The following is a 138,702-nucleotide window of genomic DNA, read 5'->3' as shown; positions in this document are numbered from 1 at the left end:
CTGAGACAGAAGAACTGTGCTGAATTCTCCAAGAATCTTGAAACATCCGATCTGCCAACAACCAAGAACAACTGTGTCCAGATGTATTTAGGAGAATTGGGGCAGTTTTAAATGCAAAGGTGGTCACTGCAAATATTGATTTCACTTTTTTATGTTTACTGGACTTTGTATGACATTAAGTGATAAATGAAAACTATTTATGTCATTATTTCTGAAGACATCCTCACTATGCAGTACTGCATTTGGCAGACGCTTTTGTCCAAAGCGACTTACAAAAGAGGAATAAATGATAAGTGAATCATCTTAAGGAGACAGTGGAACGAAAAGTGACATATTACAAAGTTTCACTAGCATCAGAACAGATTAAAGTGCAACAAGAATAATTTTTTTTTCATTTGATTTATGATTTGTCTATTTAATTGCTGTGTGAAAGATTTTATGTTCATATTAATATTTCTAACCCCTATCCTCTAGGGGGCGCTAATTAGCGACGCAAATAGTTTCAGGCTTTATTTTGATATTTTATGTAACATAAATGCAAAAGTAACCTAGTTTCCCTTTTTTTCCACTTTTCACGCTGTTTTGTTTTCAACAAAGTGAAAATGCATAGAAGAATGTTTGCAATATTTGCCGTCTTCTGCTTGTTTCCATTCAAATGGATTTTTATCGATAAAAATGGTGTGCATCATGACGTCATGCAAGCCACCGGTTTTGTGGATTGTCACGTCCCGGTTCAATCTGCCAACCTGCACAAAGTAGTTGTGGACAATTTTGGTCTTAGTATAAGGACCAGGCTGGACTGGGAAGAGAAAGGGGGGTGTTCGCTGTCCTTTTCTGCATATCGCAGTGCCATTTTAGCTTATCGCAGCCCATTTGGCCCATTTTGCGGCCGACCCACCGGCCCGCTCGGTACCCCCGATGGCCAGTCCACCCCTGATTTGCCCCAAAGTACGTTGGCCCACCAGGAAAATGCCAGATTACCAGTCCAGCCTTGAAAAGGACCATCCATCGATGTGTATATGCTGTATGAACAGCTATTAAAGAAAAATGTATGCAGTGTAATATCAGGGTTCACATATATGATACATTCCTGATATTCAAGAGGCTATTTCAAACAATCATCTAATCTAAAGCATCGCCATCCCAGCATGTCCCGCATATTTCTCCAGCAACTTTTAAGGACCAACTAAACTTGATTATCATCTAAAATTTATTTTAGCATCATAATGCAGTTGACATTTTTGAAGAAGCTCAGCAAATGCGATCCGAGGTAAAGATGGTTCGATTTAAAATATTGAAAAGTCTTAAAATGTTCAAAAGCTCATTTTCTGAAAGTGAACTCCGCATTGGAAAAATAGTTCAGATAGTTTATAGTCTTGAGAAAAGTCCAGAACATTCGGAGAACGTCATTCAGCAAGAAAAGGCATATATAGGTCTAACAATAGCCTATTATTAATCTAAGGGGGGCGCCACATCGGATCTCGCCCAGGGCACCGATTTAGCCAGAACCGCCACTGTATGTTAGTGTTCCAAAAAAAGCACATTAACGCTTTTCTCCTTGTATTGTGCATTTATAATTTTTTTAAACATTTAGTTTTTTGTATTCTGGGCTAATTCTGTGAATGTGTTTATTATTTTGAATGATGTGGAAAAGGAACTTTAACGATTAAATGAATCGCAAAGAGTGGCCATTCATTTGTTCTCCTTGCACTTGTCGATGACCGGTGCATGATACGAGATATTTGTGTTGCTCTCGTGGAAGTGTCATGACGCAGGTGTGTTTGCAGCATCGGATCTGTGCAGGTATGCCATTAAGACCAATCCATAACAGCGCGAGTAATGCGTCACGTATCTTTTCGTTATAATTAACACTGGCTAACGATTGGGGTAAACTCAATCATGCAACGCTTTATTTTTATATTAATGCCAATTTTCATTCATTTAAATTCTCATTTATGCATTTGGCAGACGCTTTTATCCAAAGCGACTTACAGTGCACTTATTACAAGGACAATCCCCCCGGAGCAACCTGGAGTTAAGTGCCTTACTCAAGGACACAATGGTGACGGCTGTGGGGATCGAACCAGCAACCTTCTGCTTACCAGCTCAGTGCTTTAGCCCACTACGCCTACGCCACATAGAGTTTATGCGTTTGAGTTAAACGGATTATTATGTGAACGCTTGTAAAATTTTAGGGATAATTTTCATTTCCATCAGCTATGTCAGTAAACTCTTTGATGCGCTGCACCTTTTGTCACAAAAGTAAAAAACCCTTGGCGTTGAAATGAGTCACATCTTTGCACAGCAGTGATGTGCTCTTGATAAAAGCATTTAACAGATGGTCTCTGAATAAGTGATTCATTCAGAAAGTCTTGCCTGCATCACACAACAGATTGTGTTCAACTTTCTCAGAGCAAAACTTTAGCTGATTATCATAGTGTTGATACAGTGACGAGTCAATGCGGTCAGCTTGTGGTCAACATTTTGGTTGTTTGCCACAAGTCTAATTAAAGATGCTGTAAGGGATGTTAGTCGTTCTGGAACCTCTGACGGTGTGTTGGAAGTGGCTGGTTGACGTCACCGTGTTAGCCTCTGCTGGTAGATGCCAGAACTGCACTATGTGGTGTGCTGCAGTATAAAGCATGTTTTCCCCTGACTAAACTTAATTTCCAAGCAGCGTTTAAATCAGTAGTATAGAGTAGATGTTTTTTACCAGGATCAGATTGCTTTTGAAGGGTTCTTAAAGGGACAGTTCACCCAAAACTTAAAATGATCTCATCATTTACTCACCCTCATGATATCTCAGATGTGGATGGCTTCCTTTCTTTAGCAGAGTGGAAATGAAGATTTTCAGAGAATATCTCAGCTCTGTAGGTCCATACAATGCAAGTGAATGGTGACATGAATTTTCAAGCTCCAAAAAGCACATAAAGGTAGCAGAAAAGTCATACATAAGACTCCAGTGGTTTAATTAATGTCTTCAGAAGCGCTATAATTCTGCCATGTATTAGCATGTTAGCATGTAGACTAATTGGCACTGACCATTCATTAACTTCTGACTGTAATAGGTAGATCACATGCTATCTTCATCATCATCATTATTATTATTAATGCCTCCAGTGCCAGTCATCTTGTTTTAAAGAATAGATAAAAATAGATTTAAACCCTTTTAGTGTCTTGATTTACTTAAATGTGGGTGAAAAACAGATCAAAATGTAAGTCCTTTGTTCACTCTAAATCTCCACTTTCACTTTCTCATATCATATCTGAAAGTAAAAGTTAAAGTGGAGATTTAGAGTAAAAAAAAATCCTTAAATATTGATCTGTTTCTCACCAACACCTATTATATCGCTTCTGAAGACATTGATTAAAACACTGGAGTCATTTGAATATTTGCACAATTTTGAATATAAAAAAAATAACGTTTTAATTGTTAAATAAATATAAAAAGAGTCTTACTTCAAAGTTTCTCTATGTAAAAACTGCTTTTGGGGGCAGTGGTGGCTCAGTGGTTGAGGCTCAGGGTTACTGACCAGAAGGTTGGGGGTTCAAGCCCCAGCACCACCAAGATGCCACTGTTGTGTCCTTGAGCAAGGCATTTAACTCCAGGTTGCTCCGGGGGGATTGTCCCTGTAATAAGTGCACTGTAAGTTGCTTTGGATAAAAGCGTCTGCCAAATGCATAAATGTAAATGTTTTGATTTGAAAAGTTCGGGGACATTTTTCTATTTACAAAGTTTAAAAACGTCAATCCAAAATGCTTTGCAATAGACACAGTACCCTAATCTATGATGTACTGGTTAAACTACTTAAGTAGAATACGTTCCATTCTATATCATCTGTTATTCCTAAAGCTAAGGACTACTGTCAATTGGCCACACCCCTTCTTTCAAAACCCCACCATACAAAGTTATCATTGTAATCAGAGATGAAGCAGGAGAGCAGCAACAGGTGTTGTCATCTCTGTGTTCTCAAAGTTTTCAAGCAACTGTAGTAAAATAAAGTTATTCCACTTCAAACTAACAACTGCTAATAAAGCTGAAAGTGTTGTTCTGAGGACAGCACTCTCATCGCATGCTTTGGCTCCAAATATCTGAACTTTTTGGGGCCACTGTATCAAAAGAAACTTTTTTCGTCTCTTTCTTTTCTCTTTTACTTTTTGTTTGCTTTGCCCTCGTTGTCATTTCCGGCATGAATCTTCCTCCTCACAGCAGGAGGTTTTGACACTGTATTCATGTACATCTGCCTCTGATGCTCCAGCACCTGTGAGTTCAGTCTAAAAATATTTAATGAAGTCAGCATGCATTTGTCCTCTCTCATGACAAGGACAAAATGACTTAGGGAGAGATCTGTTTTACTTACACACAGTTTAACAGTCCAGAGGTTTATAGTTTAGAGGAAAGAAACTTTTTGGGGGGCAATTATTGGAAGTACCTCTCGAGTACCATGTGCATTTCTGTTGAAATCGGTCTGCGCTTACCGAAATTTAAAGCACTGCCCCCGGTGGCTGAAGCTGGAACTTCTATTGAACATATGGGCACATGTGAGCTCCAGTCATGCCACATGAAAAGGTAAACACATTTGAACTAGGGATGATAATTAATTTTTGTTGTTAATAATTTGACCGATGAAGCTAATCAATCGTCGATTCATCAGTTTTGATCTACGGGACTCCCTGTATTATCCTCTCCGATTATGACGTCAGTTCTCTGCGTAAGAGCTTGCAGGTACATTCACCTGAAATCTCACCGTCCCCAGTGTAGAGAAATATTATTGACTGGATTCACACCGCGAGTTACGATTTGACTTTCAAATAAACAAGGTCTGAAATATCCCACGATCTGCAACTTGAAGTTGGAATAAACTTTTATTTAAAGTCGTAAGTTATTATTAGCAGTAATACATTCATAGACAATTCAACGATTCACAAAGTCATATTTAACACAGCCTGAATGTATTCAAAATACACTGAAATGTACTTATACTTAAAATACCAATTCTCATATTTCTTATGTTTATTACGCACACACACACACTTCAGCGGCTGTTAAAAAGTTTTCACGTAAAATATGCGTCTTGTTTTTTTGAGTTTCAAACTGTTCACCGCCTAGTTTATTATTGCTATTGTTTCATTAATGGTAACGACTGAAAATTTCGGGGGCCTGGGTAGCTCAGCGAGACGCTGACTACCATCCCTGCAGTCGTGAGTTCAAATCCACTGAGGGTGTGATGAGTGACTCCAGCCAGGTCTCCTAAGCAATCAAATTGCCCCGGTTGCTAGGCAGGGTAGAGTCACATGGGGTAACCTCCTCGTGGTGGTGATTAGTGGTTCTCTCAATGGGGCGTGTGGTGAGTTGTGTGTGGATTGTGGAGAGTAGCATGAGCCTCCACATGCTGTGAGTCTCCGCGGTGTCATGCACAACGAGTCAAGTGAAAAGATGCGCGGATTGACGGTCTCAGAAGCGGAGGCAACTGAGACTCGTCCTCCGCCACACGGATTGAGGTAACCGCACCACCATGTGGACCTACAAAGTAGTGGGAATTGGGCATTCCAAATTGGGAGAAAAGGGGATAAAAAAACAAAAGAAAAACAATTGAAAATTTCTTCCACTTCTAAGACCAATAAGCCTAATTTGAACTGATGCAAAAAAGGACTGATGGGAAATGTTACTAATTGTCAGTAACTTGACAGAAAAGGGATGATTACAGGGTACAGGAACATTCGGCAACAACATTTCGATTTCCCGTGTGATCATGCCAATGTTGTGTCCACAACATTTCATAGAAACACAAAACTCACTATGGCTCTGTGCACTGCATTCTCCAGTTTCTTTACTGTTGGTTCTTAACCCATCTCTTGGGGAATTAACTTTCTTGGCTTTTTTCATTAAAAAGCGTATTCCAAAGCAATTTTCAGCTGTACAGATTTCAGGTCAGTCTCCTTGGATACTCATCGAGTAAAACTAGGACTGAGTAGGTGTGTGTGTGTGTGTGTGTGTGCATTAGACAGGAAGCCCAAAATAATGAGGCAAGCTTTTCCCACAACATTCATTTTCCCCATTCTCCTTACCTTGCAAGCCTTCTATTTTCTGCTGTCTATTAAGAAAGCATCTGGGACTCTGTCGACATGCAACAGCCAATTAAAAGGTGCCCTGGGGCAGGATTGAGATGAGGTATTATTCTAGGGGCTTTTGCAGCGTATGGCTGAGCAGGTTTTCATGCAACAGTGTTTGGATTTGATGGTGGACAGCGACTAAATAAGATTCCTGAAAAAAGGTGATTTTTCTGCCACTGCAGTCTTACGCGCTGTCAGTTTCAAGTCCACTCTTTCTTTGTCAGCGAATGACTAGTTTCATATTTTATGTATAAGAGTTTTATAAAGGGCATGAGAGCGTCACACAGCAAAGTCCCCTTAGAATCTCCTTATAAGATTAGATTTATTAGACATAAAAATTTCACTGGATTTTGTCTTGATATATTAAGTTATTCAAAAATGTAGTATAAAAGAGTTTTATAAAGGGCATGAGTGGTGGTGGTGTAGAGGTCTAAACCACAGTACTGGTAAACTGGTAATCAGAAGGTTGTTGGTTCAAGCCCCACAGCCACCACCATTGTGTCCTTGAGCAAGACACTTAACTCCAGGTTGCTCCGGGATTGTCCCTGTAAGAAGGGCTCTGTAAGTCGCTTTCGATAAAAGCGTCTGCCAAATGCAGAAATGTAAATGTAAATGTAAAAGCAATTCACACAAAACAGGCAAATGTTAGAAATGTTGGCCTGAGTACTTTGGGATCTTATAATTATTCATTGGGGGGAAGTAACCTCAGCGAGTATTGACTCTGACTATCACCCCTGGAGTCGCGAGTTCGAATCCGGGGCGTACTGAGTGACTCCAGCCAGGCCTCCAAAGCAACCAAATTGTCCCAGTTGCTAGGGAGGGTAGAGTCACATGGGGTAACCTCCTTGTGGTCACTATAATGTGGTTCTTGCTCTTGGTTGAGCATGTGGTGAATTGTGCATGGATGCCGCGGAGAGTAGTGTGAAGCATCCACACCCACTAGGTCTCCGTGGTAACGTGCTCAACGAGCCACGTGATAAGATACGTGGATTGACGTTGAAATATTTTTCAAAAGTGTATTAATCCAACATGGATCTTCTACATGGAGTTTCTATGAACTTAATACACGTGTTTTAAACTAGATTTTGAAAAGATTTCTCATTTTTATCACGTCGGACAGCCTTATTTGTCAAAGACCCATGTAGCACTGGAGTTACAGACTGTAGCTATATGGCCTGGTGTAATTGGAAAGTGCATTCCCAATCAGATAGCAAACTATTGAATTACACGTCCTTCGTCAAGCACATCTCAACTTTACATGCTTAACAAATGATGTGTAATCAACCACTACCCTTGTGTTTTCAAAGCACAATACAGTTTCAAATGGTCCTCATTCTCTTCAATCATCTCTGATAGTTAGTGCAACATAGGGCACACCTGAGAGAAAGAAAAGGGCATGATAAACTCACCGACAGATCGCAGAGACATTCAAGCACCAGGTCTTTGTCGAGCATCTTTGAACTTTGCCTGGTGAAGAAACCTATTCATGAAAGACTTTAGATCCTACATGAGTCATTCAAGTCCTGCCTCAGGCTGAGAGTGCAAAGATGAGCCGAGGAGACAAATTCTTCTACTGCTGGAGTGCTTCAGGCTCACTACAAGTGAAGGGTTGACAAATATACTGTTACTGAGGCCCATCTTCCCTCACTGTAGAAAGTGAACATGAGCAGTTGGTACTTCTGATCTGACACTTCAGTAATGGCAGATGTTATATTTGACTTGAATAAAACCAGTTAATTTTGACAATCAAAATAAAGTCTGGTCCAGATTGCAGCTTATTCTGGCCGAGAACCGCCTACCGTCTGATGGGTTTATCAGAAATACATGATACCACAAGAATAGACCGGTGGGGCATTCTCTCCGGTCGCTATAATGTGGTTCTCGCAGTTTCCTGGTGAAATGAACACTAGAGGCACTACAACAACTGTGCACAAATCACGATTGCAATGGCTTATTATGACTTTATAAATACTTGTTTTTCGCTCTATTATGCACAGACTGCTATGTTATGATTTTGAAACGCATTTGCTATAACGCTTCATTTGAAAAACGATTCATTTTAATAATTGTATTGCAGACCCACCTACATTTACAATGTGATTTAGCTTGTGCGGTAGTTCACCTGATAGAGCGTTGGACTCGGAGACCGAGGCTCGAGCCCAGCCAAGCAGGGACGGATTATGATTGGCAAAGGCCCTGGGGCCAATTAAGCGTTGTTGAGTGGGGGGTGGGAGGGTGTTCGTTGTTGATGTCCAAAAGGGTTTTCGATCACCAAACTAGATCACGCAACCTACTGGGCAGTCAAGGGCCCCCTGGTAGTCAAGGGCCCAGGGCAATGGCCCCATTGGCCCGGTGGGTAATCCGTCCCTGCAGCCAAGGAAGCATGAGACGAAAGTGCCAAAGTAGCAATTCAAAGTGGTTTCTTTTCATATTTCATGTCCCATTTGCATTTTAAAACACTACCAGTTAGGTTTATGTGATGGTTATGGGTAAGAATGTCTGTTTTGCTCACCTTTCATTTATTGGACACTATTGGTTAGGTTGAAGTTAAAGTTTTAGGTATGTGAGTGAGGTATATTTTACTCATTACAATTCACGTTTAAAAACCTTGTTTGATAACGACAACATTTCACTCACTTTTGGTGCCCCCTGCTGGATATTTAACTGGGAAACTGCTGCCAAATGTGTAATAAGGCTCGTAAATAATCGTTACAACACGGGTTTTACAGCAATGATGTCAAATACTTATTGGCATAAGTTATTACAGTACATAAAATAACTGTATATAGAGTAACAGTAAACATATGCTCACAAACTTGTACATTAGGCTACATATTTATTCCAGTTTATGTTCAAGCCTGTCTCTGAAGGTCTTCATTCATACAGATCATTGAAGAATGTCTGCTAGAAGTATCTGGACTTTATCCAAGTTTAAAAAAGTGTGCATCCAGTGTGTACATACTCACACATGACACAAACACACATAATGACATAATGCATCTTGAAGACAGTAGACAATTTAAAGCTCACATCTGCTAAAAAATATTATTGCAAATTCAGAGGGCTTGATTGGCATTAATGACACATTTCTATTTAAACAGGAGATGATTGATTTGTTCCATGTGAAGTCTTCACCCACATGGTCATGTGTAGAGGGTGGAGCCTGCAGCTGTGACAACACACAGCCATACACTCGGAAAACACTATTCAGATTCGTGGAACTTTAGTTTTTTAGTTCAACACCACCAACAAATCATGGCCCAATTAGAGAAAAAAATAAGAGGAAAAATCTGATTTGTGTTTTACCACTTTTACGATATTGTCTTATCATTACCCAACAAAATGCATAAACTGCATAAGCAAGTCCTATAAAGAGATAGTCTAAGCTTGAGGGCAATTATCTTACCCTAGTATGTATACCAGGGTCAGAAATTAAGGGAGGCTCAAAGTAAAATCCCCCCAAAAGTGACAAAAAGTTTCCTGATATTCAAAATATGGGGGCAACATTTTTTTTTTATTAACATCTCAAATAACAATTTTCTATACTAAGCCTAGTTATAAACATTATCACAAACATTTTTATTTAATGTAAATTGTATGGGTAGGAGAATTCAGATTGAGAAATGAATTGATTAAACTGAAATATCTGAATAAAGTTTTATTTGCTTAGAACAAAAATACCCTCATAAACGTAAGAAATGCCACTGAAAATCAAATTCAGTCTGACACTGTAACTACTGTTCATGGGGTGAACACATTGATTGCAGTGTTTGCATTGCACGTGTATCACAGGAACTGTGCCTGACTGGTTCAAGTCCAATCTTTCAGGTAGGTCTTTAAAGGTAGCTAGAAGAGGTGAGGTGTCCAAGTCACATCAGCTACTTACTGGGGTACCTCAGGGCTCAGTGCTTGGGCCACATCTCTTCTCCATTTACACAACATCACTGGGACCCATCATTTAGGCGCACGCGTTTTCCTACCACTGCTACACCGATGACATGCAGCTCTACTTGTCTTTCCAGTCTGACGACACCTCTGTGACTACACGGATCTCGTCTTGGCCAGGATGAAGGAACTCCAACTGCAACTTAACCCAGCGAAGACCTAGCTCCTCGTCTTTCCAGAAAACCCTGTTGTTTAGCACAACATCACCGTTTAGCTGGGTTCATCAACTATAATGCCATCCACATCACAAAAACTGCCTGGTCATGTAGCTTTGCACTCTACAACATTAGGAAGATAGGACACTTCCCATCTGAACAGGTCACACAACTCAGTCTCTTGTCATATCTAATCTGGACTACTGTAATGCTCTTGTGGCCGGCCTTCCTGCATGCACAATTAGGCCTCTGCAAATGATCCAGAATGCAGCAGCACGTCTGGTCTTCAATAAGCCCAAGAGAGCGCATGTTACACCACTCCTCGTCTCTCTTCACTGGCTGGCGGTTGATGCATGTATCAAGTAAAAGGCTCTGATTCTGGCATACAGAGCAGTCACTGGGTAAGTGCCAATCTATCTACAATCATTCCTCCAGAGCTAAGTTCGGACCAGAAGGTTGCGGTCTGCAAATGAGCGGCGCCTTGTGGTACACAAGCTGCGCCTTTGGATAAAAGTGTCTGTTAAATGAATAAGTGTAAATGTCAAAATGTCTTACTAATTCAGATGTTTTCAGTCTCCCTCAACATTGTCGGGTTAGGGTATATAGTGTAACATATAACCAGTGCACACTATGCACACTATGGGTTGCTCTCTTATCGCACAGGCCCAGAGAATCCACAGTCACTTCCAGGACAGCGGCAACATGCTGCGCATGTGGCAGGGCATCCAGGCCATCACTAACTACAGGACAACATCAGTTGCCTGTGACAAAGATGCCTCCCTTCCAGATGCGCTGAATTACTTCTACGCTCGGTTTGAGGTGCAGAACGACGTTGTGGTCGAGGAAGACAACCCTTCCTCCCAACGACCAGGTGCTCTGTCTTACCACCTCTGATGTGAGGAAAACTCTACATAGAGTCAACCCACGGAAGACTGCAGGACCAGACAATATTCCTGGCAGAGTGCTGAGAGGATGTGCAGACCAGCTAGCAGATGTTCTTACCAACATCTTCAACATCTCTCTGAGCAGCGCCGTCGTTCCAACGTGCTTCAAGGCCACCACCATCATCCCCATGCCAAAGAAGTCTTCAGTGTCCTGCCTCAATGACTACCGTCCCGTCGCACTCACACCCATCATCATGAAGTGCTTCGAGAGGCTCGTCATGAGGCACATTAAGACCCAGCTGCCCCCCTCACTAGACCCACTGCAGTTTGCGTATCGTCCCAACCATTCAACAGACGACTCACCTGTACACCATCCAACTTTTGCACATGTTTGTGCACTGGTCTCTCACTGTGTCTATTGTCATGTTCCTTTTAGTAATTTATTGTACTGTCCGGTACTTTTTTGCACACGTTTGCACGTGCACTTTATATAGGTATGTTATTTAGTCTGTGTAGTCTCATGTGGTTCTGTGTTTGTCCTATGTTGTTTTTATGTAGCAACATGGTCCTGGAGGAACGTTGTCTCATTTCAATGTGTACTGTACTAACTGTATATGGTTGAACAACAATAAAAACCACTTGACTTGACTTGATCAAGGTTATGGCCTCCTTTCATGAGCATTCAAAATATATAATTTTATGTTGCGTCTGTTTTATGCGATGGGGTTGATATAGTATGTTCGATGAATCTTCACAAGCATGAAAATCCAAATCTGGCCAACTTCTGAAGTATTTGACTCTGCTGAAACTCAAATAATATCACATTCTCCTTCATTATGTTAATTTAAGAAGATGGTTTGCTACTGCTTTGATGTACAGTACATTAGTGGTGTGACAGAACATAATAACAATTCATCAATCCTGTTTGAATTGAAAATAATTTTTACACTAAAAATGGTAGGGCTGGATATTGATACAATTTATATTGATCGGGCGGCTTTCGCTCAGGTGGTAGAGTGGGTCGGCCACTAATCGCAGGGTTGGCGGTTCGATTCCTGGCCCACATGTCTCCACATGCCGAAGTGTCCTTGGGCAAGACACTGAACCCCAAATTGCTCCCAATGGCAGGTTAGCGCCGTGCATGGCAGCTCTGCCATCATTGGTGTATGAGTGTGTGTGTGAATGGGTGAATGAGTCACAGTGTAAAGCGCTTTGAATATCGTTAAGGTTAAAAAAAAGCCCTATATAAGTGCAGACCATTTATTTATCATTTACAAATTTCCCGATTCAATTCTGATTCACAAGCTCTCAATTCAATTCATACAGTATCGGCATCATTCAGTTATAATGTCCCTTTTCCTTACATAGGAAAGAAGTTATTTTCCAACCAAAGCTGATAATTATACAAGGGACCTGCTAACTATGTACATTATGATACTATTCATTTTACTAATGATATCTGGTTCGTTTTTTTTTTTTTTTTTTTTTATCATTTTGGTCACATTTTGGCTTTTTTTTTAAAATGAACAAATTCATGTATTCAATCAATAAATAACATATTATATTTCCTAAGTTGTATTTTTTTGTAACATGATTATTCTATCTACAAGTATGTACATTGATTTTTTGAACTCATGCTAAAACTGTTACTGTCTCTTTAAGAAAACTGGCATTTCTGGCATCAGTAGATGACTGCATATTAACAAGAGAGGATTCAAATGGCTTTATCTCATCTTTGCTATGTGTGATTACACTTAAATGTTTATTTTTGTCTTGTTTTTGATCAGCAACTGATTGTAGAGAACAGAAAGGGTGTTAAAAGAGACATAAGAGGGTTGCGTGGATCTTGTCTTTGGACACGCATTACACGGAAAACAACTTTTACTCTCAAAACGCAGTGAAAGGATCTCTCGTTGAACACTTCACCGCTAAACTTCACAATTACTGCTGAATGAAACCTAAAAATGTACCAGTCAATTGCCAAATATATATATTTAAGCCGCATAGTATGAAATTGGGTTGCAAATGCGAGTGATTTCCTCTCATTGGAGTAGAGGGTTGCGCATAAAGTAAGAAATTAAAGATAAATTTTGGGATTTAAGAATAGAGATCGTTCAAATTAAGGTTGTGATGCATCGGAAAACACCCCCTTAAAAAAATTACGTAAGTTTAACATTTATTTTGCACATTTTTGCACACCGTATTTCTAAGAAAATCTGAATAGTATATAATTATGTAAAATCTTCATGGCATAGTATTGAATAAAGTGAGTAAATTAATGTACACATCACAGTTAATACAGTAACTTTTACTCACAAATCTGATGTAAATGATACAGAAATAAACATTTTGAACTTTCCTTGTAAACACGTTTAATCATGTATGACATACGGAAGCCTTCCACAGGGAAGCATAATGCAGGTCAATTAAACAACATCAACAGATCATGAATAAATGATGATAAACCAACAATAAAAACAGTGTAAATATGCTTGCAAACAGTGAAACCATGCATGCTAAAAATTATTCAAGCCTGGTGCATGCTGGGAACACCAGCTTTGAAAAGTGAAGTAAAAAAAGTTACATTTACTTATTTAATTTGCCTAAGAAATGTACTCAATATAGCAAATGAATATGATAATATGACAAATACGACTTTAAGACTGATACATGATGTCACATTCGCTTTAACATTCAGTGTAGAAAGTATTTAATCATTTTGCTCTTAACTTCACAACAGAATAATTTGTTTTAGTGTATGGGCTAACTATAAAAATGCGATTGGTCTAGTCTGAATACTGTACAAAAACCGTAAACTCAAATGGTTTTTGAATGGAACCGAATGATGAACGGAATAGAGTTGGGACTATAAAATTTTTATTTATTTTTTTCAGATTGGACAGAAAATTAAGGACTACTTGATGTTTAATTTGGCGTATGATTGCATTAGGAATCTTCTTGCCTGCTGTCCGGCATGTACCATTGTAAGAAAAGTGCCTAAGACGAGATTTCAGCAGTCTTGATTTCACCAAATATAAGGCATTAAATAACATCTGGACATCGTTCCTGCATCAGAACTACTGTAGGTGCGGGCAAGAATGTATTCCCTTTTCTTTGGCTTGACTTATACTGGTCTCTCTCTCTCTCCCTCCCTCCTGGTTTGTGGTTTGCTCTTGTAATGGAGGCCTTTGGGTGGAGATGACAAAAAAATCTACAGGGCCAGAAATGAAGGCGGCAACACTCACATGACCAGAACTTTCTTTTCACTCTTTATTAAGCTGTATTCAAACAGCCTCATTGTGCCGAAATGAGTGAAATAAAGAGTCGCTGTGCGTTTGCTACATTAGATTTAGCACTGAAGTATCGTGTGTGTTTACGTTTCAATGTGTGGTGAAGAATCAAGGAGGAACGAATCTCAGTTCTAGCCTAAACACATACTCCGTCTGGCCTGTGCGTTACTGTGTCTCAACGTCCAGCAGTATCCCGAATGACATTTTTTTTTTTACAGGAGATATTCTGGAATTTGCACGTTAAGGTGGATCATTAATGTAATAATACATACATGCATGTAATAATTGACATGAATGAAAGAAATGTGAATGATAAATTAGATTTTTCCATAACAGCCTCTGTGCTATATTGTGAAGCCATGTCCTTATATAAAACTAAAAACACTTTTGACTGTGTGTGTGTGTGTATGCACGCGCATGTGTGTGTGTATGTGTGTGTATGTGTGTGTTAGTGGGTCTAAGTTGAAACAACACTACACACTGTAGAGTCTTTGTGAAGCTACATGAGAAGAGACCATAATGTTGACATTGTCATACCAGCAGAATGACTGAAGACATTCCTTCACAGAGTATTGTGCTCTTTCTATCCTGAAGGGGCAACACAGTCCTGTTTCATAATGGCTAACAATAATGCTTGATCCCGTTTCAATAAGTCTGTTGAATAATTATTGACCCCCTGTTGGCCTTCAGGTGCCCAGAGGCTGTGGTTGCTCAGGTTCCAGAGTTGTATCAAGACTAGTAGAGGAATTACAAAACAAAAGATGAACATAATGGGACGGACCTATTTTAGTCAAACATTTTTGGGATAGTACACCCAAAAATGAAAATTCTTTCATTTATTCATCCTCGTGCCATCCCAGATGTGTATGACTTTCTTTCTTCAGTAGAACACAAATTAAGATTTTTAGAAGAATATTTCAGCTCTGTAGGTCCATACAATACAAATGAATGGTGATCACAAATTTGAAGCTCCAAAAATCACATGAAGGCAGCATATTAGTAATCTATATGACTCCAGTGGTTTAATCCATGTCTTCAGAAGCAATGTGATAGACGTGGGTGAGAAACAGATCAATATTTAAGTAATTTTTTACTCTAAATCTCCACTTTCACTTTCAGATGTGAAAGTGGAGATTTAGAGTAAAAAATGACTTAAAGGCAGCATATTATCAATATTTATGGGATTTTTGGAGCTTCAAATTTAAACAGGCACCACATGTGACTTTCAGATGTAAAAGTGAAAGTGGAGATTTAGAGTAAAAAATTATTTCAATATTGGTCTGTTTCTCACCCACACCTATCATATCACTTCTGAAGACATGGATTAAACCACTGAAGTCGTGTGGATTACTTTTATGCTGCCTGCTTATATTGTGTAAGTGAACAACTGACTGGTCATAATCCCAATTTATAACAAGACCACTTGACACATAAAAAAATAAACATTGAGTATTCCAGAGAGCCGATAATCCACCTTTTTCCTGAAGGACGTGTTCCACGATTCATAACGGAATCCTGTTTTCCGGTCTCCGGTGTTTTAACTCGCATGAGTGTATGTGTACATTTGTAAAAATTGCCAAATAAAAAGACATTTGGCTCCATTACAGAGTCGTCATGGCCGTTAGTGCCTCACCCAAATGAATAAATGATATAAAGTGATGGCCAAATGTAAGTTCAATTGAAATCAATAACTATTTAGAGTTGTTATAAAGTTGAGCCTGATCTAATACTCCAACGAACACTTAAAATGGTTGCTGTTTTGTCTGGATCGCTCATTTCAGTGGTTTTTGCATTGCTTCTTATGGAGACCAGAACCAGAAATCAGTCCAGAGGCAATCAGAAATATAACAGCATCACTCAGTGGTTGGTCGGGTAAACTAAACAACACTATTTGTCCACAGAATGCTACGATCGACCAATCAGAATCAACCGTGGCATTTCAGTCAGTCTATGTGTTCACATAACAGTTTATCTTTCTTTGCCTTTTCTTAAAACTCTTTTCATTGGCAGAGCAACAACAGACAAAACAACTGGCCATATTGAGTGTAATATGTCAGATATTAACTTTTACAGAACTGTTGTATAAAAGCAATATCACACTGTACTTTGAGCCTCGTGTCTTGTGGCAGAATCACAGTCGTGCACAATTGCTTGTGTGATATCTCTTAAAGGGACAGTTCACACTTTTACTCACCCTCATGCCATCCCAGATGTGCGTGACTTTCTTTCTTCTGCTGAACACAGAAGTGAATGGTGACCAGACCTCAGAAGGTCCAAAACCGACATAAATTCAGCATAAAAGTGGTTTAATCCATGTCTTGAGGATAGATATGATAGGCGTGGATGAGAAACAGATCAACATTCAAAAATCAAAAGTTGCTAACCACACTGAATTGCAAAACAGACTGAAAAGTGTCTAGCAAAAAGATATAACTTTATTACATTTGCATCCTAAGAAAATGTGCAAAGTGAGTTAAAAGCCAGACCAACAAACGGAGCAGATGTTTCAGCACATCGCTTTCTTCAATGCTCAATGAGGTGAAAGTAGATTTACAGTAAAAAAGAGCTTTAATATTGATCTGTTTCTCACCCACATCTATCATATCACTTCTGGAGACACGGATTAAACCACTGGAGTCATCTGGAGTACTTTTAGTCAAGTCAAGTCAAGTGATTGCAAGTTTTTAAAGAGTGATTGACTTGCATGAGTCTTATATTTGAGCAGTGTCTGGCGATGGTAAACACGAACACCGGTTGCTCCGATGTCCATGTGCCATAAAAGTCGGGCTAAGTAGCACCATTTTGGATCCGCAGTGGCCGCTGAGTGCTACCGCGCCGCCATCTTGGCTAAATTTATGCTGCCTTCATGAATTTTGTGGACCTTCTTAATTGTGGTCACCATTTACTTGCATTGTATGGACCGACAGAGCTGAAATATTATTCTAAAAATCTTAATTTGTGTTCAGCTGAAGAAAGAAAGTCACACAAGAAATGACATGAGGGTATGAGTAAATGATGAGAGAATTTTAATTTTTGAGTGAACTACCCCTTTAAAACAGTATTAACCAACTTTATATTACTTTAATCCCATGAATACACATGGCCAGTTTTAGCTGCATACAGAGAATATTCTGGGCAGATCAAATGAGGAACAAGTAATTTGAGGGGAAGTTACAGGCGTCACAGTATTCACAGTAAAGTCATGCATCTATTGACGTCTCCTTATTTGCCTTGGATCTCCACACTTTGTATTTAGCAAGGCTCACTGCACAAGTCTCCCATTCAAAAAGGTCCAAAGCACTTCAAAGTTTTCGCAGCGATGCGCACATAATGCGCATTCGCCAAAAAAGTTCGCCGGAGGTGTTGCTTTTTTTCAACGCAAAGAGCGGCGGAAACCTTCAGCGCCAAGTTGGGAAAGTGTCTCGCAAGGGCATGACGCGTTGTGTCTGTCCTCGCGGTTTCCCTAGAGATATGTCACACTGGAAAGGGAACTACCCCTGAAACACATATGGTACAACCCAATGCACCTTTTGATCATTCCAGCAGCGGCGGACTGTGGAACATTTCGAGGCACTCGCTGGAGTTGCGGGTTCGCAGCCTACAGGGATTACGCACGCGACAAACAATGCTTTTTAAAGAGTTAACACTCTGACTGCGCTGAGCTCAAGACATTTAATGCATGAAATATAGCGAAACGTTTGCTGAAAGAGCGAAAGATCATCCGCGATGAGGCTCACTACTGTCCTTTATGGCAGTATTTTAACTTTGATGCTGCTTGCTGAAGGTAAGTGATACTATGGAGTTCTGCATGTTTCCATTGAGAAGTAAACGTTGTTTGTGAAAAGGCTGCTGGTGCAAGTACAAAGCCAGCATGTGTAAATAGTCTGGAATAAAGTGTACTATCACGGGCGGTCTCTTCAAAGAGTTACAGCGTACACAAACAAAACAAAACTGGATAGCGAGTCGCTATTGCAGCAATGTTACGGCGGCGATTGTTTCATTTTGCTTTATAATAGTTTACCGACACGCGAAACTACTTAATCGTCGCTACATGTAGCCTGCAATAAAGTAGTTAAGGACGTATATTTTCTCCTAGCGGGTTAAATTGAATTCGTCCCGCTTGTAAATGTACATTTAGACATTTTCAAAAGATAAGACGTGGAAGTCGTTTTGGAACGCGAATTTTGAATCTGATGCGAATTCGCAACTCCGCTGCGAATTCGCAGTCGTCGCTCACGCTGCATTTGGAACACATTGGAATGTCGCGACTTCAAATACGCGCGTGTTTCGCGGCGACCAAACCGAGACTGTGATTTATTTATTTATACAAAGGTGAACATGTCACGTACAAGTTCCCCAGGCTTGAAAGTGTCATCTAGATATCGTTCCTTGAATTGACAGGAAACAAAAAACACCGCCCGTATATCGTATAGGTTCAGCTCAGTGATTTTCGGTATTCATTGCATGTTGTTGTCCCCCCAAACCATATAACATATGCGTATGTTTAACACTCATTTGGTTGTTAAATCATGAGAATTTGTCCCCGAGTAAGTGCTTATGTGATGCATGCTTCATAACACATCATTTAATATGGACAAGTCTTTTTTAATCAAATTGGGTGGTTTAATACAACTTCTGTGGTCAGCTCAAGTAATAGAATAAACAGCAAACTTTTTGGGGGGACTTTCTCTATGTCTATACTCTATCCTCAGTTTAGTTTAAAGCAGCAATTACCTTTTGGAAATGTCTTCGCCGCCTCTTCTTTTCATTCTGCATTCGGCCATATGAAAAAAACCAAACTCAAAACAAATCTTATTTTTAACAAACAAACATTTTTGAACAAACAAAATTGAACAAAATTGCAAGGCTTGTCAGGACACTTGTGTGTTAAAGGAACTGTCCGGGTTCAATACAAGATGAGCTCAATCGACACCATTTGTGGCATAATGTTGATAATTTCGATATGTTCCTCCTTTAATAAAAAAAACAACAAAAAGAAGCAACGATCGAGGTTACTTGTGAGACACTTACAGTGGAAGTGAATGGGGGGCCAATTTTTGGAGGGTTTAAAGGCAAAAATGTCAAGCTTATCATTTTCTAAAAGCACTTGCATTCATTATTCTGGTAAAACGTGGTCATTATTTGAGCTGTAAAGTTGTTTAAATCATCGTTTTTGTGGCAGGCTACTAAATTGCTGGGATTACAGGGTTTGCGGTGTTATGTCGTCATGGCAACAATGTTGAAAAATTGGTTATGACTTCACCGAAAAGGTTATTAAGTAATTTTATCTCACTAAAATCATGTTTACACACATCTTATGTCTTGTTGCTGCACTTTTTAAACAACTAGTATTTTAACGTTTACAGATTGGCCCCATTCAGTTCCATTGTAAGTGAAACCTAGAAACCCAGATTCTTGCTTTTGTCCCTCCTTTTCTTTAAAGTCGAAATTAGGCTTACTGGTATCAACATTGTGCCATTAATGCTGTCGATACGGCTTAACATGATTTGAACCCGGGATATTCCTTTAAAGGGTTCTGCAGACCCCTTTGACTGTCCTCCATGGAGCACAAGGAGAATTTTTGAAGAATGTTGATGCCATATAAATGAAAATGAACTTCATCTTTCGTGATCCATGGTCTTTTTTTGCAGTAAATTCCTTGGACTGTGAGTAAATTATGACCGAAGTTGAACCAGTGGTGAACTAACCATTCGTGACGGTATGAACTGACAAAGCCTAGAGTTCATAAGACAAAGCAAGCAATGGCCCTTAAATACTGCAGATGTTGAGTGGAATTTGTGCAAAATCCTGAAGTCTTTGACACTGGTCTTTGTTTGGTTTCGTGTCTCCTAAACATCGCTAAAGTATTGAACTCTCATGCTCTTTCACTATTACTGTAATTGGGTTACATGTATTGAAAATCGTCTCTGAGCAGTTAGGATGCATTAAGAAGAACGTCCCAAAGGTCATTATACTACACCAACTGGTTTTGCTTCAAACCCAGATTTTACATTGGACATCAAGTGGCGACCCAACATGAAACCAAAATTGTGTCGTTCTTGAGCATGAGGGCATGTCGCATAACCCGACCAGGGCTGCTTTTCCCAAAAGCATTGGAAGCTTAAGTTGATCGTAGACTTAGTCTTATGATGTTTTTGGGAAATACAGCCCCGCTAGGTTGACATGACATCTGTCTAATTTGACTAGCTTCTTCCTAGACAGAGTTTGATTGGATGCATAGTCTTTGACATCAACAACAAAAGATATATAGCGTTTTCTCGTCCTATTTTAAAAGTTGAAAAGCCATTTTATTACCCAATCCCATCTATACACTATTATATGTTTAGTTGCATTTATTATTTCCATTTAACATTGTTCTTTTCTTCCAAATGGGTCATAAACCACCAGTTGAGAACAACTCTTCTACAACCTTGACTGTTTTAGTATAAAACACTGGTTTACAATCTTATTCAGGGTGTGCCATTGCAATAATGTTATTACAGAACGATGCAGTCCTTGTAAAAACCTGTGTCCTTCATGCGTAGTCATAACTCCTTGTATATGATCCTCTATATGGTGTATTCTTAAGCTAAAGCTTCCTCAACATTGCTACTTTTTTAAGCCACTGGCAGCTGTACAGCTTTGTGAATGTCCTGCATACAAGTGCTCAAGCTTTTTATAAAGTGTGTGAAAATCTGTGGCAATGTCTTAAGTTTCTTACCAACCCCCTGGGCATCAGCTCTAATGTCACAATCTTATTCAGCTACTCATAAAATGCGTGTGTGCGCTTCTTTTTGCCTTAGGGACTTGCAGTCATCAACAGCCACAGTAGAAGTAAGGCCAACTGGATTTTCATTGGCACATTAAAAAGATTCTGATTTTAGTTATTTATCAGTGCATGAATTGTCCCTCCATCAAAGGATGTAGAAATGTTGCATGCATGTGATGGCTTTTGTTATATTAATTTACTAAGAACAGTTGCAGAAAGACAATGATCACGTTTGCATGCTCAAACCTTCACCAATTATGCTGAAGAAGGTGACGTATGGTTACACCTTTAACTGGGCGAGGTCATAAAGGGCTTAAGAATAAACCGGTCAGGATTTATTCATTTTGGACTCTTGTAACCTCTGTGTCTGTGCCTTTCATAGTAAGGAAAGACTAATATATATATATATATATATATATATATATATATATATATATATATATATATTATTTTAAATCACTATAATTTTTTTTAAGAATTCTTAAAATCAGTTTTAAAACCCATCGGTCGATTAATCGGTTTTCACAACCTTAGTTATCTTATCGGCAAAATCCGCTGTTGGTCGAACTCTAATCTTAGTATTTATCAAATGTCCGCTATAGCACCCCTTGTGGCAGTGTTGAGATTGCAAGGCGTACTTGCGTTGTTATAAACGCACGGAAAGCATGTTTGCAACGCAACAGTGCACAAAAGAAGTGACAGTGCATTACAGTGACTTTATCATGGTAGTGACGGCTTGATTAAGACGTTTATTTATGGAAATGTTAACATCACAGAAAAGGCAGCAAATTGTTTCCATGGTGTTGCGCAGTACCTGGTGTTTGTGAGCATAACATTAAATGAGTTACTGTACCTTTCTGTCAGTTCCAACCTGTCTGGCCATTCTCTGTTGACCTCTCTCATCAACAAGACATTTCCTTCCCCAGAACTGCCGCTCACTGGATGTTTTTGGCACCATTCAGTGTAAATTCTATAAACTGGTGTGTGTGAAAATCCCAGAAATACTCAAACCAGCCAACAATCATCCAATTGTTTCTCCATTTCATTATTTCTCCATTCTGATGGTTAATTTGAACATTAACTGAAGCTCCTGACCCGTATCTGCATGATTTTATGCACTGCTGCCACACGATTGGCTGATTAGACAATCACATTAATAAGTAGGGGTGGATACAAATGTATAGTTTTTCCGAAGCATCGTGATCTTCATTTGAACAATCTCTATATCAAATCTTAAATCCCAAGATCGATCTTTCACTCAATGCGCAACCCTCTGCTACAATAAGAGGAAATCAACTTGCATTTGCTACCAAATTTCACGCTGTGCGACTAAAGTGCATATATTGGGCAACTGGCTGGTAAATTTCTACATTTCAGTCATCAGTGATTGTGTAGTTTACTCGTGAAGTTTTCAGCAGCGAGATCCTTTCACTGCGTGTTGAGAACAAAAGTTGCTCCGTGTAATGTGTGTCCAAGACGAGATCCACACAACCCATCGATGTCATTGATTACTGTCTCTTTTAATACTCTTTCTGTTCTTTACAGTCAGTTATTGATCAAAAACAACGACAGCACATTTAATATTATCCAAAGCGACTTATTACAGGGACAATCCCCCCAGAGCAACCTGGAGTTAAGTGTCTTGCTCAAGGACACAATGGTGGTGGCTGTGGGGATCGAACCAGCAACCTTCTGATGTGCTTTAGTCCACTACGCCACCACCACTCCACGTGACTGTGATCTGTGAATCTGTGTCTATACCCAGCCCTATGAATAAGTAGGTGTTAAGGTGAACGTAATATAGTGCTCGATGAGTGTATAATACAGACCGGTTAGGCAGATATCTTGTGGATCTTTAACAAAATTGAACAATACGATATATTAAAAGGCTTGACAAGACACTTCAGCTTTTTGCAAGGTATCAACAGACAGCTCAAAGATCAAAGAACCATCAAGTGCTCCTCAAATAATGCATAAAAAAGACTTTAGATATTAGAATTGACTTGTAAGGACTGTTTTGGTTTGTCTTGAAAGCAGGGTGCCTTTTAAACCGAACTCTTGAGGAAAGCCTGAGGATCTTTTATGCAGTTCAGTTTGACCCCATCACTAGTCTTTCTCTATTGCATGGGAAACATGCTCTCCTTCCGGACACAGAGAGTTGCCTGATTGCTTATCAAGTTTTTATCAATGGGTAGTAAATGTCTGTTTTCAAGGTTTTGAAATTGTATTATCTATATCTGCATTTATATTGGCAATCCTGCATCCTCTAAGTATCAGTATCGGCATCAGGGAGTGAAAAAACAATATTGGTCATCCACTAGACATTAGGACAGGGTGATATGTAAAAATATTTTTGTGTAAATTGCCTTAAAAAATAACACGATATCTGATTAAATCGTCAACCTGGCTAACGAATGCATAAAAGTGACCGGCTGGATATACTAATTCAAATAGATTGTAACAATCGTGATATTTAAACGTTTGGGTTGGAGTTGCATGTGGTTTTGTCACATTGTTCTAACCGCTTGAGGTTAGCTTTAATGTTAGCATCCTCTCAGCCTTGTCGGTAAACATACTGCTAATGTAGCATCTAGTCAACAAATTAATTACTTTATAATGATATTGCAACGTGTACTGAGGGTGGTGGTGGGTGTATTGTGCTAAAGCACATAACTGGTAATCAGAAGGTTGCTGGTTCGACCCCCACAGCCACCACCATTGTGTCCTTGAGTAAGACACTTAACTCCAGGTTGCTCCGGGGGGATTGTCACTGTAAGTCGCTTTGGATAAAAGCGTCTGCCAAATGCATAAAAATGTAAAAATACTGAATACATTTTCGTTTTTTATGATTTAAATCCTCATCTGAAGTGTTGCGCTCCGGGTATAGTGTAGTCTCACGTGTCAAAACAAACACCACAAGGCATCAGTGAAGTGATAGTTTTTATTTAGCCTCTAGAGGTCACTCTCATACCGAATAACAACAGCGGACCCTTCCCAGTCCCTCCAGCACCGGACTCAATGGGGAAAAACTATTGGTGTGGATTTTTGCAGATAACCGAGAGTTCCAGAAATCTGTTATCGGTGCCGATTAATTGGCAAAAACCGATATGTCAGTCAACATCTATATTGAAACAAAAAACATAAACAAAAACATTTTCTAAATTCAAATGACACTTGAAACTATACGAAAAAGGCAATAAGTGATCAAAAATTGTATTTAACCACCTCCCCAAATCCACACATTTACTACCATCTGCCATCACACAATCATCCGTCAACGACAACAGGTGGAAAATTACTAATAGCCTACAGATTAAGAACCAAAGACAGTTATTAATGTAAAGACAATAATGATCAAAATAAATAAGCTTAATAAATTCCCTTGTGTTCCCAAAATAATGCTGCCAAATGTTTGTTCTTATCAAATTTGTGTTTGTTTTGGTAATACGGTTAATGCTGCCTAAAGAAAATGAAATAAAACTCAATTTTAGGTTCAAGGTGAACGTGTTTTGCATTACTTTATGATTTAATCACTTTCGTCTTTGTTTATTTAATGCAAAGATATACATTACTGAATATGCAGAGTTGCGTTCACAATGCATGCTAACCACACGGAAATAATGTGAACTAAACTCACAGCACCTCCTGAGATGATCGGAGATCATTTGCAGCATTCTCATAGACGACATTTTTCTTCCAAACGGTTTTCAGATGAATGAAACTCTTTACATGTGAGGCCTGTGCTGCTGTCTCTGGACAAACAGCTAATCAGACCCAAGCATTGACGGCTTTTGTTGTCTGTTCTTAAAAATATTATAAAGTGTTTTCTTCAAGCGCATGCCTTTGTGACTAACAGCATTTCTTGTCATGTGTCACTCTGAGATGTCTTATAGATCGTCCGCCCATTGCGGGTAGATGAGCAAAGATACCCGTGCGTGAAATGCATTTGGACGAGGAACTTGCGAACTGGATTCAACCACGTCGCGTTTGGCGGGTGCTAGTTTCACAACCTGGCCACTGTTTAATATCTTTGGCGACTTCCCGGATCCACGGTTTTGCCATTTCCCAATATTGTCGATCATCATCTGTTCACAGTCGGCATCGGGATCTTTGTAAGACATCGTCGATATCAGATTACATCGTCCTATAGAGAAGGACGATGAGAAGACTAGAAGAGAAGACTCGGAAAACAACAGACAGACATACGCACACACACACCACATGTAATGATAAATGAAAGATCTGTACTACACATTATATATATATATAGCAGAAAGATACTGTTAGTGAATGTCAGTTCTGTCCTGCTGCGTAATAATTTAAGAGATGCTTTCCAGCGGTGTTGGTTTGTGTGAATAGCTTGTGTTCACAGAACAATGACAGTTTTTTTTTTTTTTCAGACTTTTTTCCAAGCTGCTGAAACCAGGTGATTGTCTGTGGAGAAAATTCAATTGAGTGTCTCCCCTCCCATGTCTCATGTTAGCAGATGAAAAGATCTGTGTGAAACGATGGAGCATGGGAGGATAGTTAGACACGGTGAATTCTGCTTTCTGACTTTTGACTATACTTAAACAAATCGCTGTGGTCTCAATTCATAGCTAAATAAAAAAAACAATGATGTTATGGATGTCATAAAATGTCAATGTATCGATTATTGATCGCCACTTTTTGAGGCATCGGTATCGTTTAAATCAGAAGCCTAATTTGTGTGCTTTCCGATTCACTGTCAGTTGGTCTTCTGTTTAATGTAGTCTGGAGTAATAGCTTTGGGAGACCACAAGGGGGTGATATAACATTTACTGAAGCCGGTCGCACACCGGACGAGATCGCCTTGTCTCTGTATTCTTTTTGTACTTCTTAAAGAATGAACAAAGTGACGTTGAGTTTGCAGGTTAGTGTATGAAACTGGTGCAACTGAGCAAACTGAACGATTAGAAATGGCGACGTTTATAATTTACAATTTCAAAATAGGTTTATGTAGGTTAGAATAGGTTTAATTGAAGCTGTCAAATTACAGAAAGACATACTTGTAACTGAAAATACATTGTGTAGGCCACTGTATATGAAAGATACTGTACATACACCCAATATATCATCCAGTGATGCTTGAGTAAATGATCAATGCCCTTTGATAATGATTTGGGTCCAAATGAATGGAAAACTGCGATTTGCGCTCCATGACACAACACTCCGGAGTCTTAATTGGCAGCGGCATTTTGTTTACCCTCTAGAAGTAGACCGATATATCGGTTTTACCGATTAATCGGTGCATATAGTTGCGCTTTTGGGCTATCGGTTATCTCAAAAATCTATGCGATTTTAGTTTTTTCCCTCATTTAAAAATAAGAGTCCCCGGTTTGTTTTGGGTTTGTTTCGGGCTTGTTTATATTTAAAAATCCAGCGTTATGCACCAAATTTGATTAATTTATTTTCTGGTTATTATATATTATATTTTATTTATTATTTATTTTCTGTGCTTTAGTCAGATGTCCAAGGTGTGGCGCTAAAAGGGAGTTAAATGTTCTGCCAAACAGATACTCGATCGAGTTTTAAATCAACAAAACCGACCTTAAACCTAGACCTAACTAATAGTGTCAGAAAATCAAATGTGAGGTGAAAAACACAGCCACGTCATTTTGTTGTGCTTCTATAACACTTTCGGCTAAAGAGTCGACTCTCAGGACTCGTGTCCCGGTCCTTTGCATCACAAGTGCAAAACGCTATCAGTTGAGCAACTGCACAATTTGACCACACTGGAACAAGCTTGTAAATGAAGTTGGTTATAAATGCAAACGTTAAAATGTAGTTATGAGGTATCATTGAGGTACAGGGTGTAATTGAGGTAGAAGTAAGTATTCATGAACAGATAATCTGATGTTTTACTCATGATTTGTGCTAAAGGGAATAAAAGTGGATGTGTTGTCTTGATAATTGTTGTGCTATTCTTGCTCCATGTCATTTCCTCATGGATAATAAAGATAGGAATTTGAAGGACTCATGAACTGCTGACAGTATAATTATGTATTTCTAAAGGAATGACCACGAAGGGATTCTTCCTAAATTCAACTGGCATTTATAATTTGTTTTTGGAGGGGTTGGGATGGTGTTTAACTCCCAATAGTTGGTTCCACACCATGACTAAAGATGATTCACTTCCTTTCGATATGCAGATTTGAAGGTGGCATCATCGTGAGACTTTGTCACATACCAATATCTATACCAATGATAGAAGGTACAAACTGTTCAAATAAGTAAGTTGACCTTCTACATCTGCCTAGCGGTATCTGTACGGTATACAACAAAAAACACTGCAGGGAATGCTATATCCACCAATGCAGCACTTTACTTGACTTTGCATTTTCAGTGTGATTAATACGTGATTACAGCCGTGATTTCTTTTTTTTTAACCTATCTTAATTTTTACTCATTATTTGATTAGGGGCCAAAATGGTAACTGTAGAGTCACTATTTTCATAGTTGTAGGGTGTGTTCACACTTGGCAGGTTTGTTCGATTAAAATGAGCTCTCTTAGTGCGGCTCATTTGAAGAAGTGTGAACGCAGTCACCCGAACCTTGGTGCGTATCAAACAAGCGGGCCGAGACCGCCTGAAAAGTGGGTCTCGGTCCGCATCCAAACAAACTCTGGTACGGTTCGATTGATATATGAACGCAGCATGGGCCAAAGACGCCTAAACGGACCAAATACAGGAAGTAATTTGCCTAATACTGACCTCAAGCATAACTGTTTTTTCTCATCATAGGAGCTATGTTGCCCATTACAGTTCGGGACAGGCGTATCTTCGTTTGTGTGTGCAACGGAGGAATTCCTGGCGCTGATTTCACTCCTTTAAACATTTTATTGGCTCTTCATGTGTTCTCAGCTAGTAAACATACCACCATATGTACATATATATATATATATAACTAGCGCATTTCGCCCAGCAGCCAGCATTGTTTTGGATGATCGGCAAGTATCGTCAACAAATATACGCCATAAAAGTGGTGGTGGTGTAGTGGTCTAAGCACATAACTGGTAATCTGGTGATCAGAAGAACGCTGGTTCGAACCCCACAGCCACCACCATTGTGTCCTTGAGTAAGGCACTTAACTCCAGGTTGCTCCAGTGGGATTGTCCCTGTAATAAGTGCACTGTAAGTCGCTTTGGATTAAAGCATCTGCCAAATGCATAAATGTAAATAAAAGCTGTCAATCAGGTTGTGACTTTTCCCTGATGCCTTTGGTTTTGTATCGTTAGGTTCGGTGTTAAAAAATGCCAGTGTGAACGCCAGGCGAACCAGGACTAAATGTATCATTTTCTTTTTTGGTCCGGACCAAGTCTGGGTCTGGGACTTAAAACAGTCAAATCTATACATGAAGGCATTTGAAGTTATAGTAATAGCAAAAACGAATGAAGGCCTGGAATAATGTTTCCAAGTTAGTTTTAACGAGACCTTCATATAACAAAAAGAGAAGTGTAAATCTGTTCGTTTTAATAAAAATAATCCCCCACTACGCCACCACCATCCCCAAACAGTTAGGTCTGTGCTGAAAGTCTGACCAGTGATGGACTAATCCACCAGTAATAAAAATAACTAGTCTTGGCCCCCCTCCCAGGGTTTTGCACCTCACCGCAGGAGCTTGGCGGTCATTAGCTCTGGGCTCCTCCTCATGGTTGCCAGTGGGTTTTCTTGCCGAAATGTTCTTGCAAAGGCGATTGAGGTGGTGGATCCACTGAAATATATTCTGGATCTAATTCCAGAGGTGCCTGATCCAGATCTGGCTTGTTCTGGCACAAATGGAGCACTGCTGGAAGCAAAGCAGCAATTTTACTGTGGTAGTTCAAAATATCTATTTAGATGTGGATTTGTCAGCCACATGCATAATAAAAGCAGGCACAGAATACACATGATTTCAGGACATTTGCGAGTACTTTAGCTGGCAGCAGGATAGGCGGAGGTCTTTCCTAGTTTCCCTTTTCAAACATTTTTCATTTGAGTTACTGCGTTAGGCAAATATTACAATTTAAGGTTGTCCAAAAATGGGTGAATGTCACACATACTGTCCAGAATCCTAAAATTACTGTTTTTGTGCCTTGTGTTTCTAATTTACCAAATTGTCATTACTGTAATGGAAAATTGTGACATTCTCAAGTATATGAATTATGTTTTAGGCCTGTTGTGTACATTTAAAAATGATGCAGTGTTTGTTGTACTGCTTAAACACCCATTTATGTTGGTCTTCAATGAAAAAAATATTGTATTACCATTATGAGAATCTTCTTTGTGAATAATAGGAATTGCGTGGTTCTGTTGTGGCTGATCGGTGTAGACATTGGACAACAGATAATTGGAAAAGAGTGTTATGGATCTTAACTCCATTGAGCTTTTGTGGGATCAGCTAGACTGTTATTGCACTTTTCCACTGCACGTTACGGTTCGACTCACCTCGACTCTACTTGCTTCACCTTTCTGAGCTTGCATTTCCACTGCAGTTTAGTGCCGCCTCAACATGGGTGGGATTATAGGCTGATCGTCATAGTTGCACCGCCTCTACTGCCGTGACATCATCTTAAACGCGACACAAACTTACCAAAACAATAACACAACCGCTAGCTGTTAGCTACTAGCTCATTGTGCTGCATACAGCAGTTGTTGCATGGTGATTTTACACAAGTGTAACAGTTAAATTGGCCTGATTGTTTCAGAAGCAATCTTCCAGTAGCAGCTCAACTAAATAAAGTGAAGCTTTCAGGAGTATAGAGTTAACGTAACAAAACGTACCATCCTCCATCGTGGATCGACACCAGTCCAGGTCGCTCTCCCTCCCATTGCTCGCCGGTCTAGATAGCGTCCATTTGGTCAAACCACTTCCACTTTTCCTTGATGGTTCTGTAGTCACTTTTACGTTTTTTTTTTAACTTTTCCCTACACTGTTGGTAGGTCCGGTGTTAGCCGTGTGCGGCCAAAAGCTGAGACACTTCCTGAAAGTTATTTTCGTTTCGCTCATCGCTAACGAGTGGACCGGTCTGCACCTTGTTTTTGGAACATGGCGTGGTTTTGCGCACAGCCATTTCTTTTCACAATTCAAAAGTTGCATGAACAAATGATACTGCTATCGCTGTTGCTAACTTTAAAACTAGCAGGTTGATGTCACGTGTCGCAAATTCAGTGACTGTAGTAGTGACGATTCTCTCAGACCAATCAGTGATCTGCAGGATTTTGACGTCACATTTAGTATCGGCTCGAATTCCTTGGAACCTCGACCGAGGTGGTACTAAAAAAAGTATCAGGTACTATCCATAGTGGAAAACACCCAAAAAGAGTAGAGTCGAGTTGTACCGTGCAGTGGAAAAGCCCCATAAGGTGCGTGAGATGTGCCCAACAAGACAGACACATCTATGGCAAGTGCTACAGGAAGTGTGGGGTGAAAGGTTACTGGAGTATCTGGATAAACTGACCGCTAGAATAACAAGCATCTGCAAAGCTGTCATTGCTGCACATGGAGGATTTGAATAGTAATTTCTCATGTTATTAATGTCCTGATATACATTGTGATCAAAAAAAGTATCTTTCCATAAGAGCAAAATCTGTACATTGTTCCAAACTTTTGGCCACCAGTATGTGTGTGTGTGTGTGTGTGTGTGTGTGTGTGTGTGTGTGTATATATATATATATATATATATATACACACACAGTGTGTAATACACACATACTCAAATACACATACTGTACATATATTTATGTTGATGACATATATCTTTGTTTTGTGAGATTCAGATGTTGTGAAAAATGTGCTTTAGCGTTGAAGGCATTTAGCATATGTGATCACAAATGACCCTCATAATAGTAATCGTTTGTATCCATTAGCAGTGTGTTTTCAAGAGCTGCCGTTCTGTGTGTTTACAGAAGGCGCTCTGAATCCAGAACCGCTGTAGAATGGAGGAGTAAGTAATTTTATTTACTGGCTGCATTGTGTCTAATGAACTCACACTTCTGTTTCCCAGGCTGTCTCTGTCTTTCTTTCTCTCCGTCAAAGGCTTTCTGTGTCCTTGGCCTAGAAATCCATGTCACGTTCTATGGTCGCTCTTTTCCGAAAAACCCCTTCTCCAACCCCCAACACACATTCACACCGCCATGTCTGCATACCCTTAACCATCCAAGAGGCCTCGGCATCAAGCTCCATTAAAGAGACAATATGGCAATCCAATGGGCCAACAACGCAAGGCTTTATGTAGCAGTATGCAAGTTAAAAGCTCCTCTCGCTAATGAAGTTGGAGAACTTGAGTGTTCCTTTAGTGTGCGGGACAAAATGTCCAAACAAGCCGGCCTCTCTCTCTTAAGCGGTATAGGATGTATGTAAATAATAGCTTTTGACTCTGTGTAGAGTTCCCCTTTGGTTATTGTCACAATCAGTGAGGAGAACAACTTGAAATTTGGTGGTGTGCATCTAATTAAAGAGGGCTTGTTTTAAGTGTAGTTTGGAAGGGGAGTAATATTTCCTGTTTGTCTTTTTGTGTTTTTTTATGTTCAAACAGCTTAGATTCCTTTAAATGCTTCCAAAGACTTATTTATTTATTTTGTTATCCCCTTTTCTCCCAATTTGGAATGCCCAATTCCCACTTCTTAGTAGGTCCTCATGGTGGCGCGGTTACTCGCCTCAATCCGGGTGGCGGAGGATGAGTCTCAGTTGCCTCCGCTTCTGAGACCGTCAATCCACGAATCTTATCCGCTCATGCTACTCTCTGTGACCACAAGGAGATTACCCCATGTAACTCTACCCTCCCTATCAACCGGGCCAATTTGGTTGCTTAGACCTGGCTGGAGTCACTCAGCACACCCTGAATTCGAGCTTGTGACTCCAGGGGTGATAGTCAGCGTCAATACTCGCTTTTTTTATATTGAAATGAAGTTCAAGCAGACTTTTTTGATTGGTTTTGCTTTAGAAACCAGATTTTACATTGGATAACAAATGGCGACCCAACACAGAAATTATTTAGCATGCTAATGTCATTAAAATCAAACATTGAAATGTATTATTACCATGAACTGCATAGGCCCAGCAATATGCACAGTTATGAACACATTGTGGGCGGCACAAACCATGTTGACTCTCATTTAAAGAAGTCCTGATTTTCTTTTACCTTGTGTAGTTTTGTCCGTGGTTTGTGAGGATGAGGCCATGCCTTGCAACCTGCCTATGTTTATGTCTGTCCAATTTGGTGAACTTCTACCAAGTAACAGATGAATCTGGGACAAAATACCATTGAGGGGTGCACAAATTTGGCGTAAAAGTTGATAAGTCAACTTTTCAACTTTTTTTCAATCCTAACTATACACAATTTATATGTTTAGTTGCATTTCATTATTTGCATTTAGCCTTGTTTTTTGGCTGGGTGTTGATACCGATTTCCAGATTCAATTAAATTATGATTAACAAGTTTTTGATATGGTTCTGTTTCACAAGCTCTCGATATGATTTGATTACGATTTCAATGTGATTCCAAGTCATATTTCAGTTCAAATGTTCATTTTGCTTGCACATGAAAGAAATTGGCTTTCAGCTAATGCTGTAAATTATACATGGGACCTTCCAACATGGTACATTATGGGAGTGAGGTTTAGGAGGGTGAGTGTAATGGGAGCCAGCTGGTAGATGGCTGTAAACCTCACTCTCCTGACCTCAAGATGTGTACTGGCGACTGACGCTAGAGTCTGTAGCCTTTAGCCTCCTTGTTAGTGCACCCACCTCCCACGCCGGTTCGAGTCCTGTTTGGAGCGGGGCAACCAGGGCCGGTTACAATGGTGCCGTGACCCGGATGGGAATGAGGTTTAGGGGGGTGAGTATAATGGGAGCCAGCTGGTAGATAGCTGTAAACCTCACTCTCCTGACCTCAAGAGGTGCACTAGCGACTGACATTAGAGGCTGGTGACTTTAGCCAACTTGTTAGCGCACCCGCCTCCCACGTTGTTTGGAATCATGTTCAGAGCGGGGCGACCAGGGCCGCTTGCACATAGTTTATAATATTCTCAAGTATTTACACTGATATAGTGCTAAAATGGTACTGTCTCTTTAAGAATAGTAGCAGATCAGCGAGCGTGTTTTTGTTTGAGCGCATATTAACGAGAGTTAAGTTGCACAGCTTCTTTACCCCATCCGTGCTATGTGTGATTTGAATTAAATGTTTCTGTTTTTGTGGTTTTTGATAAATAACCGACTGTAAAGAACAGAAAGGGTGTTAAAAACCAGCATTATGCAATGACAAATGGATTGTGTGGATCTTGTCTTTGGACACAAAATTGAAGTCAAACTAAACTGTTACTCAACTTCAGAGTTACTCAGAGTTGCTCAACTTCTTCACCAATGCATTACTCAATTACTGGTGATTGAATTCTTAACATGTACCAGCCAGTGGCCAATCATAGACATTTGTAGTCACATGCAAAATTTTGTCTTATATGCAAATGATTTACTTTCATTGTAGAGGGTTGCTCATAGAGATAAAGATCACTTTTAGGAATTTAAGAAGCAAGATCTGATCAATGAGATGAAGAGTGTAATTAATCGGAAAATTTATATGATTACCCATCCCTATTTTTCTTTGTTTTTTTCAGAACAGACCAGCTGAGAAGTACTGTTAAAGCAGGTGTTTAACTTTGTCTGTCCTCCTCTTCTGTCTTTCCATTTTCTTTATGCTACATATCAGCCTTTATGCATATCGCGCGAGGCTCAAAATATCACCCTCATCAAGTGTTCTGATCTATTTTAGCTTCTCTTTGGCCCTTGACTCCCTGTTTTTACCTCTTCTCTTACCCCACTGCTTCTGTCCTTCTGTCTTATGGGGGACTGATCAAGTTAAGTGTCACTGACGCTTCAAGTGATTCATGCGGGCTTCAGGTCCTCCTGGTGACTTTCTACTCAAGAGTTTGGACGTCTTAATTTAGAAGTTCAAGTGACTTTGGTTGAACTGGAATGGACCCGTTGGGCAATTTTAGTCTTCCTGGTAAAAGAAATGCATAATTGATGAAGTAATCCATTATTTTGTAGACTGAGGTCAAGGCAATTTTCCCCTATGATTTTGGAGCGAAACTACAGGTCAAAAAAATAACCTTAGAAAGGTGGCAGTGTTACCATTTTATTTTCACACAGAGATTGGAAGGGTTGACTTCAAAACCCCATGTTGCATTATATGCCAATGCTGTGAATCCAAAACGGGGGGTGCACACTTTTTTGTTGTTTTTCCAAAGTTGAGGTGTCTATAACTCCAGAATTATTAAATTAATCTTAATATCCTTGTAGCAGAGCCGGAAGGCAAAGCTCTCGATCTACCGGTAAATTTTTGTTCCTACCCTCACCTATGTTCATGAAGGCTGGGTCATGACCGAAAGATCTAGGTCACGAGTACAAGCGGCCGAAATGGGCTTCCTCAGAAGGGTGGCGGGCTCCTCCCTTAGAGATAGGGTGAGGAACTCAGTCATCCGTGAGGAGCTCGGAGTAGAGCCGCTGCTCCTTTGCATCGAAAGGAGTCAGTTGAGGTGGTTTGGGCATCTGGTCAGGATGCCCCCTGGCCGCCTCCCTAGGGAGGTGTTTCAGGCACGTCCAGCTGGGAGGAGGCCTCGGAAGACCCAGGATTAGGTGGAGAGATGACATCTCCACACTGGCCTGGGAACGCCTCGGGGTCCCCCAGTCAGAGCTGGTTAATGTGGCTCGGGATAGGGAAGTTTGGAGCCCCCTACTGGAGCAGCTGCCCCCGCGACCCGACTTCAGATAAGCGGTTGAAGATGGATGGATGGATCCTTGTAGATTCCGGTTCAGAACAAACGTACCTCTTGGAATCTTCATTTTTAAGGCCCTATATGATTACATCCCAGAGATATGGGGTTCTCAATGTGGCTCCATCCAGAAATTAAATGTAGTTATTTAGATTGTATCATGTCTTAAGATGCTCCTGAGAAATATAGTACATTATTTTGGCTTTCATCATAATTTATGTTTACCTTTCTTCAGAAACGTATTAACAAGATCAAATATTTAATCCGGCGAAGTTTCTGAAAATGGGTAATTTGCCATGGAATACACAAGAAAGCTATTTTCGCTTCATAGACCGGATAAATGTGCAAAATATTCGTTATTTTCCATGAACGAGCTCACAAAATGCATACAGACTAAATCAGTCAACATACACAATTACAACTTATTATGCCTTTACTGGTAAATACAACATTTTGGTGGAGGTCACGTGCACTCCTCTTGTAAGTACGATCAGTCCGACTCAAGTCATTATGTTTATCAATGTTGAGCTGTTCCTGCTTCCTCAACGTCAGTACTCAATGTATGGCAGACATGTATATCACAGGCAGTTTGTGTTCATTGTAAATCTGTAGTTCTTTTTTTTTATCCCATACCGTCTTCTGTCAGCTCACTTCAACAAGCTTTTCGTTATTTTGACATGTAGTCAAGCAGTGCTATTGAGGACGAGCTATTAAAAGCCGCTTGTGGGGTAAAAAATCAAAACCATGGCAACAGTGCATTTTCTGCTGTTTTGTTAGAAGATATCTTTATGCCAGTAGATCATATTCACAAAATAATGCAACATATTGTAAAATAAAGAATCGAAAGCAAAATGTATTGCTTTCTTTACTGCTTCTAATTCACCTCCTCTTTCTTTGTTTAAAATAGCTATAACATTGACTCCGTAATTTACTGTGATTTATGGGATGGATGTTTTGGTGTGGTTGGCAATGGGTATATACACTTTTGAAATATGGAAGCTTGGCACTGCACACCTGTTTGAGGCACAGACGTAAATTATCTTACACAAATCCCTCTTCTTATTTGCTCTAATGCTTTGAATTTTCCACTTTGTTGGGCTTTTAATTAAAACATTGGAAAATGATCTCATGAATTGCTCGACAAATTGACATAAAATTTGGCATGCATGCTCGAGAAGCCATTTCGTTCTTTGGCGCCCGTGATGTCTGTGTAAGCCAATGAAAACACAGGCAGAGTTTGGAGGCAGTAATAATGCACGATAGTGTCTTATTTTATTTTCCAAACCAAATTTGTTTTATTTTATTTATTTTCGGATCAATGTGTCTACACCATCATACACCAAGATCATTAATGAGTGCCTTTACATGTGCACCGATATGCTGATAAATATTTAAAAAAATCAGACATTTCTAGAAAACTGCCTGTCTGATGGCACAATTCAACTCGCTTTACTTTTCTGAGCTTGCATTTCCACTGCAGTTTAGTGCCGCCTCAACGTGGGTGGGATTGTAGGCTGATCGTCATAGTTACACCGCCTCTACTGCCGTGACATCATCTTAAACACGACACAAACTGACCAAAACAATAACACGACCGCTAGCTGTTAGCTGCTAGCTCATTGTGCTGCATAAAGCAGTTGTTGCATGGTGATCTTACACAAGTGTAACAGTTAAATTGGTCTGGTTCTTTTAGAAGATTCCAGTAGCTGGTCAACTAAATAAAGTGAAGCTTTCAAGCCGAGTATCGAGTTAACGTATAGAGCTAACATAACAAAACGTACCATCCTCCATCATGGCTGAGTCCAGGACACTCTCCCTCCCATTACTCGCCGGTTTAGATGGCGTCCATTTGGTTGAACCACTTCCACTTTTCCTTGATGGTTCAGTTTTATTTGTAACTTTTCCCTACACTGTTGGTAGGTCCGATGGTAGCCGTGTGCGGCCAACAGCTGAGACACTTCCTGAAATACTTTTTAATTTAGTTTCTTCGCTAACGAGAGGAACATCTGCACCTCATTTATTGACCACGGCGTGGTTTTGTGCACAGCCGTTTCTTTTTACAATTTGAAAGTCACGTGTACAAATGATACTGCTATCGCTGTTGCTAACTTTAAAACTAGCGGGTTGATGTCGAATGTCGGAAATCCAGTGATGCTGGTAGTGACGATTCTCTCAGACCAATCGGTGATTCTCAGGGTTTTGACGTCACATTTAGTATCGGCTCGGCTCGTTTGTAACCTCGACCGAGGTGGTACTAAAAAAAGTACCAGGTACCATCCATAGTGGAAAACCCCCAAAAAGCGAGCAGAGTCGAGTTGAGCTGTACCGTGCAGTGGAAAAGCCCCATAAGTATGATTTAAAATCATCATATTGGTAACAACACGTGTGCATATTAAGCCGGTAAGTATCCCACTAAAGGTGTTTACATGCATCACAAATTCAGGGTAATGGGCAAAAATATGCCTGTCAATGTGTGTTTTTTAAACCGTTTATGACCTTACCCCCATAAAGGAAAGCAGACTGGTGTTTACGTGACAGCACATTGTTGGCTTTTTAAACATGATTGTCAGATTGTGCATGTAAATGAGTTCAGTGTCTACAGCTGGTCTGAATTCAGTCATTTACGCTCAAATGCGACATTCACTCTGTAGTGAATTAGTGACCAAATGAGTGGTTTCAGACATGTTGTAGGTGTTAATTGGTAAATATTGTAATGCCTTTGACATTATATATTCTCTCATGAAAATAATTCCCAGTTGTCCGCCCTCTCTTTCCACTTTGACAGAGACTTTCTAGTCTCTTGGCATAATACTGAAGCTTATGCCATTACTATGGCAACTAATGTACCAGATATTGACAACACTTTCTGAACAAACTAATCACTCCCAAATAGACAGTGTGTGATTTGAAAACCAAACGGTGCGGTGTAAGTGAAGCCATAGTGTGCATGTTTGTTTGTCAAGGATTTAGCTGCATAATACCACACGATGTTGTCAGTTCAGATTGTTTTATGTCTTTAATGCAGCTAAAAGTATGGAGGGCAAGGCTTGAGTATATTTTCTGGATAAGTTTTGCTTTATCCATCCCTTAATAAATGTAACCATGGTTTTACTACAAAATCCATAGTTTATTATGGTGTATGTAGTGAAACCATAACCACTAAATTTACCATGGTTTTACTACTGTAAGCATATTTAACCATGATATTTGTAGTAAAACCAGAGTAATTATACAGGAAAGCAAAAACAATGGAAAAAGTGGTTATGGTTCGTTTTTCAATAGTTACACCAGTGTTAATTTGTGGTACAGTGCGGTTTTTAATTGCAGCAATGAGCTAAACTTAATTACATTTTGAAACCGTGGTACATGCACCACAAATTATCCACGGTGTTCCTATAGTAAAAACAAAACAATAGGCAATAATTGATTTTTATTTTGGGTTTTACATTATTATTATTATTATTATTATTATTATTATTATTATTATTATTATTATTATTAGAACAAGAGGCAGACCGATATATCGGTTTTACCGATTAATCGGTGCCGATAGTTGCTTTTTTTTTTTAAATATCAGTTATCTGCAAATATAAATGCATGTAGTTGCAGATAGTTTTTCTTTCTTTCTCTGTGTTCCTCTGTGGCTGGCACTGGAGGTGTCTACAGTCAGAAAGGCTCAGTTTTTCAAGTCCCTGTCATTTAAAAATATGAAACCAAAGTGTGTTTCCAGCTTGTTTGTGGTTAAAAATCCTGTGTTATGCACCAAACCTTTTTGGGGTTTTTTTCTGGTTATTATTTGGATTTTGGTTGAACTTCATCTGGGATTGTTTTGTTTCATATGGACTCTTATAGCCTCTGTGCCTGTATAATAATAAAAAACAATTAATAATTATATAAATAATTTTTTTTAAACTATCTGCCGATTAATCGGTTATCAGCCTTTTCTCGACCGGCATCAGTATATGCAAAATCCACTATTGGTCGACATTTAATTACTACTGGTTTACCACAAATATCATGTTTAAAACAGGGTTACTGTAGTAAAAGCGTGGTTAATGTGCGTAAGGGATGGATAAAGTTATCAAATGGAAAGCCAAAATAATTGCTATGGAAAGCAAACTATTTTCGAACAGAAATTCACTCCCTGTATTCTAGGGGCTCCATATAAACGTTTAATTACAGGGGCTCCAAAAAGTATTTGGACACTTCAGCCACACTTTAAAATATGTGAGTGTCATTGCAATAGAAATGCTGTTTGAGCTGATCTCAGAGCTAACTTCAGTCATTTCGATGACTTTTAACCAACTGGTGTGGATATATTAAGGTCAGTTTCCCTTCATTTTGAACAAAATGGTGTCAGTTGGTTTTGTATTTTGTTATCTAATGCATTGACATTAAAACAGTGTGGTGGTATGTGAGTGGTGGTGGCGTAGTGGGCTACAGCACATAACTGGTAATCGGAAGGTTGCTGGTTCGATCCCCACAGCCACCACCATTGAGCCCTTGAGTAAGGCACTTAACTCCAGGTTGCTCCGGGGGGATTGTCCCTGTAATAAGTGCACTGTAAGTCGCTTTGGATAAAAGCATCTGCCAAATGCATAAATGTAAAATATTTTGTGTGTGTGAATTAAATGTCCAAATACTGTTCTGGCCATATGTCCTTTTCCAGTTGTGGAATAGTTTTATGGGGGTTGAGGCTCAGTGTTACAGTGATGTTAGGATACTGTATGTCTGCGGCTGGTTACAGGGTGATTCATGGGGATTTGAGCTGGAATGCAGTGAATGTGTCTAGTGTTCTCTCGCCTGTGTGTCTCGTATATAAACCCACAGCACTGACAGGTGCCACGGCTTAGTTCCCTGTGTGTGCATGCATTTATCTGTGCGACTGTGTATTTACGGTATCATGCTCTGCGCTCAGTTTTACATGCACAAACCGCAGTTGTGAGTGTGGGGCAGACCAGTTGCTGGGCAGTCATGGTAGTGGGCAGATTACAATTTCTCACTTGGTCCCCGGCATCATCGCCTACGGTCAGTTGCTTTCCATTGGCAGGACACCCTTACTCTCTTTTCATTTGGAATTCTTAAAGCTCATCCCACACAATTCGATATGCAAAGAAATGCTTATTCTCGTATTCCTAATGATACTACATGATCTAAATTATAAGCTCTTTGAGTGTTGTCAGAAAAGTGCTATATAAATGTTATGGACATCCGTCCGTCCATCCATCGGCGCGTAGTGATTCACCTCAATACGGGTGGCGGAGGACGAATCCCAGTTGCCTCCACGTCTGAGACCATTAACCCGCGTATGTTATCACGTGGCTTGTTGGGGGCGTTGCCACGGAGACATAGCGCGTGTTGAGGCTTCACACCATCCACCGCGGCATCCACGCTCAACTCATCACGCGCCCCACGAGAATGAACCACATTAGCGACCACGCGGTGGTTACCCCATGTGACTCTACCCTCCCTAGCAACCGGGCCAATTTGGTTTGCTTAGGAGACCTGGCTGGAGTTGAAGAAATATATGAATGATTATGAATGCCAAGAATATGAAATGCCAAGAATATGTAGCTCAATTGGTCCAAAAATGGTTGGTTTTTTGTGTTGATTTTACAAAGTTGGGTCGCCTTTAACTCCAAAAGTCTTAAACTAATCTTAATATCCTTTTAGATTCTGGTTCCGAACAAACGTTCCTTTTTGTATCATTATTAAATGAACAAATCGCAGAGATATGGGGCTCTTAGTATGGCTCAAATAATGGACTACTCAGGAAATATTGATCCGTGCCATTCAATATTTTGGCTTCCATCATCATTTGAAAAAGTATGAATAAAATACGAAAATTCATCCATTTTCAGTTGATTTGAAATGCAATTTTTTCATAGTGTGTGCAGATAAATTGGGATATATGGATCAATTTGTCCTCCTTTTGGACCCTTCCTAGGCATATACTTGCTAATGTTCTTTTATAAATTAAATTGGAAAGGCAACAGGTGAAAATGGTAAAACTGGTATGTTTGGCGGTTGACTCTATTGCCTCTAAAATGTTCCCAAATGTTGTGTATTGGTTTGTTTACGGAGTTGTACGATATTGAAGAAGCCCATCATTAATAGGCTACATAAGTCTTGTGCAAAAGCAGTTTTTGACTGTTTATCAATTAGGTTTTTATTACAATGTGCTTCACTGCTTCTGCCATCATTGAGGTAACATTTTGCAGCAAACCTAACACTGAATCTGCAGCAAGAAACGAATAGCTTGCAGACTAGCGCTAAGATCAAATAAACCCTTGGCCTCAGCACAGTGAGTTCATTCATACAGCTCAGAACAGCACACAGAATAAGATGTATAAAGAAAGAAACCCTGAACAGTGATAAAAGGTGGGTTGCTTTTGACTTCTATCCAGAGTCTCATGACTTGTCGATGTGGTTATCACGATTGACGTTGTGTTTTGAGTTCATAAGTTAAGTGTTGGGGAACTATTTTTTGGTTTTCCATGTGCAACTACCTTGATTTTTTTTTAACATTTTATGCATGCAATTAAATGTCAAATGGGGTTGCATATTTCAGTGCATGCAAGCGCTCAATGGTAATTCCCGTTGTGGTCCAATTAAACTGTATACATGCTGAACAATGTCAAAATACAATCAGATTGTCTAGGTCTGTTAGTCCGACATCGCAAATATTGAACTGGTGCGGTTTCAGTCAGACAAAAATGTTTACATGACCGTTTAAAAAGACAAATGATTGTTTTAGTCCAACTGAAATCAAACTTTTAAAAGTGCATGTCAGCGTAAATAATGACTTAAATTTCCAGCCTGATCTCATGAAATTTACATGACCATGGCAACATTTTTACAAACCAAAATAATGTGCTGCATTACATGTTTGGCCGCAGTTTCCCAGCGAAATGCCCAGTGGGGGGGCGCCAAAAGCGTGTGAAATTGTGTCGTAATTAAACAAGGTTTTTAAGGTGAATAGTAAACAGGAGTAAAATGTTTCTCCCTAACCTAAAACTTTAGCTTAAAAGATAAATGAGAGGTGAACAGACATCCTTGTTCTTAACCAACACTTTAAAACCTAACCGAGGGTGTTTTAAAATGCAAATGAGACACGAAAAGCACATTTTCTCTTCAGTGTCACTTCAGTGGCACTTCCAGTTCACTTTCACTTTCGTTTCGTGTAACCTTGGCTGGACTCGAGCCTCAGTCTACAACGCAATCTAATCATTGGAATAAGTGTGTAAATGTAGGTGGGTCTGTAATACAAACCTAAAAATGTGTTGTTCAAATTATGCATTTGAGTAAAAGTGTGCCAGGAACATAACATAGCAGTGTGACAGTAATGGAGCAAACAATATGTGTTTATTAACCGTGCGTTCAGACCAGAGGCGGCGAGAGTCAAAATTCGCTCTGGCTGCCTTGCCAACAACACTATTGAAAATCCGTGGACGCTCTGACGTATTTGAAATAGGCGGCAACGTTCGTTGAGTGCTTGGTTTTGTGAACTATATTTAAAGGAGCCACAAAACATCCAGACATGTCGACCGGTATCTTTATTGCCGACATATCACAAGTAGCGTACATTCTCATTAAATATCTTAATGTATTATTATATGATATTATATAAACCATAATATCCACTTCATCAACTCACCTGGCACACCAACAATTTCAAACACCTTTGTCCACTCATCGTTTTTTTTAATTATTTATATCCCTGTAAGCAAACAGGGACAGATCAAATAATACGGGAAAAGCCGCCACGGCAATAATCAGTTTCTCCTCCATTTTGTTTTCAGAACTAATGTTTGGTGGGAACCAAAGTTTACACTGTTGTGTTCTCTAGACTTCGCTAGTGCGGAGCACTTCTATACTCCAATAGGTTGCCGCCGAACCGCGTCAAAGCTCATTACCATAATGTTGCCCGCACTTGAACTTTCCTCTGACGCCCACACCGCCCAAGACTCGTCGCGCCGCTTCTCACCGCCGAGAGACGCTGGCTGTCATAGAAAATGAATGACTTCCGGTCGATTTGACGCTCTCGACGCCTCTGGTCTGAACGCACGGTAAGTCATAATCATCCGTTGTTCTGGTGATTTGTGTGAACGTGAATGCAACGCACCGTTGTTGTAGCATCTCTAGAGTTCATTCTACCAGGAAATTGCTGCGAAACGTAGAACGCGGCACGTAAAACTCAGTTTGCAAGAATGTAGTCATAATAACATCCATTCAATGAGACTTCAATGAGTCTGTTACTCACACAATGCAATAAAAAATGCACAAGCCATATGGATTACTTTATGATACTTTAATGGTGCTTTTGCATCCTTATTGGAGCTTGAAAGCTTCCGCCTCCATGCTTTGTTTTATTTCTCCTTTTGTTCCATAAAAGTTAATCCTATTGGTTTGCAACAACTTCAGGGTGAATAAAAGGTAAAATTCCTTTAAAAGGTAGCTTGACTGTAGTATAACGTCTTTAAATGATAAGTAGCTTTGGAAGCTACACTGTAAAACTAGCTTTCCCATCACTGTTGTTGATTGGTGGTCATCTCAAATTTTCAATGTTTTAAAGGTCCTGTGATTTTGTGCTCCAAACAATGTCAACTCTTTGTCATCATCTACATTATAGACTATAAGATCAGGAGGGCTTGTTTGTTTGACTGGGAGTGTCTCGTTCAATCATTCACTTTAGCAGCATTCCCTCCACCGGCGTCTGGATGTTTTTTCCTTCTTTTTTTCTTCAAAACACCTCCTCGACCTCCCCATGTCCCACTGGAGTTATTTATGTATGCAGCCGCTACTCTTATTAAATTTTTTATGAGTGCGATGTCCAGACGCGAGGAGTTTTGCAGGTGATGAGATGTCATAGAGAATCTAGGTCATGGTTCTTATTGGTCAGAATTTAAAATATGGCTCCCTGCTGTATGAAGGAGAGCTGAGGTGTATTTAGATGGGACGATGTCCTTTGCTGTGCTCCTCAGTGTGCACTTAAATAAAGGTGCAGGATTAATGCAGTCTTTGTCACAGATGTCCTGCGGCTCTCTTACTTTGCATTCATAAGCCATCTAAAGTATCTAAAGCGATCTCTGAATGTCCCTTGCAAACGTTGGACATGGTTCTGGTCCTTGAGCAAAGTTAAAATCAGCATAGAGTGCCACTCAAAATGGCAGAAATCGAGGTTGTTCAAGTTTTTCACCAACCTACTACAGAGACATCCCATTTTTGGTAATCGGGTGTTTCGTTGCTTGGGCTGCATGACCAAAATCTTATGTAGAGATGATCACGATAATGGTATTACAATATAGTGACATTTTCTGCACATTCAACAAATAAATAGTTATATACTAATAAGGTTTACAGTATATATGAATTAATCATGCAGCAATGTGTATTTTGGATAGCCCAGTGAATTTAATTCTTGACAAATGTAATGTCCTTTTGTCTCATTTGATTTTCTATTTTATTTGGATTTTGATCGACACAAAACTAAAGATACGATGATTCATAACAAATGAATGGCAAGTCTGGATTCAGTGCAAAAACGGCCTCGTATCATGTAACACTTGACTCAAAACAGCTGAACTAATATTATAAAACAAAGTTGATATTCTGTCATTGGTTTGGATGAGTGGTGTTCAAAGGTGGTTTAAAACCGCTTATACATGGACAACTATGACCGCACATTTATCGAATCCTATGTTAATGCTGCACATATGGTTATTCTACAAATTTAGTAAATCCCTAAACTGAGATTAAAATGTCTGACTCTTCACTCCTCTAGCTTTTCGATCTATGGCATGGACCTATGGGCGGCTGTGGCTCAGGTGGTAGAGCGGGTCGTCCACTAATTGCAGGGTTGGCGGTTCGATTCCCGGCCCACACGACTCCACATGCCGAAGTGTCCTTGGGCAAGACACTGAACCCCAAGTTGCTCCCAGTGGCAGGCTAGCACCTTGCATGGCAGCTCTGCCGCCACTGGTGTATGAATGTGTGTGTGAATGAGTCACAGTGTGAAGCACTTTGAATACCGTTAAGGTTAAAAAGGCGCTATATAAGTGCAGACCATTTACCTTAAGATGTCAGCGTACTTGACTTGGCAAGCTTTATATTTTATAACTGATTGAAATTACAGTTTTCTATTAATGGACATTCAAACATTCCAAAATTCCTATTGGCTTTCATTCAACATTTCTGAGTGTTAAAATCTACGTCCACCAAACTTAGAACCAACCTTCTGACCATTTTGACTGTGCATGCTATATCTTTTAACCTTTTTGCATGTACAGTCAAACTGGTGTGATTACACTAGGCTGTGCTCAGAAACGTACGATCAATCCGATGCGATCTGCATTCGTGCTGCTGTTTACAAGCAAAAGAGAGACTGAATGGTTTTCGTAATGAACCAGCTGCTCAAATAGTCTTCAACATCACAATAACTTTATTTTACAAACAAAGTTACAAACTTTCAAACAATCACTAAATAAAAGTATAAAGCCATTAGAGTGCAGTTTTGATGCAGAGCTGCGGCCATGTTTTCTGACGTCAAACATCGCATCTTATCGGTCACAATCAATCATTATAACCATCTAAAAACCACATTATAGGTTTGATAATATATCATCTGTCCTCCAGGGAATCTGATGTGAAGTGTAAGGTAAGATTTGGGGGTCTGTCAGTACAGGAGAAACTCCTGTGCGAAAAGGTTAAGGCAGATCGGAATTATCGTTTTTCCGTAATGGACGTTCAAATATTCCGAAATCCCATTGGCTTCCATTAAAAAGTTCTGAGTGTAATTAGCTATGTCCACCAAACTTGGCACAGACCTTCAGAAGATTCAAACTCTCTGTGCTAAATCTTTTATGACCGATCTGAATTACGGTTGTCATGTAACGGATGTTCAAACATTCCAAAATTCCTATTGGCTACCATTGAAAATTCGGAGTATAATAACTCTTATAGATTTTAAGATGCGTCCACCAAAATTGGCACAGACCTTCAGACTCTTTTGACTTTGCATGCTATATTTTTTTATTACCGATCAGAGTTATTGTTTTTTCTAAATGGACATTCAAACATTCCAAAATTCCCATTGGCTTCCATTCAACATTTCCGAGTGTAATAACTCTGAGCTTTCAAATAACGTCCACCAGACTTGGCGCAGATGTTTAGACTGTTCAGACTTTTCGTTTCTCTGGAGTATCTGTCTGTCTACCTATCCGATAGCCTAGTAACCAGCCAGAACACCCAAGCAACCATCACAAACAGCCAAAATCCTTGCAATGCCTAACAACCAGCCAGAACGCTCTAGCATCACCTATAAACCAGTCCCAGTACTGCCTAGCAACAAGACAAAAACCCTAGAAACAAGCTAGAACTGCAAAGAAACATCCAGTAAACAGCCAAAACAGGTGTTTAAACCAGCTACAACATTTTTGCAATGCTTAGCAACTACTGAGATGACCTAAGCAACCACTTACTAATGCACTGTGTCTATTTGATATTCTGTATTTCTTTCTGATTTCCTGTCTGACTGGAAGTCATGTCTAACCTTCAAGCTATTTCATCTATTTGAACCTTTCAGACAAGGCTTTGTCTATCCAACTTTAGCTATCTAGTGTAGTTTAAAGTTATACCTCATCTTTTACCCCATGTTTCTTTGTGTACATAATGTTAGGCAGTCTTCTTGCAGCAAAATGTCATGGTTGAGTCTTAACCATCTCTAACAATCACAATTGATCCACTTATTGATCCACTTCTTGATTATCCGCTTATCAGAATTCTATAACCCCTCTTTACAAGCTTTAATGTCTAACTGCATCTTGACCAACCCATCTTTGGTTGCTTCGACAGTTGGGTGTTTTTTTGGTATTGCTTGTTTCATTTTATAGAGTGGTCTCGATGACTAATTTATTACCTTGATCACCAACCCCCTCGTGAGGGTCCGCAGTGCTTCTATTTGGCAGAACAGCTGCTTGAGAGGCTGGTCTAATGTGTGTTCCTTCAACCATTGTCTGCTCTTCAGTTCTCTTGGGAAACCCCCATTTTCTTGCCTCTGTTGACCTATCAGCTGTGCCGGCGGTCAATAGCGACCGGTCCCTAAGGGACTCACTCGGACCGGCTCTCTGTTTTAGCACGTCCTGTCTGAAGGATGTGAGGTCTGTCGCCTTTTGTTCTTCCGCAAATATGATCAGAGCTTTATTCTCTTTGCTCTTGTGTCTAGAGTAAAAGACACATGTAGCCTTCACACGACAGGTCTATCAATCACAGGCCCCATACATCACCCGATGTGTCTTTACAAACACTGTCTCCATTCTGCTGTTTTAAAGAAGTTATCTCTGAAAAGGCCATTTGTAGGTGGAAGTCCGTACAAAAACCATTTAACGTGATTTGTATTGTGTGAGTGTTTTAATCATACATTTGCTTTACTAGTTTCCTTACCCATTTCTCAACTCAAAGTGAGTTTATTAAAGGTGCACTAAGTATTGTTTAGTTTATCCTCAACTGCTCCAATGGATCTTCAAAATATATCCTCAAAACTGAGCTTGGACAAGCAGTGCTCCTCAACAACCATCGATATTTAACTATTCTGTAATTTGGTAACCTAAATGTTTCATTTTTGGAGTCAGTGGCTCCCTAGTCATTTTGAATCCATTCTGTTGGCTTTAAGATATCTGAGGCGCAAATACCTTTTGTTGTTGGAAGTTAGTATTACTTATCTGTTTAACTAATATTTTTAAGGATTTAAACACTACTTTACCTTTTACTATTTTCCGAAGCCATTTGTTAGCTAAAAGCAAAGCCATTAAATGAGTATTCCTGGTTCAATACTAGTTAAAGGGTTAGTTCACCCAAAAATGAAAATTGATTTACTTTTTCTTTCTCCCCATTTTGGAACGCTCAATTCCCAAAGCACTCAAAGTTCTCATAGTGGTGTAGTGACTCTCCTCAATCCGGGTGGCGGAGGACGAATCTCAGTTGCCTCCGCATCTGAGAGCGTCAATCCGCGCATCTTATCGCGTGGCTTGTTGAGCGCGTTACCGTGGAGGCATAGCGCGTGTGGAGGCTTCATGCTATTCTCTGCGGCATCCACGCACAAATCACCACATGCCACACCGAGAGCGAGAACCACATTATAGCGACCACGAGGAGGTTACCCCATGAGACTCTACCCTCCCTAACTACCGGGCCAATTGGTTCCTTAGAAGACCTGACTGGAATCACTCAGCATGCCCTAGAATCAGTCTCGCAACTCCAGGCGTGGTAGTCAGCGTCTTTACTCACTGAGCTACCCCTGATGTACTTACCTTTAAGCCTTCCCAGGTGTAACTTCTTCAGCAGAACCAAAATTAAGATTTTTACAAGCAGATTTCAGCTATTTTTGTCCATACAATGCAATTAAACGGATGCCATCAGCCTGCTGGCTGTTTGACGGTCCAAAAGTCATATTTAGGCAGCATAAAAGTCATGCACACGACTCCAGTCGAACAATTAATGTCTTCTGAAGCAAATCGAAAGGTTTGTGTAAGAAAAAAGTTGATAATTAAAATTAAAATGTTTTAAACTATAAATCATTGCTTACGGCCAGAGCTGGATTGCTGTTTGAAATGACCAAACTTGAGTAGCATGAGTAGCATTTGGCTGTAGTATTGGAGTAGTATTTATACTTTCATAAGCAATCAGACTTACGGATTCAGCCTGGCGGACGATATAATGGGCGGGAAAACAAATCGCAAGAACTCACAATGTAGAAGAGGACCCGAGCTATATCTTGAGACTTGGGGTGGACTATTTTGACTTGGACCCATAGGCAAACTCCTAGTACACCCTAGCAACCACCCAGAAAACCCTAGCAACAACATGGGTGCAAAACACTGCATTTTATTGCAATGCATTTGCAACCACCGCAGCATTGAGGCAGTTTTGCTCACCTGAGCAACACATTTACCTCACAAAATTGAAAAGTCTAGTTGTTGGTTGCCGTTTAACTCAAATGAACCATATTATCCTTATCTGGGGGGCAGTTTATCTCACTTGCTCTGCCACAGAATAGAGATGCTGGAAGCAGTAGCTTAAGATAAATGTCTGTAATAAACTAACAGTCTTAGATCACGAGTCCTCAAAAAGCAAGTTTGACCCCAAACGACTACTACAGACAGTTTCAACTCCACTTCAATAAAGTATTTTCAGAGTTTTATTAGGGAGAAAACCTCATTACCTTTCGATGTTGAGGCCCAGGTTGGGAATATTGCGTACTGGCCATGAAACTGTGTATTTTGAGCCATCATATTTTTTTCTTTTCATTTCATATTGTCAGTTTGATTAACAATACAGGTCAGAGGTTACAAGAAACATTAGGAAGAAGATTGGTGTTTTGGAAGCGCCCGAAGCAAACTTGGGATGCCATGTGTGCAGAATTTATCCAGTGTTTTTATAAAAAACATAGTTTTGTCCCTATGCTGTTGGCATTGTTTAGCTGTTTAGAGTCAAAAGGTGATCGAAAATGCTGATGGTTTGTATATCTTCCATCACTGATTGAGTTGGTTTAAACCACAAATAATGGTGCAGTTCCTACTAAAGATACTGCCCTTATTTACTAAATATCTATGGCATTTTTGCTGTTTTTTGGGACTTGTCCGTTTTTAAACTTGTTTAGTCCTTGACATGATGCTGAAAGCTGTAAACAAGCACAAGCTGGTTTTATCTGGTTTAAGCTGGTTTAGATGGTTTCCCAGCCTTTAAAACCAGCAAAATAGGCCAGCTAGATCCCCTTAGGCTGGTTTCATATGTTTTTGACTGCGATGTTCACTCATGTATAATTGGTTTATTTTTATGATGGTTTTATATGCGCTTACAAATAGTATGTGTAACCCTGGTGTCATTTTTCTGATGTCATCATGGGAGTATGAAACCTTAAACATCCTTTCTGATGGTTGAATGTCCTAGAGATGTGTCAGAAATGCTGTGAGTTCCAAAGAGCATGCTAGAGAGAGCAACACCCATGAATGTAAAATAATGTAAAGCGTAAAACAAACATTTGCATGAAAATTGGTCCATGCTTTTTAACTCTCATTTGTGTTTTAAAGGCATACTTTAACCAAAAATGTAAACTCTGTCATGGTCAAACCTGTATGCTCGAATGTTTTCAGTGGAACATAAAAGTAGAATTATTTTAAGAATGTACACACAGTTGACCGTAAAGAGTGCAGACTGTGAATCACACAGTGAAATCTGAAACAGTAGGTTGACTTTTCCTAAATTTGTCTGTGGTTACAGAAATGTGAAACACTGCCCCCATTGGCCAAAGCGGTAAATGTTATTGGGTGAACGGACAAGTGTGAGCTCTGTTTTCCATGGGGAATTGTCCAAGGAAGGGTGCCAAATGCGAGCTGTTTTTGGATATACATGCTGTTATACGTTGAAGAGGAATGCATATTTTATAATCGATACCCTTCAAACCCCAAACCTAGTCGCTGGTTCGATCCCCACAGCCACCACCATTGTGTCCTTGAGCAAGACACTTAACTCCAGGTTGCTCCGGGGGATTGTCCCTGTAATAAGTGCACTCTAAGTCACTTTGGATAAAAGCGTCTGCCAAATGCATAAATGTAAATGTAAACAAATCCATTAATACTGTAAACATTTTATGTTTGGGGGAAAAATGCTAACTTTGAATTGCGCTCATCATCGATTGTGCAAACACAATTACTTCCTGGTTTCAATGAGGGATCCAAATCCGGGTGTCCCGCACTGCTGATGGTGGCGCCACTGGGGAAGGTAAACATTCTTGAGCCGATGCAAACATGCATGATTGGAGATGGTGCTTGGTTGTTAGAGTTAGAGTCGGCATAATGTGGCTGATCCTAAGGTACCGGAACTCTTGGAAACAACATGCCGACTAACCGTGTAATCATGTTGCATAGTGACCACATACGATAGATCTATTTGAGGAACACGCCATAATTGATGTCATTAGTTTGGAGCGATATGAGGCGGGTGAGTAAAAAATATAGTGAAATAATTATTTGTGGCAATTCAGTGTTTTGAGATTTCCTAGGGAATTTTTGTTGATATGGTAAATTGCACATTGTTGATTCCCAGGCTGAGGGTGAGCTTCTCGCAAACGTTGAACCATGTTTTTGTGAAAAACCTTTCAGGGGCGCTAAGCTGTTTTTAAGTCATGCGGGGTGAACTGGCTTTGTTTGAGATTCGAGTGTTTTCTACCTACAACTTTCAATCAATCACGCTCTGTCTGTGAGCTCGGCTTCCTCCCTTCACTCGCTTTTCTGTGGCACAGGTTTTCTCCAAAGTGGGGGGAAAGAGTGTCAAGAATTAGTGAATTTCAGTACTCTCTGTTAACTGCAGCTCACTGGGCCTGTGGTGCTTTTGTTGGTCCCCTCGCTCCCCTGCTGTGCATTGAGGGAGAAGCCCCAGCAGAGGCTTGTGGGAACAGCTGAGGGTTTGACCCATCAGTGCCGACTAAATCAATAGGTCGCTGCACAAATAGGGTCCCCAGGAATCTGCCACACTATGGAATAATCGAGCAGGGAGAGTTAAAAATTTTGTGTGAAAACTAAGATGAAACTGGTCCATTTTTTCAAACAGGATATAAAATGAGCATTGAATTGAAACTTTGAAATATATTTGTTCATCAACACATGTTTTGTTTAGATACAACTACCTTTCAGAATAGATTTTGTGATAATAGATTAGATATAGAAATAGATTTGCTATTCATATTTTGTTAGTTTTGGATTGATAGATGGAGGAATGGATGGATGGCTGGTTGGATGAAAATAGATGGATGGATGGAGGAATATATGAATGGATGGAGGAATAGATGGATGGATGGATAAATATAGATGAGTGATTGGTTGGATGATAAATGGATGGGTGGATTGATAGATGGATGGATGCATGAATAGATCCATAGATTATATAGATGGAGGGAGAGAGACTGAGAGATGGATGGAGGAATAGATGGATGGATGGAGGAATGGATGGATAGATGGATACAAATAGATGGATGGATGGAGGAATAGATGGATACAAATAGATGGATGGATGGAGGAATGGATGGATGGATGGATACAAAGAGATGGATGGATGGAGGAATGGATGGATGGAGGGAGGAATGGATGGATGGATGGATGGAGGAATAGATGGATGGATGGAGGAATAGATGGATGGATGGAGGAATAGATGGATACAAATAGATGGATGGATGGATGGATGGAGGAATGAATGGATGGATGGATGGATACAAATAGATGAATGGATGGAGGAATAGATGGATGGTTGGATACAAATTGATGGATGGATGGAGGAATAGATGGATGGTTGGAGGAATGGATGGATGGATGGATACAAATGGATGGATGGATGGAGGAATAGATGGATGGTTGGATACAAATAGATGGATGGATAAATATGGATGTATGGATTGATTGGATAGATGGGTGAATGCATAGATGCATGAATGATATATATGGAGGGAGAGAGACTGAGAGGGAGGGATGAATAGATGGATGGATGGATGGATGGAGGAATAGATGGATGGATGGAGGAATAGATGGATACAAATAGATGGATGGATGGAGGAATGGATGGATGGATGGAGGAATGAATGGATGGATGGATGGATACAAATAGATGAATGGATGGAGGACTAGATGGATGGTTGGATACAAATTGATGGATGGATGGAGGAATAGATGGATGGTTGGAGGAATGGATGGATGGATGGATACAAATAGATGGATGGATGGAGGAATAGATGGATGGTTGGATACAAATAGATGGATGGATAAATATGGATGTATGGATTGATTGGATAGATGGGTGAATGCATAGATGCATGAATGATATAGATGGAGGGAGAGAGACTGAGAGGGAGGGATGAATAGATGGATGGATTTATCCACAGATTTCCTGAGCATCCACTGGGCGGCGCGATTATGATTCTTATTGCCTGTTTTGTGTATCTGGTCTCGAGACGCCAAGTAAAAACTACCAAATGAGCGATCCAGATGAACAACCACCATTAAAATGTTTTGCAGTGAAAATTAATTTCAGGCTCAACTTGTGCTGCTGTTGGATTTCATTATGCAAATTATTTAACAATAGCAACGTAACTAATCTTGGACCATCGTTTCATGTCATCTACACACTTAGGTGAGACAATGTCATTAAAAAAATGTCGACTCTTGTGATGTATCGGCACTGTAATGCCACATGTTTTTTGACCATTTTTACAAATGTAATACCTTAAACCTTTCATTACCCAGTAAGAATATTCGCTGATAAGTGAGTGGTGGTGGCGTAGTCGGATAAAGCACATAACTGGTAATCAGAAGGTTGCTGGTTCGATCCACACAGCCACCACCATTGTGTCCTTGAGTAAGACACTTAACTCCAGGTTGCTCCGGGGGGGGATTGTCCCTGTAATAAGTGCACTGTAAGTCGCTTTGGATAAAAGCATCTGCCAAATGCATAAATGTAAATGTGCAGTTCAAGTTGAAAAACTGGAGAAATTGAAAGTCGATTCGTGTAACACTTCCACCTTCAGGAAAAGGTGGATGAATTTATGGAAATGGATGGAGATAGATAATGTTTTTATTGACATTATTGTTTTTATGTGAATAAATGAAATATTTATTTTTATTTCAACATTATTTGTACTCATCCATACATTTTGGATGAAGCCACATTGAGAGCGCCATATCTCCGGGATTTAACCATATAGAACATAAATATTAGGATACAAAAGGAAGTTCTGAAAGGGTATTGTCCTTTTGTGCGTCAATAAAAAAAAAGTTACTACGATGTCCTTGGAGGACAAAAATGTCTGTGTCAAAAAACTGCCATAATATTATATATTAATATTATTTTTAGTTTTTTTTTTTTAATCATAACTACCAAATATTAATTCATTTTCAGGATTTTAACCCTTTAAATGCCAGTTTGTTTACATAATGCCACTGATGATTTTTTACACACACACACACACACACACACACACACACACACACACACACACACACACACACACACATAATTTTAGCTCCATTTATTCAGTTGGCCTGCAGCGCTCTATAATACAGCAAACAGAGAATAGGGGAAAAGTATGTATTTGCTCCATAGGCTAAACATGAGAAAAATGCCGCCATCTAGTGGAAAATATTCAAATGTATCATTTTGAATCCAGGGCTCCGTAATGAAAGCACAATATAACAGAATTCATGAGTTTATGGTTTAATGTCTCTGGGATCAAATATTGCAGTTTTAATGGGTTTCAATGGTGAAATGTTTTGTCCTGAAGCTCCTGAGTGTGACTATTTTGTGTACACAGTGTATTATAGATGTATGATAGGAACTGAGGTTGAAATATAAAAAATCCCCCAAAAATGCACACCTTTGGCAAAATGTATGCCATTGTCATTAACAGCCAAAATGATCAAACAAATGAAAAAGACAAATGTCCCAAAGGTCGCACAAGGGTTAAGATATCTTGAATACATCTGGAGTTAGGCACTCCAACTTTAGAAAAATAAAAAGTATGTTTTTGGATCATACCATTGATGTATTATGCAACAAGGTGTGCTGAATCAGCCGATTGCTGTAATGGACCTACCCATTCGCTCGCTGTACTCTATGGACGGTATTCCAGAGATGATTGATATTGGTTGATCTACTATTGTTCTCTATGACAAGAGCCTCATTCATGGTTCGATGTATTTCAGATCTCTTTGGTCTCATACATTTATACTGCTTTGAAGAAACATCAGTTGGAGCATCAAGACATAAGATGGCTGAGACAAGCTGCTCTATTCATGTGGCCAATTAATCACATTCAGTCACTCTTGTAGTATGACATGCACGCACACATGTAGTACAAGAAGCTCTTACGGATTACAAGATATCTTGTATGTCTTTGGATAAGGATGTTGCTTTTAAAGAGCTCTTGATTGGGGCTTTGCTTGATGGATGGGTCCTTTTATTTTATCAATGGAGCTCTTATTTTTACACTTTGATGGAGGTCCTTTGATGATTGTTTGATAGAGTCTGTGACCTAGTAGTGATGGGTGTTAGCTAAAAATATGTAATTATTGGCTTTGAGGGTTGTGTATATTATTCGTCTAGACTTGGCTACATGAGCTCTATTAAAAGCTTCAGCACAGCTGTCCTTGTTGAAGGAATTCTTATGACGAATATTTTTGTAAGCAAACGGCATCACCATGTGAACAGCTGCTAATTCAGGCTATTTAAAACAGCGCAACTGTCACCTCCTGCTAGTGTACGTCTGCTGCTCACTTTCCTTTAAATACTCATTTCCGTATTACTGTCATATCATCAGGGGCCACTTCCTGAGCTGGTGCTTTTTATGGATCATATGGTTGTATAAAACAATGCATGTTTTGTTGTGTTCAAGCAGAATGTTGCAAACCCAGCATGACATTTGAGGAACACAAAGTTGTTCTAGGTTTTCGAGTGTGGTAAGTCAGGTGGCATGGTTTATCCAAGACATGTTTCAGTCGTAAATTACTTTTGGGTTTTGACTTTTAAATAAACATTGGGCCCAATTGTACATATGTGGAGGTCAATATGAGAGGGACACTTACCCAATCAGGGCAGTTGTTACGTTCCAACAATTTGTTGATCATGTATATGTGTGTTGGGTTGAAAAAGATTCATCGTATTATGACACGGCTCTCTGGAATACTCTATTCTGATTGGTCAATGGCGCCATCTAGTGGTCTGATATTTTTCAGTAACAACTACACATCCACTTATCAGACCACTCTGCGACTACTGCGAGTCAACTTTCCTGCTTCTCAGTTTACGGTGCGATCTCTAAAAGTAAGCGAATAAAATAATTTCCGCTCATCAATGTTTCATGTGTATTTTTCTATTTATTTGGCAAGTAGTCTTCTAATAAGATGCGTAATGAGCAGGCAGACAGTCAGTAATTACAAAATACACCCCAACAGAACTTGCATGCAAACCGGAGATTGATTTCAGCTTTTTTATATTCTCACAGAACTACAATATGGGGTGAAATTTCCACTTATTTTATTATATACATATACTGTGTGTGTGTGTGTGTGTGTGTGTGTGTGTGTGTGTGTGTGTGTATATAGATAGATATAGTCAGGACATTAATAATGTGAAAAATTACTATTACAAATTGAACAAAATGTTCAGAACTTCTTATACTACTTCAAAGAGTTCTCATCAAAAAATCCTCCATGTGCAGCAATGACAGATTTGCAGATCCTTGTTATTCTAGCGATCAGTTTGTCCAGATACTCGGGTGACCTTTGACCCCACACTTCCTGTAGCACGTGACCTTTCACCCCACACTTCCTGTAGCACTTGCCATAGATGTGTCTGTCTTGTCGGGCGCTTCTCACGCACCTTACAGTCTAGCTGATCCCACAAAAGCTCAATGGGGTTCAGATCCGTAACACTCTTTTCCAATTATCTGTTGTCCAATGTCTGTGTTTCTTTGCCCACTCGAACCTTTTCATTTTGTTTTTCTGTTTCAAAAGTGTCTTTCTTTGCAATTCTTCCCATAAGGCCTCCTGAGTCTTCTCTTTACTGTTGTACATGAAACTGGTGTTGAGCGGGTAGAATTCAATGAAGCTGTCAGCGGAGGACATGTGAGGCGTCTATTTCTCAAACTAGAGACTCTGATGTACTTATCCTCTTGTTTAGTTGCACATCTGGTCTTCCACATCTCTTTCTGTCCTTGTTAGAGACAGTTTTGCTTTGTCTTTGAAGACTGTAATGTACAATCTTCAGTTTTTTGGCAATTTCAAGCATTGTATAAACTTTATTCCTCAAAACAATGATTGACTGTTTCTTATTTGACCCAGTATTGACCTTAAGACATGCCAGTCTATTGCATACTCATAAACAAACACAAACACAATGTTAAGCTTCATTTAATGAACCAAATATCTTTCAACTGTGTTTGATATAATGGCGAGTGATTTTCTAGCACCAAATGATCAATTTAGCATGATTACTCAAGGATAAGGTGTTGGAGTGATGCTGCTGGAAATGGGGTCTAGATTTTATAAAAAAAATGACTTTTTCAAATAGTGATGTGCTGTTTTTTTACATCAGTAATGTCCCGACTATACTTTGTTTTATATACTATAGACTATACTCATGTTACCACGGTTAAGGGAGTGTTCGCTTATGCTTCTTTGGTTGAACAATGGCAGATGAGGGGCATGGTGTTTTGGATTTTCGGGAAACCAGTTTACAAACGATCATTGTTATTCATTATAATCACTAATCTCTGTATTTCTGATGCACTGCAGAGCTATTCCAGTCATTTTAGTTTCCTGTCTGAAAGTAAATGTGTTTACTTACTGCGTTCTGTGAGTTTCTGCATGCTGTTCTCCAACAGTCGAGCATGACTGCTTTGTAAAACTATTTTAGTGTAGTCACTGCATGTGTGGACAATGTGCAAAGAAGCGGACTGTACATGTGTCTAGAAAAATTAGGCTACAGGTAGACAGTCCGTGTGTAATGTGTTTAATGAAATTTGTGTCGCGTGCAAAACCAAAGTTTACTATGACCTTAAGATGACGTGCAGCTTCAACGCTTCCATTGTAGACTCAAGCTGTTGCGGGATGAGGTCGATGACATCATCATTAGCCTCCGTTGTAGACGATCGATGACGCCATCGTTCTCGTTAGCCTCCGGTGTAGACGATCGATGACGCCATCGTTCTCGTTAGCCTCCGGTGTAGACGATCGATGACGCCATCATTCTCGTTAACCTCCGGTGTAGACGATCGATGACGCCATCGTTCTCGTTAGCCTCCGGTGTAGACGATCGATGACGCCATCGTTCTCGTTAACCTCCGGTGTAGACGATCGATGACGCCATCGTTCTCGTTCGCCTCCGGTGTAGACGATCGACGACGTCATTGATGTACAATGGATACTTTATCTTCCTTTTTTAGTTGGATACAATTCCTGTCTGTGACTGCGGACAGGATCCTGACAGATTGTTTTTTTTCAGCATTGATTAGCAGCACACTGGCTGTGTTTTTCTCCGACTCTTCCTCCCTTTAGAATGGTACCCAAGGATTCTTGGTTTTCGCCAGCCAAAGGAATTCTTTCCTCCAAACTCACTGAACCCCTGCTAACATCCCAAAAGCTTTTAATTCGGCCACACGGCCCCCTTCTGTTCCTCACTGAAAGAGAACGAGAAAGAAGCTTTAGGTGCAAAGAAAAGATATAGTGTCCCACTGAAAGAGGACAATGACAATGACTGTTAGGCCGGGCCTAGCGGGATACTGAGCTTAAAGCTATTACTGAGGCTTGAAATGTGTTTGAAATACAGGTGAAATACTGTGGGAACTCCACAGAGGCGCTTTTGAAGTCACCGTTAGTATTTAGATGCTTTTTGAACGCTTCGTAACTTGGCAGGAACTGCTAAAACTCAGACTTATGTTCAGCTAGTTTCATCCTTAAGGGATGAAGTTTACCTAAAAAATAAAACTTTTCATTTGTTCGTCCACGTCTTACCGAATTGAGTTTGTTTTTTCTGTGGACACAACAGGATATGTTTAGCTGAAGCATCAAACTGCTCTTTTCCATACAGCGCAATTAGAGGTTGTCTGATAGTGGATTTTGCAGATACCGATAACGGAGGTGGTGGAAAATGCATTTGATATATTTACTTATTATAAACAGCCTTTTGTGATTCACAGAACTATCGCACGTCTTCAGGTGGCTTTGAATAAAATGCACGAGTCATATTTACTACTTTAATGGTGTTTTTATGGTTCTTTTATGTCATTTTTGGACCTTGACAGTAACGAACATGATTAACACACAGTATCAGATTTGGATCGGGCTCGTCGGACTGATACCAGATCCGTTTAAAAACGGCAGTATCGGAGCCGATACGATCCAGGTATTGGATCGGTGCATCCCTAGTGGATTCTTCAAATCCCAAACTCGATCGTTTACTTTAAAGTTTACTTTATATGTATTTTTTGTTTGCCTGACAATTGACGATCTTCATTTTTGGGTTGACTATTTGTTTTTTATTGTACCCCAACATTGTTTCACAATGGAATGACAATTCTACGATGTATTTAACAGTTTTGAGGTTTTCAATGAGGTTGCCATTTTTGTTTGAACCATCTCGATATTGATTTAAAAAAATCACAAGATCAATCTTTTACTTTATAGTTTAATATATTGTCATTTTTAGAGCCTGATTTTATTTTTGGGTTGACTGTCCGTTTAATTGTACTCTATCATAGTTTCACAATGGAGTGACAATTCTTTTGTGCATTTAACAGTGTTTAAGTGTTGCTTTAGGAATTACCTTATTGATTTAGAGCTCATTTTTTTCCAGGGCTGGATAAAAATATTCAACATCTTCATTTGAACCGTCCCAGTATTGATTCCAAAAACCCCAATATCAATCCTTGAGTTTTACGCCAAAGTTTTCTTCAGTTATGGTCGATTAAACCTATGATCTATTAAATTAATAGCAATTGAACTGCACATTTTGGACCTTTGTTGTTAATTGTTTTAATTATTATCATATTGAATGAAGTTAGAAGGTTCCCTGTGTAATTTACAGCATTATCTGAGCTGGCTATGTCCACAATAATACGTTTACGTGTGAAAACTCACAGATTTTGCTACTTTCACGCCTCTCAACCACCCTAAAACCGTTCAAACACGCTCTTCATAACCACATATGTCAAGAAACTGAAAACGGAGGTGTCAAACTTTACGGATTGGATGTGACCTGAGAGGGCATATCTTTCATATTTTGGCCAATTGGACATTTCTTCTGAAATATACCCAAATGAATCGGGATTGAACGAATCGAATCGAGAGCTTGTGAATCGGAATCGAATTAGGAAATCTGTATCCATTCCCATTAGGTGATGGTGACTATGTATCGTGGTGAATAAGGTTTGGGTGTCGCTGGTTAAGATGGTTGTAAAACCAAACCGCAAGGGCTCTGGTTGCACGTTTGGTGCAGTTTAATAGAAAATAAGGTCAGTCTAGGTCCTGAGAACTCTCACAGACGTGTGGAGCTTCATTCCTCGTCTTGTGTGTCATAAGTGTGTTTGTGTTGTGTTGGAAGTGATTCTGATGTTCATAGCAGTAGCACTGTTCATCACGGTCTTTAGAGCGCACTAAATTAACACGCTGTGCTCTGATATCCTGCTGTGCTGCCATTGGAAACAAGTGCCTCGGCATGATAAATGAACACTCCACTATGATGCTGAGCAAAATAAGAGAGATTTTTACTTTGGCGTAAAAGAAAAGGTTGTGAAATCCACAAGCTGGTTAATGGGGTAATTTGCAAATTTTCACTCTGTACCTCACATAAAGATATTGTTTGACTAAAGATTTAAACTATTGTCAGGATGCTCCGATACCTGGACTGGTATTGGCTCCAATACTGTCGCTTTTAACCAGATCAGGTATCAATCCGAAGTGCCCGATCCAAATCCGATACTCTTGTTAGTATGGGCCGTTAGCATCAGGCTCCAAAAATGGCATCAAAGAACCATACAAGCACCAGTAAAGTAGTCCATATGACTCATACATTTGATTTAAAGTCTCTTGTAGACGTACGATAGCTTTGTGAATCTCAAAAGGTTGAATGTAATAAAGAAATATATAGTTTGCATGTGTAGTGCGCTTCAATCAATGAGCGATTTTTCTGTTGTGTCGCGCACACACACATAGCATGCATTGGCAGGGACGGATTATGACTGGCAAAGGCCCTGGGGCCAATTATTTCCAAGGGCCCCCTCCACCCAAAAGTTGTTGGTGGGGGTGGGGGGATGTTTATTGTTCATGGTCAAACGTTGTTGAGCAGGGTAGGGGGTGTTCGTTGTTCATGCACTTAAAGCCCAGGGCACCCCTGGGCAGTCAAAGGCCCCTGGTAGTCAAGGGCCCCTGGGCACTGGCCCCATTGGTCCGGTCGCTAATCCGTCCCAGTGCACTGGCTGATGATGCGCTGCAGATTTCAGCTCTTAGAACAGCACTCAATAGCCTGTGTGAGCGTTCCACACGAACAAATTCAAAGAACCGGGTTACAAAATTACGTGGTTGTTTCAGTAATTGCATTTTTCATGCTTTTTCTGACTATCGGTTAGGTTATGGGTAGGGAGGTAGGTTTTGTTGATTTTAAAGCTTATGGATTAATCCTCAAAAACCTCATCCGTTTGGGAGAACATTGAATGTAAAGTGACTTAGAGTACCCTTATTACAGGGACAATCCCCCCGGAGCAACCTGGATTAAGTGTCTTGCTCAATGACTCAATGGTGGTGGCTGCGGGGATCAAACCAGCAACCTTCTGCTTACATTAATACATGTAATGAGCTTCACTGACGTGCGGTCTGGGTAGGCAAACTAGGCACTGCCTACCCTGCCAAAATTCAAAAATAAAATGTTTATTAAATAATAAACTTGTATTTGTATTTTTATTTTTATTCTTGTGATTTATATATGCAATATGTGTGTTATTCCAATTGTTTAGACGTTATGATGACAAATGTAGCAGTTACGCATAATCAACTGAAAACAAATGGTAGAATAAGCAGTGCTTTTACGGTCCATTCATTGCAGACGACACGCGGAAAACCCATGTTGCGCATGCGCACTTCGATCCTGTATTCTTTAACATGTACGGCAAAAAGCACAAATCTGCTGTGCCTTTTGACGTAAATATGTTATGCCCATAATCATCTCCGTTACGTATCAGACATGGACCAATTAAAATCGAGATATTCCTGGATATTTGCGTAGCTAACGTCATTACACCACAGCTAGCGTACATGCCTAATCCCCGCAAAATTCAAAAATGACAGCACCAGCCTTAATCACGGAATTAAGAAATTTTTCCAAGCTCGATTTTAATTCCAAATAGGAGTTAATTGCAAGAGGGAGGTCTACACCAGCCTTAGATGGACTAGTACAGCAAAAGGGCCCAAAAAGTATCCGATCATTTCAAACTGATTGGTATGTAAGAAAAGATTGGCTATGTGGCTGTGCTAACAATCAGCATCCCTGCCTGCTTTTTTCAATCAGTCAGACTGTTTGGACTTCAGCGGGATATTGTGATTTGAACAACCTGCCCGCAGCTTTAACCAAGCATGAAAAGTCGTCAGCTCACATCCAGTGTCAAATTACACTGAAAATCTTTGGAAAATCTCGGATCGACCTTGCACTTGACGAGCAAAGGAAGCTGTATATAACCTACCACAATGAAAAGGTTAAAGGATTGTTGTATTGTATCTTCTGTTATAAAGATGAAGATTGCACATAAAAAAATAAGCACATAATGTTGTAAAAAATAAACAACTTATGTTCTGTTATATGTTCTGTGTTTTGAATACTGAATTTTGTATAATAATATCTAATGAAGATATATTAACAAAATCGTATATATTATATATAAAACATATATAAAATACATATACATTTCTTGATATGCCGCGCTTGTGCGTAACGTTCACTGGTTACGCGCTTTGTGTGTGTGTGTGTGTGTGTGTGTGTGTGTGTGTGTGTGTGTGTCTGTGATAGAGAGAGAGAGTACACGATATACATCCTGATTTGTACATTTCTTGATATGCCGCGCTTGTGTGTAACGTTCACTGTTATTACGTATTATTAGCTTAAACAATAAATCAGGTAATCTGGCTTTCATAACTCTGTGCCTAGCCTCTTTAAGACATCACCGCACGTCACTGATGAGCTTATGAAATATCATTCTGCAAAAATGTCGCCGGACTCTTTCCTGATCTGATCCCAGTTGGTAATGGTTAAGACGTAGGAGATTTTGGTGCCTAGGTTAACGACAGGTGACCGGAAGGATTTTGATTGTAGAATTTGATCTCTTCAGCTCGTCAGAGCAGAGACGAGCTGGAGTTCATATGAAACAAAAGTGTCTTTGTGAGACGAGACATGCTCTCAGTAAAACAAGTGACCCTTTTGCTCTTCAACGACACAGTTCCTTCCTTTACGACAGACTGTTGTTGAGTACAATCAGATGAGCGAATATTAAAAACAGGCATGCTAGTTGTGAGTTCGGGGCCTGATTATGCATCACGAACATGGATTAAACCGATTAAGGCCATATTCCGTTTCGGGAAATCTAAAAACTAGTTTTATCGTCCGCCAGACAAGAATTGCAATTGTTTAGAATGGTAGTAGCCCTTTAACAGAAATGTGTTTTTAGATTTAGTATACCGTGAAAAATATCTTATGCTGTCTCCTAACTGTACTGCTACTGTTTACACATAACAAACTCTTATTCATAATATTCTTACCTCTGCTCAAACCACATATCAAGTTTCCAACCACTTCAGTTGTTTCTGTGCAGTTGACTGTAAAATGATCCCAAATATTACAGTGTTAACTGCTGTGTGTTGCTTTTCACAACACACATTGTTCCAAAGCAGCTTTACAAAGTACCTTACAAGCCCACAATGAGCAAACCAAAGGCGACGGTAACAGGGAAAGTATCCCTAGGTAGGACAAGGAAGGGAGGAAGCCATCAAGACAAGACAAATTGTATCCCTCATTAAGAAGCAGCCACCAACAGTTTTGTTTTTCTGTGAGCAATCGAAGCTCTTTTTGTGCAAGCACTATTAGCAATGGTAGATTCAAATACAGTCAGATTTAGAGAGATGGCAAACCACAAAAGCTCAAATTTATCTTAATCATATATATTTCCATATTTACTCTTGCAATACAAATGACTCATGTATGTCGGAAAACTGTAATATGCTTCCCTCGTTTTGCTCCAAACCAGAGGTGTAGTGGCCGATAAATACAGTAAACGTATCAGGCATCAAAAAGTACATTTGATATAATTACAGGACAACTCTGTTAACTTGACTGACTTCACAGTGAAATCGGAAGCAGTAGGCTGACTTTTGCAAAAATCGGCCTGTGCTTACCGAAATTCGAAACGCTGCCCCCAGTGGCCAAAAAAGTAACCGTTGGTGGGCTTATGTGCACGTGCGAGCTCCATTTTTCCGGGTGAAATGTCCACAGAGGGGCGCTAAAGAGTTGTTTTTAGCTGTACAGTTTGTAATACAGTAAAGAGGAATGTATATTTAATAAACTGAACCCCCAACCCAAACATCTAACCTATCCCTTAACATACGTGGAGTGAAAATGTCATGTAATGGGGAATATGCAACCTCCAAATTGTTGCGATCACTGAAGTCGACCGATAGTGGATTTGGCCAATTCTGATAACTAAGGTGGTGAAAAATGCAGAAAACCGATTAATCGACCGTCAGTTTTTAAAATAAGTCGTTCCTTACTATGGCGTGCACAAGCATTGAGGCTACAACAGTCCAAAATGAATAAAATCCCAGATGCAGTTTATTGTGCAACCAAAATCCCAATATTAACCAAATAAAAATAAAGATTTGGTGCATAACACAGACTTTTAACTATAAGCAAGACTCCGGAACACACTTATTTTGAAATGACAGCGGGTTGGCTCCAAGTCAATCCTCTAAAAATGAAGTATTTTCCAAATTAAGCTTTTTATAGTCTACAATCACTAAATTAAAGCCTTTGGGAACTATCGGCATAGGTTTGTGCAGACAACCGATAGTTCCAAAAAGCAACTATCGGTACTGATTAATCATAAAACCGATATATCGGTCTACCTCTTGTGAACACGATCACTTCGGGATCTGAAATCGGGTCTCGCACACTGCTGACAGAACACACTTCCAGTCGCTCCACAAGAGAAGGTAAACATGTTGGTGCCGATGCAGAAATGTCTAATTTACATTTACATTTATGCATTTGGCAGATGCTTTTATCCAAAGCGACTTAGAGTGCAATTATTACAGGGACAATCCCCCCGGAGCAACCTGGAGTTGAGTGCCTTGCTCAAGGACACAATGGTGGTGGCTGTGGGATTCGAACCAGTGTCCTTTTGATTACCAGTTATGTGCTTTAGATGCCGCTTGTCAGTGAGTCGGCATAATGTAATGTAGGGTACAGGAACTCTGGGAAACAACGTGCCGAATCAGTGTGAGCATGTCATCAACCTGATCTTTTCTTTCGTGGTACACAAGTTATTTTCCTAATGAGTTTTTGGGTTTGGGGTTGAACTTCAAGATATCGTAGTAACATTGTTCGTCGGTTCGTTTATTTTTCTCAATGGGATTAAAAGACGTACAATTTTGTATGAGGCTAACTCGTACGGTTTCTTAATTTCGCCAACTTCTACTATTATTACTACGATTCCTTGGCTTATGCCTTAGAGATCCCCCAATCTCCCTTTTATCTCTGTAACATTGGATTAAAGAACTTTGTGCATTAGTCCTAGGTTTTGTTCATTTGTTTGTCTATGGGCCCATTTGCACCATAGTTGGCATGCGTGTGGTTTACTACAGTCCCATTGTCAACCATCAAGAGCCCATTGAACAGTCCAAGGGTGTTAATGTGGTGAACTGGTTTCATATGCATGGACTTGTTAGCAAATTCTATTAAAAAATGCAGCCGTAATTGTTTGAATGACCACTTATGAGCTGAATGCTGGAGGCTCACAGGTGTATTTGTATTTACTTTAGGTGGTACATCTGCTCTTTAGGTTCACCGAATGTTCTCACGGCTTCAAAGTTTTTTGACTGCTTTTAACGTATTGTGTTGAAGTAAAACTGAGGCTGCTTGTGTAGACGTGTTGACACATGCTTTATTTCATATAATGATTTGATGGGCAGAGCTAGCCAAATCCAATTGAGCTCAAAAGTGCCCAGTCATTGCACAGCTGTGCTGATTTGTACATGAATTATGGCGAATTTGCTGTACAAGCGCTTTTGGTTTTGGTTCAAAGTGAGTTCCAGTCTGTCTCTGAGTTTGTTTTTTAGACATTGAAAAGCCTTGCAGTAGTTTTGAAAGCTGTCATGTTTTAGCAGCTTGTTTTGCACTAGACTGTTGGATGGGATGAACAGAGGGTCAGTTCCAAGAATCGGTACAGAATAGGGCTTGACATGTTTCCAAATCAAGTCAGTGTTTTTCCTTTCTTAACAAATGTTCAAGAGATGCTCAACCTTCAGGAAATGTTGATTGTCAGCCTAAGGAGGTCAAACTAAATATTTAATGAGCTGTGTCCAGCCCCCCACCCTCAATGTATTTTTTATGTGGTTTGTGTTTTTTGCAGCCCTGGTAGTTACATTTGGGACACAATAACAGTTTGTAACACTGATTTGTGTGAAAATATTATTGCATTGTGTAAAAGTAGCTACTCTTCATGCCATGTTAATTTGATGTTCAATCTAACCGTTTTCTCCATTAAGAACAGGGGAATTGTGATTTTTATTGCTTTAAACCTCATGCACCGTTCGGTCATTTTTGACCGAAATCAATTTTTTTTCTTCAATAAAACTGGTTTCCTTTTATCTGACTTCAACGAGACTTGGTGACTTTTCGTCCATTTGATATCTGAACACATACAAAGAAATTGGAGTTAATTCGATCAGTGTAAGTGGTAGAGAAAAAAGTTACACTTGTACTGTTCCCGGTCAAAAGTGACCGCCATAGGAAATAAATGGGAAACACTAAAAATCTGATTTTTTTATTATTATTATATATTATATAAAATCTGAAGAAAAACAGCCACAATGCAGAAAAAACACACTAAGACATATAGGTGTGAGACTACCAAACATCAAGAGTAGTGATTGACCAATATGGGTTTTTTATGGCTGATATCCAGAGAGCAGGGTGGCCAATAGGCCGATAAATGGTCTGCACTTGTATAGCACTTTTTTAACCTTAGCGGTGTTCAAAGCACTTTACTCTGTGACTCTTTCACCCATTTACACACACATTCACACACACCAATGACGGCAGAGCTGCCATTGGGAGCAACTTGGGGTTCAGTGTCTTGCCCAAGGACACTTCAGCATGTGGAGTCATGTGGGCCACTAACCAACCCTGTGATTAGCGGCCGACCCGCTCTACCAATGAGCAGTACTACATAGCAGTTTCTTCTGATTTATGTTTGGTCATCAAATTAGTTATTGATTTGCACATTAATAAATTGTTAATATATCAGGAAGTAAATAACAGTACACACAGTAGTCCAGCAACCTGGATGACGTGCGCACACGCACACATGCACACACGCACACACACACACATTCATCTCGTTAGAACCATGGATACATTAGGTTATTGCTTGTTATTCTACTCATCAGATATGCAAAACTGACAAAAATAACCTCAAACAAAATGCTAAACTTTGATAAAAGTAGTCAAAATAGATAATGTTTAAAAATATACATTAATGCAGAACAAAATCTATAAATCATCTTCTCATCAACCAGGAATGAATATGTATCTCTCTGCAGCCATCTAGTGTTTATACTTGGGACTTGGTTTTCATTTTTGAGATTTTAAGCTTTCAAACGGTGTATAATTTATGAGGATTGGTTCAGTGTTTGAGAAAATATTCATACCAAATTAAAATATAAGGTACATTTTCAAGATCAATTTCAAGGTAATCTATATTACCTAAATTAGTAAATTAAAAAAAATAAGGTCTAAATACCCCCAAACCCAACCAAAATGCTTTTTACATTATTTAATTTAGAGTTGTTACATTTTCTTTCATAACAATTAAAGAAATTACACGTTTATTGTTTTCGGTCACTTTTGACCGGGATCGACTGGAAAGTGATTTAAATATGACAGAGCATAAGGGCTGGACTGGTATTCTGGCATACTGGGCATTTTCCCGGTGGGCCGACGTTTTTTGGGGCCGATCAGGGGCGTACTGGCCATCTGGAGAACCCGAGCGGGCCGGTGGGTCGGCCACGAAACATGCCGAATGGGCCAAGATAAGCTAAATGAGCCGCCGTGTAATGTAGAATGGACCACAAAACGGCACCGCGATATGCAGAAAAGGACAGTGACCCCGCCCCCATTGACTTGCGACATTTTTACTAAATTCTATTACATAGTTCATTACACGTATCGCGGCAGCTCTGAGGTGAAATGTCCACTGTGTGGCGCTAAAAGCGAGTTAATTTAATTTAATTTATCAACTGTCACACATTATACATACATTTCTGCATATACATGGTGAAATTATTTATTTTTCACATATCCCAGCTAAGCTGGGGTCAGAGTGCAGGGTCAGCCATGATACGGCGCCCCTGGAGCAGATAGGGTCAAGGGCCTTGCTCAGGGGCCCAACAGTGGTGTCTTGGTGGTGTTGGGGCTTGAACCCCCGACCTTCTGGTCAGTAACCGAGAGCCTTAACCTCTAAGCCACCACTGTTCTTCCAAACAGATGATGTTTTTAAGGTTTCGACCTATGAGGTTGCTTCTATGCCACTTTCGGCTCACGTGTCGACCTGCTTGCTTTTCAAGACTCGTTCATCAGTTGAGCTACCACATCAGATTGATCAAGCTCGAATAAGTCATGCGCTATAATAAGTGTTTAGATGTTATATTATAGCATTGTGTGAGGAACAGGGCGAAAAGTGTTCATGAACTGATCATTTGCATTTAACTCGTGAATTGTGTGAAAGTGAATAAAAGTTGTTGTTGTTGTTGTTGTAGCGCCTCTAGTGTTCATTTCAGGAAACTGCCGCAATACATACAACAATTCACGCAAAAATAAGGTCGGTTTGGAATTATGGTATAATAGGGAATATGCTACATTATTTGTGAAATCAGATAAACAAGACAGAAAATAGTTGCACCATGAGAATTATTAGCACTTGATCACCACAAGCACGACTAGCGTGCACTTACACTACACACACTTGCACTTGGAAGATGCACTTTTGAAACATTTTGGCTACTATAGAAAATCCTGTCTTATAAAAACTTTATGTAAAACTGAAATATTCATACTAGCTTCCAAGACTGTGGTCATAGCAATTGTGCACATTTTCTCCATATTCTAGAAGCCAAATCACTGTGACTACAGCGCTTGCTTGCTACCTTTACCAGTTTGCACACACATGCACATGCCTTTCAACAAAAAACCCAAATCATCATCCTGTCGATGCCCCAAATACAGCTGCCTTTAAATGGTGTTTATGTAACACAGTGCATTAGCGCTGTTTAAAGAAGCCCACATGCTGCAGAGCTGGATTAAATCTTCATTCAGCAGTGTGTGTGTGTGTTTGTGTGTGTGTGTGTGTGTGTGTGTGTGTGTGTGTGACAGTGAATGAACACACGTCTGCATGCAGGTGGATGGCTTTGGCTGTCGCTGACTGTTTAAACAGTGTTTTGGATGGCGAGAGGTCAGTCAGTTTGTGTTCTGGGATTTCTGGTTTCTTCAAAAGAGCTCGCTGATCCTCTGATTTCATTGTTAATCTCTTTATTAAGAACAACTTACTGGACTATTCTAGCCGTCATGTGCTTGTAAAGAAATGAGTGTAACAAATGACTTTGCATTTTAAGAAATGCCCTTTTATATTGATTCAAAAGCACAGAAATGTAAACTCGGGACTCGAATAAATTGCAGACTTGCGACTTGATTTTTGTCAATTTCTTAAGGTTTCCCGAAATGGATTCAAAACGCATTATTAAGTGAATCTCGCAAAGAAATGTCAGGTCATATTTCACCCCCCAAATAATGAGGGGGCATGGGTAGCTCAGCGAGGAAAGACGCTGACTATCACCCCTGGAGTTGCTAGTTCGAATGGTGTGCTGAGTGACTCCATCCTGGTCTCCTAAGCAACCAAATTGTCCCAGTTGCTAGGGAGTTTAGTCACATGGGGTAACCTCTTCGTGGTTGCTATAATGTTGTTCTCGCTATCAGTCGGGCGTGTGGTAAGTTGGGCATTCCAAATTGGGAATAAAATTAAATAAATAGTTTGGGGCTTGTCCATAAATGTTTAAGAGCTGCAAGACGGTAACATTTTACATTTATTATGACAAAATTGCTTTTAGGGTTCATTGGAGTTATGTTGTCATGGCTACTAATTTCTAATATTGGATATAACTTGATAAGGTGAGTAAGCGATTTTAACACTAAAATTAGGTTAACACAATGTTTACGTCTTCAGGCTATACTTTTGAAACTGTGTGTATTTTAATGTTTATGGACTGACCCCATTCACTTCCATTGTAACACACATTTTGTATTCAAATATTTGTTGTGGTCATCAACATTTTGCCACTCATTCTGTCATTTGAGTTTAACTTATGTTTTACCAAGATACATATCTGCCAGATTCTAATAATATCTCCATTCAGAACCCTTGAGAAGACTTTGCTTAGGCTTTAACTTTTCTTACAGGGTTCACATTCAAGAAACCGACATTTCTAGGCTTTCACAAAGCTTCTTTAAATGTAGGCCGCTAATGTTGCAGTTTCAATAGTTCGGTTTCTCTCTCCTTTCATGTTTACACCCCCCACCCCATCCCATCAGCCTTCTGTCTCTCAGTTTTGCCTCAACTGCAACCGCGAGCAACCAAGCTCATTAAAAAGGTCTCAACTATGGTGGAAAACCACAGACCGTCCAAGACCAGCTCTCTCTCTCTCTGTCACATCCTTCCTCTCTCTTTCTCTCTCTCTCTCACACACACACATTCTCTCTCTCTCTCTCTCTCTCTCTCTCTCTCTCTCTCTCTCTCTCTCTCTCTCTCTCTCATATCCTCCCTCTCTCCAATTTTAATTTGAATCCCCTCTCTCTCTCTGTCACATCCTCTTTCTCTCTGTCACATCCTCTTTCTCTCCGTCACATCCTCTTTCTCACATCCTCTCTCACACACACACATGCTCTCTCTCTCACACATCCTCTTTCTCTCTCTCACACACACACACACATCCTCTCCCTGTTTCTGCACCTCATCTGTCGAAACTCAATAGGATACCCTTGTGTAAATCTCAGACTGATGTCTCTTTCCATTCTCTCTGGGGGCTTTTAAAATCAAGAATTAGGGGTTGTGCTTCAGTTGTCTAGCTGACATTTCAAATCTTAATTTAAGCCAAACGCTGTGGGCGCTTTCGACCACCAACTTCTGTAAGGTACGATACACAATGATACATGTGGTTTATTTTTGGTGTGTTGCATCAGTTTAAGCAGAAACCTCACTAAGTTTTGCGATTTAAAAACAATGAACTTACACATTAATTAATTATTAATAATTCAAGATATATTGTCTGAAAACAAATGTTAATGTATTGTGCAATTTTGCTTCTCAAGTAATCTTTTTTTAAAGGTGGTCCGATATTTTAACTAGGAAGTAGACAAAAATGCTGATTGTTGCACTAAAAGAGATGCTGTGCCACGAACAGAGCAGAACTCTGGTGTCTTGAGACATGTTTTTAACAGTTGAAAAACTGTGCAGATGGATGCAAAACAACGCTCTGTGTGAACAGCCCCTGACTGGACACACTGTCTAAAAAGAATGTACACTCCTGAGCGAGACGCCAAAAGAAGTGGCGCATGTCCAGCACATTTACATAGGAAAACCATTCAAAAGAAGCACGGATGGATACAAAAACGCGTTCAGTGTGAGTGCCCCCGAACTCGTCACATCATCTAAAAATTTGCCGCTCCTACGCGAGATGCGTGGGAGATGCGGTGCGCTGGTCAAAATGCATGTTTACATAAAAACAATTGAAAAAGAGCACGTTTTGGCAAAACACGTTTAGTATGAACGGCACCAAATTCGACACAGCATCTGAAAAATGGGCCGTTTCTGCATAAAGAGCTAAAGTAACAGCGAAACTCATCGCTATTGTCAAAGACGCCCACCTAGCAAGTGCTTACATAGGAAAACAATTGACAAACTGTGCATATAGGGGACCTGGGTAGCCAAGCGAATATTGACGCTGACTATCACACCTGGAGTTGTGAGTTCGAATCCAGGGCGTGCTGAGTGACTCCAGCCAGGTCTCCTAAGCAACCAAATTGGCGCGGTTGCTAGGGAGGGTAGAGTAACATGGAGTAACCTTCTTCTAGTTGTCGTGATTAGTGGTTCTCGCTCTCAATGGGGCGTGTGGTGAGTTGTGTGGATCGTGGAGAGTAGCATGAGCCTCCACATGCTGTGAGTCTCCGCGGTGTCCTGCACGACGAGTCACGTGATAAGATGCGCGGATTGACGTTCTCTGAAGCGAAGGCAACTGAGACTTGTCCTCCACCACCCGGATTGAGGCGAGTAACCGCACCACCACAAGGACCTACTGAGTAGTGGGAATTGGGCATTCCAAATTGGGAGAAAAATGGTGCAGATGTTTTATAAAACGTGGCACTCCTGCATGAGATGCTAAAAGAAACTGTAAAGTGTGACAGTCAAAGATGCCTGTCTTGCACATTTATGTAGGAAAACCATTGAAAAACATCGAGGACGGATACAAAAACCATTTTGGTGTGAATGGCCCCTAACTCTCCACAGCGCCTATAAAAACGTGACGCTTTGCACGAGATGCTAAAAAAACAACAGCAAGACGCTGACCTAGCGTGTGTTTACATATGAAAACAAAAACGCATTTAGGTTCACGGTCCCATAACTTGACAGAGCGTCTAAAAAAGTTGGCGAACTTGCACAAAGCTTTAAAGAAACAGAGACACGTTGCATTTTTATAGACGCCCGTCTAACGCATATGCATTGGAAAACCATAAAAAATGCATTTGGTGTAAATGCCAGTGTTGAGCGGAGGGGGGCAGGACTGGAATGACGCGCGCCCGGTCCCCAATCAGCCTGATGGGGCACGCGAGGAATAAAGTCATCCGTTCCCCGCATCAGGGTGGTCGGGCCACTCCGTCACTCGGCGGATGGCAGCGGCACTCCCCTGGGTGAACGGAAGAGTCAAGGACTCTGCGATGGGCATCCCCCCTCCTTCCCGAGTTTCGGCACCGATGTAAGGGGGTTAAAGGAAAGGAGGCGGCGAGAACCGGCTTAACAATATAAATAATATTTAATTAAATAAAAAGACAGGGCAGCTGCCCGTAATTCTTTCTCTCTCTCGAATTGTCGTCACCAGCCGCCTTTATCCCTCGTGCACCCCATCAGGCTGATTGGGGACCGGGCGTGCGTCATTTCAGCCTGGCCCCACCCCCTCCGCTCTACAGGCACCTAACTCTCCACAGTGTCTATAGAAAATGTGCCGCACATGCGCGAGATGCTGTCAAACATGCCTGTCTAGCAAATATACATTGGAAAACCATTGAAAAACAGCATGGATGGACGCAAAAACGCTTTCGGTGTGAATGGCCCCTTGCTCTCCACCGCATCTAAAAAACACAGTGCTCCTGCATGAGATGTTGAAAAATAGCAAGGCGCAGCATGGCGGTCAAGACATCCATCTACCGCATTTTAACACATGGAAGCATGCGAAAATCGCTTTGGATGCAGAAATGTGTTCAGTTTGAACGGCCACTAACCCAACATGTGTCTTGAAAATGTGTCACTCTTGCGAGAGACGTGCTGCAACGGTCCAAGACATCTGTCTAGTGCATTTACTTTATATAGAAACAAGACTTAAAACCCAGCATGGATGTACACAAAAAGGCTTTGGTGTGAACAGCCCCTAACATGATACGGCGCAACGGTCCAAGATGTTCATTTTGTGCATGTTTACAGGAATACACTTGAAACACGCTGCAGAGGGATGCAAAAACATGTTTGCTGTAAACCGCCCCTAAGAACAGTATTTTTGCGGTGCAATGAATAGATCTGATTACTAACATGTAGTACTGCTGAGCTGTTACTCCTGTGTCAATGTTGAAGAATTGAAGTAGTTTAGTAGTTCTAGCTTGAAGGGCACACCGGGATCTCTTTAGGCACAGCTGTGTCTTCAGTGTGTCTTTGATGCATTTAGCTTGAACGTTTGACAGCTTTCTGGAAACACATGATGGGAAATCTTTGTGGTTGAAGGGTAATTTAACGGGGTAGAAATTATAGAGAGCAGCAGTTACGGTATTGGGAGTTTTGTTGCCAGTGTCTGTAACGGGAGCAAGCGCACCCACAGGGGGGCAATCAGAGAGATTCCAGATGTGCGGGAATGTTTCAGCAAATGGAAAAGGTGTTTTGGATCATTCAAGTATAGGCTGACACATCTGAAGCTCTTTATTATTAAAGTGATCTTATTTAATTGGTCTCTTAAGCTTTGCTGTGTTAGTCTGATTCGAGAAAAGGTGAGGAATGGAAAAAATGCTCGGGTGGGTATAATTGAGGTGAAGCACACCTTTGTGTACTGCCTGATTCCTTTCCATCTCCACCCTGATTTACACACTTGCACCACCTGCACATATAAAGAGTAAAGAGGGTTCTCGAAACATGTTTAAAGTTTAATGCCATCTTATTGTTTGTGCCACTTTGAGTGAATATTGCATCAAATAAGTGTTCGTTTCGCTTTAGAAATGTTGTCTACATCTGATTTTCTGCTTGCATGTCAGTATGTAATTGTGTTATGTTTATCTGCATTTATATCGACCATCGGCCGTCCTGCTCTCTAGGCCTTTGGGAAACCCATATCGATCGACAACTGTTTTAAACACAATTTTCCAGGGCTTTCCATTGACATTTACATTTATGCATTTGGCAGACACTTTTTATCAAAAGCGACTTACAGTGCACTTATTACAGGGACAATCCCCCCGGAGCAACCTGGAGTTAAGTGCCTTGCTCAAGGGCCCAACAGAGGCATCTTGGTGGTGCTGGGGCTTGAACCCCCGATCTTCTGGTCAGTAACCCTAAGCCTCAACCACTGAGCCACCACTGTCTCGTAAAATCTAGATCTTGACGCAAATCTATATCGGACACTTCAAGAAATGTTTGTTGGACTTTGTGTCTTGGATTTTGGGCAGCCATGGCCTGTGCTTGGGTTTGCAGAAGACTGATTTAATGAATTAATTACGGAGTGTTGATGGCATAGTGGGCTAAAGTGCATAACTGTTAATCAGAAGGTCACTGGTTCGACCCCCACAGCCACCACCATTGTGTCCTTGAGCAAGGCACTTAACTCCAGGTTGCTCCGGGGGGATTGTCCCTGTAATAAGTGCACTGTAAGTCACTTTGGATAAAAGCGTCTGCCAAATGCATAAATGTAAAATGTAAACTTGACTTTTCTGAGCCAGTTTTGCTCTGACTTTTAAATAATTGGACCAGGAGTGGTACAAGGATGTGATCGGGGGGGCTGGGCAACTGTTTATCAGATTGAGCCTGGCCAGTACCTGGATGGGAGACCTCCTGGGGTAAACTAAGGTTGCTGCTGGAAGAGGTATTAGGGAGGCCAGCAGGGGGTGCTCACCCTGTGGTCTGTGTGGGTCCTAATGCCCTGGTATAGTGACAGGGGGCACTATACTGTAAAAAGGCACCAACTTTCAGATGAGACGTTAAACCGAGGTCCTGACTCTCTTTGGTCATTAAAAATCCCATGACACTTCTCGTAAAGAGTAGGGGTGTATCCTCGGTGTCCTGGCCAAATTCCATTAATTGGCTACATCACTCTACTCTCTCCTCTCCACCAATAGCTGGTGTGTGGTGAGTGTACTGGCGCACTATGGCTGCCCTCACATCATCCAGGTGGATGCTGCACACCGGTGGTGGTTGAGGAGAGTCCCCATATACTATGTAAAGTGCTTTGAGTGCCTAGAAAAGCGCTATATAGATGTATGGAATTATTATTATTATTATTATTAGCAATTTGTCAGACCAAGGGGTCTGGTTTTTCCCCCTTAATCGTATTTAAGCGTTGGTCGGAGCGGCATCAGAAGTACAAGACATAAGATAAATCTTCGTGTTCTTGTGATTTCGTTCTTTTAAAATACATGACACTTGGTTTGATTATTGTGTAACACATGCAATGACATTCAGACATTTTTAAGAGTGACTTCAGGCTCCAAATACTCTCTGAGGCTTTACGCATATTTAAACTTGATTTTTGTCATTGTTTTCTCTGTTCCAAACATAAGAAGGCTAGCAGAGTTTTTGACTTTGAAACAAAAATGGCGAGTCTTTAAAGCGACATGATAAACGTCTTGCTCCATTTAGTGGCTGAACATGCCATTATAGCTCCATCTCCCACAAGAGAAGAGCTGTAATTATTTGAGTGAGTGAAACAGGAACACAGAGCCATGTGGTACACCACGGCAAGTTCACTCGCCCGCTCGCTTCCCTCTGTCAAGAGGTTTTGACTGTGTAATGCTGCGTTGTACTTCTATCCAGAGCAACTAGATCCTAGCACAATGCTGTGAGATGCAAATAATCTGAAATGAAATCATGTACATACTGTCCAGCAATTCTCATGTCATTGAGTCCTGTTGAACCGCAGACTTGAAATAAAAGGGGCGAATTTGGAAGGGTTTCAAAAAATGAGCTTTTTCCTTTTCTTGAAACTTTTCCTGACCTCAAGTGGAAATTTAAGTTCTGTTAGTCATTTTGGTTTGAACAAGATGGAGGAATTCCTGTTAAAACTCAACATACATCTTACAGGGCAAAAGTTTGGACACCTTTTATTATTATTTATTTATTTGTATCATTTTATAACAATGAAGCCATTGCAATTATGAAATGGCACAATTGGAAGTATGGGAATTATGTAGTCACCATCAAATGTTAAATAATGTTCTCGATTCATTCTCTCAAACAATTTCATGTGATGCATCCCGAGACACTTGATGAATGCTTTTCCTTTACCATCAATAAACGGCTTGTCCATTTAAAAATAATGGAAAATAAATGAAATTATTCCATTTTGCAGTCAATATGGCCAATTTATTCCAGACCAGCTTCCAACATTGTCAGATCACGTTGACTGACTAGTTATCAGCATGCAACTGATGTAATCTAAACGAATGAGATTCAAATCGGTTTCCACGCCACCGGCAATACACTTGTCATTGCACAGTTCACGCATACGTTTGCAACACGATCACATGGGAAGTCGGCATGCTGTTTCCGAAAGTTCTGATACCCTAGGATTGGCAACATTATGCAGACTCGCTAACATGCCCTAACCACTCATCAGACATATTTGTAACGGCTCAACAACAATTACTTTCCCCCATGGCACGACTGGTAGCGCGTTGCGTCAGTTGTGAGGGAGACCATAGTTACTACTATCATACAGGGGCGGCTGTGGCTCAGGTGGTAGAACGGGTCGGCCACTAATCGCAGGGTTGGTGGTTCGATTCCCGGCCCACATGACTCCAAATGCCGAGGTGTCCTTGGGCAAGACGCTGAACCCCAAGTTGCTCCCAATGGCAGGCTAGCACCTTACATAGCAGCTCTGCCATCATTGATGTGTGAATGTATGTGTGAATGGGACACAGTGTGAAGCACTTTGGTAACAGCTAAGGTTAAAAAAGGCGCTATATAAGTGCAGACCATTTACCATTTACTAATGGTTAGGGTTAGATTTGGGTTTTGCGTCAAAATATTCTTTTTACAACTGGCTTCTGGCGACCTCTCCTGGATATAAATGAATGTCACACTTGTTTATATGCTCGGACACACTTACCGTTTTAGCCTCTGGGGGCAGTGTTTTCCGATTCGGTGAGATGTGAGATCAGTCTGACCTTTCAGGCAGCTTACTTCAGTTTCGGTTACTTCTGGATCACAGTATTGGTTCAAATGTGTGCTCTTGCATATGGGACCGTTTTATTATTTGTGTCTGCATTCGACAACGTAACGCAATGTGTTTTATACCTTTCTTAAAACGGCATATTGCATTCGCCATTGTGTGACTAGAAGAGGTAAGGGTTAAAGTTATTTCTTCATCCCCAATAATGGGATACAAAGCCATAATGTTCATTATCCTACTTTGTCTAATTCTACTGACTTTATTTAGTCTTACTGTGAATTAAGTAATTTTATACAATAAGCTTGATAATATTGTGTGAACAGTATATCGTCATTCTATCATACAAGTCATATTATGCAAGTTATAACTACTTACATAAACATCTGGACTTGCATATACCGGAACATCTCCTTATTATTCAACACGCGTCTACAAACAACACAGGATGGCAGTAACACTCAGCCTTGCCCTCATCCACATTCAATTCTAGCTTGTTTTATTCATGTTCTGGGGCTCTTGTAGATCATTGGTTAGATGGATCGATCAGACGTCTGCATTGTTTAACTTTTCTTGGTGCAAAGGGCAAAATGGCACGTTTACCTATTTAAATGAATATCAGATGCTAAAACTACATTGTCCTTTATAGTCCTTACCAGGAATATACATTATAACGTCTGTTGTTGTTAATGCCTGAGGACTTGCTATTGGCTGTTGTCATTTAAAAGCTATTGGGGGTTATAGTTGTGTTTTAAGTTTTTGTTTTTTCACCCTGGGTGAGATTAGTGTTCCTTTTGAGTTTGGTGTGATACTGTTTGATGTCATCGCAAAGTATTTCGGAGCTTTGAATCTTAATGATAAGGTGCGACACCTGCTAGCGAACCCACACGGCTTGGCCAGTATGATACATACTCTGAAGCATTGGATCAAAACAAATAAAACGTTGTGATTTCAAAGCTTTACAAAGTGAGTTTCTTCAGCGCCCGTCACTTCTTTAAAGTTGCTGAAGCCTGAGCTAGCCTGAGCTATTGATTTTTAGAGTAAGATGTCAGTTTGATCAATAGTGTCTATCAAGAACAGGAAAGCAATGACTCAAAGCGGCTAGTATCGACCTTTTCAGTCAATTCCCATGCCGATCTACTATTAATGCATTTCACCCGGTTCCGGCGCGACTCTGATGCCTAATCATAATTGTTTTTGGCAACAAAACATATTTCAAGTATATAATGGGGTCACGATGTGACTTAATGTTTTAATATGTTCCTTAAAGTTCACTTATAAGATCAGTAAAGTTTTTTGCAAAAAATAAATCATATATTTGTAAAACATGATCATTTTCCCCCCTCGTTCAGACCCTCTGTCAGAAACGCTCTGTTTTGGTGCTGCTTCTCCTTTAAGACTTGACAGTAAATAACAACTGTTCTGATTGGCTCTCTGGTCTTGACTGACATGCTCTCTCACTGCTCACCACTAGTGGGCGGGGCTACGGATGTGATAAGGCAGATGTAGGTTTAGACGTAGATGTGTTGATGTGGAGGCTGTCAGATGCAAATGTCTACAACAGTGTGACATCACAATGTGGAGGAAGTAGAGAACGAGTCATTTTTGCAGCTTGGCTTCAACAAATGCACTTTGGAGGAAGTTCTGAAACTCACGGTAAGTTTTTATAGTACAATGGCTACTTGTATATCGGTTCAAAAAGATCAAGGACATTTTTATTACGTCGGTTCGAGTCCCGTTCGGCGCGGTGCGAGCAGGACCGGTTACATTTATATCATAATAACATTCTCACTTCATTCATTTCTCTAGCTATAAAGATGAAAAGCGCTGGATCTTGTTGGTATTTGTGCACAGTGGGTTCACTTTAGTTTCTTGAATTTGGCTTCCAAATTGTCTATTAATGTTATATTCAGTTCCCAGACTGACCGTGTATGAGTGAGTTCCCTGGAGTCTTCATCCTCTCCTCTTCCTCTACATTAATCTCTGGCTCTTTGTGTGTCAGTGCATAATGAGAATGTGTAAAGTTTGTGAATGTAGTTCATTTGAATTCTCTGGAGATCTGCAGAGTGCTGATTCTGTGCACGGCTAGAACAAAGAAAACTTTTTTTTTAGTTTTCGGGGGGCTGTTCAACATCTGAGCGCTCGAACCGTTTTTGTTTGTATGTTTTTGCAGGTGTTTTGAGCGGTGCCGAATGCTCGTGTGGCAGGAATCACTTCACGTGTGCCGTCAGCGCGTTTGGAGAGTGCACGTGCATCCCGGCGCAGTGGCAGTGTGATGGAGACAACGACTGCGGAGATCACAGTGATGAAGACGGATGCAGTGAGTTGTTTACACACACACGATTTTATATATTTGCTTTAAGGTTGAATTATTGGCACTCTGTGACCTGCATTGTCGAATACTAAAATCAAATGTCATAGCCAAAATACTCATTTGATGTGTATCCATGGAAACAGACAGGGCGTAGCAACCCATTAAACGTGTTAAATGCATTGAATACTATAGTAAACACATGTAAACTGACTTTTAATATATATATATATATGTATATATATTATAGCGCTTGGTTGGTAGCCCAGACAGTTAATGTTTACTTCTCCAAAAAAAACTATTAATTGAAAGCCATTAATAAATCATTTAATTTAGCTTGAATAACTTAACGTGCAGACTACATTCAAACTTTGCGTTGTAGATTATTTCAGTCTTAGTTGTGCATTCTATTGTTATTTTGACAGCTGAACATTCTATAAATGTAACTATTGTTAGAATGTTCAGAATTCAAAATGTTACATTTGTATTCCGAATTGTGATTTAACTCTTTTTTTGCATGCGTTTAACTATTAACTGTACAGTGACTGACTGATTGTTGGTTCTTATCCCTTACAAGCATTGCTATTTCATCAGAACACGCCTCTACTTATGATTGGACCTCTAATTCTATGTACCGTTGTTTATACATTCTATATATATTTATTTAAGACAGGACCTCACTTTAATGTGTAAAGCTTGTCTTTAAGGCTTGGTGTGGTGTTCTAAATGTGAGATGGTTTCTTCATAGAGCGAGATGTAAAGACGTGGGCAAATACAGGTTCTTTGTGTACGTCCTCGTAAAGCACCCAGAAAAAGCGTATGAAACCGCATTGAGTGACATCCATTGAAGAGCCTTTCAGATGGATTGTGCCCAGGGCTAATTGTCATGGCAACACAATTTTTATTTATTTATCTATTTTCTGTCAACCAATAGACGTTATTTCGGGAACACTATTTTTCTCCTACATAGCTGGAGAAGTTCACTCAAAAATGATATTTAAGGCATTTTTATGTAAATCTCAAGTTTTTCTTAACCTGTGTGATTAATGAAAGCACCATAGAAGTTGTCTTCAGGATCAAAATACCATATATCAGGTCTTAAAATGTCATGTGATGGCTTTTTGTGAGAAATGCATCATGTCAGTGACACCCTTGAAGCACTTTATTTGAATATAAGAGATTTGAAAACTGCGGTAGAGGGGAAGATTTTCAGTGAATAACTACTAAAATGTCAGTCTGTTTCTCATATGACTCCAGAAATCTGAAATATTGTAAACAAGACATATGGACTACTTTTAGTTTGCTTCTTTTGTGATTTTTGGAGCTTGACAGCCCCTGGTCATGGTATGTTGTAATTATATGTAAAAGAGCAACTTACACATTCTGATAATCTTTTCCTTTTGTGTTCCACGGACAGTTCAAACCATTCTGGCCGTTCTCTGTTGACCTCTCATCAACAAGACGTTTCACAAAACTGCTGATCACGGGATGTTTTTTGTTTTTGGCGCCATTCGGTAAATTCTAGAGACTGTTGTGTGTGAAAATCCCATAAATACTCAAACCAGCCCGTCTGGCACCAACAATCATGCCACGGTCCAAATCATTGAGATCACATTTTTTCTCCATTCTGATGGTTAACGTGAACATTAACTGAAGCTCCTGACCCGCATTTGAATGATTTTATGCACTGCACTGCTGCCACATGATTGGCTGATTAGACAATCACATGGATGATTGTTGGAGATGTGGGTTGCCGCTGTTTTGGTGGCACGAGGGGGACCTACACAACAGGTGTAGGTGGTTTTAATGTTATGGCTGATCGGTGTATATATTTTGAGTGTGCATGAGGTATGGCAACCCAATAAACCCCCTGCTACAATACAAAAACTACCTGGACCTTATGTTAGATTTTATTCAGAAGTGACGAGTCCGGTTTAAATCACAGTTGCGCCGACGGGACACGTTGTAACACTGCGTCGCAACGTGCCCTAATTAGAACAAACTATATACAATTCAGTGCAGTCAGATATTTAATTAATATAATTCCTCTGTGTGTGTGTGTGTGTGTGTGTGTGTGTGTGTGTGTGTGTGTGTGTGTGTGTGTGTGTGTGTCATCCATCCATCACTCTTTCTTTCCCATCCATCCATCCATCACTTTCTTTTCCATCCATCCATCTCTTTTTCATCCATCCATCCATACATCACTTTCTTTCCCATCCATTCATCCATCCATACATCACTTTCTTTTCCATCCATCACTTTCTTTTCCATCCATCCATCCATCCCTTTCTTTTCCATCCATCCATCCCTTTCTTTCCCATCCATCCATCCATCCATCCATCACTTTCTTTCCCATCCATCCATCCATCCATCCATCCATCCCTTTCTTTCCCCATCCATCCATCCATCCATCCATCCATCCCTTTCTTTCCCATCCATCCATCCATCCATCCATCCATCCATCCATCACTTTCTTTTCCATCCATCACTTTCTTTTCCATACATCACTTTCTTTTCCATCATCCATCCATCCATCCATCACTTTCTTTCCCATCCATCCTTCCATCCATCCATCCATACATCCATCACTTTCTTTCCCATCCATCCATCACTTTCTTTCCCGTCCATCCATCCATCCATCCATCCATCCATCCATCCATCCATCCATCATTTCGGCCAATTTTGTGACTTTGTTTGTACTGAATGTCAAGTGTCACATGCATTGCTATAATAGACATGCCAAAGTTATTAAATGGCTTATAACATATTTTAGTTTTTCTAAATTTGATCTTTATGTTAGAGGGGGATTTTAAGGTTATGTATTATGATATAAACAACCAGTCAAAATCCGGGAAAATGCCCGGTATGCCAGATTACCAAACCAGCCCTGCATATCAGGATACTTGGGAAAGCAGCTGGACTTTTATAGTGCACATTCATGAATGGTTTGACAGCCGGGAATCCTGGTGTGTTTTCATTTAAACCTGGGGTGAATTCCAAAAGGCATTTATGTGTCCATGAAGGGCACTGCGGCAATGGGAAGACCTTCATAGTCGTTCCAAACAGTAGTTTGAAGGAATCAAAAACAGACTTTTATTTTGTCACTTGGCGAGTGTTTATGTGTGCACGGTTATGAGACTTGAACCCATATTTAAGAATCAAAATCTCATGTTTTCATGTTTGCATTGACAAGATCTTCTCTGTGTGTGATCAGTATAATTATAACTAATATAGTTGCATGACAATATTACAACATATTATTGACTGGTGCAGTGTTGCTCATGCAAACATGATACACTACACATATTTTATGATGTCTGAACTTCATTTTGTATGGTTTGTATTTGTTATTTGAATTAATTATTTTTACTTTCATCACATTCTTGCAGTATTGCCCACCTGCTCACCGCTCGACTTTCACTGTGATAACGGGAAATGCATCCGCCGCTCGTGGTTATGCGATGGGGACAACGACTGTGAAGATGACTCGGATGAACAGGACTGTCGTAAGTATATTTCGTTTATTCTATTTTAACAACAGTAGTTCATAAATGAAACCCCATGATGTATTAATCAATTCTCAACATGGTTAGAAAACAATTGCCATTTACTAAGGTGTAAAAATGCCCCTGAAAATCAAATCCAGGGGCAAATATTGCCCATTAATGTAAACGTTGACTTCTGACTTGGATCACAGATATCCACAGAAAGCTTGCGTGTGGGGCAAATGCACCAATTCAACGTTCAATATTAGAATTAGCCAAAATCCATCCACTGGCCCGTTCATATCGGAACTACTTTTAATGCTTCAGTTTCAAAGTTTGTCATATATTATTTATGAAATAAGCCATATGATATTTAATAATTAAAGGTGCTAGGTTTGCAGTTAGCCGTATCTGAGACAGTGCGGTACATCTTAACTGCTGCAAACCCCCCAAAGCAACTTACAGTGCACTTATTACAGGGACAATCCCCCCGGAGCAACCTGGAGTTAAGTGCCTTGCTCAAGGACACAATGGTGGTGGCTGTGGGGATCAAACCAGCAACCTTCTGATTACCAGTTCTGTGCTTTAGCCCACTACACCACCAACACTCACACGATTTGGAGGCGTCATCCAGACATGTCGACCGGTATCTTTTTGCCGACTGGTCACATTTTGTCTTTGGAAATATTGTTTGGTGGGAACCAAAGTTTACACGGTTGTGTTCTCGACTTCGCTAGAGCGGAGCACTTCTGTACTCCAATAGGTCGCCGCCGAACCCCGTCAAAGCTCATTACCACCTAACCCTAGTAGAATACTGTTGCCTGCACTTGAAATTTCCTCTGATGGCCACAACGCCCCTGGCGACGGACGTGCCGCTTCTTGACTTCGATTTGACGCACCATAAATGAGACCGCCCCCAAAATTGTTGACCTGCTCGTGCCGCCCTGTAATGCATGCATACAAAAGGAAATGGCTTCATTGCACAAAAGGAGCTCTAAAATAGGATTACACACTAGCAGCCGCAGGTGCTGGACGATGAGTTCGGCTGAAACTCCGGAAACCGAAACCAGGAGCGGGAGAGAGACGCGTCTTTTCAGCGCAAGGGATCGAATGTCCCTTTGAAGCGCGAGAGAAAATGAAAGTTTACAGAGGTTTAATGATAGTGCCATATTAATAACTATATATAATTTAGAATATTATAATCATGCAATGGGGGAATATAATCCTAATGTCATGTCTAACACATGTTAGCATCACCTAGCGAAGTGCTAAAAAATGCTAAAAACGTGTAAACATCATGATTACTCATTTTAACATTGCCTAGTGAAGTGCTAAGACATGCTAAAAAGGTGCTAGCATCATGCTAACACATGCTAGCATCACCTTGCGAAGTGTTAAAACATGCTAAAAACGTGCTAGCATCATGCTAACACATGCTAGCATCGCCTAGAAAAGTACTAAAACATACTAAAAACTTGTTAACATCATGCTAACACATGTTAGCATTGCCTAGTGAAGTGTTAAAACATGTTAAAAATGTGCTAGCATCATGTTAACACATGCTACCATTGCCTAGCGAAGTGTTAAAACAGGTTAAAAACGTGCTAGCATCATGCTAACACATGCTAGCATCGACTAGCGAAGTGCTAAAACATGTTAAACTTGCTAGCATCATGATAACACATGTTAGCATTGCCTAGTGAAGTGTTAAAACATGCTAAAAACGTGCCAGCATCATACTAACACATGCTAGAATCCCCTAGGGAAGTGCTAAAAAATGCTAATAACGTGCTAGAATTATGCTAACACATGCTAGCAACATTCTTTGACCATTATTTTAGTGCTTAGCAACAAGTTAGAAAATGCTATTTGACGAGTTTTGCCATGGCAAGCACCACTCACATTTTCTTCAGGAAATGTACATTCTAGTTGTTATTATTATTATTATGATTATTATTATTAGGATATGCATGCACCTGCATTAAATATGCATTTTTTAAAAGAGTATTTAGATGTAATTTGAGACCATATTATATTTAGAAAAATGCAATTTTATCTATTTATATATATGAAATGACATTGATTTGTGGCTTTTACTGAATCGTATATTATCATTTAACACGCACGAACCCGCGGCAGGTGCATTCAAAGATTTTCGGAGAAAGTGAAACGGATTTGTATTTTTTATCTCATGGAACCCGACTGTCACACTTTCTTATGTGCACCCCTTGAATGCCTAAAAACAATACATAAATGTATTATTATAATTGTTTTTGTTTGCATGGCATTCCCTCAACATTTCATGTGTATGTGAATCACTGAGAGGAAAATATAAAAACAACGAGTACGGAGCGAGCGTCTGACCCACATTTCAGTGCGCGGCACTCTTGAGGGTCCACACTTGATGGGGGGTCTGTCTGCCATAAGCTTTCCATGAATTTTTCATTTGCTTGCTTTGTGTGTCGTGCACCTCTTCCCTGCTCATTATTGCTGCTCTGTCTGTCTCATATTTCTCCTCTCTGTTTTGTTGTCTTTTTGATTTATTATTTGAACAGGAGGAGCAAATTTAACATGCTTCCTCTGCGAGTTAGCAGCAAAAAATGGAAATAACGCACCGAGAAAATGACGTGAAGAAAAGGGCCGTTGGTGAGCGATATGAGGGGGTTGCTTTTCCCTGTGAGGGTCCTGGCTGTCATTTTAGGGAGGAAATATTCCTTTGTATTGCCTGCCTGAGGAAGTGCTACCTGTACATGCACTCCTGCACAGTCAAAAATGAACATTTTAGCATCATTTTCACCATCAGCCATGAATAAATCCCTTATGCATTCATTTAAAAAAGTTACTCAGAGGACCTTAGAGGGCAAAAATGTCCATGTCAAAAAACTGCCGTAATAATATTATATATTAATATATTTTGACCAACCATCAGTCCTGATCATAACTACCAAATATTCATTCATTTTCAGGATTTTAACCCTTGAAATGACAGTTTGTTTATATAATGCCACTGTTGTTATTTATGACCCCCCAACCCCCCAACCCCCCCCCCCACCCCAACCAAAAAATTCATTATTTTCCATAAAGTAAATACTAAGGGGAAATTTTTGGGGGGATGTTGTCACAGTCTGGGATATGTCATTGATTAGCAACCAAATTGATTCTGATGCATTATTATTTTTTGTGCGGTGTCAGATATAAAAAAAATAAAAACAAACAATTTTCACATCAAAAACAGCCATAAAAATATGATATATTAAAAGTATTTTTTTAACCAACATCCGTCCTGATCATAACTACCAAATATGAATTCATTTTCAGGATTTTAACCCTTTAAATGCCAGTTTGTTTACATAATGCTACAGTTGTTTTTACACACACACACACACACACACACACACACACACACACACACACACACACACACACACAAAAACACTCTGACATTCATACCAACACACACACTATTTTAGCTGCATCATTTATGCAGGTCTCTATAATACAGCAAACATAGAATGGGTAAAAAGCATGTATTTGCTCCATAGGCTGAACATGAAAAAAATGGCGCCATCTGGTGGCAAATATAAAAAATAATAATTTTGAAGCCAGGGCTCTGTAATGAAAGCACAATATCACAGAATTCATGGTTTTATGCATTAATGTCACTCGGATCAAATATTGCAGTTTTAATGGGTTTCGATGGGGACATTTTTGTCCTGAAGGTGTGACTATTTTGTGTACACAGTGTATTATAGATGTATTATAGGAACTGAGGTTGAAACATCAAAATTCCCCATAAAAATACACTCCTTTGGCAAAATGCATGTAAATGTATACTATTTGCATTAACAGAGAAAATGATTAAAAAAAAACAATGAAAGACAAAAATGCCCGTAAGGTCGCACAAGGGTCAGTGAGTTAGTGTCCAATAACAGGGCGGTTACTGAGATTAACTGTGTAGGATCTGGCTGGTCATGTGATCCTAACATGGCTGCCCCCATGAGGGACCCTCTCCATGTAGAATAAAACACATTATCAATATGATAATATCATAGCACTCCATATCATGCTCACGCTTTTATATACATTTCATTTTTTAAGAAGTATAACTTTTTGAACATGGAAAAAAATACAGAGTGCACCTTTAAATAACGGTGTGTTATTGTGTCGCGTGTTTGTGTGTGAACAGCTCCACGCGAGTGTGATGAAGACGAGTTTCACTGTCAGAACGGGTACTGTATCCGCAGTCTGTGGCACTGTGATGGAGACAATGACTGTGGAGACAACAGTGATGAACAGTGCGGTGAGTTGTTTTAACATTATCAAACCCTTACATGCATGGGAAATTCTCCAAAAACTCTTACATCTATATCTATCGCAAATGGATCTACAAAATGCCCAGGTAGTGTAAAGGCCAGTCAATGAGTAAATATTAGAATAAATAATATATATATATATATATATACACACACACATTCCGAAAAAGTTGGGACACTAACTAGATGGATGGTATTGTACACTCATTCCCAATTTAAGATGGGACACATCTTAGCCCAATATTTGCTGCTTGTAACTTTTATTTCCTTTTTGCTGTTTTGGCACTGAAAGTCTTCCATACGAGTGCAGTCTCATAAACTCTCTAGCTTCCTCTTCCGCTGATGTGCTCTCACTGTGTTTGTGTACAGATAAGAGGAAGTGCTCTGATAAAGAGTTTCGCTGTACTGATGGCAGCTGTATAGCAGAACACTGGTACTGTGATGGAGACACCGACTGTAAAGACGGAACTGATGAGGAGAACTGCCGTAAGTGCTACCCAAAGATGTAAACAAATGTTCATGATTGGGTAAATCAAATATGCAGTTTTAAGAATCAGTCACTGGAACAATCTTCATTAATGTGCCACTGTACTGAACTTCAGGGCTTTGGCTCCTACTGTAAGTATAATGAGGGGTGCAAGCAGCACCCGCTGATCATTTTAGTGTTGACGCTTGAAAAAAGATGTAATGACTAACCAACTTTGATCTTGTGAACACAATATTCTGAGTAAAAATATCTGGTACACAAATCTGGAATGTCTGTATATTCTTAAAGCATAAGGGGCTGTTCACAACGAACACGTTTTTGCATTGGCACAGGAAATTGACCATGAAAATAAAAAATGGTGCTCCATGTCAAAAAGGTTGCCGACCCCTGAGCTACAAGCTCAACTGATAGAACAGTTAAAGTTGACTCTTTTTTTTTATATCTGACACAATGTCACAAAAACATAGAGATCATGTGAGACACGGCGCAACGTCCGTGAATGGCCCCAAAACCCCCAAAAAGTTTCCCTTTATTGACTGATACAGTCAGTTACATGTGTTAGGGTTTTTAGTTATACATGTTTAAATGACTTGGTTTTATGTATTGTATATTACTGCTGTTCCTGGTAAATATTGTAAGTAACATTCGCTGAATGTTTAAAAATGTATTAATATATGTGTCATTATATAATATCTCTCTGCAGCGTCTGATGTGATGACAGCCACGTGCAGTGTCGAGGAGTTTCAGTGTGCGTACGGTCGCTGTATTTTGGACATCTATCACTGTGATGGAGATGATGACTGTGGAGACTGGTCTGATGAGTCTGACTGTTGTAAGAATATCACTTTCATAGCATTTCATTTTGTTCATTTGAAATGCCTCAATAAACAATTAGAAGTAGCACTCATCTCGCTTCATTCGGAATGTTTTGGGATAATTGGTTGATCAATTTGGATGGAAATTTAGAACCTTTAAAAAACACAGAGTAAAGCGTGACCAGTCTAGTCCAATTCCTGAACAAATGATTCTTATGAGCCTGTTCTTTTGACTCAACAGTGCAAATCAGACAGTGCTTCTGGTGTAGTCCGATTCCCAAACAAATGACTCTTTTTGAGCCAGATCTTTTTAGTGAATCAAAATCATACAACATGACCAGTGTAGTGTGGTTTATGAACAAATGAGCCGGTTATTTGACTCAACAGTGAGAATCATTCAGCACTTCTGGTGTAGTTCTGGTTTCCCAGACAAATGAATCTTATGAGCCAATTCTTTTGAATATACAGCGTGAATCATTTGGTGCTTCCGGTGTAGTCCAATTCCTGAACAAATGATTCTTATGAGCTGGTTCTTTTTTAGTGAATAAAAATCATACAACGTGATCAATGTAGTGCGGTTCCTGAATAAATGACTCTTATGAGCTGGTTCTTTTTAGTGAATCAAAAGCATATATACGAGGCAGTGGTGGCTCAGTGGTTGAGGCTCAGGGTTACTGACCAGAAGGTCGGGGGTTCAAGCCCCAGCACCACCAGGATTCCACCATTGTGTCCTTGAGCAAGACACTTAACTCCAGGTTGCTCCGGGGGGATTGTCCCTGTAATAAGTGCACTGTAAGTCACTTTAGATAAAAGCGTCTGCCAAATGCATAAATGTAAATGTAAATATATAACATGACCAGTGCTGTGCCATTCCTGAAAGAATGACTCTTATGAGCCGGTTCTTTTGAATCAGCAGCACGAATCATACGGCGCTTTTGGTTTAGTCCGATTCCCAAACAAATGACTCTTATGAACTGGTTCTTTTTAGCAAATCAGAAACATACACATTGTAGTGCGGCTCCTGAATGAAACTCTTACGAGCTGCCTCTTTTTATTAAATTGTATTATTGAACTGAATTAATCTTACTGGCGCACAAGCCACGACTTTCGTCATAAATTAAATAATTACTGTGTTATGTTGGTTGTTCTTGAGGCTTGTGAGCAAATCTAGGGGGCCATTTCTTCTGGAAAACACAAATGAAGATTTGAATATTTCAGCTCTGTAGGTCCATACAATGTACAGTGAGGAAAATAAGTATTTGAACACCCTGCTATTTTGCAAGTTCTCCCACTTAGAAATCATGGAGGGGTCTGAAATTGTCATCAGAGGTGCATGTCCACTGTGAGAGACATAATCTAAAAAAAAATCCAGAAATCACAATGTATGATTTTTTAACTATTTATTTGTATGATACAGCTGCAAATAAGTATTTGAACACCTGAGAAAATCAATGTTAATATTTGGTACAGTAGCCTTTGTTTGCAATTACAGAGGTCAAACGCTTCCTGTAGTTTTTCACCAGGTTTGCACACACTGCAGGAGGGATTTTGGCCCACTCCTCCACACAGATCTTCTCTAGATCAGTCAGGTTTCTGGGCTGTCGCTGAGAAACACGGAGTTTGAGCTCCCTCCAAAGATTGTCTATTGGGTTTAGGTCTGGAGACTGGCTAGGCCACGCCAGAACCTTGATATGCTTCTTACAGAGCCACTCCTTGGTTATCCTGGCTGTGTGCTTCGGGTCATTGTCATGTTGGAAGACCCAGCCTCGACTCCATCTTCAATGCTCTAACTGAGGGAAGGAGGTTGTTCCCCAAAATCTCAGCAATACATGGCCCCGTCATCCTCTCCTTAATACAGTGCAGTCGCCCTGTCCCATGTGCAGAAAAACACCCCCAAAGCATGATGCTACCACCCCCATGCTTCACAGTAGGGATGGTGTTCTTGGGATGGTATTCTTCTTCCTCCTCCAAACACGGTTAGTGGAATTATGACCAAAAAGTTCCATTTTGGTCTCATCTGACCACATGACTTTCTCCCATGACTCCTCTGGATCATCCAAATGGTCATTGGCAAACTTAAGACGGGCCTTGACATGTGCTGGTTTAAGCAGGGGAACCTTCCGTGCCATGCATGATTTCAAACCATGACGTCTTAGTGTATTACCAACAGTAACCTTGGAAACGGTGGTCCCAGCTCTTTTCAGGTCATTGACCAGCTCCTCTCGTGTAGTTCTGGGCTGATTTCTCACCTTTCTTAGGATCATTGAGACCCCACGAGGTGAGATCTTGCATGGAGCCCCAGTCCGAGGGAGATTGACATTCATGTTTAGCTTCTTCCATTTTCTAATGATTGCTCCAACAGTGGACCTTTTTTCACCAAGCTGCTTGGCAATTTCCCCGTAGCCCTTTCCAGCCTTGTGGAGGTGTACAATTTTGTCTCTAGTGTCTTTGGACAGCTCTTTGGTCTTGGCCATGTTAGTAGTTGGATTCTTACTGATTGTATGGGGTGGACAGGTGTCTTTATGCAGCTAACGACCTCAAACAGGTGCATCTAATTTAGGATAATAAATGGAGTGGAGGTGGACATTTTAAAGGCAGACTAACAGGTCTTTGAGGGTCAGAATTCTAGCTGATAGACAGGTGTTCAAATACTTATTTGCAGCTGTATCATACAAATAAATAGTTAAAAAATCATATATTGTGATTTCTGGATTTTGTTTTTTAGATTATGTCTCTCACAGTGGACATGCACCTACGATGACAATTTCAGACCCCTCCATGATTTCCAAGTGGGAGAACTTGCAAAATAACAGGGTGTTCAAATACTTATTTTCCTCACTGTAAGTGAATGATGACCAGATCTTTTAAAGCTCCTAAAGCACATAAAGGCAACATAAAAGTATGACTCCAGTGGTTAAATCCATGTCTCCAGAAGCGATATGAGAGGTATGGATGAGAAACAGATCAATATTTAAGTCCTTTTTTTTTACTATAAATCTCCACTTTCACTTTTACATGCTTTTTGCATTCTTCGGGCATATCGCCACCTACTGGGCAGTGAGCAGAAAGAAAAAAACTTAAATATTGATCTGTTTCTCACGCACACCTTTCATATCGCTTCTGGAGACATGGATTTAACCACTGGAGTCTTTTATGTTGCCTTTATGTGCTTTTTGGGGCTTCAAAGTTTTGTTAGCCATTCACTTGCATTGTATGGACCGACAGAGCCGAGATAGTCTTCTAAAAATCTTCATTTGTGTTCACCTGCAGAAAGTAAGTCATACACATCTGGGATGGCATGAGGGTGAGTAAATAATGAGAGAATTTTCATTTGGGTGAACTGTCCCTTTAAGAGGAATCGGAACGAGTATCGTTAAATTCTGTACGATTCTCATCTCTTTCTTTATGTCTTATATTTTCTTACTTAGAACATTTTTTTTACCAGTTTTTGAAAGATAAAATAAAAGGATCAGTGAAGATGTTACGCCGTGCACGGACCAGATGCATTGCAATAAGATTCCAGTGACAAGTTTTTAAACACCTGTTGATCTTAAGGCTTATACTTAAGTGCTCACAGAGATATTTCTCAAAGATAATATACATACGACCCTTTATTAGCATTAACACTTATTCCGCTTTTCAAGACAGATTTTCCTTATGCAGTAGCTAATGTGTGTGTTTGTGTGTGAACGCAGCCTCCCATCAGCCGTGTCGCTCAGCAGAGTTCATGTGCAGCAGCGGCATGTGCATAAACGCAGGCTGGCGATGTGACGGAGAGTTTGATTGTGACGACCAATCAGACGAAAGGAACTGCAGTGAGTCTTTAGTTCCACTATTTATTGGGTTTTGCAAGCGGACAATCTGTCACAGCCTTATCAAAAGCAAAATCAGAGACAGAAGGCACATGCTAACGCAAAATAAATCCCATTATTACACTAAGCAGCTCTCAGAAATCTATCACAACTGCAGTTTTTGCATATTTAATTCACAGCTTGCTTAAAAAGGATCTCTGAGAGTTGAGCATGTTAATTAAGGATCTCTCTCTCTTTAAAAAAATCATATTTAATGTGTGTTTGAGTTGATTTCACATCTTTGACATGCCTCTTTTTGCTGTTAGGTACATCGATGTGTATGGCCGATCAGTTTCGCTGTATGTCCGGTCGGTGTGTGCGGTTGTCATGGCGATGTGATGGCGAAGACGACTGCTCTGATGGCAGCGACGAAGAAGGATGTGAAAAGACCGGTGAGACAACACAAACGTTTTACCTCTCAAATGACATTTATGCATTTTAAAATCTAGTTTCTGTTACTTCTGTTGTGTAAGTCACCTCCTTACGCCTTTCTTCATCTTAAACTTTTTCAGAAACTCCTCCGTGTGCCGTAGATCAGTTCTTGTGTGGAAACGGACGCTGTATTGGCCAGCGTAAAGTTTGTAATGACATCAAGGACTGTGAAGATGGAACTGATGAACATCCACATCAGGACTGTCGTGAGTCCATAAACATTATTACACGGGTCTCTGGAACACTCTATTCTCAGTCAATGGTGCCATCTAGCGGTCTGATATTTCAGAATAACAACCACACATCCGTGGATTATGTCATATCAGACCGGTCATCCATGTATAGCGATATGAGAGGTGTGGATGAGAAACCGATCAATATTGAAGTCCTTTTTTTACTATAAATCTCCACTTTCACTTTTACATTCATTTCACATTTTTGCATTCTTCGTGCACCTACTGAGCAGGAAGGAGAATTTATAGCTACATACATGCAATGCAAAACAACATGCTAAAACAAATTAGCAATGCCTAGCAAACAAGTTAGAACATGTTAGCAGTGCCTAACTACATATGCATACTAGCAATGTCTAACAGCATGCTTGCAGTGCCTATATACATGCTAAAACATGTTAGCAAAGCCTAACAACATGCTAGCTGTGCCTAGCTATATGTTAAAACATGCTAGCCAAGCTGAACAACATGCTAGCAGTGCCTAGCTTGTTAATACATGCTAGCCAAGCCTAACAACATGCTAGCAGTGCTTAAGTACATGTTAAAACATACTAGCAAAGACTAACAACATGCTAGCAATGCCTAGCTACATGCTAAAACTTGCTAGTAGTGCCTAGCAACATGCCAGCAGTGCCTAGCAACATGCCAGCAGTGCCTAGCAACATGCCAGCAGTACTTAGCAACATGCCAGGAGTGCCTAGCAACATGCTAACAATGCCTAGCTACATGTTAATTTATTCTTGAAATGCCTAATAACATGTTAGCAATGCAAAGCAGCATGCCAGCTGTGCCCAGCTACATGTTAAAACATGCTAGCAATACATAACAACATGCTATCAATGCCTAGCTGCAAGCTAAATCATGCTAGTAATGCCTAACAATATGCTAAAACATCTAGTTACATGCTAGAAATGCCTAGCTAAGATAACAACCATCTTACTGTACATTATCCCATACCTATTACATGCATACAGAAAAAGACAAGTTAAATTTAGAAATCTAGAAAACTAGATCTGTGGCTCTCAACTGGTGTTCCTTCAGGAGTGTTTGTTTCTAAATGTCTCTGGAATTTCAATGGTTTTATGATTTTGGCAGCCAGTAATGCACAGCACAAAACAATTGTGTAGATTTGTTTATAGTTTTTGAGGATGAGTGCATGCCACAGAAATGGTATGCATCTGACTAGCTTCTATCAAGCGACGGATGAATTTGTGCCAAAATACAGAGTTTAAATAGACAAATGTTTTTTGCTGTCAACAACTAAAGCTCTTAAAGCTCCTAAAGCACATAAAGGCAACATAAAAGTAAGACTCCAGTGGTTAAATCCATGTCTCCAGAAGCGATATGAGAGGTGTGGATGAGAAACGGATCAATATTTAAGTCCTTTTTTTACTATAAATCTCCACTTTCACTTTTACATTCTTTTCGCATTCTTCGGGCTAAAACATGTTAGCAAAGCCTAACAACATGCTAGTTGTGCCTAGCTACATGCTAAAACATGCTAGCAGTGCTTAGCTACATGTTAAAACATGCTAGCTAAGCCTAGCTACATGTTAAAACATGCTAGCAATGCCTAACAACATGCTTGTAAAAACTGTATAAGTCTATTTATTTAGCTATTCTAACTGTACACAGTAATATGGTGATTTGCATTATATTATTTTCATTTAGCATTGCTCTTCCAGACTTGTAACCCACCAGTTGAGAATCGCTGCACCAGAGACCATAATCCATTTAGTTGCTCTGATTATTTTTGTCTGATGTATGTTCATAGGCTCCAAGTCTAGTGAAGACAACTGTAACATTAACAACGGCGGCTGCTCACAGAAATGTCAGATGTCACGCAGTTTGGTGCAGTGCACGTGTCACACCGGCTACACGTTGACACAGGATGGAAAGACATGCAAAGGTGAGAGAAGAGCAATTCATTTTAGGGGATTTAATCCATTTAAAATTTATTGGATAGTAGAAATGGTCTTTTATAGGTAAAATATATGCATCGGTGTAATTTGTGGGATCAAAGCATAACCCAACACCCCCTTAGATCCGGCTCTTGGTGAATTTACTAAACAGCTGCGCCACTATTGCGTGATGTACTTTAACGCAAATACCCGTGTCTTATTTACTAACTACCCACAATCTAGTTGAAGAAGGCACAACAGCACTGAATTAGTAATTGTCATTCATTTCTGCATAAACACGCTTCCTTTCTTTGTAAATTAGGCTGTTTGGCATTTATTTATGGCAATTATGTGTGGCATTTTTCACAAAATATCTGTGCTATTTGCCCAGTACAATAAACATTATGCTATACTGCCCGAGGAAAGCAGGAGGTAAACTGAATTTGATTAAAAATAGTTACTTGTTAATATTTTTTATTAGTCATGAAGAGTGTTATAACCTGGCATATATCCAGATGTGTGGTGTAGTTTAGTGCACTTTTAGCATATTAAAGAGATTTTGGATCACAGTAAATGTTTAATAAATATTTAATGCATAAATACTGTAAAATATATATATATATATATTTTTTCACAAATAAAATTATTTAAAATGTATTTGCTATATAAAATAAAAAAAAATTAGTAAATACATTTTTTACTAATCAATAATGTTTAATTTGTAATTTTCAAATATGTGTGGTGTTTAAGCTCACTTTTCGCAATGTGTTTCAGGGGTGAAATTGACCCCTGAAACACAACATTGAAATGTTGTGCGTCCATAAAAAACAAGTTCTCAGAGGTCCTTGATGACAAAAATGTCCATGCCAAAAAACTGCCATAATAATATTTTATATTAATATTATTGTCTATTTTCAATGAGTTTAACCCTTTAAATGCCAGTTTGTTCACATTGGCACTTATGTTTTACACACACACACACACACACACACACACACACACACACACACACACACACACACACACACACAATTTTAGCTGCATCATTCATTCAGTTGGCCTGCAGCGCTCTATAATACAGCAAACTGAGAATAGGGGAAAAGCATGTATTTGCTCCATAGGCTAAACATGTAAAAATGGCGCCATCATTATTATGTTGAAAATAATAATGTTTAATTTTGAAACAACATGTGAAGCCTCTGTAATGAAAGCACAATATCACAGAATTCATGATGTTATGCTTTAATATCACTGGGATCAAATATTGCCGTTTCAATGGGGACATTTTTGTCCTGAAGGTCCCGAGTGTGACTATTGTGTGTACACAGTGTGTTATAGATGTATTTTAGGAACTGAGGTTGAAATATCAAAATTCCCCCCAATATAGACACCTTTGGCAATATTTATGCCGTTGGCATTAACACAACCAAAATGATCGATAAAACGATGAAAGACAAAAATGTCCCGAAGGTTGCACAAGGGTTAAGTTGTTGCTGTTTTTGCTTGAATCCTCTTGCTGGACTAAAGGTGTCACAAACTAACAAAGGTTTCTCCTATTGTTTTTCATCTCACCTCATCTGTCCTGCTCCTGTGCTTTGACCTCAGATGTGGATGAGTGTGCAGATGAAGGTTATTGTAGTCAAGGCTGCACCAATATTGAAGGAGGTTTCCAGTGCTGGTGTGTCCAGGGTTATGAACTACGACCTGACAAACGCAGCTGCAAGGCTTTGGGTGAGACTAAATGTACTGTATATATTTAATGTAACAGAAAAGCTTTGGTCGTTTGGTACCAAGATGACTGCTCATCATCTCTGATGTTAAATATAATAACGTTTTAGCTGAGATTCTTTCATTAGAATAAGTAGCCATGTTTTCCTGCTTTTACCTTTCGTCTTCTTTGTTCTCAGGTCCAGAACCGGTCCTGTTGTTTGCCAATCGTATTGATATCCGTCAGGTTCTGCCGCACCGCTCTGAATACACGCTGTTACTGAATAATCTGGAGAATGCCATCGCACTGGACTTCCATCACAGCAGAGAGATGGTGTTCTGGTCTGATGTCACTCTGGACCGCATCATGAGAGCCAGTCTCAACGGCAGCAATGTGGAGGAGGTGGTGTCCACAGGACTGGAGAGTCCAGGTACACGGATGATGCATGATCAGTACATTTACATCAGCTGTATACTTTAAACAGTATACAGTCACTCTTCCAAAGTTGAACTGCTATTGAGCTTCATTATCAATCTGAATCTAAAAAACCTATCAAGAACAAAGGCCGTATTTTACCCCAAAATTAAAATGTTTTCATTGTGACGTTATGTGATTTTATGCACCGCACTGATGCCACACGATTGTCCAAACCACTGAGGTCAATATTTTCTCCCCATTCTTCTGGTTGATGTGAACATTAATTGAAGCTCCTGACCTGTATCTGCATGATTTTATGCACCGCGCTGATGTCACACGATTGTCCAAACCACTGAGGTCAATATTTTCTCCCCATTCTTCTGGTTGATGTGAACATTAATTGAAGCTCCTGACCCGTATCTGCTTGATTTTATGCACCGCACTGATGCCACACGATTGGCTGATTAGATCACATGGATGATTGTTGGTGCCAGATGGGCTGGTTTGAGTGTTTCTGAGTGTTGGGTCCTCCCTGAGTATTTCGCGGTAGCCGATGCGTACTCTCCTGTGCCATGTTGAATGTTATTTCACAATGCGGACACTCCGGTATCCAATAGTATGAGGTAAGCGTATGTGCAATTACTCCGTCAGTTGTGTCTCTCAGCTGTGATGAGCCTTAATGCTGAAGCTGTTTAACTGTATTTCCCAGCTGTAGTAGTGTAGTAGTAATCCAATTGATCATGGAGTGAGAGACAATGGCGATGACTTCAGAGAAAACGCACTGACTCAATGCACCTGCTGGCTAATATATTTAATGTCACAGGGAATAACGAGATGACGCATGCTGCAGCTCTTTTATACATCTGTGCTGTTCTTAAACTTTAGTTTTGAACGCCACAAACAGTGAAACGTCCAAGTGCTGATTTTCTGAGACATCAGTGCTCATAGAACGTCTCAGTATCAGATTCGAGGACCGGAACGAACTGTTGTTTATATACTGTGTGTGTGTGTGTATATATGTATATACTGTGTATAGAGTATAACACTTGTATAATATGCAACACATGATGCAGCAGTGACTTGCAAAGGACTAACCTTTTGTGTTTTCTCAGGTGGTCTGGCAATAGACTGGATTCATGATAAACTGTACTGGACTGATTCAGGGACGTCTCGTATTGAACTGGCCAATCTGGACGGCACACACCGTAAAGTGCTTTTATGGCAGAAAATGGAGAAACCGCGAGCCATTGCTCTACACCCCATTGAAGGGTAAATATTCTGACCAGTTCTTGGGTTTTACACAAAATATTATATGCGACTTGACTGTCATGCCCATTATGGAGAGGGCCAATAAAGCAAATATTGCTAAGATGGTCCGTGAACCCCTTAAAAATGTACTGTGGTTGCACATGCTACAGTAGATGTTTTAGATCCTAATACCATGGTAGTACAAAATAATCTTTGTGGTGACTTCTGGTTGCACTTCATGAGCCAATTTGCTTGTGATCTCAAAGGCTGTCCAGAAAGTTGATCCAGAGCCTGTCACAAGATTTGAGCAGCAGTCGACACCCGTCACAGCGCTTTCTGAAATCTGCCTTAATTCTGAACACTCTTTGTCCCACTGCAACATGATTAGGCTCAGGATAAAGAGAAGAGTAAAGAGATTTACTTGTGTCTGTTGCAAAACTCACTGATCTGTTCTGAAGGTTTATTGATGGTTTGCATCATGATGAAGTCTAGTTCACCCAAAAATAAGTAACAATTGTCATCATTTACTCACCCTCATGTCATTCGAAATATTGCTTTGTCCATGGAACACAAAAGTAGAAATTTTGAAGATTGTCATGGCTGCTCTTTTCCAAATAATTGATGCTCTCAAGCTTTATTGCCAAGTATGCTCACACACACACACACACACACACACACACACACACACACACGGAATTTGTTATTGTGACTGAAACTTCTAGTGCAAAGAGAATGCAACCATGAATACATTTAATATATATATACATATATATATATATATATATATATATATATATATACACTCACCTAAAGGATTATTATGAACACCATACTAATACTGTGTTTGACCCCTTTCGCCTTCAGAACTGCCTTAATTCTACATGTGGCATTGATTCAACAAGGTGCTGAAAGCATTCTTTAGAAATGTTGGCCCATATTGATAGGATAGCATCTTGCAGTTGATGGAGATTTGTGGGATGCACATCCAGGGCACGAAGCTCCTGCTCCACCACATCCCAAAGATGCTCTATTGGGTTGAGATCTGGTGACTGTGGGGGCCATTTTAGTACAGTGAACTCATTGTCATGTTCAAGAAACCAATTTGAAATGATTCGAGCTTTGTGACATGGTGCATTATCCTGCTGGAAGTAGCCATCAGAGGATGGGTACATGGTGGCCATAAAGGGATGGACATGGTCAGAAACAATGCTCAGGTAGGCCGTGGCATTTAAACGATGCCCAATTGGCACTAAGGGGCCTAAAGTGTGCCAAGAAAACATCCCCCACACCATTACACCACCACCACCAGCCTGCACAGTGGTAACAAGGCATGATGGATCCATGTTCTCATTCTGTTTACGCAAATTAAGAAATATTTAGTCAATTTGTTGTTGAAGTAGTTTTTAAATTTCATGGTTGAATCTCACAAAACATGTCCAGGTCACATTCACTCAAATCATAAGCACAAAATATTATAAGTATAATGCTTCATATATATTTCTACTTTGGATTTTTATTAATAATAATATTTTATTGTTATTATTATTATTTAATAATAAATATGAATATTTTGCATAAAGAAAATTAAGCCTAATTTATAGGACCTTTAAGGTTATAAGAACAAATTGTGTATAGTTTGAGTTTTTCATCCATTTCTGTCATTTCGATCCACGAGTTTCGATTTCAATTTATCCATGAGTGAATTCAGCCTATCATTTCCCATTTAAAATTCCTATTACCTGATCTGGGCTCGAAAGTGATGCCTGAATGTGAAAGCCACGGCTTTTTGCATTGTTGACTAAAACATGAAGACATTTCAGTTAATGTTCTGTCTTCAGGAAGATTTACTGGACTGACTGGGGCAACATGCCACGCATTGAATATGCTAACATGGATGGCTCTGATCGTAAAATCATCGCAGATACACACCTGTTTTGGCCCAATGGACTCACCATAGACTACGCCAGTCACCGGATGTACTGGGTGGACGCCAAACACCACGTCATCGAACGCGCTGACCTGGATGGCAAAAATAGAAAAGCAGTCATCAGTCAAGGTAACAAATACCCCAAAACCTTCATCCTATCATTAAATATGGCAATACTTTACGATGAGGTTCTATACATTAACATGAGTTAATATATTGGGTATCATGAACTAACAATGAACAATTACCCTTTACATTATTTGCTAATCTTGGTTGACGATAATTTATTGAAAAACTGTTGTTAATTGTTAGTTCATGTTAACTATTGTGTTAATTATGCAAATGCAGATACCTGATGCATGAACTCATTTGAACAATTACAACAATTTTCTATTTGTTAACATTAGTTTATGCATCAGGTATTTGCATTAAATTAACAATAATTTATTGTTATCTAATGTTAGCATATACAACCTTTCATTTAAAAAATGTGTTTGTTTATCTTTAAGTCTTAACTAAGACTTTTGCTTGCAATACAATTATTGTTGTTAGTTCATGTGAAGTAGTTTAGTTAACTAATGTTAGCAAAATATAACATTATTATAAAATGCTACAAATTTAACCATTTGGACAGGGTAAATATTACATTTATTAATATATTAACATTAAATAAAAATATCATAATTATCTTTCTATTATTAAAAATTAAATCATGATCTTAGTGATGCTTCACAAATGGATCTAAACAATATTGTTCAGAATACAATATTTTCCTCATAAAACTATATTTTCATAAGGCATTAATGGCAATTGCTTTCTTGTTATATAATAAAATTATTTCAACTCCATTTAATATTTCCATTTGTTTTTAGCTTTAAACGTCACAAGTTCTCGTGCAATCACTAGGATTAAATAAAACGTTGTCAAGTGGTTTTTCACAAAACGTAAATCTTATTTTACAAGAATCGGGGTTAAATTGAATGAATCATTTTGATCCTGGTTACAGTAAACCTAGATTAATTTTTATTCTGTTATATGTATTACTTTAATCTCAGTAATGCATTTCAGTTAGGAAAAACGTCTAACTTGCATATGAAGAGGTTTACGTTTCCAGAAATACTGAATACATTAAATGGATTAAGAAAATGAAGTTCCTGGATGTTCCATGTGATACGGATGTTGGCAAAACAGCAATATTTTACCCAAAAAGTGTTTTGATTCATGGGGGCCACAGTACAGTGGATGTCTTGTGAATGTTTCTTTGTTATGTGGTAGAGTGCAACCAGCTGACACAAATACACACACACACACACTAGTATCTCTGTGGGTGGTTTTATTTTTGTTTTGGCATGTTAGATGAGCAGGAACATAATAGCCGTGCACCTGGGAGAGGAGGGAAATATTTACACCTGAAAACTGAGCTCTAAATGTTCACAAAGGTTCCTCTCGATGAGAAAGTCAGCCAGATAGACACCAGCATTAAAGAAATCAGGGTGAATACACTCTCAAAAGAGATGTTGAGTAGAAAACATTGGTGAAGGAAAAAGGGTACCAGCAAGGAGGGAGCGCAGATGGCTGTTTCAAACAAAAGAAAAACTAGATGCAAAGGTCAACCTGCCCTGTTAACTCAAACCCAGCCCTGCCTCTGTTTACCGATAAGATCACTCGACCGCCCCGCTCTGTGTGCACACCTGGAGAGAGAGAGGGGGAGGAGAGGGGAGATAAAGGTGGGGGGCGTTCAACACTTATATTTTGGTAGAATGGGTGTTGAGAGCTTTTTATATGTCGCTACTGACAATTCATATGCATATTCCCTACAGATTTTCTAAAACCAATTTAGCACTTTTCATCTTTGAGCAGTATGGTGAAAAATTCCTTCCAGGTAAGTTGTTCAATCAAAGTAGACTGTGCAAAAAAAGGAAAAAAAAGTCTAAACTATGTTTTCATCATTTAAACAAGCTTAAATAGCTTAAGAAGCAAAAGTGCATAAAATGTTAAGATTGATTTCACAGAATATCTTAAATGTAGTTTGTTTCCTGTTTTAAGCATACTGTAGATCTTAAAACACTTTGTGAGGTTTATTCTTAAAAACATTTGTACTGTAATAAAATCAGATATTTACCAGTGTAACAATATTTACCAGATAACAGGGTTTATGGTGTTCTGTCCTCATGACAACAAAGTTTTAATATTTAATATAACTTCAGATAATGATAATGTTAGTACATGATTTTATCACACTAAAAACATTTGAACATGAATAGCGTTTATATCTTGTGGCTTTTTTAATGTTTATGGCCTGGCCCCATTCACTTCCAATGTAAGTGCCTTGCTGGATCCACTTTTTCCTTTTACATAAACAAGGGATGGATCTAAATATTTTATACTGTAATCAACATTATGTCACACATACTGTTGATTGAGCTTAAATGATATTGAACTCGAAACATTCCTTTGCACTCAATCTAAGGGCCCGTTCACACTGTATCTCTTGCAGGAGCGACCCATTTGGTTTTTAGAGAACACTCAAGTTAGAAGAAAAAAAAAACATCTCCAGACACCTGCGTTCTGTTCTGTTCATGCAACTGCATCTTTTCTTATTTAGCACAACTACGAATTCGGTGTGAACATCCCTTTGCTTTTTTTAATGCTAGAAAACACACAATATATTTTGTGCTTCACAATGAAAATAATTGGTAAGTTGTAGGGTTTTGAGCAACTTGATACAAGTTAAAAACATGAAACTGCAAGGAGAGCTACAGGCCCATTTATATACTGAATATAGATTGCAAAATAAAGTTACACCTTTTATTGTGATACAAAGTGTTGCGTCTTAACCTGATCAAAATAATTGTTTAGCTGGTCATCAGCATATGTTGTGTTACAGAGACCAGTCCCATACATAAGCTGCTGGTGTGCATCTTAACTAGCTTAACCAGCAGGTCTGCCTTGATCAACCATCTTCACCAGAAAGACCATACTGGTTTAACGACTGAGCTTTGCTTATGAAAAACATGGCTGTGCTCGTCCACGTTGTAGATCAGCACTCAACCAGCTTAATTCAGCCTGGACCAGCATGAATAATTATTTCTGGTTTAAGCTGGTCTTTCCTTTTTAGAAGAGGAAAAGTTTATAAAGTGAAAAGTTATTTATAGACAATAAACAATGTGAGAGACTAATTGAAATTGGTGCAGTTTTTCACAAAGTATCTGTATTGACCATGTTTTGTTCAGCTTTTTGTTTGTCTGATTAATTTCTCCCATTTCACAATGAATCTTCATTTAAGCTTCAGCTTGTTGACTGAATGTTTTTGAACAATGACTGTAATTACGAGTATGTGCTTTATAAGTGGCAGTCATTCAAACAAGATGAAAGAAAATTGCTTTTATATTTTGCAGTTGAATTATAGGCATTATCAATAATGTCCAAACACCACATTTTAGGTTCATCATGCGGATTTAATAATCTTGAGGATTTAATTTGCTGTCTGTTGCTCATAGTTCAGATTTGTATTCACTTAAAGGTGCATTCACTCATTTGTTCCTCATTAAAATGTTTTGCACAAAAAAATGAATAGTACTTTTAAAAAATTATGTTCGACGGGGCCTGGGTAGCTCAGTGAGTAAAGACGCTGACTACCACCCCTGGAGTCGCGAGTTCGAATCCAGGACGTGCTGAGTGACTCCAGCCTGGTCTCCTAAGCAACCAAATTGTCCTGGTTCCTATGGTGGTTAGAGTCACATGGGGTAACCTCCTCGGGGTCGCTATAATGTGGTTCGCTCTCGGAACATTGTGTGTCTTTTGCAATACTGTATTTCTGACAATTCGCTCACCCATGGTCTTGATCTGTCAATCATCTGTCCGTCTCTGCCAGGTCTTCCACATCCCTTCGCCATCACAGTGTTTGAAGACAGTCTCTATTGGACAGACTGGCACACCAAGAGTATCAACAGTGCAAACAAGTTCACTGGCAAGAACCAGGAAGTAATCCGGAATAAACTGCATTTCCCCATGGACATCCATACGCTACATCCACAGAGGCAGCCAGCAGGTCAGATTATTAACGGTTTATCATAATACAGCATAAGATGTTCACATATACACTATTTGTCTAAAGTTTGGTTACCCACTCATTCTTTATTATTGAGTGGGTAACCACTTACCACAAGAATGTAATGCATTGTATTTATTTGAATATCTTTTATATATATCCAAGTCATCAATTTCCAAAACTTGTTTTTTATTACATTTTAGTTTTATAAAGAAAGAAAGAAATATGATGGCACAATTATATTTTTGTCCACAAAACTCATTTGAAACATTTAGCATACGCCTTCAGATCAAAAGATTTTTAAGATCACGAGAAACATTTCATTATAGTGTTTCAAAAGTTTTAACCAGTTGTGTGTGTGTGTGTGTGTGTGTGTGTGTGTGTGTGTGTGTGTGTGTGTGTGTGTGTGTGTATATACTGTATGTATGTGTGTGTGTGTGTGTGTATATATACTGTATGTGTGTGTGTGTGTGTGTGTATATATATACATATATATATCTCAGCTTCATATATACCGTATATAATGTACAGACATGCAGTATAAATTTAATACAAATTATACTTTTCTTTTGATTATAAAATGCTACTGTAATATATGCACAGTAATTTTATGTATTATTATAATGTAATAATATACAATAATGGATATTAAAGTAAATGTATTCTATAATTCATTTAATTTATATTATAGTTGAGCCTTTTAACTAAGTACCGTAGGAAAATATTAATATTATTAATTATATTTTATTACTTTTTCATGATTTGGTCACATTTTGTCTTTTTAAAAATGATCTGATAAATGTATTCAATCAATAAATTATATATTATTATATACAATATATTATATTTCATACATTATTTCTGTTACATATTTATTTGTAAATTGCAGAATTTGTACTATTTGTTGAACACGTGATAAAACCGGTACTGTCTCTTTAAAAATAACTGGCATTTGTGTAAACAGTGTCTGTAAATGAGCGCATGTTAACTAGAGGACTCGAATGGCTTTACCTCATCTGTGCAATGCATGATTAGAATGAAATGTTTTTATCAATAACTGACTGTAAAGAACAGAAAAAGTATTAAAAGAGACGGTAATCAATGACACCGATGGGTTGTGTGGATCTCGTTTTGGACACACATTACACGGAGCAACTTTTGTTCTCAACACGCAGTGAAAAGATCTCATGCTGATCACTTCAGAAAAAATCTGATTAACAATATGTTTCACTAAACAAGTTCAAATTAACCATATCCATTTTAAAAGCATTATAAATTAATGTTGATAGAAACCTCTTCTCTCGTTGTTTGTAGGTGGGAGAAATCGCTGTGGTAACGATAACGGGGGCTGCAGTCACCTGTGTCTCCCCAGCAATGAGACATTCACCTGCACATGTCCTACAGGCTTCAATATGGTGGACCACTATAACTGTGCCACGAGTGAGTACTGTCACAAGAACTCATTTTTGTAACACTGTGTGTCTGCTAGTCTTAGTATATCAGCAAATATCCTGAGAGATCATTTCTGCATGAATGTCATCGTCCCTTCATTAACACACATGCGTCTGTCTAATCAATAATCTCACAAACCATTTGTTAGCATTGCCAAATCAACGTTTAACAGTAGATGCACTTCTGGAAACCTTTTCGTTAAGATGACAAAAACAGGAGAGAAATTGCCTTTAGAAATGTTCTTAATAATCAAATAATCACAGCCATGAATGTGATTTGCTACTTGCTATTGCTAGTCAGTGTCCGGTGTTATTATGTAGAGGGACTTCCTCATTCCAGAGTGTGTTTGATTGGACAAAAATGTGTATACGCCTCAAAGTCCTGGCTCAGGTGGTAGAGCGGGTCGGCCACTTATCGCAGGGTTGGCGGTTCGATTCCCGGCCCACACGACTCCACATGCCGAAGTGTCCTTGGGCAAGACACTGAACCCCAAGCTGCTCCCAATGGCAGGCTAGCGGCTTACATAGCATCTCTGCCATCATTGGTGTGTGAATGGGTGTGAATGGGTATCTATTAGGCTCTTTTCTTAGATGATCATAGTTTTAAACATGGTTTACGTTGTAAAATTTATTTCCGCCATTTAATATCGGAAGTAGGGGTCTGGGACAAGGCTAAAATAGTCAAATCTGTACATATAAAGCATTTAAAAAGTAATCAAAATAAATGATGAAGGCTTGGTAAAAAGTTTCAGATTCTGTTTTAATGAGACCTTCATATAATAAAAGGGAAAAAAAGTTGAAAAGTGTTCGTTTTGATGAAGAAACACCCATAGATAACCTCAAAGCATGAACCTAGAAGAGATTGTAATGCCATTGTATTCTTTAAATAAGAATGTTATTTCATCATTTCATGCCAAATGTGTCATTTTGAGTTTGTAATGAGCAAACGTCTGACTGAATAACTTTGAGCTTGTTGATACTGATGATCCTGATGAAGAACTGACAGGAGACCTTTGGTCTTTGATCAGGTCTTGACAAGTTCCTGCTTTTTGCCCGAAGGACGGACATCCGTCGAATCAGCTTCGACACCGAGGACAAGTTGGATGATGTCATCCCACTGGCCGATGTTCGTAACGCAGTGGCTTTGGACTGGGATTCCAGTGAGCGATACATATACTGGACTGATGTCACCACAGACTCCATTAACAGAGCGAAATGGGATGGTACCATACAGGAGGTTTGTGGGAATTTAGGGGGGCTCATTTGACGTGGCTGTACTGTAGTTCCATGGAATTTAACCGAAGCCGTTTTATTTATCTCAGGTTGTGGTGGACACCAGTTTGGAAAGTCCTGCAGGTCTCGCTGTTGATTGGCTCACACACAAACTCTATTGGACTGATGCAGGTAAGAACTGTAGTAATACGTCTACTTCTAATTAATCTCCTAAAATGAATGCATCATTCAATTCCCAAAAATCGGATTGAAATCATGACTAGTCTTGCTATGGCACCTTTCAGTTTTATTCACTTCCATTAAAGGATTAGTTCACCCAACAACATACAATTCTAAACTAAACCCGAATAAGTTGACTCTACTCAATTGAATTGAATATTAGTGTCTCCAAAACTTGTGTTGTAACAACTAATCCGTAAAATTGAGAATAATCAATAATAAAAGTAATCGACAAGGAATTTCATTATCAATTAGTCGGATGTTTGCGGCATGCACAGAGGAACTCTTACCATTTTGCAAATCTGTTCGTCTAATCACAAGCGAGTCGCTGTTAAACTTGAAGCATAAAGCAAGCGAGCATGCGTGCTTCCACATCAGTCAATCGCAACAGAGAAAAGGGGGCACAATCATTTTGTTTAAACTGGGCCGTTTCGGTTTGGTTTTGGATATTATTTGGATATTAGCGACCCTGATTTTTCCAATGGAAATCTGTGGTCAAAGATGGTACTGCAACGAGCATTGAGATGCTTTGGGGCAGAAATTAATCTGCCCATAAACGTAGAGCCAAAGCAGAAGTACATTTGTCAGATGCTTTTATCCAAAGCGACTTACAGTGCAATTATTACAGGGACAATCCCCCCGGAGCAACCTGGAGTTAAATGCCTTGCTCAAGGACACAATGGTGGTGGCCGTGGGGTTAGAACCAGCGACCATCTGATTAACAGCCCTGTGCTTTAGCCCACTACGCCACCTCCACTCCAGAAGTAATTTAGTGTAAGTGCGCATCAGCAGAGTGACCGATTGGGAACGTGGCGAGCGCTATAGAGGAACATGCGTGTAACAGCGTGTTGTTTCTATTGAAAATACTAGACAAATCTGCAATCAAAACAACTTGGGTCTGAAAATGTGTATGTCAAAAAGCCTTTGATCTCTGTAGCGCCGAACTGAAAAAAACGTTATTTTTCCCATATTTACTTTTTCTATCTTATTTTGCAAGGGGACAAGGGGATGTATACAGTAGCATAGGTTTATGCGGTTTGAAACATTTCTACTCCGAACCTATTTACAACTATTATTATTATTATTATTATTATTATTATTATTACTAAGCATGTATTTTATAAATTTTTACTTCTGTGAAAATTTTCAATTGCACATACGTCTGTTTATGTATGAATAGAGATATTTCACCATAGCTTTCTCTTCAACAACACTTAACATTTTAAAACAACATTTGAGTGAACATTTAGATTGATCTTCAAGTCAGTTGAACCAGTTGAATAATGTAAAAAATTTAATTAAATAAAAACACACTATGAGGAATATCTGCCCCACCTATATCGGTGGTCACGAGCCGCTACTGCTTGTACCCATAGTGGATTATCTGGTTAAACAGGCTATATGCTAAATGGAAAATATGCTAAGTGTCCGCACACTTATTTATTCCTCCAAAAATTATTTATTGGCTTAAACTCGCTTGCAACGTTTTTAGACCGTTAGGTCTTTGTCAGCCAAAACGGTAATATAAATGATAATAATAATATTTTTTTTGCTAAAAAGGTCTATAGAAAGTGACGACAACACTTGTGCATTTCTTTGAGGTAAAAAAATTGTCTAAGAAAACAGCGCACACACACACTTAGGGAATCTCGAAACTGCTACAATGCATCATCTGCTGACGCAGCATCGAAGTGACCGACTTGAAAGGAATACTGAGTTTGTCCAGAGGTTTCATCACTGTGTTTATCAATCCCACTTCACTTGGCAGACATTGTATTATCAAGGTTTATAAAGATGGCATGCATGAACGACTGGTATAAAATACTCGGTCATGAATATTAGTCAACATGTAACCGTATCTTTACTGGGAAAAACTGAAATGATAAACAATGCGATCGGTAAACATAAACCCTTATAAATCCATTAGGAGAATGATTTCATGGCACTGCTGAACAGCTGTTGCACTTGATTTTCCGCTTCGACTCTCAAACGAGTCGCGACAAAGCCGGACCTTCTGTCTGAGCGTGTGAACATGAGGTGCACACACAAGGACGAGTGGTGAACATCTGCGACTTTGGATTTTTTAATGTACTCACTCAATAATGAACCTTTATTGATGTAACCCCCCAAAAATCATTCGTAGTGCAGCTTTAAGACTAGATTTTAAAGGTGAAGCCATTTAATACCTCTACGAACACTTGCTTTGTTCAAATGTACACACTTCATCTTTAACTAAAGTGCTAAATTGAGAAAAAGATGAATAATTGACTTTACATTCTTAGGCTTGGATCGAATTGAAGTTTCGAACACTGATGGAAGCATGCGCACGGTTCTCATCTGGGAGAATCTCGACCGTCCCCGAGACATTGTTGTTGATCCAATCGGAGGGTAGGTCATGTAGATTTATAGCCAATACATCAGGAGAACATTGCAGGAATATACAGATTCTGTTTTGTCCCGTCATAGATACATGTACTGGACAGATTGGGGTGCAAATCCAAAGATTGAGCGAGCTGGAATGGACGCGTCCAACCGTACGGTTATCATCTCGACGAACTTGACCTGGCCCAATGGATTAACAATCGACTACCAGACCGAGAGACTGTACTGGGCTGATGCCAGCGTCAAGACCATTGAATATGGCAACTTTGATGGATCTGGCAGACAGGTAAACCGTTGCATTTCTGCATTTAATATCCAAATTCCAAAATGTAGAAGTGTAGAAAAAGTATGTTTTTTTTCTCAGACAAGAACGTTCTTCTCCCTTCTCTATTGAAGGTGTTGATTGGCAGTCAGTTGCCTCATCCGTTTGGTTTGACGCTTCATGAAGACAGAATATACTGGACAGATTGGCAGTCCAAGAGCATTCAGAATGCAGACAAGCTCACTGGTCTAGACCGGAGAACACTGGCTGAGAACCTGGAGAACCTCATGGATATTCACATGTTCCACCATCACAGAACTACAGGTATAAACACCCGAACAGAATCTCGGTTAACCCTTTTCACGTTTCCGGGGTTTAACTAAAGCGGGTTAAACATCAATAGCAGTGAATGGGATATTATGACAAATATCATCTGTGCGTTCCCAAATGCTCCAACAGCAAAATAAATTATGTTTCCTTGACTTTCCAAAAAAGGAAAACAAATAATAGTGGATTACAAATTGACTTAATTTCAGAAAAATTACAAATTGACTTAATTTGTCAGCACTTTTTTTTATTTGAATCGTTTTATTATTATTTATTATAATTAAATTATAACATTAAATGTACATAAATTAAATATACTGTAAAAAGTTTGCAAGTTTATATAGTCTTGTTTTTTTAGTTTTTTTATGTTTGTTTTATTATTAATTCCAGGGTAATATAGCAAATTATGGAGATATTATTTAATTAATTTTTTATTAATAATTAATTAAATTATTATTGAAATGTACTTAAAATATTTTATATATATTTTTTTTATTAATAAATAAATTATTGAAATATACTTCAAATATTTTATATATTTTTTATTATTTATTGTATTTTTTTATTTATAATTAAACTATTATTGAAATGTACTTAAAATATGTTATATATTTTTTATTATTTAATAAATTTTTTATTAATAATTAAATAAATTATATTGAAATGGACTTAAAATATTTTATATATTTTTTATTAACAGTTAAATTATTATGGAAATGTACATAAAATATTTTATATATATATATATATATATATATATATATATATATATTATATTTTTTTTTATTTATTTATAATTTTTTATTAATAAATAAATAATTACTTGAAGTACATAAAATAAAATATAAAAGGTTTGCAAGATTGACGCTGCTAAATAAAGCAGAAACAAGTTGGCTGTAAAAAGGTCCATTTATTATTTTAATAAAATTGTTATGCATATGTCAGCAGCAGCAGTTTAAAATATTTCATGATAAGGGATTATTAAGGGCTGAACTAAGTAATCACAATCTCATGATTTTTTTGCATCAACAATTAATGTTTGTAAAGGGATTTAGATGGGCAAGGAGGAGGCGAGAACCGGCTTGACAATATAAATAATAGTTTAATGAGAAACTTAAACAAAAGACAAACACACACACATGACGGTCAGCTGCCCGTAAACGATCTCTCTCTCCTGGACCATCTTCCGCAGTCGGCGTTTATCCCTCTCGGAGGCTTGATTAGCCTGATAAGGGACCGGGTGTGTATGATCACGACCCGGCCCCGCCCTCCGCCCTGTCACATTGTCAAATGTATTATTTGTTGAATTTTGCCTCTAAATATATATTGTTTAATGTGTAAATGGGTAAATGCGTTAACTGTATTCAGTGCATTAAACAGTGTGTTGTCTACATTGAAAAATGATTAAAAAAATGGTATATGGACTCACAAGCAGGTTCAGAGTGAACACCCCTCACACATTTGAATTCATCTCAGTGTTAACTTTGGCAGCTTGGAATTTTTTGTCCACTCATGATTGGCAGGTGTGTGTGTGTGTGTGTGTGTGTGTGTGTGTGTGTGTGTGTGTGTGTGTGTGTGTGTGTGTGTGTGTGTGTGTGTGTGTGTGTTGTCAGACAGCAGATGAAGGTCACTGTAAGCTGATCTTCAGTTTCTCGTCTCATTCTTGTATTATGATCTGCTGAAACATCCAGTGGCCTGATACACATCTGATTTGATAGCCGTATATTCCCTTCCTCCCTTAACTCTGTCAATCTTTGCTTTGTCTAAAGTCCAGACGCCGTGTTCGGTGAATAACGGGGGTTGTAGTCATCTCTGCCTGGTGGCCCCTGCTCCGAAAGCCTCGAGCTGTGCGTGTCCAACCGGCATCAACCTGCAGGCCGACGGCAAGACTTGCACTCACGGTAATACGGCGCAGGAGTCATCAATGACACTTCCAAGAGCTTCAAACATTCATTACGTACACTGAATCACTGTGTGATGGAGTTATAAATGATATGCCGTTCCAGTGTCGGGTTCTGGCCTGTCGTCCACTATTGGTGAAACTATAGCATAAGTTCACTTTATCGTATGTCACCCTGTACCTGCCACTCTCTGTCCATCTCGGATATCTAAGAGACCAGCATTAACTCATTCAGCTGCCATAACTCGAGCATTCATTTGAAATATAATAAAGTGGCCTCGGGTATTCTTTATGGTCGAGATTGCAGGTGGCACTTCTGCCCGTGGTGCTCGTTGAAAAGGCTAGGCTCCTGCTTTTGAAATGCGAGCCTCATTTTGAGTTGCCGTAGGGGGTTAGAGGTCCCGTAGTGATGTGTCAGGGGTGATGATGTCATGAAGTATGTCTAAAGGTTCATTCAGTTGGCGAATAATATACTGTATATAAAGACAAAAATGTTGTGTGTATATAATGTTATACGATGCTGATTGTTGAAGAATTGTTGATTTTTTTTCAGAGTACTGGAACTAAATATATGCTATAGAATTTAAAAAAGTTCTGCTCCCTGTCAATCATTGTGTGCGTTCTCACAGCGTTGTAGTTGAAGCGGATCGTTGCGGCGTTATGCCATTTACAGATTCATAAGATTTGTCAGTTGAGGGCGCTATTGTGCTACTGGTGTATTTTCAGTCATGGGAACACACAATGCTGCTCTACTGCTTATTATCTTTGGAGGGCGGGGTTTGGTACACGCGCTATGTCTCCGCGGTAACGCGCTCAACAAGCCGTGAGATTAGATGCGTGGATTGACGGTCTCAGATGCGGAGGCAGCTGGGATTCGTCTTCCGCCACCTGGATTGAGGCGAGTCCTACACCACCACGAGGACTTAAAAGCGCATTGGGAATTGGGCGTTCCAAATTGGGTGATTTACATATAATGAGCAAATTAATGGGGGATCACATGGGCATTTGTATTTGTATTTTAATTCCGAGATATCCTCTCGTTTTCTCTCGTGTTACAGGAATGAACAGCTTCCTCATCTTTGCGCGGCGGACGGACATCCGAATGATTTCTCTGGATATCCCGTACTTCGCTGATGTGGTACTGGCAGTCGGTGTTTCGATGAAGAATACAATCGCCATCGGAGTGGATCCCACAGAAGGTGTGTGTAAAATTCTCGATGCATGTGTGATGTTCATTTTTGTAGCTTTTTTATGAATGATCTCGTGCTCTGCAGGGAAAGTGTACTGGTCAGACAGCACATTAAAGAAGATCAGCAGAGCCAATGTCAACGGTACTGGACATGAGGACATCATCTCAACTGGTAAGAGATCAGAAACTACAGGACTGCATTTACACTGTCAACCAATTCTGATCATTTTTACAGTCATTTGTGACTGATCGGATCTTGTTATATGCAGTATATACAGCAAAAATAGTTAAACACAAATGGCTACCACCACTGGAGTTCGAAAATCTAGTTTGAATCCCAGGATGTGCTCAATGACTCCAGCCAGATCTCCTATGCAACCAAATTGGCCCGGTTGCTAGGGAGGGTAAAGTCACATGGGGTAACCTCCTCGTGGTTGCTATAATGTGGTTCGTTCTTGGTGGGGCACGTGGTGAGTTGAGCGTGGATGGTGTGAAGCCTCCACATGTGCTAAGTCTCCGTGGCGACTCACTCAACAAGCCACGTGATATGATGCTCGGATTGACGGTCTCAGACGCGGAGGCAGCTGGGACTCGTCCTCCGCCACCCGGATTGAGGCGAATCGCTACGTGACCACGTGGACTTGGAGCGCATTGGGAATTGGGCGTTCCAGATTGGGTGAAAATGGGGATATAAAGGATATTAATGCAGCATTAAGTGGTTTAAATGTGCTGTAAGCGATTTTGCTGTTTCACGAGCGGAGCCATTGAATAAGCCACGCCCCCTCTCTCCAAAACACCTCGCATCAAAAGACATTTGTTAAAAAAGCGTCATCCCAGAGTTGTCAAATGGCGATTGATTTAGGGTGAAACTGACAAAAAAAAACTACAAATATAAATCTTGACATCTCCTTGGCGATCATGATTTCTAGCTCGATTACACTTCCTAGGAGAAGGGCCTGTCTGCGTCCTGCAAGACTACTACAAGTCACGCCCACTACAAGTTACACCCCTTTAAAATAAACTTGCAAAATGCTTAAGTCTTGCAATAGTTGGATGTTACTTTCATTCACTGTTTGTTGTTGTGTTAATCTGAAGATCCAGCAGAAACTCTACACCGATCCCTAAGCCTAACCATAACCCTACTCCTGAACCGAACCCTAAAGCATACTTTGGCCAAATGCGAACGCTGTGTGTCCACTCCACATACAGGACGCGCCGCACAATTGGTCTAACCGCTTGTCTCTGAATGTGCTGAATGTGCACGCATCTGGAATTATTTACACTAATTAGTGGGTCCACAAGGAGAAAACACTCACAATTGAGCCACTGCTTTCAGCAGGTTGGAGGTTGGAAATAATAGTGGACGTGCGCGTCAAGATTGCATGTTGCATTTGTGTAACTCGTTTCTAAAGAAATAAATGGATATGTTTATGGCTCTAAACTTCTGAAGAGTAAAAGTCCAGTAGCGTGCATGTGCCAACCGCCTGTGTGTGCTGTTGGGACAGGCAAGAAGTAAAACCGAAGTATACTTTGGGCTTAACCTTAACACTACCCCTATTCCTAACCCTAACAACAAATATAAAACAAAATGAAAAGTTGGTCAAATTATAAAATATACAGCAGCTTAAAAGTTATATTGAATACACCTGCTGTATCACTAGGTGGCGACAGTGAGGAGAAAAGTGGTATAAATGATCGAAATGCTAACCGTGTAGCTTGTCAGCTAACTGGAGAAAACCGAACAGAGAAATGTTGAATTTCACTATTTACATCTTCGGTTTTATAATATGATAAATATGGTTATTCTTTGTCATCTTTACACCGTTTAGACAACATAAATCATACAGCGATCGCATGGGATTTACAAAGTTATTTTAGCCAAAAGAATCGCTTCATGATCAAAGAGGGGCTTTACTTGTAGTGGGCAGATCGTGTAGTGCTTGTTCCCTGTCATCTTGCGGGACGCAGACAGATACACTTGCTTCTACCACCTTCAAGTGCTCTGCACATGCGTCAAACGCTAGGAAGTGTAATCGAGCTTGAAATCGTGATCTTGCCTAGAGACTGCAGTGAGTTACATTTTGGCGTTCTCGCTCAAAACTGATCGGGTCGCTTCAGAAGGCGTGGACTAAACCACTGTGGTCTCATGGGTTCCTTTGAGCATATAAAGGCAGCATTAAAGTGTTGGTCACCATTCACTTGAATTGTGTGGACAAACCGATATCATACCTCCATCAAAATATCTTCATTTGTGTTCTGCGGAAGAAAGAAAGTCATACGAGTTAGAGGCGACTTGAGGGTGAGTACATGAGGAAAAGTATCATTTTGAGTGAAGTAGTCCTTTAATAATCTTTGTATTCAGTTGTTTAGACATCCTGAATGCAGGCGGTATTGGGACATTCTCATTCTAGAGAGCGTAGTGCAAGATGATGTCATCAGTATTTTTGGTCTATTTTCTCAGGAGCGATTGGATGTCAATTGTCAATGTTAAGACGTAGTTTCAATGAACTTTCGTCATTCAACTTTTGACTAATCTCGAGTCCGTTTTGCTCAGATTGTCTGTTTTTCCTCTTTCAGGTCTGATGACCACCGACGGTCTGGCGGTGGATTCGGTGGGCAGGAAGATCTACTGGACGGACACGGGAACAAACCGCATCGAAGTGGCCAATCTCAACGGCTCCATGAGGAAAGTTCTAGTGTGGCAGAATCTGGACAGCCCCCGTGCCATCGCCCTGTACCATGAGATGGGGTAAATCATTTCACTCAAAACAGACACTTAATGCTTTACTGTGAACTTATCTGACATAAATGTACCACTCTTGAGGTGCTCCATAACGCTAGAAGGGTGGATAAAACATATTAAAGATATAATGTAAGAACATCGTTTGGAGCGTCATTTTTGGACCAATCGCACAAGTAGTGGCCGATTCCCAATGCGCTCCAAGTCCTCGTGGTGGCGTAGTGTCTCGCCTCAATCCGGGTGGCGGAGGACGAATCTCAGCTGCCTCCGCGTCTGAGATCATCAATCCGCGCTTCTCATCACGTGGCTTGTTGAGCGCGTTACGCAGAGACCTGGTGCGTGTGGAGGCTTCACTCTATTCTCCACAGCATCCACACTCAACTCGCCACATGCCCCACCGAGAGCAAGAACCACATTATAGCGACCACGAGGAGGTTACCCCATGTGACTCTACCCTCCCTAGCAACCGGGCCAATTTGGTTGCTTAGGAGACCTGGCTGGAGTCACTCAGCACACCCTTGATTCGAACTCACGACTCCAGGTGTGGTAGTCATTGTCAATACTCGCTGAGCTACACAGACCCTTCCTAATATTAATTTATTGACTAATTGGCATATTTATATTCTAGACGCTAATCCAAGTTGCTCTCAAAATGAGGCTAAAATTACAAAGATCTTGTACACCTTCAACGAAGCACTGCTTACCAAATTCTCTGAGAACAAGTCACAAGGCAGCACTATAATTTCCGTCTTTGTTGCTCACATTGTGTTCCTATGATTCAGTCCATCCCGTCTGTAACAACTCACTAACACTGTTGCGTTTTAGGGCTGAGACACCTGCACTGACTCTGTGAAGATGAGAACAGACTCTTATGGGTAATACTAATTTTCTGTTTTAAGGTACATGTACTGGACAGACTGGGGTGAGCATGCCAAACTTGAACGCTCTGGAATGGACGGTTCAGATCGCGTTGTATTGATTAGTAATAATCTCGGCTGGCCGAACGGACTGGCCGTAGACAAGGCTGGATCGCAACTGCTGTGGGCCGACGCACATACTGAGGTCAGTATCACCTTACGGTGTCATCGTGTGTGTGTGTGTGTGTGTGTGTGTGTGTGTGTGTGTGTGAGCATGTATTTATCACTTTGTGGGGACCAAATGTCCCCATAAGGATAGTAAAACCCGAAATTTTTGACCTTGTGGGGACATTTTGTCGGTCCCCATGAGGAAAACAGCTTATAAATCATACTAAATTATGTTTTTTGAAAATGTAAAAATGCAGAATGTTTTCTGTGAGGGTTAGGTTTAGGGGTAGGGTTAGGTTTAGGGGTAGGGTTAGGTTTAGGGGATAGAATATAAAGTTTGTACAGTATAAAAACCATTATGTCTATGGAAAGTCCCCATAAAACATGGAAACACAACATGTGTGTGTGTGTGTGTGTGTGTGTTCTGTACAGTCGGGAATACAAAAACTGAACTAGATTTCAAACTAGAAACAGCAGTGCTTGCAATGCAGCTCTGTGAAGTGTGCATTTTAAAACCTTAAAACCATTTTTGTAAATGCCAATCTTGGTTTTGTCTGTTTAGCGGATCGAGGCGTCTGATCTGAACGGTTCAAACCGGAGGACGCTGGTTTCTCCTGTACAGCATCCGTACGGGCTGACGTTACTGGGACCGCACATGTACTGGACGGACTGGCAGAGTCGCAGTATTCACAGAGCCGATAAAGCCACCGGAGCAAACACGGTCACGATCCACTCAAACCTGCCCGGCCTCATGGACATCCAGGCTGTGGACCGCACAAGACCCGTGGGTATGTTTTAATCACACTATTATTGTTTTACATATAAATATTTGTTTTAATCAGCAGCTTGTAGATTGAAGGATCCTGCTTAACCCAGAAAAACAAGTCTTGAAATGACAAAACACATGTTATTTTTTGGTATCTGTGGAGCACAAAAGGACATATTTAGCTAAATGTCTAAGCTGCTCTTTTCTATACGATGAAAGTAGCTAGTGATGAGAGATCGCTTGTCTGATGCTGCCCTCTTGTGGTTTTCTGCCACTCTATCTGTTGGCCCATTACACATAATTTTCTGTGAAGCCCTGTTTTAGTGAAAAATGTTGTGCATTTCAATGCTTCACATACCATTCCATGTTTGGTGGAATGGTTCTTGATCTTGTTTTCTTCTTTTGAAGGTTTTAATAAATGTGGTCGGAGGAACGGTGGCTGCACTCACCTATGTCTGCCGCGTCCTAACGGGACGTCCTGTGCGTGTCCGACAGGTGTCCTGCTTAAGAGTGACGAAAGATCATGTGACAATCTGCCTGAAACATACCTGCTGTTTTCAAACCGCGTCAGTGTGCGGAGAATCTCTCTGGACACAACGGATCATACAGACGTGCACGTGCCCGTACCCGAGTTACAGAACGTCATTTCACTGGACTACGACAGCGTGGAGGGCAAACTTTACTACACTGATGTGTTACTCGATGTTATCAGGTATCATGTCTATAGTTATTTAGTTATGTTTCTGTGTTGCTTTGGTGACCTTTTGTTATTCAACCTGATAGTCACTGTCAAATATTTATAAAAAATACATTTGCATTTAAAAAAAATGAAAAGTGTTACAAAAATAACTGTTATAATACTTCAAATATTTTAGTTAAAAAACTTACTAAAAATGCTTCAGATATTTATAATAATACTATTTAAATACTGAAATAATTCATTTAAATCTATTTAAAATGGTTCAAATATCTATTAGAATACTTTTAAAATACTTCAAATATGTTATTAAAAATATTTGATTGTAAGAACTATTAAGAATTTTTCGTATATCTATAATAATACTAATAACATAAAATTTTAAAAGCATTTTATTAAAACTATTAAAACGCTTCAGATATCTATAATAATAGTATTAAAATGCTTTAAATGTTTTATTGAAATTATTATATTAAAAACTATTAAAATGCTTCAGATATCTATAATAATAGTATTAAAATGATTTAAATGTTTTATTGAAATTATTTTATTAAAAACTGTTAAAACGCTTCAGATATCTATTATAATAGTATTAAAATGCTTTAAAAGTTTTACTGAAATTATTTTATTAAAACTATTAAAATGCTTCAGATATCTATAATAATAGTATTAAAATGCTTTAAAAGTTTTACTGAAATTATTTTATTAAAACTATTAAAACTCTTCAGATATCTATAATAATAGTATTAAAATGATTTAAATGTTTTACTGAAATTATTTTATTAAAACTATTAAAACGCTTCAGATATCTATAATAATAGTATTAAAATGCTTTAAAAGTTTTACTGAAATTATTTTATTAAAAATTATTAAAACGCTTCAGATATCTATAATAATAGTATTAAAATGATTTAAATGTTTTATTGAAATTATTTTATTAAAAACTATTAAAACGCTTCAGATATCTATAATAATAGTATTAAAATGATTTAAATGTTTTACTGAAATTATTTTATTAAAACTATTAAAACGCTTCAGATATCTATAATAATAGTATTAAAATGCTTTAAAAGTTTTACTGAAATTATTTTATTAAAAACTATTAAAACGCTTCAGATATCTATAATAATAGTATTAAAATGATTTAAATGTTTTATTGAAATTATTTTATTAAAAACTATTAAAACGCTTCAGATATCTATAATAATAGTATTAAAATGATTTAAATGTTTTATTGAAATTATTTTATTAAAAACTATTAAAACGCTTCCGATATCTATAATAATAGTATTAAAATGCTTTAAATGTTTTACTGAAATTATTTTATTAAAAACTATTAAAACGCTTCAGATATCTATAATAATAGTATTAAAATGATTTAAATGTTTTACTGAAATTATTTTATTAAAACTATTAAAACGCTTCAGATATCTATAATAATAGTATTAAAATGCTTTAAAAGTTTTACTGAAATTATTTTATTAAAAACTATTAAAACGCTTCAGATATCTATAATAATAGCATTAAAATGCTTTAAAAGTTTTACTGAAATTATTTTATTAAAACTATTAAAACGCTTCAGATATCTATAATAATAGTATTAAAATGATTTAAAAGTTTTACTGAAATTATTTTATTAAAACTATTAAAACGCTTCAGATATCTATAATAATAGTATTAAAATGATTTAAATGTTTTATTGAAATTATTTTATTAAAAACTATTAAAACGCTTCAGATATCTATAATAATAGTATTAAAATGCTTTAAATGTTTTATTGAAATTATTTTATTAAAACTATTAAAACGCTTCAGATATCTATAATAATAGTATTAAAATGCTTTAAATGTTTTACTGAAATTATTTTATTAAAAACTATTAAAACGCTTCAGATATCTATAATAATAGTATTAAAATGCTTTAAATGTTTTACTGAAATTATTTTATTAAAAACTATTAAAACGCTTCAGATATCTATAATAATAGTATTAAAATGCTTTAAATGTTTTATTGAAATTATTTTATTAAAACTATTAAAACGCTTCAGATATCTATAATAATAGTATTAAAATGCTTTAAATGTTTTATTGAAATTATTTTATTAAAACTATTAAAACGCTTCAGATATCTATAATAATAGTATTAAAATGCTTTAAATGTTTTACTGAAATTATTTTATTAAAAACTATTAAAACGCTTCAGATATCTATAATAATAGTATTAAAATGCTTTAAATGTTTTATTGAAATTATTTTATTAAAACTATTAAAACGCTTCAGATATCTATAATAATAGTATTAAAATGCTTTAAATGTTTTACTGAAATTATTTTATTAAAAACTATTAAAACGCTTCAGATATCTATAATAATAGTATTAAAATGCTTTAAAAGTTTTACTGAAATTATTTTATTAAAAACTATTAAAATGCTTCAGATATCGATAATAATAGTATTAAAATGCTTTAAATGTTTTACTGAAATTATTTTATTAAAACTATTAAAACGATAATAGTTTACGATGAGTCTGCGGTCACAACAACCTTGAGCTGAACATGCTCAAAACAGTGGAGATGATAGTGGACTTCAGGAGAAATAACCCCGCACTAATTCCAACATTAACATTATTTCCAGACGGGTCAATTTAGATGGCAGCAATATGGAGACCGTGATCGCTCAGGGTTTGAACACCACTGATGGTCTTGCGGTGGACTGGGTGGCACGAAACGTGTACTGGACCGACACTGGCCGGAACACCATTGAAGTGGCTCACTTAGACGGTACGTCTCGGAAAGTTCTGGTGAACAACAGTCTGGATGAACCGAGAGCCATCGCTGTGTTCCCTAGCAAGGGGTGAGTTGACCGACACAAACATGTCATTGAAATGTCAAAATGTAAATTATCTCTCTGTACAATAAATGTCACTTGCTTCGATTAGACATTTCTAAGTGTCCAAATACTCTTTGAGGCCACTGCAGTTATGAATGCATTTCATTGGTGTTTTTTTTACTATTCTTCTTCTTTGGCTAGATTCTTGTTCTGGACAGATTGGGGTCATATTGCAAAGATCGAGCGAGCACATCTGGACGGATCCGACAGGAAAGTTCTCATTAACACAGATCTGGGCTGGCCCAATGGTTTGACGCTGGACTATGACACTCGCAGGTAAAAGAGGAGAACAAATCAAAAGATTTTGAATATTATGGTTTTGAAAGCCGGTATAAAGACATATCAACACATTCCTGAGGATGTTTGATGTTCTGCTGCACTTTTAATCTTAACCTGATGATCTGCTACACCTCTACAGCACTCAAAGATGTTGCATTTACAGTATTACGGTTTTTTAAAATCTCTTCCTTCAGATTAACATCTTTATCAGTGGTTCTCAACTGGTGGGTTACAGGGAATAGCAACGTTAAATGCAAATAATAAAATGCATCTAACCATGTAATCATGAATCACAAAATGAAAAAAGCATTTCGTGCTTTAGGACAAATGCGCTTGTGGCTCAGGTGGTAGAGCGGGTCGGCCGCTAATCGCAGGGTTGGCGGTTCGATTCCCGGCCCACACGACTCCACATGCCGAAGTGTCCTTGGGCAAGACACTGAACCCCAAGTTGCTCCCAATGGCAGGCTAGCACCTTGCATGGCAGCTCTGCCATCATTGGTGTATGAGTGTGTGTGTGATTGGGTGAATGAGACGCAATGTAAAGCGCTTTGAACACCGATAATGTTAAAAAGTTTGCACACACACATCATGTGTTGAGCGCCCTCTTGTGCATCATCTTTCCATGTGCACTCTTTGAGGAATATTTCAAGATCTACTGATCATATGTTGTGTTTGGGCTCGTTTAAATCGGGATAGTGAATACATTTCATTGTCTATGTTACATGAATGTTTCGGGAATTATTAAGGAAAAATGTAACAAAATTGTGGGAATTTCATACACTAATACTCACTGCAGTTTACGCTCTGAGTGAAATTAATTTGCTCATTGCATTCTTCTAATTGAGACCTTTCCAACGATATATAACACATGGCTATCTCATCTTTATTATGGTTTTACCAACACTGAATATAATTGTGGTGGTAACAAATTCGCAAAAAAGTTATTTGTAAATACATTTAAAAGCATTGTTTAAGAATTGGTAGGATCAGCTATATGAATTATAAAGTCCAGATTCTAAGATTTGAAATGATACCTATTTTGTGCAGGTCAAACAAGTGGTTATTAATTTATTACATTATTATTATTATTTAGTGGTTCAAGCATGAAGTGCTAGAAACCCTTGCTTTTGCTCAGATTTCTTTATTATTATTATTCTGCCTTAAAACTGATGATGGATCCCAAACCATAAGGCGTAGAGACATGAAAAGGTTTTTAAAAGATTGGCCACTGTGTGGTGCTATTATGATTTTTGTTGTTGTTCTATAACGCAGTGTTTTAAAAACACAAGTGATTTATATCATATGATAGCTCTTTTCATTCTGAACAACTTTGCCTCAAGAATCATTGGTGAAACCGTTCGTTAAATATATTAGATTACGTTAAAAACCTACTTTGTGAACTAGTCCTAGGTTTTTCGCTCAATCCCAATGAAACAAGTGCCACAAAATTCTCTGGAGCCTATTTATGAACATTTATCTAAAGAAATGTTGAACCTTCAATTTTACGTGTCGACGGCAAGTAGCTGAATTAGCCACTGCTACTTAAATTGCTATAACTCTTAAACGAAATGAGATATTGTCATGAACTTTTGCACACTTATGTAAGGACTCATTTTGAGGACAAGCATACAAAGCAATGGGGCTTAGCCACTTGGTAGCACTATAACAATGACAAAATTGGATGTAACAAAATTACCTCTTTTCGGATTGAGTTGACATTTTGTATGCAATTTGTGCATTGTCTTTTTCGCATAATGTTTGAGAAATGCCTAATATAGTCCAGAACATGTGCTTAAAGGCCCTACTGTGATTGAACCCTGATAATTGCTGCTCGCAGCTATATTTATTATTATTCCCCTGTTTTATTATTATTGCCCGATATGAGCTCAGGTCAATTAATCCTTCTATCAATAAAAATATATATTTAAAATAATATATGTTTTAAAAAGAATCATTACATAATTACAATAAAAGGAGTTGATAAAATTATCTAATGCAATAATATGATAATATATGCAATAGGAGATATTTATAAACAATCTAAGTGGGTTTGTCATTTTGACCCGGGAACACGAGGAGTAGTAGCCAATGAGGAACATGGTTAAATAAAGGTTAATTTGCACTGTATATTTTGTATTGTAGATTCAAAAGAACTGGCTCATAAGAGTCATTTGTTGGGGAATTCATGGCAACATGAAACCATCAAAATTCAAGAGGTATTTCAAAACCAAAATGGTCAATTTTACCATTCAACCTTAATTTGCATATCGTTGGGCCTGTTTTGTTCATGGTGATATTAATACATTTGAATGTTTTAAAGACAGTTTTGGGATTGTGTTCGGTCACCACATGGATGTCCAATGTAAAATCTGGGTCCTGAGGCAAAACCAGTGGAGAACCACTGATATATACTTTATTTATGCCACTGTGCCACTAACAAACACTGGCTTTTGCAGATCACGTACAACTGAAATATCACATGATTTTATGTGTAGGATCTATTGGGTTGATGCTCATCTGGACCGTATAGAAAGCTCTGACTTGAATGGCAAACTCCGTCAAATTCTCGTGAGCCCCGTGTCGCACCCGTTCGCCGTCACTCAGGTACCTGTCCTCATGTGATCCTCACCTGAACTCATCCTCTCACCCTGATCACCCTCTCCTCCTCTCATTTACTGATGCATCTGCGTTTATAACCATCGCATGTTGACCTCTTCCTTTGCATCTTTCCATTTTCTGACCCCCTTTTTCTTCCCATTGTTCTTTCTTCTCTTTGTACTCCCTTTTCTTTGTCCCCAGTTGAAACCGGTGTACTCTTCTTTAACTCCTTTTTCCCGCATCTCACAGCAAGACCGCTGGATCTACTGGACGGACTGGCAGACTAAGTCTATTCAGCGCATAGATAAGCACACAGGTCGTAGTAAAGAAACTGTGCTTGCTAATGTAGAAGGACTCATGGACATCATAGTTGTGTCACCACAAAAACAGACGGGTAAGATTGATGTTTTGACACTTTTCTAATTTACCATTTTTACTAGGGCTGTAGATTTAACGTGTTAATTCAGTGTGATTAATTATATAAAAATAATGCATACAATTTGTGTACTATAATAAGGAATATTCTACCATTAGTGCAATTCAAACTTTAAGTACCACCTGTTTTCAGCAGGGGGCAGTAAGCGACACTGCAGCCTGTGTAGGTAGCACACAGCTGTACAGAGAACAAACCACACTCGCTTGTTTGACACTTGTGACAGCACAAGATGAGGACGTGCCCTTGCGTTCAAACACAGCTGCAGAGAGCGCATTTCCTAATGCTGGGATCTCGAGACGTGTTTTTCTAAGTTTAAAAACTACGTTTAACTTGATCTAAAAACACTTTGTTTATCGCAACTAAAGTGAGACGATCCAAATACGCATGTGTGGTGTAGTGGTCTAAGCACATAACTGGTAATCAGAAGGATGCTGGTTCGAGCCCCACATTGTGTCCTTGAGCAAGACACTTAACTCCAGGTTGCTCCGAGGGGATTGTCCCTGTATAAGGGCACTGTAAGTCACTTTGGATTAAAGTGTCTGCCAAATGCATAAATGTAAATGTAAATGTAAATGTCAGCGTTAAGCTTATGTTCAATAATATGAAATGAAACAATATATTGCATTCTAAAGTCACTTTTATTATTGTCGGTCACAATAATGTAATGCATTTTATTTATCTGAATTATTGCATTTATAATATATTCATAATCATTTAATAGTGAGTTATTGTAATTTGAGTCCCTGTCTCAGAAAATATTAATATATGTGATTAATTGCGATTATTAAAAAAAAAAAATATAGAGACACTTTTTAAATCTTGCATAGAAGAATTGCAAATGTCTTATGTTACCTTTTAGTATGTACATGTCATCTTTAACAGATTTGTCAGTTTTTTTAGATTTGTTAATATATTTTCTCATATCCAAGTTAAATATGCAGAGTTTACTCTAATTAAGCCATTTGTAGGTTGATTTCCAAACATTCCTCCGTTTGTTTGAGCATCCCGCCCAGCCTGGCACAATTACATTGGCTCCACCAATGGTGTCAGTTTGTGCTACTAACATTTGATGATGCTAGGATCTACAAACTTGACTTAACTGTGTCCAACGCAACGAGTTTTAAGCAGTTACTCATTTCGAGTAATTTTGAGAAGTTTTACTATGGGCGGAGCTATTTAGCTTAACGTAACAAAAATAAAAACCAATTAACCAGCAACTTGATTGACCGTCACAGCTGGTCAGGGCTGGATTGGTAATCTGGCATACCGGGCATTTTACCGGCACTTTGGGGCCGATTAGGGGCGGACTGGCGATCGGGAGAACCGAGCGGGCTGGTGGGTCAGCTGCGAAAACGTGCCGAATGGGCCGCGGCAAGCAAAAATGTGCCGCCGCGTTATGCAGAAGGGACCACAAAACGGTGCCGCAATATGCAAAAAAGGACAGCTCTGTAGGTCCATACAATGCAAGTGAATGGTGACCAGAACGTTGAAGCTCCAAAAATCACATAAAGGCGGCATGAAAGTAATCCACACGACACCAGTGGTTAAATCCATGTCTTCAGAAGTGATATGATAGATGTAGGGGAGAAACAGATAAAAAATGTCTGTCCTTTTTTCACTTTAAATCTACACTTTTACATCTGAAAATCACATGTGGTGCTGTTTATTTTCACTATTACATCTGAAAGTGAAAGTCAAAGTGGAGATTTAGAATAAAAATGACTTAAATATTTTTCTGTTTCTCCTCCACACCTATCATATCACTTCAGAAGACATGGATTAAACCACTGGAGTCTTTTGAATTACTTTTATTTCCTTTGTGATTTTTGGAGCTACAAAGCTCTGACCACCATTGGACCTACAGAGCTGAGATATTCTTTTAAAAATCTTTGTTTGTGCTTTGCTGAGAAAAGAAAGTCACACACATCTGGGATGGCATGAGGGTGAATAAATGATGAGAGAATTTTCATTTTTGTGTACTGTCTCTTTAAGATGTACGATGTTTATCTTTAAGTATTTATATTTTGTGCTTTGAAATATTCTCAAGGCTATTTGAAGCATACTTGGGAGAAAAGGAAATGGTTTTTACCATGAGAATGAAGTTATGAGTAACAGTCAGTCTGTTTGTAGGTACGAATCATTGTGGAGTGAATAATGGCGGCTGCACACACCTGTGTCTCGCCAAGAGTAACAGTTTTGTGTGCGCGTGTCCAGATGAACCTGACGGACATCCCTGCTCTACAAGTGAGTAAAACATCATGATCGTTTTAGGGAAATGTAGCTGTATGAGGTCAAATGATGTCTGTAATACAGAGGTGATTTGTCAAGAAACCATTGTTGGATACGGAGATGTTTCCCCAAATAAAAATATTCATATTGATATTTTTGTCATTATGTCCCAAAGATCTGGAACTTCCTATTGTTTGAAATTAGACCAGCTTCAAGCATTACTATTTTAAAAAGCAACTAAAGACATCTTGATGCATGTATAGTTGCCTCATAGTTGCCATTTTTTGTTTATTACTATTTAATATGCATGTTTGCCTTTTTATTGTATTATATATGTTTATTCTCCATAATTTGCAGTTCCCGCATTTTTCATTTGACACTTTTTTTTAAATATTTTTTTTTGAGCTGGATTTGAGTTTTAAAGCTTAATGTATAACTTTATTAATAGAAATATTAGTTATAGTGGTGTAAAGTGTCCGGGACCACTGGTTGATTTGAATTCATTGATGCAATTTTGTGAAAAGTCGGTTAAGTTATTTTGACAGATGTGAATTCTTTCCTTTTAATGCAGCTTAATTTGAGCAAGATTAGCTTTTGATGCTGCATTAGCAGGGCTGGACTGGTAATCTGGCATAGCGGGCATTTTCCCGGTGGGCCGACGCACTTTGGGGCCGATCAGGGGCAGATTGACCATCTGGAGAACCGAGCGGACCGATGGGTCGGCCACGAAACAGGCCGAATGGGCCGCAATAAGCTAAAATGAGCCGCCGCGTTGTGCAGAAAAGGACAGCGAACACTCCCCCACCCCCCCTCCGCTCATCTTTTGGGCAGTTGCTATGTAAAATCCCAGGCCGATTTCTCTTCCCAGTCCAGTCCTGTGCAGTAGTAGATGTATACGCTTTTATATGATTTCTGTCTCCACGCTAGTTTCTGGTTATGTTCCCACGGCACCAGAGAAGGGCAACACTGGCACTCGGCCCCCTGAAAACCTTCCCAAATCCCAGACAGAAAAACCTCAGCCAGGCTCATCAGTGGTCAAGTAAGTTAAATGCAGCTTTACAGTTAAACGGAAACCCTCTTGTGAGGTTCAAGTGTCCTTTTCCCCTCTAAGTATTAATAGTGACGCATGCAAATTATTTCCAATGTTCTCCTCCCAGTTGTACAGATACAGGTCTGAATCTAGAGGACTGCTTCCAGAACAGCGTGGTGTCTGCACCTCGTGGTAAATATATGACAATAGTCTGTTCCTGTGTCTAATCTGGAAATCACATGTAATCATATATAAAGCAAGTATGTGAACGGTCTCTAAAATGTACCTTCCATAGACGAGGGCCCTCATATCAGTTACGTGATTGGCGGAGCTCTGACCATCCTGGCGATCCTGATACTCATCGTTGCATTTGTTATTTATAGGTACGTCTGCAGGTATATGAACTCTTCAATGAACTGTTTGTCAGTTGCTCATCCTGATACGATTTGTTCCTCTCGCCTTCCAGACACAAGAAGTTCAAATTTGCGGATCCAGGAGTGAGTAACCTGACGTACAGCAATCCCTCGTACAGAACGTCAACACAAGAGGTGAAAATAGAGACCGCACAGAAACCCGCCATAAACAACCATCTGCGATATAAAAAAGAGGTGCGCTTTACTTTTCAATTCCTGCTATTTTTGCCTTGGAAAACTTCACAAAAGACGTGCAAGCGTATGTGGGATAGGGATGTACGAGTCACCGCTCTCATGGTTTATTATTTCATGTCTGCAGCTCAATCATCCCTACAACTCCCTCTCTCCCTTCATCTTTTGACATCTTCCTTATTTTTCATCTCGAGGGCAAACAAGGTAGTTCAATGGCATGGGAAGTTTTCTGTTTGACCCCAAATCCAGCATCCCATCTTTTCTTTCGTGCATGGTGTCCATTCGAAGAGACAATCGACTAAGACAGCATTGATACAGCGGCTCAAAGTCAAACCATGTGGCTTCTGCACACTTTATATCACGTTTTGCTTATAAAGGGTTTTTGTTTTCTTGATATATTTAAAATGATATTCGTACACTTAAAGGAGTATTCTGGGTTTATTACAAGTTGAGCTCAATCGACAGCATTTGTGGCATAATGTTGATTAGCACAAAAATGTATTTTGACTTGCCCCTCATTTTATTATAAAAAAAAAGCAAAAATCTGGGTTTCAGTGAGACACTTACAATGGAAGTCAATGGGGCCAATCTGTAAATGTTAAAATACTGTTTCAAAAGTATAGACGCAAGACATAAACAATATGTGTGTAAACATGATTTTAGGGTGATAAAATCTCTTTAACCTTTTCTGTCAATTTATAGCCAATTTGACCACTTTTTTTGACATGACGACATATTAAAACGACAATTTAAACCAAGTGTGCCACACAAGCCCTCAAAAGTGAAGCCAAAATGTCTCGATCGCCCCCCGGTGACTGGTCCTAGTATAGGTTATAAACCCCGCCTCCCCATGTTATTCAACGGGACGTGAGACCAACTAAACAATTAAATTACACTTCACATATCTTTTTTCCAAAGATAGTTTCTGTCATTTACTGTCGTTTCTATCCCGTTGATGTAATTTCAAGTGTTTGTTTTCAAAATAAGTTTGTTTTTAGTTATTTGATGCTATAAAAACGGTGCTGTGACATCATGATTGACAGCTGTGATTGACAGGTTCTCTGAGCGATGTAGTCACTGAAGCACCAACTGACTTTTTTTCGGGATCTTCGGAGGACTGAGGAGATTTGAGCTTTAAATTTAATATCTACATTTCTATAATTAATTATTTCACACCGTCATAAGTCAAAAGTGCAGGGGCGTGTCCTTGCGATTGATTCAGCGAGAGTGAGGGCGGGGCCTTGATTTCGCGGCTTTACTTCCTGCTCACTACTGCGCAGGTCTGGTCCCGAAATCGCAACCGCGCAGACTCAAGTCCCAAGATGTCAGCGCCATATCGAGACACTGGCAGCTTCAGTTCTCACCAATGGAAAAGAGCGAAGGGGCGTCGTCCATCTTTTTTACAGTCTATGATTTAAACAGCTTTACAGCTCAAGTAACACATGAGTTTTAACAAGAATTAATGCAAGTGTTTTTATAAAATTATAAGCTTCACATTTCTGTCTTTAAACCATCCAAAATTTGGCCCCATTCACTTCCACTGTAAGTGTCTCAATCTGTAACCTTGATCTTTACTTCTTAAGAAAAGGAGGGACTAAATGATTGTGGTAATCAACATTTCGCCGCAAATGCTGCCGACTGAGCTTCACTTGTATTAAGATGAAGCTAGTAAGATGCGTCTCAGTTGATCCGATCACACGTGGTCACTTCTGGTCACTCAAATGTGCCTCCTGTCCATAACAGATGTTCTTCTTGGCTGTCCCCACTTGTGTTCAGATTTCGAGGGGAGGGTCTTTGTATGTATCTGCGTTTGGGCAGTTATTTCCTTTTAAAGCCACTCGTAACCGGCAAAGTTTAAAACTCTTGTTGTAGAGCAGTGGGTTGATTGACAGGAGAGGGGCAGTTCTTCGCTGCTGCCGGGACGCAATCAGGACGGATTAGCGTTTACACCTCAAATGCAATGCAGTGCATTTTTCACCACATGTATGTATGTGGTTTTTGTGATCCGATCACAAACCTTTTAGACTCCATTCAGACCTGTATTTAACACTGAATACATGTGATCAGATCATCAAAAATGCATCTTAAAACCAGGTAAAAACGGGGTCAGGTTGTAGCTTAAGTGTTTAAATTCATGTTGGGGCTAATGTATTTGTTAACGTTTGCTAAGATTGCCTGAGCTAGCATGGAGCGTGTTGATTGCAGTGCTGTGCTTTGTCTTGAACAAGGCAAAATGAAGGTTTGCTGTGAATGCAACTCTAATTCTCTAATATGAATTACCATGTGATTACGTCCTATTTATGGATAATCAAGTGCATTATTTGATTATATTCTCTTGTAACTTCATTGACACAAACCCAATGATAAGGTCATTTATTACAGATGAATATAAGGCAAAATGACCGTCGTTACGAGATATTGTTGTAGCCACGGTCAATTGTATCTTAAGTGAATGTAAACAAATAAAATAAACTGATTTGTGTCCAAATATGGGATCTTTTGAAATAAGCCTTGCAGTGTAAATACAGCCTAATAGACCTGCTATTAAACAATATCAAATAATATATGACAAACAATAGCCAAAAATCTCTCATTGCTCTTAATTGTATTTCTTCATTACTGGTTGTTTACTAGAATAATTACTGGACCAATTTGAAGCAATCGTCGCTTAATTAAAAATACTCACGCACCGCTTACCACACGCCCCATTGAGAGCGAGAACCACTAATCTCATCACATGCGCATTACGCATAGACCTAGTGCGTGTGGAGACTTCACTCTACTCTCCGTGATCCATGCACATCTCTCCACGCGCCCCACTGAGAGCGAGAACCACATTATGACGACCACGAGGAGGTTACCCCATGTGATTCTACCCTCCCTAGCAACCGGGCCAATTTGGTTGCTTAGGAGACCTTTCTGTAGTCACTCGGCACACCCTGGATTCGAACTCGCGACTGCAGGGGAGGTAGCCAGCGTCGACACTCGCTGAGCGACCCAAGCCCCTATATATGGAATTGTAACATAAAGCATGATCAATAAGTGCTGTAAAAGTGTTGTTCATTGTTAGTTCATGTTAACTAACGTAGTTAACTAATACAACCCTGTTGTAAAGTGTTTGCTCTAGTATTTATATAAAAACCTGTGTGTTTAATAGCATATTAGTGTTTGCTGTGGTATCGAGATTGGATTGGAGAGAAGTGAAATTTTACTACCATTGGTATCGACTGCAGAAATATTGGTGTCAGGCGTTGAAACGCATTTAAACTCCCTTCTAATGCTGTTGAATGACATTTTCTAGGTGCAGGGTGATGTGGATGGAGGCTACACTAAAGAGAAGATTCACATCGTGGAGGGAGTCTGTCTGCTCTCTGGAGAAGACCTCTATTGGGAAGACCTGAGACAGCTGAAGGTGTGTCGAGGGGCGGGGCTTCACACTTGCATCCGTACGGACACCGTTTCTCTTCAGGCAAGCTCCGCCTCTCTGAACGACGGGGAGATGGAGCAGCTGCTACTTGGTGACCAATCGGAGTGCTCGAGTCTCAACACCTCCCATGCCGTAACGCCCCAACGCCATAGTGGACATCCCGATACCGGCTGGGTCCCAAACCGTAAAGCCTCAACTGAGAGTGAAGTGTAAACATGCATTGAAAAACTAAAACTTTGTTAGATGCTTCAAGTAAAAAAAAATATGTCCTCCAAAAGGCTGGATACAAATGCATGCCATATGTACAGTTCCGATCGCGTATGTTGTTCTTAAGTTCAACGTAAATATCCGGACATACTTGAAAAGTTTAAACGTCAAAAATGGTACAGCGCCAATGTTTCTGACCCTTGTACGCTCCTCTGCTTTTGGACTACGGCCCACTTCCTTTGGCCCATTGAATTATGAACAAGTTCAACGAGAAGTCGACATGCTGGAATCACAAAACGGACACTGCGAGATATTTGGAGCCTTTTTGTAACGAGAAACTTTGTGGCGTAAAACGGTTTTATTGCAAATGCCAGCTTATTACGATATCATCGCTTCATGGACGATTTACTCAATGCTCTTGGATGTGTCAGCATCCAGCCCTCAACTTATCGTTATGAAATGTATTTATGAACTTTTTGTACATTTACATTGGGTTTTTAATGTTTTATTAGTTGTTGTTTTTAAGTAGTTTTGAAAGTGTTAGGACTGTTTAAGGACACCATTCACAAGACTTTGTGACGTGCCAAAGGAGCCTGAAGAATCTGTATCTTCACTGACTATTTCGAATAAATCATGGTCCGCTTTATAGAGAGTACAGTCATTTTGCTAAGAAAGATGAAGCCAGTGTTTGCATTTGCATCTTTCTTTTTGGTTTTTATATTTGGTACATGCTTTTGGCATTTCTCTTTTGATGTTCAGAGATGATTCAACAAAGCAACCAACCAGCATCTCTAGAGCACCTTGCACTTACAGTAGTACGGCTGTCTGTGAAATCATACCTCTATGCTAATTTTGGAGGCACATACCACTGACCAGATGAAACTTCTCATGAAACCTATCAAGAATGTGTCCTTTTTGGTCATATTTCAACCTCAAAATCAAAAGAAAGAAATAAGACATTTTATTTTACTTAAAGATAGTGTGGCCTGATTTAGGACCACTAATGTTTTGCATTGTGACTTTATTTGAATGACATTTAGGCACAGCCCCATTATAATTACTGTAAAATTATACAATTATATAACTATGAATTCTTATATATATATATATATATATATATATATATATATATATATATATATATATATATATATAGACATACTAAAAATCATAAAATGTGTACACCGATCAGCCACAACATTAAAAGCCACCTGCCTAATATTGTGTAGGTTCCCCTCGTGCCACCAAAACAACACCAACCCACATCTCAAAACAACATTCAGAGATGATATTCTTCTCAGCACAATTGCACAGAGCGGTTATCTGAGTTACCATAGACTTTGTCAGTTCGAGGCCATTCTCCGTCGACCTCTCTCATCAACAAGACATTTATGTCCACAGCACAAGTACCAAGAAACACAACATCCCTCACTGGATGTTTTTTGTTTTTGGCACCATTCGAAGTAAATTCCAGAAACTTTGTTGTTCATGAAAATCCCAGGAGAATCAGCAGTTTCTGAAATGCTCAAACCAGTCCATCTGGCACCAACAATCATGCCATGGTCCAAATCACTTAGATCAATTTCTTTTCCTCATTCTGATGATTGATGTGAACATTCACTGAAGCTCCTGACCCGTATCTGGATGATATTATGCACTGCACTGATGCCACACGATTGGCTGATTTGGTAATCGCATGCATGATTGTTGGCGCTGATTTGGTGGCGGAGGAGGAGCTACATAATATTAGGCAGGTGGTTTAAATCTTGTGGCTGATCGGTGTGTGTGTGTGTGTGTGTGTGTGTGTGTGTGTGTGTGTGTGTATATATATATATATATATATATATATATATATTAGGGCTGTCGATTTAACGTGTTAATTCAGTGTGATTAATTTGACAAAAAAATTACGCGTTAAAATAATTAACGCAATTAATCACAATGCCCCGGACCATCATATGGAAGATTCCTGAGAAATGCTTGTAGTACCACCTGTTTACTCCAGAGGGCAGTAAGTGAAATTTCAGCTGTATGAGCAACACACAGTTTATACAGTGAAGAAACACTTCAGTAGCAACAACACAGACATGAGTTACATTCTTGCGTTCAAAACACTTGAAGGAGCACAAATGCGATCTAAGGGAACTCAAGATGTGTTTAAAGATTGAGTATTAAACTATATTTAACTTGACACAGTGAACTAAACATTGTATGTTTATGACGCAACGTACACCGAGACGCTACACAAGCATGTCTGACGCAGCTGGACATTGACGGGTCCTTAAACAAGCCCTCATAATCGCGATTAATCAATCGGGACACCATGTAATTCATTCGATTAAAAATTGTAATCGATCGACAGCCCTAATATAGTATTTTTTTACTGTAATGCAGTAAAACGGTACATCATAAAAATCCCTATTTGGAATAATTAGAGGCCTAAAAATCTAGTAAATGCAAAAGTAACACCTGAATGCGTTGTATGAGAATGGGGGGGCGGGTGCTTAACTGTCATAAAAACAAATAATAATGTTACAGTGCTTAAAAAAATGAATTAAAAAAATATATATGTTTGTGTGTATATGTTTTATAAAATGTGTTTTTTGCCCAGCTTTATATTTGGAAATGTTTATAATACGTTGAATTATGCATTTACATATTTTAACATGTTTATTTTCTTTAATGATTATTTTTGCATTTTTGAAACTCGTCTGTCTCTCAGTTCTCAAAAGCTTCTTGAAGTAAGTTCTCCAGATTCAGGATAATGCTGATTTGCTGCTAAAACTCACGGCGCTTTGAGGCCACATGGACGTGTATTGATCTTGGCAGCTCAAGTTGTTTGTTGGCCGACAAGTCGAGCAGAGATTAGTGCCGTTTAGTAAACCTGTAGTTAACCTTTAACCCTCTTCCTCCTCATCGATTTCAGAAAGGGTTGTACATATTTTCACAAAGGAGTAAAAAATGGTTGATTTAATGTATACTGCGTCTGAACAAACGTGCATTAATTTTATTCATTTAAATGATATAACCACTTGTGTTTCTAAGCTTAGGGAATGATGGGGTTGGTGCCAGCTGTTTAACAGAGCGCTCATGTGTTTTTTGTTTCTGAATTATCAGTCACATGTATAACTGCTGTAAGTTAACGAAGATATTTATAATTTTGTTGTTCAGTTGTAATTTGTATATAAATATGAAGATGATGTATATGTAGTTCACATTTGCAATACTAACAAGCTGTGTGTGAAAGTGATGCTTTGCTCTTTTTCTATATTTAATATAAAACTGCAATTGCTTTTGAATACAAATATGGTAGTTTTTTGGTTATTGTTTACTACCGTACATTATACTCTCTACTTTTTAATTGATTTTATCTTTCATTTAGGCTCATATTTCATTAACTGTATGTACAAATTAATTGAGAAGGTTTTGCAGTTGGGAAAACGTAAAATTTTTTATTACGAGAAATCAGTTTTGCGATTGGCCCCATTATGAGCTCATATGAATTCATTGTATCTAAAAATTATAATATTGCTTTATACTTCATAATATGACAGAGAGGTTTTCTTCTTTATATGTGTAGTGAGAATTACCCAATTGAAATTAACTGGGCTTCACACAAGACACCAAATTATGTGGTGATTATTGATCACATGACACTTAAGGTGTATGTGTGTGTGATTATTAATATCAGACAGCCCTTCCCTCCATCCTCGGGGCACCAGCTACGGAGTTTCACCTTAACAGTAAACAGTAAGCCTTTATTACAGGGACTATCCCCCCAGTGCAAACTGGAGTTAAGTGCCTTGCTCAAGGTGGTGGCTGTGGGGATCGAACCAGCGACCTTCTGATTACCAGTTTACCAGTTATGTGATTTAGACCACTACACCACCACCACACAAATATACAGCCCTTATGTCGGAGCAGTATTCATCATCTGGAACACGCAGATGCACGAAACTTAAAGAGAAGGTTTGCTCAATAGATAGGTGCTCCGATAGGTTGATAAGAAACCACTCATGGACCAATGAGAAGTCTTTTCCAACGTGTTGGAAGGTCCTTCCTGCCTTGTGCGGGGTGTCTGGCAGTTGTCCGAGCAGCTTATCTGATGGCTGCGCTTGGCATTTGTTTGTGGTGTTCTTGCCACTATCCAATGAAAATGGAGCCACTCTCCTTTGCCTTGACCGTTAGGGAGGGGCTCTGCCATAAACTGGCTCCTGGTATGAAATCTGGTCCGATTGTTCACCACATATGGTTTTAATTATTTTAATTATCAGGTATAATGTGTTTAAAGCTAAAGTCTAAGTGATACCTACACAAATTGGACTTAGCTGTCTGAATTTGTTTCTCACAATCTTAATATATTGATCTAGGCTCATGTTTAAAATGAGTTTTGTAGACAAATGTTAATTATGCCTATTTGAATTTTTCACCAACCAATTTATTTGAATGAATGTACCAAACCAATCAGTGTTGTGATGACGTCATTGTCCCATGAGGAAAGATGACAGCGTGCAGGTTACGGTCTTCCATACTGTACATCCGTATGTTTGTACTCATGATGGATTTAGTATGAAAATAAAGCTACATAGATTTAAAAATACACAATTATTTAAAATTAAAAAACAATTGAGGGAGTCAGATGAATTTCATTGCACCCATCTCAGTTTCGATGTAGAATGACATTGATGTACTCTAGCAGATTATTATTGTAATCTACTTTAACGTCTGTTGAAGATTAATGCAGAGCTCTCAGGAGCTGTCAGGTGTGACCTACTTTTCATTCGGTGCTACACAAACTATCTACATCTATTTACATCTCTGCAGCATTCAATGGTATGTATGATTTTATCTTTTTAAAAGGGAGGGTTAAAAAGGAGCCTTAACTATCATAGTGAGTTGGCATTTACAATATGAATTGAGCAAAATTAATCAATGCAAGGATTTTAAAATGTACTGAGGGTCTTAATATTTTACGGTGCACCTTTCATGCCAAATGTAACTCATAAGTGGAACTTTTTTTTTAAAGCACAAAAGCATCTGTAGTATGGAAACACTAAATCCATTAAAAGATGCACTCATTAACATATTTTTGCTTGCGTCATCGGCTTGGATGCAGCATCATTCAAATTCAATCGTTTTCAATTATCGATGACATGTAAAAATTCATTTTTCACAGTCTGGAAAATATTCATTTAATCTGTGAGTGAAAGTGTCCAATAGCAAAGCAAGTAGGGGCAGTGGTGGCTCAGTGGTTGAGGCTCTGGGTTAATGACCTGAAGGGTGGGGGTTCAAGCCCCAGCACTGCCAAGATGCCACTGTTGGGCCCTTGACCCTATCTGCTCAAGGGGTGCTGTATCATGGCTGACCCTGCACTCCTTTATACCAGCTCTTGGAATCATTACGGAAAAGCTCCACATCCCTGAAGAACTCGCAGGAGCCAACTTTCTAATCTCAGGGGGTTTTTCTCCAGAGTTGACAATATTGCTAATTGGGGTCTTTCTCCCCCACAGTAATGTGGGTTTTGGTGCCATCGTGGGGTTGGGATTTCTCAGCTTAGCTGGGATATGTGGAAACCAATAAATTTCACTGCAAAAATGTATGTATAATGTGTGACCAAAATAAAGGCTTCTAAAAGGCTTCTTCTAGAATTCGGCTGGTCATGTGACTGTAACTTGGCAGTCCCCATGAGGAATAAAACTGCTTTTGTAAGTTTACCAATATAACTGAAGTCTTCATCTCATATGAGTGCTCATGATTTTATTCATATGTTTTCTTGGGAGAAATCAGGTTAAGCTGTGGGAGCCAGTTCTCCTCTGGACCAATACATTTCTCTAATGGAAACCAATAAAAACCATCAAATTCTAATGGAACATGGCCTAAAACACACAACACTCATAATGGTGTTTGTAGTTGAAACCATTAAAGTATCTATTGTTTGTTAGTTTTCAGCAGAGATCGCTGTACAATCCTTTTCAATGTCTCTTGTGTTTCTTTTTTCAGGCAATAATCCGTTTGTGCGACTACTACGAAGATGTACATTCACATCAGTAGGATCAGATCACCTGTCTGTCTTCAGGATAATATGACTGCATGTATAATTTCACCATCCACTCAACAAATGATTGGACTTGGGCTGATAGGTTCAATTTGTTTCTGATTATTCATACTTGTGTTT

General features: G+C 39.2%; 2 protein-coding genes across 3 annotated transcripts in view; both read left to right on the top strand.

The window, feature by feature from the left end:
- The first annotated feature begins 18,012 nt into the window (after window positions 1-18,012).
- LOC127644167 (low-density lipoprotein receptor-related protein 4-like) lies at window positions 18,013-133,582 on the top strand. The gene is made up of 38 exons (XM_052127210.1): window positions 18,013-18,172; window positions 79,633-79,779; window positions 83,160-83,276; window positions 87,442-87,555; window positions 87,938-88,054; window positions 88,759-88,887; window positions 92,566-92,685; window positions 92,988-93,113; window positions 93,234-93,359; window positions 95,161-95,295; window positions 96,893-97,018; window positions 97,195-97,425; window positions 98,525-98,681; window positions 100,499-100,716; window positions 104,462-104,638; window positions 105,953-106,078; window positions 107,118-107,326; window positions 107,412-107,493; window positions 109,824-109,929; window positions 110,008-110,209; window positions 110,320-110,509; window positions 112,282-112,413; window positions 113,471-113,611; window positions 113,687-113,773; window positions 116,179-116,350; window positions 117,241-117,403; window positions 117,929-118,154; window positions 118,541-118,844; window positions 121,462-121,680; window positions 121,858-121,992; window positions 124,491-124,599; window positions 124,843-124,987; window positions 127,160-127,273; window positions 128,186-128,297; window positions 128,416-128,480; window positions 128,584-128,671; window positions 128,755-128,896; window positions 132,195-133,582. The coding sequence occupies exons 1-38, from the start codon at window positions 18,115-18,117 to the stop codon at window positions 132,531-132,533; spliced, it is 5,706 nt and encodes a 1,901-aa protein (XP_051983170.1). The 5' UTR covers window positions 18,013-18,114; the 3' UTR covers window positions 132,534-133,582.
- Window positions 133,583-137,297: 3,715 nt separating this feature from the next.
- The window catches only part of LOC127649194 (sodium/potassium/calcium exchanger 1-like), a 10,444-nt gene continuing 9,039 nt past the window's right edge, over window positions 137,298-138,702 (top strand). For both annotated transcript variants that reach the window (XM_052134200.1, XM_052134191.1), the window contains exons 1-2: window positions 137,298-137,360; window positions 138,528-138,702. The exon at window positions 138,528-138,702 is cut by the window's right edge and continues 1,012 nt beyond it. The gene's annotated coding sequence lies outside the window, so the exon portion shown is untranslated. The remainder of the gene's footprint in view (window positions 137,361-138,527) is intronic.

Source organism: Xyrauchen texanus, chromosome 1, assembly GCF_025860055.1.
Source record: "Xyrauchen texanus isolate HMW12.3.18 chromosome 1, RBS_HiC_50CHRs, whole genome shotgun sequence".
Classification (NCBI taxonomy): domain Eukaryota; kingdom Metazoa; phylum Chordata; class Actinopteri; order Cypriniformes; family Catostomidae; genus Xyrauchen; species Xyrauchen texanus.
This window is presented reverse-complemented; position numbering and strand designations above follow the sequence as displayed.

Coding starts and splice junctions, on each gene's coding strand:
- LOC127644167 (XM_052127210.1), top strand. CDS start 18,115: ATGAGGCTCACTACTGTCCTTTATGGCAGTATTTTAACTTTGATGCTG. Junction 118,155..118,540: donor GGACCGCACAAGACCCGTGG/GTATGTTTTAAT, acceptor CTTCTTTTGAAG/GTTTTAATAAATGTGGTCGG. Junction 124,988..127,159: donor GTCACCACAAAAACAGACGG/GTAAGATTGATG, acceptor GTCTGTTTGTAG/GTACGAATCATTGTGGAGTG.